Raw genomic sequence first — 144,179 nt, forward strand, 5'->3', positions numbered from 1 at the left:
CTATTCCCTCAGTCTGTCACCATATCAGTGCTTCAGAACTCTCACCAAGCTCCCCATACCTTTTCCCACTTTCTGGGGCAACCCCATCTCAAAAGAGCTTCTCTTGTGCCCTCCAATCAAGGTCAACCTCCCATTCTGCAACACTCGTGGGAAGACTTGCTCCCCATCTTCTTGCGAAATTATGTTTTGCCACTCTGGCTACCATCATCAACCACAGCTTTTGATAACGAGGCCAACCCGCCTCCCCCTGCACCATAAGAAGGGCCAAATTGGCTTCATGAGGCACCTAAGGGACACAACCCGGGACACTACCCCATGTCACCCCTCACCAGAATCCCTGGATCACTGGGCACTCCCACAAGATATGGAAGAAGGTGCCCTCTTGGAAGCAGCCCCTAAAGCATTGCAACGTGTCAGCTGTCCCAATCCTATGTAAAAGAGTACGTGAGTAGTATGACCTATGCAGGATTTTAAGTTGGACTAGTCTAAACCGGGCTCGCATAGCTATTTCCTGGGGACACTGGAGAGCCTCAGCGCAGTTGTCGTCATCAATTTCAACAAGGTCTTTCATCCAAGCATTTTGTACGGCTCCCAGCAGGTCTGAGGAGTTATTGATCAATTTCTGGGAAATAGTGGAAACCACTTTATCAGATATGGGTTCAGTGAGCAAGCAGTCAGCCAAGGGCGATGCATCAGGCAGCGTATGACCCAACTGAAGATAGCGAAAATGTTCGGTTTCCGCCAAATCATACTCCTGACAGACGACCTCAAACCTGATCAGAGATCTATCTCTCCACACGTCACCCAAATGTTCTATGCCTATTGTCGCCAATCGAGAGAAGCCTGTTAGAGTGCCAACTTTGCAGAGCAGGTCACTGTGCCACAGAGGGGTCAACACTGTAAGCTTGTCTTTCCAACCCAAATATCCATTAGCCTTCCTCCATACCCTGGCAACTATGCCCGTTTGTGATGCCAATTTTTTTTCTCCAATTTCCAACAGTAGAGGGCTGCCACATGATCACCATCTCTCATTGCATCTCTATCAACACGGTAGGCTGGTTTCCCTCTGTCTGAGAAAACCCATTCATTGACCACTGATAGCTGCGAGGTCCAGCGATATTTCGTAACATCGGATTGCAGGCCTCCTCAAATTAGAGGCCCTCTTTGTCATTTACCTAGGGCAATGCATAGTGTTCCTCAATTCCAAAGGAGTAAACGGAGTTCCTATTCAACTTTATCAAAGAACTTCATTGGAATCGGATAGGGTGTGGTCTGGAGCAAATATCGTAGTTGTGGGAGGGTCACCATTTTATAGAGGGCAGCCCTACCTATTAAAGATAATGGCAGGGTACACCAGTGTGGCACATCAGCATTGAGCTCTCCAGTTGTGGTAGGTGGTTTCTCTGTATGAACGATCATTGGTCACAGGTCACGTAGATTCCCAGGTACCGGAAGCCCTCCGTCACAACTGGTGCAATGCATTTGGTTAAGAGCTGCGGCAGGGCTCCTGACAAATGAAAGACCATGAATTTAGTCCAGCTGATTTGGTATCCAGAGTATCTACCAAAGAGATCAAAGATATTTAAGATCCTGTTGATGGAAAAATACGGTCTTGTAACATATAGTATGACATCATCGGCATATAGGGAGACATGATCCTCCCAACCTCTGTCTTTTCTAATTCCCCATATTAATGTGTCCTGGCAAATCCAGGTCACCAGTGGCTCAAGTGCCAAGGCGAAGATCAGGGATGAGAGGGGGCATCCCTGCCGGGTACCTTTCTGTAGTGCAAAGACACAAGATGTTGTCCAATTAGCTCGTGCCCGGACGACGGGGCTTGATATAGCAGTCTTACCTATTTCACAGAATTTCAATCCAAAACCCATTCTGGTTTAGGTAGCAAAGATATATGGCCATTCTATACTATCAAATGCTGTTCTGGCATCCAAAGCTATGCATACGGACTGTTCCGCACGAGGCATACCAGACATGTGTAGTACACCATAGAGACGCCTCAGATTGATGCGGGTGCTCCTGTGTGGGATGAAGCCAAACTGATCCACATGTATAATGGTAGTGATGAATTTACTGAGTCACGTCACCAGGGTATTTGCCAGAACTTTTCCAATTATCCATATTCCGGTGTTTAGTACCCACCACCCTGCCCCTCCCCCGCCCGCCTTTCCGCCCCACGGAACTCCCTCTACGGACCGCGGCTGCCTCAGTGGTCTGCGTCTGCTCTCACATTAGGGAGAGACCGCCAGCATGTCAGCTATGCCCGAATCGCCGAGCTCTCCGATTCAGGAAAATCTGAGTCTATCATGATTAGATACCTACCAGGAGGAGCAGCTATTGTTCTCTGCAAAGATATTACTCGACAAACTAAATTGACACATGAGAGATTGATTGAATTGGCTCAGAAATATGAAATTGGCCTTCAGAAACCCAACATTTTGCAAAGAATTTATAGATTACACTTCAAAGACCAAGACTTTACAAACATGAGACCAGCTGGAAAGAAATTTCAGATTAAGGAATTAATGACACTGATTAAGAAATTAAACAAGAGAAAGGAGTGGGAAGGAAGATTTTCGAAAAAGAGGGAAGTAAATAAAGTCAAGGTGAAGACACCTTCAATGGTGATTGATAGAGGAAGTGGAGAGATACAGATGCTTCCTATGAGATAGGTGCTAGCTGGAGGTTATGTACATGTGCCTTGGACAAGACCTAATATTTTGTAATTTACAAACAAATTTCCAAAATTGAAAGAAAATCCAGTGAAATGACACAGAGAGATGGAAAGATTTGTGAACATTTCAAAGGTTTTGTGGATTGACTTGAATACCATGTTTGACATTGTGGTTCCTGGATATTTATGGGCTGAATGCAAATTTTCTGTGAATTGGCCTGAAGCAGAACCAGAAAGAGTTCCTAGAACAGGCTCACCATCTCTAGTGGTATTAAAGAAATACCAACAGGTGATAAATCACTTGAAAACTAACGTTTCTCCTAAAGAAATTGATTGGTAGCAAATAGACAGAACAATCCAAGAACTTAAAGAATCAGTTCATGCCTATTATGAGAGATTGGTACAGGCTTTCCATCAATACAGTGGAATGGTAATGTGACTACCAGAGATATGGGACGTTTTGTTGAATAATTTGGGACCTGAGATTGCATCTATGATTCGCCAGCAATTAATCTATTGGCAAAATAAGCCGCATGAAGAGATTTTATGTTATGCTGAGCACTGCGGAGATGAGACTGACATGAAACATAAGAAACTGAAGGAAAGTTTAATGGTTACTCAAATGAGAGCGATACAGAAAGGTCAGAATCAGCAAGGTTTTGAAAATGTAGATATAGTACAGGGTGGACATAATTATGCTCCAATGATGCCGGGTGTTGATGGTTTCCAGCAGCAGAATTTTCAGTCTCAAGGCAGAGGTCATGGTGTTCCAGTAGATCGTGGAACGGGTGTCGATGTGTCAGCTTTGAAGAAAACAAATCCATGTCACGTGTGGAAAATTTGGGCATTGGAAATGAGAGTGTAGATTTAATCAAGTAAATCAGGTACAGAATGAAGGAAATGCATAATTTCAGGGATTTAACATGGCTCAGACACAGCAGACTCAAAGACAGAGAACTCAAAATCCTAATGCTTCCCAATCAATGCAGATACCACAAGCTCCGATGCCTCAGCAGAATGTTCAGGTACTAAGATACAATACAAATCAGAATCAGTAAATGAATAGAAAATCTTTCCAAAATCAGAATACATCACAACAGAACTTAATTCAGACAGATGATTTTGATCCAGACCAATTGACATGATGGTACCTGAGTGGGGAGGAGGACTATGTGCTTGGTGCAGCCTTATAGGTAGACCAAAGAGGTCCCCATGTGGATGGAGAAATAAATGGAAATCATGTCTCATTTCTTGTCAACACTGATGCTACCCGCCCTATTGTGAGAACAACAGAGGTTTCCAACCTACCCCTCTTGGAAGAAAATATCCAAGTTGTAGGAGTTCAGAATAAAAAGTTGGCTACCCCAATTTCTGAAGCAGTTCAGTTAAAATAGGCTTTTTGAGGATCAACATCGATTTGTGGTATGTGATACAAGTCCAGTGAATATGCTTTGGTGCGATCTGCTATTAAACTAAATTGTTCCATCTATTGCACACCAGCAGGAATTGAATTTCATATAATTGATGGAGATGTTGTTTTCAAATTATCCCAACAAAAATCTGAAATGGGAATGTTCCCTCTCCTGACAAGAGACAATCTACCAACTTAGCTGAGAGACACTGTGTTAAACTAAAGTCTGGGACTTTATATGTAAAGATATGGGACTAATCTAAGGTGTTGGACCAGTCCAAATCACTATAAAGCCAAATTCAGAATTTCTGAGAATCCCACAATACAATTTGACTCCAGATACTATTGCCGGAATTATTCCTGTGATCGACTCAATGACTAAGCAAGGATCTTGAAAGAGATAATAGAAGTCGAATGGTAAATATCGTATTGTGCAGGATTTAATGAGAATAAACACTATTTTTATCCCTTTGTGCTGCCGAATCCAGCTGTGATACTATGTAAACTTCCTTGTGAAGTCGAATGGATTTCGGTCATTTATCTTTGTCAAGCCTTCTTCTCTATTCCTCTTCATGAGATAGGCAGTTTCTTTTTCCTTTCTTTTTCGGCAATCATCTTATGGCATGGTGCAGAGTCCCACAAGGTTATACTGAAAGTCCCTTGATTTTCAACCAGATCCTTAAAACTAATCTTGAGTCTTTGGTAATGCCAAAATATTCAGTGTTAGGACAGTATATTGACAACCTATTGGTGGGGTCGATTGCAAAGGAGGTTTGTAGAATTTACACTATTGTACTTCTGAACCATCTTGCAGAGACTGGACATCAAGTATCCCCAACAAAGATGCAGTTTTGCCAGACTGAAGTCCTGTACTTAGGACACCATGTTGAGAAAGTAGCAAGGAAAGTATCACAGGAAAGAATCACACCGATTCTTAACATGAACCCACCAAATACCCCAAAAGAAGTCAGCATGTCCTTAGGAATGGTGGGCTATTGTCGTCAGTGGAGTCTGAAATGTTCTTTGACCATGAAACCTCTTCAGAAGTTCACACACAAAAGACCTGTCTGATCTGATACCTTTGGATGACAGTTGTATGACTTCCTTCACTGAGCTGCCAGAATGCCTTTGCTGGGCACCAGCTCTAGGAATTCCTGATTGCAACAAGTGCTTTGGTGTATTCTGCAGTGAGAGAGAAGGCAGTGCTCTTTCAGTGGTGATATAAGTGAATGGAAGTAGTCGCAGGCCCATAGCAATTTTTCAGCAACTCTTGATCCATTACCAGGATGTTTGAACTCAATTGCATCTGCTTGCAAGGGTCTTGAGAAGTGTGAAATTATAGAAATGGGACATACATTAACTGTATTTGTACCCCATTCAGTGGAGATACTGTTAACTCGTACTCAAACACAGTATCTGACGAACAGTCATCTTACAAAATAGGAGCAAATAATTTTGAACACAGAGAATGTGACTTAGAAGATGCCTGGTTTTGAATCCATCCACTCTGTTGCCTCTGCCTGGAAATGAATTTGTGACTGATGAAGCTGAACATGATTGATTGGATGTAACAGAATTATGTACCAAGGCCCGACCTGATATCCAGGATGAACCATTGCCTAAATCTGATCATCATGTGTTGTTTGTTGATGGTTCCTGTTGGAGACACAGCAAAGGAAATTTGAGAGCTGCTTATGCTGTTTGTACGGTTGCAGGTGTTGTGGAAGCATTATGGTTGCGAGGAGTGTACTCTTCGCAGGTGGCAGAACTGATAGCACTCACTCAAGCCTGCAGCGTATTCAAACAGCTTAGAGTTACAATAGTCACAGATAGTCAGTACGACTTTGGAGTTGTGCATGACTTTGGGCAATTGTAGTCACAACGTGGGTTCATGACTTCTTCCGGATTGTCAATACAAAACAGCGAAAGTGTAAGGAACCTATTGCACTCCCTACAATTGCCTGCCCAAATGCTGTAGTCAAATGTGTAGCACATAGACAAGACACTGACTATGTGACCATTGGCAATAAATATGCTGATGAGATTGCAAAGTATGGTGCATTAAATGCGCATTCTTTTAATGAAGACTTTCGGAACGAAACATCAGACGTCACAAATCATAATATGTTGTTAAAAGCATTAGATACTGGGGATGAGGTCAGGAAATTACAAGAGGAAGTGACAGAAGTAGAAAAACAAGTTTGGGTGCAAGCAGGACGTATGAAAAGATATGATGATGTCTTGCTTTACACTGATGGCAGACCTGTATCACCTGATAGCTTGTTGTCACCTTCGGGTAGCTTGTTGTCACCTACGGGTAGACAGTATCATGGTTCTGCACATGTAGGAAGGGATGCAGTTATGCACCTTTTTCGACGGGTGTTGTTCAATCCCAGATTCAGAGTGACTGCTGAAAGATTGTGCAACCGTTCCGTGGTATGCCAACAACAGAATGCAGGAAGAAAATGCAAGTTGTCTTGAGCCATTTAGGAATATATGCAGGTCCCTTCAAACAGATGCAAATTAATTTAATTGAGAAGCGCCCCTTTGCAATTATATGTACTGGTTATTCTATGCATTTTTTCCAAATAGGTTGAAGCAAATCCAACAAGGCGAAATGACAGTTCAACTATGGTATAATTGTTGGTAAGAGAGTTAATTCCACATTTCAGATACCCAATTTCTCTTGAGTCAGACCGAGAAAGTCATTTTAACAATGATGTCCTGTAATTGTATGTGCAGCACTACAGGTTAAGCAGAAGCTTCATTGCAGTTACCATCTAGAGGCTTCTGGACTTGTGGAACAAATCAATGGCACACTGAAGAACAGACTGGCAAAGGTGTGTACTTCAATGTCTTTGAAGTGGCCTGAAGCCTTGTCTATTGTGTTGATGAGCTTGAGAAGTGCACCAGAGAAGAGGACAGGGTCATAGCCGCACAAAGTAATAATGGGATGAGTGATAAGACTGGCAGCAGTTCCTGCCAATGCTCTTGTAATTATTACTGATGACTTGATCTTGGACTACTGTAAAGGTTTGGCTGATATGGTACGTTCTGTGTCTTACCTGGTTGGAGAAGCTGCCCTTGCGACACAACCGGAGCAGTGCCATGATCTCAGTTCTGATGACTGGGTAATGGTGAAGATCACCTGGTATGGGCCATTGGAGAGGTCCATAACAAGTGATCCTGGTTATCAACACTGCTGTGAAGTGCGGAGGTCTCCCAACTTGGGTACATGCCGCCCACACTTGCAGAGTCCCATTTCCCTTGATGATACAACAGCACAAGTTCCCGATGTGTCGGTGGCTACAGTAGGACAGAGGGATCAGGTTAGTCAAGCTGTTTGGAACCAGCAAGCTGCTGAGACAGCACTTGTTTGTCCTGAGGGGGTGTCAGAGAGAGACAACTATTGTCGGTAACTAAGGGTCTCAGCAAACAGAGTTGACTATGAGAGAAACCGATCCTACTGAAAGGCCTAGTGCATCAAGAAAGCAAGTAGTACCCGCATATCGTTGTCCTTGGAGAGGGGAGATCCCGAGAAGCTGTTTGACAAAAGGGAGACTACCACCAACTATTCCTTAAAGTTCTGAACAATCTGAACAGAGCGACAGTGATGATAAATGAACAGATGTAAGAAGATCATGAATGGACTTATCTGGCTGCATATTAATGGGAGCAGGAGTTCTTCAATTATTGTTTTCAACAATACTAGTCCACCTGAACTTTCTTGAAATGAACTTTCTTGTTAATGTGGATTTCAATCTTGGTGTAACGCTTGAAGGACTGACGCAATTTATCCAGAATATACTCATCAACAAAGTTGATCTGCATGTTCCCAGTACTGAACAGAACTATTGAATTGTACCTTGAAATTTTTCTGCATTTAAACATTGCCGAAATTGCTCAAACTACCTGCTGCCATTTCTTATTCTTAGTTATTAATATGTTGACGGTCTGAATTCTGAGAAGCCATGGGTCCTAACATTGAAATCTCTTCTAGATATTATCGTGTATATACTGAATCTTTTCTTTTATTACATTGATGTTATTTGGATTGCTTATTGTTTTGAATTTACTACATTATCTACCAAAAGAAGATTCTAAACTCACAAATTCTTCTGCAACTGCAAAAATGAACAGCACTTGAATGATAATTCTATAAATAATGATTTTCCTAATACCGATTACTCGCAGTACAACTGATCTGTTGAATGAATATGTAAATACTATGGATGTTGGTAATTGCTACGTATGTATGCAAATACCTACATCTGTTGCTGAGGGCATAACCTATCATAGCTTACCATTGACATATGGAATTTCTTGTAATGTGCTAGCTAATTTGTTTTATGGAACCAATCAATTGTTGTATTATTATTCCAATCAAGATCAGATCTTTTCTGAACTTCCTGTGCTAAAACACCTAAACCCACATCCTGAAGCTTCGCAAGTTGAAACTATGGGCTATTTGTTTAAACCAGCGCAATCTTTAGACATGGCTTATTCACATAGAAATATCCTAACATGTGAAATATGGAGACCTGAAAAGAAATTTATAGAGTTAGTGGAGAGTAGACGACATCATGTGACAATTAAAAATAACACTAAATCAAAACTAATTCCATGGAAATTACTGCAAGACGAAAATAACCTGATAGAGGGAATGGTTACATTAGCTTTAAATTGGTAACATAAGGGAAAATTTGTATTAACAGAAAAAGATCAAATAATAACACACATTTTGTAGGACTTAGTATATGTGAACATACTTTCGAAATTTATGTAAACTGGTAAAGATATTCAAGTGGAGTTGATCCTATCTTTCCTGGAGTGTTTAAAAATGCTTATTACAAGTTACTAAAAGGATGGTATAGAAGCTGTCACCTGGAAATTGTTTTTCCAAATATTTATCATGTAAAAGATTTTTTTTAAAAATAAATAAATGGAGAAAACCGGATAAGGAAGAGAAGTGTGGGTGCAGTGAAGTAGTGGGAAATATTGTTGGAGTTTTAATATCTTCTGTAGGAGTAGAACTAAATTCCCAGAAAATTAGAAAGCCGTCCACCATAGTTGATAAATTAGCTACTAGTAGAACTGGAGGTCGATCGGTATTCAAAATTGACTTGCCCTTAATATCCTTCTCACGAAGGAGGGTGGAGTCTGTTGGTTGTTAAAGGTTCAACATTGCTGTACCTACATACCAGACACGAGTAAAGAGTTAAAGAGCTATATTAAAAACATTACAGACTTAAACAAAGGCCTGAAAGACTTAAAAGCAGATGGTGCCCGGGAAGTGATAGGTAAAGGATTTTCAACCATTAGTAATATGTTAGGTAACTTAGGTAATGGATTAGTGATTTCTATTTTAAGACCATTAGTGGCAATCTTTTTGTACATAATGTTGATAATATTAGCAATTACATTCTGTAGATTCAAAAAGGACAAACAAGGAGTAAAAGAACGAGAAATTAACTTAAGACGAACAATGTAAATTTTATGCCGAAATAAACATTTTAGAGGAGTCTAGAAAAAAGAGGTTTGTGAAGATTTTTGATGTGATTGTTTATGATGGCTAAAATCAACATCAGAGGGGGGCCTCTAACAGTGTAGATATCGATTATTCTTACCACGACATACATACTAGATTTGACACTGAGATCATAACATGCACATTACACACGTTTAAGAAAAACATCAAATAAACAGAGAAGACGTTGAATCATTAGCACAGTACAAGCGTGCTTGATTGGCTGAAAACAATAGGATTAATTAAATAATAATAACAAGATATTATGAAGACTTATGAGAAGTTTAGCATTCTTATTGATTTCAATTGCAGAGGGTTTTCACAAACTCAACATTGGTGAAAATCAATGCTGATAGAGTTTGCACGTTTGAAACTTTCAGTATAAGTGCATAACATCTTAAAAAACATATATGAATGAAAATGATTTTGTTTTAATAATTTTTAGAATTAGTTTACACCTTGCCACTTTTGAAATTCCTATCAGTAGGCCATATTCAGGATTGTTAATTTTAAAATAATAATTACTGACAAAACTACTATTATTTCTTAATTTGAAAAGTTTGATTTATTTTATTATATATGCATAATTATTAATGAGTTGAATTATTAAAAGAAAATGATATTAATGCATTGAAATTCTCTTGCTTAGACTGGATTATTTCATGGCCTAGTGAAATTAACTTTGACGGGTTTCTTTCAAATGCTGCTTTAACTGTTCCTGCCTAATTTAACAATTCGGCCAAGAATGAAGCATTATTCCATGCATGTGTGAGTTGGTGGGAACCGTTCCTTGAACTGTACCAATGAAGGAACTACAAATACATGTTTCTTTTTATAACTAACCTGTTAGGATGGCAAAGACTGTGATTTCTCATGACTAGCATGGGAAACAATGCCTGACTAATGAAAGATAACCGCAAAACGGATAGACCACTATGGTGTGATCACTGATGTCATAACTATACTATAAAGACAAACTCCCAAAGGAGGGGTAGGATTTTGGATGAGGTTTGTTAGAGAGCTTTTTTCTCGATGACTTGGGATACTTTTGCAACTGCTACTGTAATTGCTGTTCGATTTGGACTCTTTCTCTTGTCGGCAACCTAAATTCAATGTTTTGATTTTTTCTTTTCCAATGAACTTGCTGATTGAACTCTTTTGGGCTGTTTAGTGAGAATACCAATTCTGAACTTTCCTTTTCCCTAGTGGACTTTAACTTGATTCTTTATCCCTCTCCCTAATGAGGTTTGTTTCCTTGTAAAACCTTTATGGTAGTGGGAATCTGTAATGCTCAAACTATATCCTTAAATGTTTTTTGATTAATGTGTGGTTCATTACTACATGCTATTGGCCTTCTAACTGAGCTACTTAAAATGTATGCATTGATTTTGGATCATTAATACAATAAGTACATTTTCTAAATTGTCTATTATTGTGTCCTGATGTTTTTTCTTTAAACTAGGTTATTAGTTGGATTTTAAATGCATAATATAGATAGTCATGGATTGTTTTCAAGTTCTGCTGCTTTTAGTTTGTGTGGCAACAGCAGAGATATTGGTTTGTATCATCTTGGATAGACTAAACTTTTGGGGTCTTCCAACTTCCATATTTTATTTCTACAGCATGGTTCTGAAAGTAGTTTATTCGAACCTAATTTCAAACTTGTGAGCTGGCCACAAATTGATGGTCCTCATTGAGTGGCTAACTGTGTTTTGGACATTCTGAAGTCTCAACCTCACTACAACAGAAAAAGATTAATCAGAGGACCAATGCCTCTGGGGGTATAGAGTAAAGTTGTGACCAGTAGACAAAATAAGCTAGTCTTCCTATGGGCACAGTGCGGAGGTCGAACTAAGTAAAGCGAGAAAAACGGCTCCCTTTGCATTACAGTGATCATTAATAAAAAAGATCGTTGTAGGGACATGTATGCTGGCATATACATGTCCACACCATTATTATATTGCACCCTGCCTCCTGGTCTATAGGAGGCCTACCTTAGGGGTGGCGTACTTACATTAAGACAGTGAGGTGACCCTGTCACACGTGGTGTGCGCAGGTTCGATCTCGACCAAGGAAGCTGCTTGTTCAGGCTGTGATGACAGACATGCAGGCTTCTTTTACTTGGATCACTCAGGGTGGCACAAATAGTGCTTCAGGCCCTAGTGAAACCTTTAATCTCCTTGCCCTGGCTACCACTGGTACCATATACTAGGGACTTACAGGGGATGTTAAAGTAACTTGCCAATTGGGTGTAACAATTCCCATACCTTTTGAGGGAAAGAGCACCAGCACTGGGGTCTAGTTCGCAGGTCCCAGTACACTTTCAGATCTATTACCAAAGCTTGTAGAGAAAAAGGTGGGGGGTGACCATCCAAAAAGGGCACTTTTCCTACAGTTGGCTTGTATGTATTACCTCTACTTCCCTCATCCTTGTACCAGTCATTAAACTATGAGGGTGACTCCACCCTCTGGAACGAAAAAATAATAATTTTCAGTAAGGCCTACCCACACTTCTGGGTGCCATATAAGTGATGGTTTACCCAGAATCCTGTTATATTCAAGCAAAGTCAAAGGCCGAGAGTGAGGGTTTGAAATGACTGTGAAGAGCATGAGTAGGACTAACAGTAATGAAGATTACCGGCAACTAGTCGTGACATCCCCTCTAAGTCCCTCGTCCTAGTCATTACACTATGAGATATACCACATCAAAAAGCCTTTGACATGAAACCACAGTACACACAAAAGTATGCATACCCAATGATTTGATGCATACCTTATCTGTGAGTACACTATTTATCAAGTCAAAACACCAGTTTACTCAAGAACTGAAGTCAAAATCCCCAAACCAAAAATCTTATCACAGTATAGCAAGTTATTCAGTCTGTCATGCTTTGCAAATGTAGAGTCTGAAGACGAGGTAGCCGTTCTACAAATCTCTTGAATAGATGCTCCCTAGAACAGTAGTGTAACAATACCCCCGGCTGCCCCCCTTGGTGTGGGGGGCAACCTCCATGGCCCTGTGCACTGGTGGCAGGCCCCTGGCCTGAGAACCCCTGACTGGGTTTGGAGTGTGGGGGGCCCCCTTCATGTACTTTACAAGGGAACCCTCTCAAGCATCGTTACGCCACTGCCCTAAAATTCTGCTCAAGAGGCAGCCATTTCCCCGGGTAGATCTTTCTTGAATCAAACCACTTCCAGATGATCCCTACTGAACTTGCATAATAGTAGCTTTTAGCCACCTACTGAAAGTAGTTTTAGTTGCCATCCTGCCTTATTCCACTTGCCCAAAAGTCACTAACAGTTGATCAGTCTTACGGAATGCTTGTGACCTTTTAAGATAAATGGAAAGAGTTTGTTGAACATTGAAAGAATAGAGAAACCTTTCCTCCTCCGAAGAAAGAAGGAAGAATCACCTCTTGTAAACAGTGAAAGGAAGAGTTGTATTTCAGACATAAAGAGGGATCTAGATGAAGTATGACACCATAATCAATAAACTTCAAAAAAGGAGGGTGACAGAGTAAAGCCGATACTTCACCAATCCTTTGTGTTGATGGGATCGCCACCAGAAAAAGAACCTTATATGAATTAAATTTCAAAGCAACTTCATCTAAAGGATCGAAAAGAGGAGATTGTAAGACCTAATGACGAAGATTTCACCATAGGCCTAGAGATTAAAAACACTATTTAAATCCCCTTTAATCAAACTATCAGTATCCCTTTGAGGCTCAGAAAATTCTCTAAAGGCTTTGATAGAAAACCAATGAGTCTTAAGAGTGGACAAAGACATAATAATCTGATAACCCTTCAACAAAAGTACAGGACTGCATAAAATGGACAGGAAGAAGCAAATAAATCATGCAGGGAACACCATTTATGAAGGATATCCTAATGGCTAGCATAGATTTTCCGGGTCAAAGGTCTTCTCAAATTCTGAATGGTTTCGCGCACCAAAATAGTAGGGAGACCCTTACTCAATAGGTTCACCCTGTCAACCTTCAAGCCAAGAGAATGAGATGTAGAAGTGGAGTGCAAGTCTTGAATGTAGTTAGAGCTGATGGAAGAATCCACGTAGGACAAGTTGCTAGCCTCTTCAAAACTAGGAACCAGGATCGTCTTGGCCAAAATGTAGCAATCAATATCACTTCTGTTTATTCCTACTGAATCTTTGCCATAGTCCTTGTGATTAAAGGAAACTGAGGGAATACATAGAGCAGCTTGTAAGGCCAATCCTTCAACAGAATGTCAGTTCCCCAAGTCCCCTTCTTCCGAACCCTAGAGCAGATCCTCCAAACCTTTGTGTTGCTCCTTGACACGAATATGTTTAAAAACGGGAATCTGAATTTCTTGCAAATCAGATTGATGATCTTTCGAGACAATGACAGATTCCGCTGAACAGAATTACACCGAATTTGGCAGAGAGGTAGATTTGGTTACAGAGATCACGCTTTCAGTTATATGGTGTAAATCTGTTCAGCAGTTGTTGAGGGATTAAAGGAAATCCAAATTGGTATATCTGTGGCTGAGACAACTTTGGGAATAATAACGAACTTGTGTAGAGATCTGCAGAGCTCTGATTTGCTGCCAACACTTCAACCAGGAAGTGTTGGCAGCCATCTAGGGAATCGGCTTCAGCACATTTCCTTGTGCTCCAATATGCAGCTGTAATGTTGAATACATACTGGACATTTACCCAAGGAGGTAGCACTTAGTAATTAACCAGTAGAAAATACTCCACTTGGGTAGATATTTTGTGCAAAACTATGAACTATTGTTAGATAAAAAGGCATTTGTGATTCCTTTGTGGCTGAGTCACACACATAGCGACTGACACCCACCCACTCACAGATGCACTTAGACACTCATGCACCCACCTACAGACCCATACAGCCACTCATAGACCAATTCAGACACTTTTTTACCCACTCACAGACCCAATCAGACATTCGCACAGCCATTCACAGACCCACTCAGGGACGCACACATCCACTCACAGACCCATAGAGACACTCCCACAGCTATTCACAGGCCCACTCAGACCCTCACTCACAGAGCTAATCAAAGACTAATACACCCACTCACAGACCCACTCACATGCTCATTCACTCACACACAGACTGACTAACACACTCATCGAGGCACCGGCAAACCCACTCAGACACTCTCTAACCTACTCACTGAGACACTCACTCAGAAACTCATGTAACAAATGAGACACTCATACACCAATGTATAGACCCACTCAGACACTCATGCATTCATTCACACACCCAGTGAAACACTTATGCAGCCACTCATAGATTCATAAAGACACTTAAACCCATTCTCACAACCATTGAGACCACAGGCACTACCTCACACAACCACTGAGACACTCATGCACTCACTCTCACACACACAACTCAAAGGTTACAGTTAGGACGTTTTAAAAAAACACCTTGGATATTCACTTAAAAAAACAAAGGTTACAGGGACGTTATAGTTCGGAAACAACAGTAAAAAAAACTTTGAAATTCACTGAACAAACCAAAGGTTACAGAGACATTATAGTTAGGAAAGAACAATTGTTTAAAACTTAGAAATTCACTGAAAAAAAATAAAGCTTACAGGGACGTTATAGTTAGGCTCACATTTCACTTGTACAAAGCCTGTGAAATTCAGCAGTTATAGTCAACTGAGCTAACTATAACTTACATCCCTGCAATTCACTGCTTATGACCTCACATATACCATCACTCATGACATGGTCAGTTACATCACTGATGACGTCACTGGTAACATCATCCACAGAAGCACTCAGACACCCACTCACATCCCTATACAACCTATCATACAGCCACACAACCACTAACATACCCATTCATAGACCCAAACAAGTACTCACGCAACCACTCACTCACTCATACAGCCACTCACTCACAAAATACAGGTACTCATACAACCAGTTACTCACACACTCAAATGCCCACTCACCCACATACTGCCTCCCAACACAGTCACTCACTCACTCATACAAGCACTCAGACACCCACAAAAGCACTTTCAAACCCATTCACACCTACATACAAACACTCACACAGCCATACACCCATTCACAGACACTTACTCTACAATGCAGCCACTCACACACCCACTCACGTAACCAAACACCCACTCAAACAGCCAATCACTTACACATACAGCCTCTTACAGAGCCAGTCACTCCCTCATGCAGCCACTCACTCACCCATACAGTCACTTACACAACCATCACCCACTCATACACCCTCTCACACAACCACTAACTAACCCATACAGCCATTGACACACACACTCACTCACCAATCTAATACAGTCACTCACACAATCACTCGCTCACCCACACAGCTACTGGCACACCTACTTATACATGCATACAGCCACTCACACACCCACTTACACACTCATACAGGCACTTAGACACCCCCTCACACAAGGATATACACACAGTCACACTGCCACTCACATAATATATGTTAAAAATAGTATCACTCATTAAAAGTACACAAGGTATACTATTTTAAATGTTGTACTACCTTGATATATATGTTTAACACATAAGCCTTTAGAAAACACTGCCATCAGTGATGTCTGAGATGTCATCAGTGATGTCACTGAGCATGTCAAGAGTGATGCAATGTGTAAGGTCATAAGAAGTGCATTGCAGGGGAGTACATTATAGTTAGCTCAGCTAACTATAACTGCTGAATTTCACTGTAACCTTTGTTTTTTTTTGTGAAAGAAAAAAAAAATATGTGCATATATATATGTGTATATATATATATATATATTCACTGAAAAAAACAAAGGTTTCAGGGGCGTTATAGTTAGGAATTGGCATTTAAAAACCTTAGAAATTCACTGAAAAAACCATAGGTTTCAGGGGTGTTATAGTTAGCTGGACATTTCCCTCATACAAAACCCTAGAAATTCCCCTGTTATAGTTAGTTCAGCTAACTATAACTCGCGCCCCCGCAATGCACTGCTGATGACGTCACATATTACATCACTCATGACATGGTCAGTGACATCACTCATGACATCACTGATGACATCTCAAATGACATCACTGATGACATCACTGATGACGTCATCCGGTGACTGTGTGTTTCTGTAAAGTTTAAATCTATTTTATATATTTATAGTGAAAGGCCGGTGGAAGAATGAGTGGGTGTACAAGTGTGTGAATGGATGATTTTCTAGGTGCGTAACTGACTCTATAAGTGAGTCATTAAATGTATCTTACTGCGGACTAGTGACTAAACTGTGTGAATGTCGGTATGTGTCTGTGTGTAGTTGTATAAGTGGCTGCATGGTTTTGTGAATAGCTATATGAATGTCTATATGGGTTATTGATTGGTTGTCTGAGTATCTGTATGGGTGCCTGAGTGTTTGTGTGGGTAGGGTGTGTGTGACTCTATGCATAGATGTGTGAGTGGGTGATTCTATGGGTGCATGGTTTTAAGAGTGCATCTGTGATCAACTGTATGGTTGGGTGAGTGTATGTATGGGTGTGTTAGGGATTGAATGTATATCTCAGTGGTACATGTGTGACTAACTACATATGTGAAAGGCAGTATATATGTGTGTAAGAGTATATAAGTGGGTATATGTGAGAGTGTGTAATTGTGAGAGTGGCTGTATGGATGAGTGTGTGCTTGTATCAATGATTGTATAAGAGCGTAAGAATGTGGTACTATTTTTATGAGTAAGTGAACTTGAGTGTGTTTAACAGTATAGGTGAGTAAATTGGATTGTGTTTAATTACTTGCACGACTGACTAGGTGTGTCAGTACCTCAATGGATGATTGGCGGTCTGTGAGTGTCTATATAGGTGTATAAATGCATATGATAGTCTTGTACGGAGTGACTGTAAGTATGAGTGACTGTACAGGTGAGTGAGTGGAGGTGTATGTAGACCTAAGAGTTAATGAGTGGGTATGTAGCTATTGGTATTGGAGTATCTATGGTTTTGAGAATGGACGTCTGAAATTTTGAGTTGGTGTATCAAAGGTTAAATTAGGGTGTGAGAAGATGCAGTAATTTATCACATGGATGATGTCATCAGTGATGTCATTTGAGATGTCATGAGTGAAGTCATGAGTGATGTCCCTGACCATGTCATGAGTGATGTAATATGTGACGTCATCAGCAGTGCATTGCGGGGGCGCGAGTTATAGTGAGCTGAACTAACTATAACAGGGGAATTTCTAGGGTTTTGTACGAGGGAAATGTCCAGCTAACTATAACACCCCTGAAACCTATGGTTTTTTCAGTGAATTTCTAAGGTTTTTTAAATGCCAATTCCTAACTATAACGCCCCTGAAACCTTTGTTTTTTTCAGTGAATTTCAAAGGTTTTTTAAATGCCAATTTCTAACTATAACATGCATGAAACCTATGGTTTTTTCAGTGAATTTCAAAGGTTTTTTAAATGCTAATTCCTACCTATAATTTATCTCTGAAGATATCATGTTTAATGATTTTCATTGGATTTGTATATTTTTTCAAATTCAGTGTGTCAATTTAATTAATTACGTTTTTTTTTAAATACTTTTTTATCACCATTTTTTAAACTTATTTTTTCAATTAAATCTTTTAAAAATTAAAAAATATTATTTGAACTTAATGGGTTTTTCAAACATATTTTTTTAACTATATGTTCAAAACTTTATTTTATATATATTTTTTCAATGTTTTTGGATCCGCGGACCCTAAGCGCACCGTTCTCGATCCCTACGCGATAGCATCCGCGCATGATAAGCGTTGGGTACGTGTTTAGTGCGTGATTGCAATGCGACCGGTACGCGACTCCCAGCCTATACGTGACACGTTCGATGTACGTAACGTGACGTTTACGCGCTTCTGCGATGCGTCATCTGCGTCTATGACGCGGTAGGTGCGCGGATCCCGCGAAATATTTAACATTTAAAAAAACATATATATATGTATTTCTTGTGAATATTAATTGAAGACAAACTCTAAACTAGTCTTAAAACTAATATATTTTCACATCTAATCCTGTATTTTTTTTTAAATCAATTTCGAGTATGCGCGCTGGGTGCATGCTGCGTACGCGAAGGGTGCGCGGATCCCATGTGACCTGTAAAAAAAGAGATTTGATTGATTCATTACACTTCCTCTTCTAACTATTGAAAGACCCCACCCATTTCAATCATTCTTCTTTGACCTTCTTTAGAGCACCATCTCTTTGGAGAGAAGAAGATTTTTTAGACTAAGTTCACACTTAGCTCTAACTTTTTTCACCCAAAAATGGCTTCAGGGCAGCAGGCATCACCTGCATCACCTCATACTTCTGAGGATGAATTTTTGGCAGAGGTCCCACCCAAAGAACGTTTTTCTTCAGTGGTGTGGAAATTTTTTACTTTTCCCGAGGGGCAGAATAAGACCAATGCCACCTTGGTCACGTGCAAGATTTGCAAAAGAGTCCTGTTGGAGGGGATCCTAACAAGAAATACTCGTGCGGCACAGCAAGTATGATGAAGCACATGAGGACCCTTCATCCAAACATCTTGCACGAGAAGAGTGCCGACGGATGAGAAACACTCCTGCTCCTGCGCCATCCACCTCATCGCAGCCGAGCACCTCAAGAGTGCATCCATCAGCCCAAACCTTGGACATCCCTCCTCAATTTAAATTTTTAAAAGTGCTCTGCACTAAGTGCAATGCGACTTTGTGCTATGGTGAGCAGTCGATCGATCTGATCTGCCGCCGGCAAGAAAGTCACATTTGTTAGGTTTTTTTTGTTGTTTTTTTTTATTGTTCCCTGAAGTTCATTGTTTTGTTTCTCCTGTTTTGTTTTTTGTTTTTTTTTTGCAGAAAAACCAAAAAAAAATTGAAAATTGTTCAGAAAACTCAAAAAAATTTCTAAAAGAAGAAAGAAGAAGAAAAAAAAGTTCTTGTAAGAACTAACTTTCCTGGTTTTAAAAAAAGAGCTAAATTTCTTTGTTAGTGTTAGTTTAGATGAATGTATGTGTAGTACGTAATTGACTGAATAAATGCATTAGTAGCGTATGGTGAATGTATAAGTGCAGAACTATGAGGAAGGGCTGCAGCATCACACAGTAACCTCTTTAACTGCAGTGTGCTATAGTACTTCCGAAGCACAGGGATGCAACATATGTACATAAATATGTTGCAAATCTATGCTTCTGTCTGCACGGCTACTTAAACTGCAGCCATGTGGTGACAAAGGCACCCTTGCACCATAGTGCAAGGATATCTGTGTCATGTGCTGTTTGTTTTTCTACAGGAAGACACACCTTCCTGCACAAAAATAATGAGAAAATGCATTTTTTCTCCTTCAATGTATGCTGAACATTTCAGCATGCATTGAAGATATAAAAATGTGGAGAAATTAAAACAATTCTCCTTGTTGTGCTTTCCTACACCAATTTTAGAATGGTGCACCATTCACACACATATCGAGATTTATGATTTCTGATAAATCTAGACATGTGTCTTGTTCTATAAGTATTAAGTGCAATCATGCACAACAACACTTATAGAACACCCTTTCAACACAAAGTGGTCTGCATGATGAGGTTGTATTTAGATGGAGTATAAAAAGTGCACAGAGTGCCTTTTCCTCTTTTTGTAAATATGAAAGAGTATCTTACACAATAACTATGTTACAAAAAGTGACATATTTCCAGTTTTGAAATTCCTTGCGAATGATACAAGGTAAGCACAGAGTTTTGTCTGCAAAGATGTTCAAAAAAGAATGATTGAAATAATTGCGGTCCTTCAATAGCTAAAATAGGAAATATTATGAACCCCTCAAATCTCTTTTTTAGCAGGTCACATGATATCTGATTATGGTAAGATTTCAAAACTACAAAGGTATAAACAGAGTGTTTTTAGAAACATGTTTCAACTTTGTAGCTTCTTGCAGACCTCCTCATTCTGCATATTGAGACTTAGTTAAACTTACCTTCACAGTAATAGGAATAAAAAATGGTACACATTTTTTTCACATTTTCATTCCAATCTAAATTCATAAAAATTGCTTATTTTAAAATTTGGATCTGTGAAAGAAAAGGAAAAAAAAATTATAACATGTAATAATACATTTTTTACAACACAGCATAATTTCCACAAAGTAATTTTTTTGCCTTTTTTGATGTTCTCAGAATATATTAAATTTCACTAAAAATTGTGATTTCAATCGTACTCATCACTTAATAGCGGGCAAAAAAAAAACAATCTCAAAGATTGTTTAAAAAACCCAACATGCTATTCTCAAAAAAAAACCAAGATACAAATCACAGATATATAAAATGCATACAGCTAACAAAATGTTATAAGTTTAACTTACAAAAACTGTAAATGTTGTCACTTTAAAATATTCACCGAATCGAAGGATGAATTTTTGGAGGATGCACCACGCCCACAACGTTTTCCTTCAGTAATGTGGAAATGTTCTACATTTCTCGAGGGGCAAACAAAGACCAATGCCACCTTCGTCACGCGCAAGATTTGCAAAAGAGTTCTGTTACGAGGGGATCCTAACAAAAAATACTCGTGCGGCACAGCAAGTATGATGAAACACCTAAGGACCCTTCATCCAAACAATCTTGTACGAGAAGAGTGCAAACAGATGAGAAACACTCCTGTTCTGTATCTGTAAAAAAGAATCACAAATAAATGTATATTAATAACTTTCAAATTTATACTATTCCATTACTGTACAAACACATTTTATATAAAAACTGACTAAGAAACTATAGCCCTGAACCACAAGTGTGACGATGGTTAAAACACTACATGCATAGTGCATACTACTTTGAAGCAGTTCATGCCCTAAAGCCTACCTCACTAAAAGACTACATGCTAACTGACTAAATGATTACAGTACTATAAGGAGACACACTGGGTGAGTGACAGGGTGTTTGCTAGAAGTGTATGAATACTAACTAGGGAATTGAAGGTGTGAAAGACAACTGTGTAGGTGATTAGAGGACTGCATCCATACGGCATAGGCATTTAAAGCAGTCCATGTGCTAAGGCCTGGCTCACTGCATGACTACTTGGGTACTGACTGAATGATTAGAGTACAGCAAGGAGAATGCCTAGGTGAATTTATAAGTGGTAGGCTTTTCGCACAGGGAATGGATTAGTACTTGGTACTTAATGGGTCACTAGAGGAGTTCAAAGGGAGTGACAGGATGTTTGCTGGACTGTATGGATACTGACTAGGGAATTGAAAGTGTGAAAGACAAGTGTCTAGGTGGTTAGAAGACTGCATACATAGTGGATTGGGGTTTGAAGCAGTCCATGTGCTAAAGCCTGTCTCAGTGCATGAATACTTAGGCACTGACTGAATGATTAGAGTACTCCAAAGATAGTATCTTGGTGAATTTATAACTGTTTGGGTTTTGGCACAATGAATGGATTAGTACATGATGCTGAATGGGTCACTAGAGGACTGCAAAGGGAGTTACAGGGTGTTTCCTGGAAGTGTATGGATACTGACTAGCGAATTGAAAATGTGAAAGACAAGTGTATAGTATGTTAGAAGACTGCATGCATACTACATAGACCATTTCAAACAATCTATGTGGTAATGTATGGTTCACAACATGAGTACTTGGAAACTGACTAAATCATCAGACTACTGCTAGCTTAGTGCCTGGGTAAAACTTTTAAATTTTCAGTTCTGGCACAGTGAAGAGAATAGTACATGGTACTGCACTTTAGTGTCAAACCCTGACTCATTTTATCAATGCATAAGCAAAGAATAGCTTCTAAACCTACTATACTCTTGACAACATGACCGATTTTAAAACAGTTATCTGTCATCAAATACACTATGTTACCAAATGCTTCTCTCACAATCCTTACCCAAATGTACACAGACTCACAGTGTGATTTTAGACAAGCAACACTATCCCTAGCAGTTTACCAAAACTCATTCACTAGTCTAGAAGAGGTAATGGTACTGCACACAATCTACATATTTAAGTACAGCACATTAGTATCAAAGCATGACTCATTTAATCAACGCATTAGCAAAAACTGGCTTCTAATTCTACTAAAACTTGACAACATGACAGGTTTTAAAAGAGTTATCTGCTAAAAAATACACGATGTTACCGAATGCTTCTTTGTCAGTGGTTCTCAAATGTACACAGACTCACAGTGTGATTCTAGACAACAACCACTATACCTAGCACTTTACCAAAAATCATTCACTACTGTGGAACTGATAAGGGAACTGCACACAATCTACATATTTCAGGACTGCACCTTTCTGTGAAAGCCTGACTCATTTAATATAAGCATAATCAAAAACTGGCTTCTAATTCTACTAAAACTTGATAACATGACAGGTTTTAAAAAAGTTATCTGTCAGAAAATACAAGATGTTACCAAATGCTTCTCTCACAGTGGTTCCCAAATACACACTTACTCACAGTGTGATTCTAGACAAGCACCACTATCCCTAGGAGTTTACCAAAACTCATTCACTACAGTGCAAGTGGTAAGGGAACTGCACACAATCTACATATTTCAGGACTGCACTTTTGTGTCAAAGCCTGACTCATTTAATCAAAGCATAAGCAAAAACTGCCTTCTAATGCTACTAAAACTTGACAACAAGACAGGTTTTAAAACAGTTATCTGTCAGCAAATACACAATATTACCACATACTTCTCTCACAGTGGTTCCCAAATGCACACAGACTCACAGTGTGATTCTAGACAAGCGACACTATCCCTTGCAGCTTACCAAAACTCATTCACTACTGTGCAAGGGGTAAGGAGACTACACACAATCTACATATTAAAGTACAGCACATTAGTCTCAAAGCATGACTTATTTTATCAATGCATAAGCAAACACTGGCTTCTAATGCTACTAAAACTTGACAACATGACAGGTTTTAAAACAGTTATCTGTCAGCAAATACACGATGTTACCAAATGCTTCTCTCACAGTGGTTCCCAAATGCACACATACTCACTATGTGATTATAGACAAACAACACTATCCCTTGCACTATACCAAAACACATTTCTTCATCTAGAAGAAGTACTACATTTTAGTATAGATACATAACATAACTCATTTCACAAATTCATAAACAATGACTGGTTTCTAATTCTACCAAAATATAAAAACAGCACAGTTATCTGTCTGCAAACACATGAAAAACACAAATGATTATAACAGAATGGTTTCTACATGCACACGCACTGTCAATAAGATTGTAGAGAAAAAAAGTACTCCCTACACTTTAGGTTTAAATCTTTTATTAAAGGTTTTCAACTAAGAACCAATAGCGACAAGCCAACACACTTTCCCGGCCCCGGCAGGAGCAGCCGCAGCTGAGGTCTCCCCCCACCACAGGTGGGTGGGAAACTGAAGAAACACTTTCAGGCCCTTACAATCGCTATCAGTTACGCCCCCCCCGAACCTATCCCCCCCCGCTGCTCCCCCCTCACCGGCACCCCCCAGTCCCCCCCAACCCACCATCAAGAGAGACAAAGAAAGAGAAGAAAGAGGAAGAAATGAAGGAGTAAAGACCCTGCCCCGGGAACGAAGGGACCAAGAAGGCGTATGCACCGCTCTGCCCCGAACCCAATGGCCAAACAGGGCGGCTATGTGGCTTCCCCCTCTTCCAGGTCATCGCTAAGCCGCAGGAGGCGTAGGTATCGGGGGCACGTCAGCTCCCTGAAGTCCTGCGCCAGCAAGGACCGGAACGGCTGCCACAGTTCCGCGAAAGCGTCGCCCTTCCCCGCCAGTGTCAAAGAGATGCGTTCCATCCCCAAGATGTGCCAGAGGCGATGCAGCCATTCTAGATGCGTGGGTACGCGGGGCGTCCTCCAACAAGCCAGGAGGCACTGCGTGGCCGCCCCCAGCGCCAAGGCTATCTGTTTCCCCCGGCGGGATTTTAGAGGGTAAGTAAGGGCGTTGGGGACCCCCAGGATGATGTATGCGGGGAATCTGGGCAGCTCCGTGTCAAAGTATTTGTCCACCTCATCCAGAATTTGACGCCAGTAGGGCGCTAAGAAGGGGCAATCCCAAAGAATTTGTGCGAGAGTACCCTGCTGACCGCACCCTCTCCAGCAGACCCCGCTATGTGAGTTATCCATGCGATGTAGACGCTCCGGTGTGTAGTACCAGTATGTCACCAGTTTAGTGAATGTCTCGGTGAGCCCTGCGTGTGTGGCTGTGTGGCGAGCCCTATAGCAACAGCCCTCCCATTCCTTCGCCAGCAGGTCCCTTCCCAAATCCCTCTCCCAGCGTGCCCTCCCCGCATGATATGAGTGGTGGTGTGTCGACAGGAGCATTTTGTATAGATCCGATGTCAGTTTCTTGTCAGTCTGGCGAGTGATCAGCCAACGTTCGAACGGGGTGAGCCAACGCTGCGCTGCAAGTTTCTCCCTCGGCCGAGTGGCCCAGTGTTTAACCTGCAGGTACCCGATCCGGTCTGTGGCCGGAATGCCGTATTCGGCTGCCAACTGTGCTAGGGGGATAAACCCCTGGGCGTCGTAAAGGACCCCCAACGCTCTGCAGCCGGAGTAGCGCCAACCCGGGAACGCAGATTCTGGAAGCCCCGGCGGGAAGTCGGAATTATCAAACAAAGGGGTGAGAGGCGAGGGGAAGGATGTCAGGTCCTGACTCTCACCAGTCTGGTCCCAGATCCGCACCGTTGCCTGGGTTACCCACGAGGCATACAGATTGGGTGGCCTCTGTGATATTTGAGACAGATTTACAAGAGTAAGAATTAGAGTATTGGAATACATGGTGCAACTTCTGTCCTGATGATGGTCTCGTGGATTAATATTTCGGATAAGGAGACCGAAACGTCGACGCTTGTGACACTGTTTTGATGCAATGAAATGCCATTTGATGTTCATGTATGTTACAACTATTTGAACCAGTGGTTTGTGTCGTATGACCAATTAGTAGTGGTACATACCCATACAAAAAGTGTCAATAACTACTGTCAAGGTTTCACATTGTTACAGTAGTCTTGAGTTGCCAATGTTCAAATCGCTTTTGGAAACTAACGAAATACTACAAAATATAATTTCTCATAAATTTTTTTACAAAAGAATGAATTATGTCTTCTGTATATTGTATTGTCTATGTCTGAGTATTATGATAAATTGAGTTCACTACGGTGACTGTTCAAATAATTAGCAAAAGCAGAATAAACCCTCCTGCCCATAGGCGGGAGCGTCAGCGTCATAACCACCGCCGCATGGTCGGAGAGGGACGCCGCCAATATCTCCACCCCTGAGGCCTCCCGAACGAGCGCGCGGGTGGCCAGAAAATAATCCAGGCGTGCATATGTACCGTGCGCACCCGACCTATGTGTATTCCCGGGCCGTGGGGTTGTGTAGCCGCCAAAGGTCCACCATGTCTAGTTCCTGCAGCGCTGAGTGCCCTGCCTGAGACAAGGCCCCCACCTGCCCCGTGCGATGGGCCGACCGGTCCAACATGTTGTCGAAGACCAGGTTGAGGTCGCCCCCAAGCAGCAACCTCCGGTCCGAGGAGGCCGACAAGTTCGTCAGTGCTGTCTGGAGGAACCGCTCCGGTCCATCGTTGGGCGCATAAATCGTACCCGCTGTGAATATGTAGTCTCCCATGTGGAATTGATAGACCAGCAGCCTGCCCTTAATCTCCGCCACCTTACACACCGGGAGCCCCCTAAATCTTGGTGCGAGAAGGATCGCCACCCCCGCCCGCTTCGAGGAGTCACAGGAGAAAAACTGCACAGGGAATGACCTGGATTGCATCCTGTGTGTGTCTCGCATAAGTAAATGTGTTTCCTGGAGGAGGCATATCTCCGCCCCTGACTGTGCAAGAAGGGAAATGATGGAACGGCGCTTAATTGGGTTATTCAGGCCCCGGACATTGAGCGTAAGGACCTTAAGTGACACTGGAGGCATTCCTAGCAATCAGCGAGCCCCCACTTGCTATGTGCATCCCCGTGCCCTCCCAAATGCGTCCCTGGCATCCAACCACCGCCCCCCGACCCGACACAGGAAAGAGATGAAAGGGAAAGAAAGGAAATAAAGAAACAGAGAACCCCAACTAACCCCATAAAGCCCCCTTCCCCAACCCCAAAACCACGAAGCGTACCAAAAGTCCATCTTCCAAGGAAGATCAGGAAGTCCAGAGTCAAAGGGGAACGTGGCGTACCAAAGTGTCCCCCCCCCCCCGCCCGGCCGCCCTCATGTCCGCCAGTCAAGTCCCAACGAGTGCGAATGCACAGGCCATCGGAGAAAAGGGACCCAACCTCGCAACAGACCCCTATTAGTTACCCTCAGGGGACCTCGCCCCTCGGTGCCAGCGTTTCAGCCACTGAAGATATGGCATCCTGACAGCCTTGGGCGATCTCCTCGGGGGGCGGCCTCCGTCGTCTAGAGCCCCTGCGTCGCTGCTTCAATAGGCTCCAGCCCACGCCGGGGCCGCCGGTTCTCTGAGAGCTCGGTGCCTGGCCGTCCCCCTCCTCCTTCGGGCAATCAATGTCCAGCAGCTGGCACGCCTCCGCCAGAGATCGAAGCTGGTACAGCCGATCCTCATGACGGAAAATAAGACGAAATGGATGGCCCCAAGAGTATTTAATGTCCCGTTGGCGGAGGGCCTCCGTGACAGGGCGGAAGGTTCTGCGCTTCTGCAGTGTCAGGGCGGACAGGTCCTGATATAGCACCGGGTGCTGACCCCGAAAGGCAATGGGATGTTGTGTTCGGGCCGCACGGAGGATCTCCTCCTTAGTGGTGTAGTCCTGGACACAAACCAGGATGTCGGCAGGAAGGGCATTGTCCGGACGTGGAGGACCCACCCGATGGGCCCTGTCCAGAGTGAGCGCCGTATCCGCCGGCTTACCCAGGATCTGATTGAAGAGCTCGCGGACGAATGCGAAGATGTCTCCCGCCTCAGCGTCCCGTTTCACCCCCCGGATGCGGATGTTATGCCTCCTTGACCGATTCTCCAGGTCCTCCAGGTGGGTTTGAATGTCCACTTGCTGGTCATGTAGCCGGAGAAGGTCCTGATGGACTAGGGAGAGTTCCGTGTCCTGTGCGTCCGCCCTGTCCTCCACCGCCTGCACCCGCTCCCCCAGGCCATCCAGGTCCCTCCGGACCTCCCGTAGCTCCGCCGCCAGCTCCTGCCGCATGCTTTTAAGTTCCTCCTTTTGTTCCGCGAATAGCGACAGCAGAAGGGCCTTGGTGATCGGTTCCGCTCCGTCATCTCCGGACCCCTTCGACGGCGTCGCCTCAGCCGTGGACGAACGTGTATCCGGGGCCACCGTCGGCGCCCCCCCCTGGGACTTGGCAAACAGCTCCTGCAGCGACTTGCCCTGGGCCTTATCCTTGCCCTTACCCCTCTGTGTCGCCATCTTGCTGGTAGGCCCGCCTCAGCCGAGGCCCTCCGGATGGGGGCCACAGGAAACTCGCCCCTCGCGGGCCGGGCAGGACTCCGAGGCTCGCCCTCCGCGCCTCCACGGGTGACCTCGCCTCTTCCCTACGCCGCTTCCGACGGGGGGTGGGCAGCGTCCGTGACCGCTCTTCGCGTCTCAGGACTCTCTCCCACCGATCGTGGGGCGATTGTCTGCAGCCCTAACCTCCTCCACCCCCGCCACCGCTTCAGAAGGGCCGGTCCGCACCGATCCCCGCCCGCTGGGCTCCTCGCTGTGCTCCTCACTCCCGGGGTCGTGGGTCCTCCCTTCTCACCTCTGGGGACCCGGAGGCCTCCTGACGGCACCGCCGTCCTCTATGTACGCTGCAGCGCCGGGTCCCGATCTTACCGCGCTGTCCAATACGGGCGGGGATCCCCAGTCCGTCAAGCCCCTTGTAAGCCACCGAAGGCTCCGCGTCGGGCCGAGCCCGCGCCGCTTCTCGCTAGGCCGCGGGCCCTCCTGGGTGCCGGTCACCTCCTCGACCTACGGGTCTGCGTTGCCGCAACAACCGGCTCAGTGCTGCGTCCGCTGGCTTGTAGCCCCGGGCCCACCCGGCCGCTACCGCACTGCCTTGGGCGCCGTCCCCCACGCTGGGCCCTCCGCACCTGAGGCCGGGGCCGTATCGCTCGCTGCTAGGCCGCACGCGGCCTCGACGTCCTCCGCTGGCGAGCGAACCCCACCGCTCACAGGGACACCGGCTGGGTCTCCACAGGTGCGCCCCGCTCTCGGGCTCCGCCGGCAGTGCTGTGTGCCGGAAACGGGAAGGGAAATCGGTCCCGCACCGGCGCTATTCTCGGGCGCGCGAGGGAGAGACAGAGAGATGCGTCTCACCTCGCCGCCATCTTGGCCACGCCCCTACTCCCTACACTTTAGCAGGAGAAATACATTAGTCTGATTAAAATGAAAATTGTATACATACATCCCCTCACAATTAAATAACTCACCTTTCAAGTTGTTTTGTAGATTAAAAAGTATATCAGTCACTTACCATATTTTCTTTTACAGAATCTCTGCACTGTGCACCTCTCAGCAAAAAAAAAAGAATGGAAAAGTTTCCCTTTCATTGTCCACACATATACATGTAAACATCAAATCACAGTCCTTCACACATAAACTCAAAAGCAAACACACATTTCTATTGGTTAAACATTTCAACCCTTTCCAACTGAAATACATTTCAACCCTTCCCCCAATCTGCCTTCTACCTGTTACCATAGAAACAGCTCATGGAACACTGCACCGAGCACACAGGTCACAAGTTCAGCACACAATGTTGCTAAACAAGACAGGAAGTGTGCTTGACTTTTCAACATATCAGCTTATCATATATAATGTTCCTTACAATCTGTTTTTGTCAACCAATAAGAATCATACCTTTAAAAAACAGAAATATACACCCTACCTTTCAGTGTAGAAAGTAGTCATACAACCAATGATTTCTTGTCTTTTTTCAAAAAATAATTCTGTGGATCCGCACACCCAACGCAAGAGAATCCGTGCACCCAACGCGGTAGGATGCGCGCACCGTGCGTGCATTTCGCCGTTTAAAAAAAAAAAAGGGACCCCCCCTAAGCACCTCTAGAGGGTCAGAGTATTTCCACTCTGCCCCCTTTATATGTTTTACACACTTATTCCCCTTGCTTTTTCAGCCTCGCTTCTACCGAGGCAGAAAATGGCCGCCAACAGTTCCTAGTTTCAAATGTAGACAGACACTCGACAGCCAATTAGCATTCAGCGCGCGATCGGGAGGGGGCGCGCTCGGTTCGGGGAGGGTGCGCTTACGGTGCGAGTGGGGTCTGCGGATCCTCCCCGGCCATAGATATTTATGTACTTTTAATTCTAATTTTCTCAGGAACTACTGAACGGATTCACACCATTTATGCAAAAGGCACAAGTCTAAACTGAGGACTACCTCTTTGTCAAATTTGGTGTCATTCCGTTCAGCGGTTCGAGCTGTAGCTGCGACAACAGATCCTATGGGAAATTGCATGGGGAAAACGCGTTTTGGGACCCCCCCTTTTTTCTCGGCCCCCGCTTGACGAATCACCACGAAACTTTCAGGGTAGGAGCGGAGCGGAGTTGGCCAAAAGTTTGGGAAATTGATGATTTGTCAACCGGCGCCAGACTTATTGGGAATAGAATGTTGCGGATTTCCTATGGAAAATAGGTCCTAACTATAACTATCTACTGGCGACCGCCAGTAGATAATATATATATATATATATATATATATATATATATATATATATATATATATATATATACATATATATTTTTGCGGTCGGGTGAGGGTCCCAGAGAGCTGCTTGCCGCCACATTGACATCTTGACCGGCATGGTGAGAGGAGCGGACACGGCCCACTGGGGGCAGTACTTACGTGAGTTGTCCGCTCCCACTCGAACTTGGATTTCCGAGTCCGGGTCTTCCCAAGCAACAGGCAGCTGTGTTCCGGCCAATCGTAGAGGGGCATGGTATTTTTAAAGTGTGGACTGGTGAATTAATCGTGAGTTGACCGCATTTGATAAAGTCATTGAAGAAGAAACGCGTCATGCAAAGGTCACAATAAAAAGCAGCCTTCTGGGAGACCTGTGTGTGCTCTACTTTCTTGTATCCCAAGGGAGTGTGGAGTGAATGTTTAGGTGCGGCCACAAGCGCCAAGGAGTACCCACCCCCAAAGCAGTTCGGCAGTGTTCTGTGGCAAATTGTTGGAAACTCTAAAAGTACTTTGGAAACGCCGAACCGCCGCTTACCTTTGACTGTGCCCTCCCATCGCTGAATGGACTGCGACTTCGCAGGGGGTTGCCTCCTACTGAAGTGGTGCCTACGGGTGAGAACCAGGATTTTTGCGGTGGGGTGAGGGTCCCAGAGAGCTGCTTGCTGCCACATTGACATCTTGACCGGCATGGTGAGAGGAGCGGACACGGCCCACTGGGGGCAGTACTTACGTGAGTTGTCCGCTCCCACTGGAACTTGGATTTCCGAGTCCGGGTCTTCCCAAGCAACAGGCAGCTGTGCTCCGGCCAATCGTAGAGGGGCATGGTATTTTTAAAGTGTGGACTGGTGAATTAATCGTGAGTTGACCGCATTTGATAAAGTCATTGAAGACGAAACGCGTCATGCAAAGGTCACAATAAAAAGCAGCCTTCTGGGAGACCCGTGTGTGCTCTACTTTCTTGTATCCCAAGGGAGTGTGGAGTGAATGTTTAGGTGCGGTCACAAGCGCCAAGGAGTACCCACCCCCAAAGCAGTTCGGCAGTGTTCTGTGGCAAATTGTTGGAAACTCTAAAAGTACTTTGGAAACGCCGAACCGCCGCTTACCTGTGACTGTGCCCTGCCATCGCTGAATGGACTGCGACTTCGCAGGGGGTTGCCTCCTACTGAAGTGGTGCCTACGGGTGAGAACCAGGATTTTTGCGGTGGGGTGAGGGTCCCAGAGAGCTGCATGCCGCCACATTGACATCTTGACCGGCATGGTGAGAGGAGCGGACACGGCCCACTTGGGGCAGTACTTACGTGAGTTGTCCGCTCCCACTCGAACTTGGATTTCCGAGTCCGGGTCTTCCCAAGCAACAGGCAGCTGTGCTCCGGCCAATCGTAGAGGGGCATGGTATTTTTAAAGTGTGGACTGGTGAATTAATCGTGAGTTGACCGCATTTGATAAAGTCATTGAAGACGAAACGCGTCATGCAAAGGTCACAATAAAAAGCAGCCTTCTGGGAGACCCGTGTGTGCTCTACTTTCTTGTATCCCAAGGGAGTGTGGAGTGAATGTTTAGGTGCGGCCACAAGCGCCAAGGAGTACCCACCCCCAAAGCAGTTCGGCGGTGTTCTGTGGCAAATTGTTGGAAACTCTAAAAGTACTTTGGAAATGCCGAACCGCCGCTTACCTTTGACTGTGCCCTGCCATCGCTGAATGGACTGCGACTTCGCAGGGGGTTGCCTCCTACTGAAGTGATGCCTACGGGTGAGAACCAGGATTTTTGCGGTGGGGTGAGGGTCCCAGAGAGCTGCTTGCCGCCACATTGGCATCTTGACCGGCATGGTGAGAGGAGCGGACACGGCCCACTGGGGGCAGTACTTACGCGAGTTGTCCGCTCCCACTCGAACTTGGATTTCCGAGTCCGGGTCTTCCCAAGCAACAGGCAGCTGTGCTCCGGCTAATCGTAGAGGGGCATGGTATTTTTAAAGTGTGGACTGGTGAATTATTTGTGAGTTGACCGCATTTGATAAAGTCATTGAAGACGAAACGCTTCATGCAAAGGTCACAATAAAAAGCAGCCTTCTGGGAGACTCGTGTGTGCTCTACTTTCTTGTATCTCAAGGGAGTGTGGAGTGAATGTTTAGGTGCGGCCACAAGCGCCAAGGAGTACCCACCCCCAAAGCAGTTCGGTGGTGTTCTGTGGCAAATTGTTGGAAACTCTAAAAGTACTTTGGAAACGCCGAACCGCCGCTTACCTTTGACTGTGCCCTGCCATCGCTGAATGGACTGCGACTTCGCAGGGGGTTCCCTCCTACTGAAGTGGTACCTACGGGTGAGAACCGGGATTTTTGCGGTGGGGTGAGGGTCCCAGAGAGCTGCTTGCCGCTACATTGACATCTTGACCGGCATGGTGAGAGGAGCGGACACGGCCCACTGGGGGCAGTACTTACGTGAGTTGTCCGCTTCCACTCGAACTTGGATTTCCGAGTCCGGGTCTTCCCAAGCAACAGGCAGCTGTGCTCCGGTCAATCGTAGAGGGGCATGGTATTTTGTGGACTGGTGAATTAATCGTGAGTTGACCGCATTTGATAAAGTCATTGAAGACGAAACGCGTCATGCAAAGGTCACAATAAAAAGCAGCCTTCTGGGAGACCCGTGTGTGCTCTACTTTCTTGTATCCCAAGGGAGTGTGGAGTGAATATATATATATATATATATATATATATATATATATATATATATATATATATATATATATATATATATATATGAAACTCGTAGACGTTCCAAGGGATTGGATTTTTAAGGGCCCACCCCAGGACGTGGCCGAGCAAGGGGCCCCTGCATGCCGCAGTCCATCATTGTATGGGGACGCAGGATCATTGGACCTGCATGTCACGGCCTGGTTTGGTTCGCTCTGGTGGTTGTGGTGTTGGGGACCCGAGGCAGCCTTGAGCACATGATTTGGGGGATCAACTTGGCACGCATTTGCCCCTTCCCTCCTATGTTTGGCACATCTTCAACGCAGCTCCGCTTAGGACACTTACCTGATAGATGCATGCTGGGATTCGAAGCCCTCAAATATTGGACAACAGCTGCGAAGCGGGGCTTGCGTCGTTCCAGCCAATAGGAACACAGCATGAATTACAAAGGTGGGATTGAGTGATTCCCTGTGGAAAAAGACATCTGAGGAAGGCATGTAGCCGAAATGCATTATGCCAGCAAGCCACGGTGAATAAAGGTCTGCCATTGAGTACCCCGCTGTGTCCTCTAGTCCTTCTTTTTGATCGACTTCCATATATATATATATATATATATATATATATATATATATATATATATACCTACTGGCGGTCGCCAGTAGGTAGTTATAGTTAGGACCCCTTTTCCATAGGAAATCCGCAACATTCTATTTTGAATAACTTTGGCGCCGGTCGATGAATCCTCGCGAATTTCTCAAAATAGGTGGGGCGCTATGCTCCGCTCCTACCCTGAAAGTCTCGGGGGGATTCGTCAAGCGGGGGCTGAGATAAAAGGGGGGTCCCAAAACGCGTTTTTCCCATGCATTTTTCCATAGGACCTTTAGACAGAGCTACAGCCCGAACGGCTGAACAGAATTACTAGAAATTTGGCAGAGAGGTAGTCCCTAGGTCAAGGAAGTGCCTTTTGTAGGTTTGGTGTAAATCTATTCAGTAGATTCTGAGAAAATAGCCTTTAAATCAATATATATATCTGAGCCCGCTTACGGTACGCTTACCGTACGCTTACCGTACGCGTACGGTGGCGTGCGCGAGCGCGATTCTGAATGGCTCTTAGATCTTAGTAAACATTCGAATCGGTCGAAACCAGGAAGCGGCGTCCGCCATTTTGTCTCTCGCACTGAGTGTTATTTATCAAACATGATGCCCAAAAACATGTTACGGGGCTGTTTTGACAACTCCCTCCCACACAGTCATGTTGAGGGAGTCCCCAAACATCCCCCAAGAGCAAAAACGGTTATATTTTTTTTTCGGCAATTTCGCAGAGTACGCTTACCGTACGCTTACCGTAAGCGTACGGTGTTGAAATAGAAATAAAAAAAACACTATCCACATTTACCCCACCCCCTGTGTTTTTGGTGGCCGCAGGGCACCAAATGTACAGGGCTTATCGATTCCGAAAACACTATCAACACTTACCCCACCCCCTGTGCTTTTGGTGGCCGAAGGCCACCAAATGTACAGGGCTTATCACTGTATAAAAAAAACATGAAATTATAAAATCGAAATAAAAAAAACACTATCCACATTGACCCCTCCCCCTGTGCTTTTGGTGGCCGAAGGCCACCAAATGTACAGGGCTTATTAAAGTTGATAAAAACCGTGCACGGAACGAACTGCGTTAAGTGGGCGCGCACGCCTCGAATGGCGTAAAGTAACTTAGCATTTAAAAAACCGTACAAATTCACTGAAAAAAACATAGGTTTCACACACGTTATAGTTAGGAATTAGCATTTAAAAAACCTTGCAAATTCACTGAAAAAAACATAGGTTTCACACATGTTATAGTTAGCGGAAATTTTACTGATAAAAAACCAATGAAATTGCCCCGTTATAGTTAGTGCTGGCAACTATAACTCACGCGACCGCAATCTTCTGCTGATGACATATGTGTCTTTATAAAAAAAAATATTTGTAATATATGTATAGCTAAAAATGTATGGAAGAAGACATGGGCAAATAAGTGTCTAAATACAGTATTAGCATCAGCAGAGGATTGCGGTCGCGTGAGTTATAGTTGCCAGCACTAACTATAACGGGGCAATTTCATTGGTTTTTTATCAGTAAAATTTCCGCTAACTATAACATGTGTGAAACCTATGGTTTTTTCAGTGAATATATATATGTGTATATATATATATATATATACATATACATATATATATATATAAGCAGGTTTATGACGTGAATAAACCTACCTGTGTCTAAGTGACCTTCCGTTTCCCTGGTGATTATTATTTTTTGTCTCCGAAAGCGCGTCTGTGACTCCATTTTTGTCGATAGTATTGCCGGTTGTCTCCGCCGGTCCGCGCCACCCCTCCAACAGGGGCTTGAACTTCAGAAGGAGTAACTTCGTGGAATGCATTAAATTTGAGAAGTTCGCCGCTATTCTGCAGATCGGATTACTTTTGCACCTGGATTACAGGAAAACTGCACGTAGGACGTCATCGTGCAGGTAAGAAAAGTTTTACTTATTTCATGTAAGGGTGCGGTAAACTCCGAGATCTGAGACGCTTTATCACGGCACGAAGAGAACATTGCAATGTTGATGCCTTAATTGCCGGATTCTGAGTAGCAAGGGGAACCCTTTATTACCAAAGGGGGAGCATTTTTACCAGGGTTACGGGGTCACAGCGACAGGGAAATCTTTCCCAAAGCAGGTTTATGACGTGAATAAACCTACCTGTGTCTAAGTGACCTTCCGTTTCCCTGGTGATTATTATTTTTTGTCTCCGAAAGCGCGTCTGTGACTCCATTTTTGTCAATAGTATTGCCGGTTGTCTCCGCCGGTCCGCGCCACCCCTCCAACAGGGGCTTGAACTTCAGAAGGAGTAACTTCGTGGAATGCATTAAATTTGAGAAGTTCGCCGCTATTCTGCAGATCGGATTACTTTTGCACCTGGATTACAGGAAAACTGCACGTAGGACGTCATCGTGCAGGTAAGAACATTTTTACTTATTTCATGTAAGGGTGCGGTAAACTCCGAGATCTGAGACGCTTTATCACGGCACGAAGAGAACATTGCAATGTTGATGCCTTAATTGCCGGATTCTGAGTAGCAAGGGGAACCCTTTATTACCAAAGGGGGAGCATTTTTACCAGGGTTACGGGGTCACAGCGACAGGGAAATCTTTCCCAAAGAGCAGGTTTATGACGTGAATAAACCTACCTGTGTCTAAGTGACCTTCCGTTTCCCTGGTGATTATTATTTTTTGTCTCCGAAAGCGCGTCTGGGACTCCATTTTTGTCGATATATATATATATATATATATATATATGTGAATCACCCTATTAACCCACAACCCATAATCCTTAAAAATGCCCTTGCCACCCACAAACCCATCACCCAGCCTAAACTCTAAAAATTCCCTTGTCATCTAAAAAACCCATACCCACCCTAAACCCTAAAAATTCCATTGCCACCCAAAAACCCATATCCACCTTAAACCCTAACAATTCCCTTGCCACCCAAAAATCCATACCCACCCTAAACCCTAAAAATTCCCTTGACACCCAAAAATCCATATCCACCCTAAACCCTAAAAGTACCCTTGCCACCCCAAAATCCATACCTACCCTAAAACTTCCCTTGCCACCCAAAAACCTATACACACCTTAAACACTAAAAATTATGGGCGTGGCCAAGCCAGCCACGATGGCGGTAATGCAGTGCTGAGGCTCCGTGACCGGGCGCCAATTCATAGCGTCTCGGAGCGTTGAAACGGGCGATCGTCAGCCCAGAGACCACCGGAAGACACCTGCACGGCAGAGCAGTCCCGATGGGCACCCGAACACGTCAGGAGCAGTAGTGCCGAGGCTTCCTCCGGATGGAGCTGCTGGTGCCGCAGCCCGCGACCCAAGATGGCGCCGGGGCTTCCATAAAGGAGACGGGGACGGAGCGGAGCGGGGCACTGAGGACGGCGGTGCGCTCTCCTCGCACGGCGGCTCGGACAGGAGCAGCCAGCAGCACCTCTGGGGATTGCGGACCGGAGCGCTCCGGGGCGGATGTTCGTTGCAGCCACACACCGATCCGCCATCTTGGCTCCCGGGTGCCCGCAGTGAACCGGGATTGGACATCGACGTCGCCACCGGGGACCCCAGGTACCCTCCATACCTGATTCTCGAGGAGGCGGAGAGGTGGTGCTGGGATACGGCGAGAGCAGCGCGACCCGGGGACTCTCTGACCCTCTTACACGCTACCTGCCTGACTTCACCATGGCCGCTAAAGGGACACTTGCATCTCTCCTGCGCCGCCGGTGAGCCCTTCGCCTTAGTGACTGTCACGGCGGCGGCCCGGACAGCCTCTCCGCCATCTCTCCAGCGCAGACCACCTGAGGGCCCCCCGGGGTCCCGGGGGCCCTGGAGATCGGAGGAGACCGACGCGACGAGCTGCACCGGCACAAGGCGGTGACCAGCCCAACACCCGGCGCCCCGGACACCGAGCGCCCTTCAAGCTCCCCACGCCACAGGCCTCACGGACTACTTCCTGGAGTGCTGCGGGGTCTTCGCCTCTGCTGCGGGCCTCTGGACGAGACTTGGTTGGGGTGGTGGCTGCAGGGATCGCCCGGGGGTCTGGCGGAGGGTGCAGCCGAGCCCTGGAGACGCCGAACATGATCCCCCACCCACGTCATTGGATGCAAGCGAGCTACCTGTACAGAGGGTAGGCAATTGGGGGTGCCGCGCGGGGGGTTGCTGCGGTCTGCCGCCAGGGGCCCCCAGCGTCCTGCCAGTGGAGAGAGCCCCGGGACACCGGCTCGAGTAGCCGCGCCTTCGTGGTCCTTTATCACCGTACCCTTCCTCCTCCCACGGACCCCAGGCGCCGCGGCAGGCTCTGGAGGCCTCCGGCCCTTTGTCTGCCCCAGGAGAAGACAGGATGGGGAAATCAAAGCCCGCGCCGCACCAGGCGGTCCCGGAGACAGCTCCAGAGAACATGCCCAAGACCTCGACCTGGTCTCCCAGCACGGCGTCCTCCACGGACCTCTCAATCTCGGACAAGCTGGACAAGGTCCTGGCCGCCATTGAACTATCCCGTCTGTCCATGGAGGAAAGGCTAGGTACCCTAGCGACGGATGTAAACCTGCTCCGCGATGATCACCGGAAACTGGCCGACCGGGTACACACGGAGGAACGGACGATGGCGGAAATACAGCCAAAGCTGAAGGAACATCAGATGACACTCCAGGGGGTCCTTACCCGTCTGACCGCGGTGGAGGAGCGCGCTACCGACTTGGAAGGTCGCTCAAGACGCTGTAATATCAGGGTGCTGGGGCTCCCGGAAGGTATCGAGGCAGGAAATCCCATAGACTACATGGACACATGGCTGAAATCCTTTACTCTGCCCTCGGACCGGACAGCGTTCTTCTCCATCGAGCGGGCTCACCGGGTTCCGGCCCAGAGGCCCCCGCCCGGCGCGGCGCCCCGGCCACTCCTGGCGAAGTTCCTCCACTTCCGAGATCGGGATGCGGTGCTCCGAGCGGCGAGATTGGCGGCGCCACTACGGGTGGAAAACCACCACATAATGATCTTTCCGGATTATGCTCGTGCCGTACAACAGCAGAGATCCTCCTTCCTGGACGTAAAGCGGAGACTGCGAGACAATAAGATTCAATACGCCCTACTGTTCCCCGCCCGTCTCAAGATCATCCACAATGGGTCCTCTCTCTTCTTCACATCCGTGGAGGCTGCACAGGACTGGGCGGATCAACACTGTTCACGGGCGCCCACTCCTCATCCCCAAAGGGGCTCGCCTCTCAAGACCTTCCGCACCCGGAAACGCCCCAAGAAGCTTCACCACATTGACTCCAGGCCCACAAGCAGCTCCCACGATTCACCCGACCTCGAGCAGATTATGCGTGAACGACGCGGGGCTCTACAAGCAGCAATTGATCTGCGCTCTACACCGCCCTCGGAACTCATAGATCGACCCCCACACCTGTTCTCGTCAGAAGGCGAAAACGACAGCGACGGCACCGTCTCGGGGATGGACCTGGCGGTGCTCCCCCACGCCACCCCGCAAACTGCGGATGGGATGCTGGACGGACTGACCTTTCCTACCGGGCCCTGAGGCAACTCAGGCATACGGACTGCCGCACTGTATCCTTGCATGTATGTCTGCCTGATGCACACAAACTCACACCCAGAGGCTGACACCCTGCACACGACGCGCATTGCTCCTTCTACATGCCCACTTAACGGGTAGCTTCGCATTTGCATACCGTCACCCCCCTCATATAGAGCAGTTATCTCCCCTCGTATTACGGGAGGAAGTTTGGACGCTTCGTTTCCTAAACGATGAGTCCTCGGTATTGGGACAGTTTCCCGCACCCCCACACGTTATCAACACCCCAGTTCAAATTCGTCCCACCCTGCCATGGGGACTCACGTCACAGACTCTCCGCTTGGGCGGGCTTCCCACCTACCTACTCTTCACAGGCGCGGCGCTTTCTCGGGGGGCTACGACATAATCTACCTGTCGGGAGCCTTGGCTGACCCGCACACAGACGCACATACCCATGGCACAGCTGCCGAGCACTGCAGACATAAACATACTCACGCTCAACACACGCGGCCTACACACCCCACGTAAGCACTATGCGATATACGCCTACGCGAAGCGACAGAAGGCATCCATCCTCTATCTACAAGAAACCCATCTTAACTCGACTGAAGTGGGCAAATTGCGAGCAAAATGGCGCGGCCTAATCTGTGCCACGACCTACTCCTCGTTCGCCCGGGGGGCACTGATATGGATTCGCCCAGGGACCCCATTCCGGGAACTTAGACGGGTGGTGGACGCTGAAGGTAGATTCGCCTTGCTGGAGGGGGTTTTGGATGGCAGGGCTGTCCTCTTGGGAAGTATATATGCCCCGAACGTAGACCAGGATAAATTCTGGGACCGGCTTACACACTCCCTGGCCCAATTCACCCATGTACCCTGGATCTTAGGCGGGGACTTTAACTGTATCCTGGACCCGAGACTGGACCGCTCACATCCCCCACCCCCGCACTCCCCCATCCTCAGACAAATCGAACGCTTTAAAACATGGGTGGCGCACTGGTCGCTCGAAGACGCATGGAGATCACACCACCCTCAGGCCCGCATCTACTCTTTTCACTCCATCCCACACAATCTACGAGTTCGGCTTGACCGCTTCCTCTGCTCCGCTACGCTTCTCCCGCAAGTATGCCACTCGGACTATCTAGGCAGAGTAGTATCCGATCACGATGCACATCTCCTTTGCCTCCAATGGAGACCTCCGCACCCCCCCGTCCCCACATGGCGTCTCTCACGGGAATGCCTCACAGACCAGGTCTTCACACACGACCACCAACAAAGCATTTCAGACTATTTTACTCATAACACGTGGACTGCGTCGTCGACCCTGGTCGAGTGGGACGGCTTCAAAGTGGTGGCCCGTGGGGACTGTATTAAACAGCGGGTCGGGATGAGACACATGTTAGAACACGCCCTAAAAGTGGCGGAACAGCGACTGGCCACGGCTACCAAAGCCGCAGACCAATCGGTAGCGACAACGACCCAAGTCGCCCAAGCCAAATCGGCATATCAAGCGGCGTGCACAGATCTTCGACGTCACAACTTCCGGACGTACGCTACCCGCATGCACAAGGACCGTGATAAAACGGGCACACTCCTGGCATGGCTCGCTAAACAAGACACGGAGGTTCGGCCCATCACTGCCATTATAAATCCCCAAGGATCCCTGGTGCAATCCCAAGACGAGATCCTTCAGGCATTTTACCAACACTATTCAGCGGTATACACGGTCCCCTCATCTCTCGACCCAGGGGCCGTCGGCCACTTCCTGGACCCTCTGCCCCTCCCTCAGATCTCTACTGAGGACAAGACGGGGCTGGACGCAAAAATAAAAGCCACGGAGATTACCAGCGCGGTAAGGGCCCTGGCCCGAGGCAAGGCCCCAGGTCTGGATGGGTTTCCGCTCGAATACTACTCCACCTTCGCCTCTCTGTTGACTCCCCGTTTCCTCGCGGTACTGGACGCGGCACTCAGGATCGGTGAACTACCCGGCTCTATGAGAGCGTCGGTGATAGTGACGTTCCCGAAACCCGACCGGGACCCCCAACTCCTGGCCTCTTATCGCCCCATCACGCTACTGACAGCCGACTGTAAAATCCTGGGGAAAATCTTAGCGGATAGATACTCACAAATTCTCCGCTCGCTGGTACATCCGAACCAATGTGGTTTTGTCCCAGGGAGGAATACTTCTCACAACATTCGGCGCCTCTTTCACATCCAGGATCAGTTGGGCGGTCGATTCCCTCGGGCGGCGTGTTTAATTTTGGACCTTGAGAAGGCGTTTGATACTCTTACATGGCAGTTCCTTTTTGCCGTTCTCGGACGGACGGGGCTGGGTCCCACGCTCCTCGCCTACACGCGCCTGTTATATACTAACCTCACATCTCGGGTTCGTCTTGGTCGCTACATCTCCCCGGAATTTGAAATACGTCGAGGCACACGCCAAGGATGCCCCCTCTCGCCTTTATTATTTGCGCTCGCGGTGGAACCCTTGGCTATCCGACTTCGTCGGGACGGGCAAGACTGGGGCATTCCACTAGCGGACGCAACGCACTGCGTGTCCATGTACGCCGACGACCTCCTCATATACATACGTGACGTGACAGCGGATCTCACCACACTAGAGACCGCCCTGGCGGAATTCACAGAGGCCTCGGGCCTGAAAGTGAATTGGGACAAATCGATGGTGTACCCCCTCCACCCAGACGTATCTCCCCAGGATGTACGGATCAGCGGCCAGAAACTACACTGGGCGGCAAAGGGTCCCCGATACCTCGGAATCAGGTTATACCACTCCCCAGCCGACCTCTACGAGGGCAACCACCGCAGGGTACTCGCAGGGATACGATCCTCCATCGGGTTTTGGCGGAACCTCCCATTGGCCCCGATAGGCCGGGTCGCCTTGGCTAAGATGATCCTGGTCCCGCGGCTCTTATACCATTTCACCAACCTCCCAGTAATACCGCCCCACTCCTTCTTCAAGGACTTAGACACGCTCCTCAGATCTCTCATATGGGGTAAGGGACGGCATAGGATCGCGCTAGCCAAACTGCAATTACCCACGACACAAGGGGGGCTCGGCGCACCATCATTCGAAGCCTACTTCCTGGCATCACAGCTCCAGTGGCTCTCCTACTGGACTGCGGACAGATGCACACTCGAAACATGTACTGCCGCAGGTAACATACCCATACCGGAGTTACGCCGCCTACTCATACCGGGGTCTCGCCCCACACGGACTTACCCCCTACAAGTAGACATAGCCCGGAAGTGCGTACAGCGTATACACCGCTTGGCGCCAGATTGCCCTCCGTACACACCATTGCTACCGCTGGTCGGCTGGCCCAGACAGGGAGGGTTCTTTACTTCCGCCATGCTGCGGGAATGGACGGCAAGGGACATCACCGAAGCGGAAGTACTGTTCGACGACGGACAGCTGCGGTCGTACCGGCAACTCATGGACGAGTGTGACCTACCCCCCGGCCAATTCTTGCGTCATCGCCAACTCCTCAGCCACTACCGGCCATACGCCGACCTCACCCTGGGGGAACCCCCTACACACCCGGTTCTCCACGCCATATTACGAATGGGGCCGGGGCGCCACCACACTACATGGTTATACAAGTCGATCAGGGAACTGACACCCCCGCTCCTAGGACCCCTACGGACCCTCTGGGAGGAGGAAATTGGTCGACCTTTCCACGATAGCGAATGGGAAAGAGCAATAGAATTCCCCAAAAAAGTCTCCAGGAATGCCCGGTTCAAGAACATACAGTACCATATCCTACACAGGGCCTACCTAACACCAGCACGCCTCCAACGCTTTTACCCCGACACGATCTTCCTCTGCCCTCGTTGCCCAGCGGGGGACGCTGACTTTTATCACATGTTCTGGACGTGTCCGGGCATTCAGACCTATTGGTCATCTATCCACTCAACACTCAAGGAGCTTACCGGGTTGACCCACCTGACCACCTGGGAGGGCTGTGCATTGGGCATACTGGGACGGAGGAAACGACATAAAATACCAATGCGCTTTGTATCCCTAGCCCACTTGCTGGCCAAGCGCTGTATAGCCATGCACTGGCGTGATCCATCGGGCCCCCCGCTGGCGGCATGGGCAGGAGCGGTTCTTAAATGGGCAGCTGCTGAGGAAGAGGTAATCCGTGCGGAAGAAGCCAAAGGTATCCGCAAAATCCCTATTTCCCTAGAATGGGCGCTCCTATTGTACCAATTCAGACAATCCCAGACCCCGGAAGCCACAGCCACTGCCATCCAGACCCCCAACACGGTACAGCCTTCTGCTATACAGGCTCCTGAGACAGTGGATCTTCCACCACTACTCCCTGTGCCATCACCGGACCAGTCGGGTCCGTCTTCGTCACTCTATCACACTCAACGGCCCCCCACATCACTCCACACACCCGCCTCCCCCTGAGCGAGCAGCAACTGCACTGTCGAGTAGGCAATAATGGACCCATCGCGTACGCCCACTCAAACACTACACACCCCATGGCACACCCCAGTTCAGTTCTTCCCCAGTTCCCCTCTATGGCAATGCTCTGCTACAACACAGACCACATCCTCACTGAACAAGATATTGATGTACTCCCTATGTTGACGGAGGTCTACTCTAATACCTATGTACCACAACTCTCTCTGCGACACACGCTGTATGTACGTTTAAACCTCAAAATGCCAATAAAAAGAATTTTCAAAAAAAATTTGTGCCTTTCAAATGTAAGCAAATATGTAAGAAAGAAGACATTTTCAGAAATGCCCAGTGAATCACATGCTTGTATAGGTACTTTGAAATTTAGAGATGTATAAATAACCACAGCTCCTAAACGCGATGTCTTGTGCCCATTTCAGAAATACCTTGATACCCATATTTCTTTCTATGTATTTTACCATATTAATTGCTCTGTACTTGGTATACAATCAAAAACCATTAGACGGTGCTGCTTAGTTGTTGGCTCTGGGTACCTCGGGTTCTTAGACAACCTACAAACCCTACATATCTCTACAACCAGAAGGGTCTAGCGGATGTAATGTTATATTGCTTTTGTAAATCAGCCATCGTGAGAAGAGAAGTTTCAGATGAAAACATTGTCAAAAATGGGTGTTTGTTCGTACTCATTTTCATTAGTTTTTCATTTCAACAGTTAATTTCTTCAGGAAAACCTTGAGGGATCTACATAAACGGCCCCTTGCTAAATTCAAAATGTGGTCTACTTTTCAGAAATCTATAGCTTTCCGGGATCACCCAAGGGTTTCAGATCAGTTTCAACCACAAACTGTAAGTACGCTGAAAGCACAAAAAATAGCAAAAATGGGCCATCTCTTTGAGAACTGCCAAAACTCTAGTAAAAAAAGAGTTCTTGTGATTCAGATCTGCATGTTCCTGAAAATTTAGAAGATGGTGACTTTAGCAAAGCACACCTTTTGCTGATGCTGTGTTTTAGGAGAAAACATTTTTTGTTGCTGAGGAACTTTTTCATATTTTTCCCCCAATACTCCAAGTTTAGCTATATTTGCGCTATTTTCTCAGATCCTCCAGGGGAATCCACAAACCCTGGGTACCTTTAGAGTCCCCAGAATGTTGGCAAAAGGGACACAAATTTGGTGTGGATACCTTATGTGGAAAAAAAGTACCCCATATAGCATTTATGGGGGATTGTTATTATAGTGTGCTAAGCCTTCAGATAGGTATTTTGTAACATAGAACTGCACAGGTTACCGTAGATGGATATCCCCAACTAACTCTCGGAGTAGAAGAGTTTCATTGTGCTAATCCTTGTACTTTTAGGAGAGGTTGTAAATTGGTTTGCCAGCTGTACATTTGTAATTATTTGTAATTTTAAGATTGTATACTTGATGACTGTGGGAAAGATTATGCCGAGAACAACCTGAGTTAGTTATTGAGACAAGTCACTGTCTAGAGGTATGGTTGGTTCATTGGTAAAAGTTTTGTTTGATGCAATAAATCAGATATTTTTGTGAGAAACTTGTATGACTAAGTATGCTTGACTTATTGTGAAAACCAATATGGCTTTAATGGTGGATTGAAATAAAACAGTGCTCCAACCTGTAGACAGGTATTTTGTTGTATGTAATCTCAGCATTTATCACAGTTGGGAAGGGTATTGGTGTTTGTTCCCCTTTTGACAAACTCTAGTAGTAGATGATTTGCACTGTAATTTAGTGCATGTTTATACTTCTATGACTGTATGCCTTTTGGATGCCTTGTGGAAAAGATTATGCTCATTATAGCAGTCCTGAGTTGGATATGGTGTGAAGCCAATTTTGTAGCCCTGATTGTTTCATTGGGTCTGTCTATTATTTAAAAAGTCTTTGACGGTGGATTGTTGTTGCACTGTGTAAAAGCCTGTAGAGAGCTCCTTTGTTAAATGGAATCTCGCAAATCACGTTAATAGTCCAGGATTTTGGTGTTGGTTGTTCTCTTTAACAAACATTGGGGTAGAATATTGGCCCTCTTATAATCCTTACTGGAACCTGTTAGAAGGGACTGACAGATTTAGTTGTCGGCCAGGCCTTTCCAAAACAGATACATTCCTTAAAAGAATACATACGTAGTGGACCATAAGGTTGGTCCTATTCTGCTTTGCTCTGTTACTGTTTCATTCGCAATTTGCTTCTGCTTCTACCCAAGACGTCAAACTGCATGGAGTAATTGGTCAGCCTGTTGCCTCTGAGTGGTGGAATTTCCTTATCACATGTGCACATCCATCTGAAAAATAGTGCGTTTCAGTTCCAAGGTAGGTAATATAGTTTTTCATTTTCTCCTTTTAGAAGTCGCCTTTCATTTCTTTCATCCTCCTTTTTAGGTCAAAGCCAACAAGACAGAAGAGCTGTCTGGTTTGCTAATGACATCTTATTTATTTATTTTTGTCCTAATTCTGCCAATTTACTTGTTGGCTATACTCCCATCCTTCTCTGGTGAACCCGGACGGGTTGGAGTCGTTCCACTCAAGAGAAAAAGCTGTTTCCACTTCCACCCTTCCCTGGAATGCCCGTAACACAGAAGGGAACAGGACCGACGGCTAAACATTGGCTTAATTATTGGACCTCAGGCTTTTGAGTCCAATCCACCAACTTAACCCATACTTTCTCTCGACTGCTGGGATCACATGCTAGGTCCTGTTTACTTATATATATAACACATTTTTTGGATTCCAGAAATGGAGGTGGAACATCCGATTTCCATGATTTACAAATCTCCTGTCTTCCTAAAAGAATTACATAAAAAATCAATCTTGCATCTAGCCTGCTAATGCCGGTAGCATTATCTTGACAAATTCCAAAAAACACCAGGAGGGAGCATACCCTCACTGAAATACCTGTGACTTCAGTTAAAAATTCACACACCTCAGACCAAAACTTCATCATCACTGGGCATGTTAAAAACATGTGAAGATCATCGGCTATGGGATCTATACATCTTGGGCACAGATAGTGCGTCCCCGAAAGTTTTTCTAATCTCGCTGGGGACCAATACACCCTGTAGACAGTGAAGAGGTGATTGTGTTTTAGATAGGCAGGTTTAACAGTTTCTCTAAGCATTGCAAAATAACCCATCCAAGCTTCCCTCAAATTTATATTCAACATCTCATCTCCCCAGAGCTTCTGGATATCTTTGTCCAGGTCATCTTCTGTGTTGACTAAAGTGTGATACCACAGAGCTACCTCCTTCTTAACAGTGCCAGTTTTTATTGCTTGATCGAACCAGGTATCATCTTCCTCTTAATTCCAATCTTGGCTCCCCCACCACGCAGAGAGCTGGTAATACTTGAACCTGGTTAGTTGGCCCCCTGTGATTAAATTAAAGGTTTCCCAACCTACTAACTCAGTTCCCATCTTCAAATCTCCCCAACAAGAAAGACCCGCATTCCTTAATGGGAGGCTAAGTGAATCATTCAAACACTCCGGGGTCCCTGGTGATTCCCAAATCGGGGCCCTAGATGAATAATATGGAATTCCTAATTTTTTCCGGATAAGAACCCATACTTTCAGAGCCCCCAATAACATCTTCAATCTTACTTTTTTTTTTAAACTTCGGGTCTCCAAACTTAACCAAGAATTGGTCTTGGCCCTCCCTCAGTTCACCAAGCTTTGCCCCAAAGAGGATTCCTATGGCTGAACTATCAACTTTGTTTAGGAGCATCCGACAGTTCTTAAAGAAAAAAACATGCCCATAAGTCATCAGATCAGCCAGAGCAAGCCCACCCTTCTCCAGTCTCCTCCTTAATCTTTTCCAAGATATACGAGAGCCTTTAGAGGCCCAGATACTACCTAACCTTCCTTGAAGTTTGGCAATTTCCCTTTTATCAAATAATAATGGTAAAGAGTTAAAAAGCAAAGTAATGTTACGTAAGATAACCATCTTGATAAGATTTACCCTACCATACAGATTTAGAGGGAGATTTGCCCATCTAACCAATAGTCTCCCTACTTCTTGGCTGATCTTTTTCCAGTTCACCGTAGTGACTTCCGTCAATTTCTGCGTGACAATAATACCAAGGGAGCGCATACTCGATTTTGCCTGCAATATTTGCTTTGGTTGGTTCCATTCCATGATTTCAGTCTTATTTCTATTCACCCTGTAACCTGATATCTTCCCAAACGCTTCCGCTCTGACTATTAATATGGGGATGGACCGTTGTGGATTCAATGTATAAAGTAAAAGGTCATCGGCGTAAAGAGCCAATTTAATCTAAAAGTTTCCATATCTGAAAGGAACGATGGTAGTATCCTTTCTAATCCATGTCGCAAATGGTTCACTGTACATATTAAATAAAAGCGGGGACAGGGGACACCCCTGACTTGTTCCACGTATTATATTGAACCAGTTAGTTAGCTCACCTTTTACAAGCACCCTTGCTCTAGGCCGATGGAACAGAAGTTGAGCGGTCTTTATTATGTTAATAGGAAATCCCAAACTCTTTAAGACCTCCCAGAGATATGGCCAATGGACCTGGTAGAAGGCCTTGGCAGCATCCACTGCCACGAAAGTTACCGGTAGATTATAGGTTTCCGCCAGATCTACTACTCAAAGCATCAAAAAGGTTAGCTCATTGAGCTGCCTCCCAGGAATAAAGCCTCTCTGGTCGTTGTGTATAATGCACTTAATAATCTTTGCTACCCTGGAAGCCAGAATCCCTGCAAAAACCTTTTAATCAGTATTCAACAATGATATGGACCAATAAGTATCGAACAAGAGAGGGTCCTTGTTAGGTTTCAAAATCAAAGTTACCGTTGCCTCAGCCCAACTTAAGGGAGGATCTTTCCCATCTCTTAATATTGCATTAAAAAGCTCCTTCAGCACTGGTAGCACGTTATCCAAAAGGCTAAGGTAAATCTCAGTTGGGATCTGGCCTTCCCTCTGGCCATTTTCTTAAACTGCTGTCGAATCTCCTCCTCTGTCATCTCGGCTGCTAGATGCAGCTTCTGATCTTCACTTAAGTTCGGGAGTTCGATATCCTTAAAAAAGCCTTCAATGTTGTCCTTCCCAGGGGAGATATCTTCTTTGTACAATCGACTCATATGTCTAGAGACCTTCAACCCAATTCTAGAATTAGTGTCGACTATATCTCCTGTCCTGTGATCTCTAAGAATTTTTATTTGATTACGGGCTTTATCAACCTTAGCTTTCCATGCCAACAAAGGGCCTCTCTTCTCACCATATGCAACATGCTGTAGTTTGCTGACCTTCCATCTGTCCAATAATATCTTGTCGAGGGCTCCTTGATATTCTGCTTGCAATAATTCTAATTGCTTCGTAAGGGATGCCACATTACTGGAACTCTCAAGTAAGGCCTTCTGTACCTCCTGCTCTTTATTTTTGATAGTTTCCAAAAACCTTTCCTCATGGTGCCTCATACTACGTTTTTTACCCACCATAATAGCAGTGCCTAGAGATCTTTAAAAAGCCTTAAAGGAGTCCCATACAGTTTGAACTTTTGCAGACCCCATGTTGGCTTCAAAAAAGATAGGAACCTCTTCTTTCATTTTACGTATAACCCCCTCATGTAACAGGATTGTCCTGTCCAAAGTTCACCTTATTATACCCCTCTTATTTTTAAGCTTTTAGTGATAGGAGGACAGCCGAGTGACCTGAGAGTATGGCAGGTACATGCTTAAACATTTCAACCCCTGATGACAACTCACGATCTAATAAAAAATAATCAATACGTGAATGGGGCTCTAGATGACAATAGACATGATTCCAGTTTAATTAATGCATCTGGGTTGTCCTCATGTGTCTATAATAACTAACAACAACCACAGATGTTCCTTGTATTCTTATCTTAACTAGTACCCACCTCCCAGAGGAATCTGTCTGTTGGCTTTCCAATATGATACCCGTATTGCTTCTTATAAGAATAGCTACCCCCCTCGTATTTCCACTTTGATGTGAACAAGAATATCCTGAACCCAGGCCCATTTTTTAAAAGCGTTCGTACATTCATGTTTTATTAAATGAGTTTCTTGCAATAAAATAACATTGGCCTCGGTTCTCTTCAGAAATTCCATTACTCGAGCTAACTTCCTCGTAGACCTCAGACCATTTACGTTCCAGGACACAAAATGCACTAGGTTCTTTTTTATCTGTCGATCATTAGAACTCATTTCTGCTATCCCTTCAGAACCGGTCTTATATTGCGCCACCCTTTGTAGGTACAGAAACATTAGCAGATCCGCAAATCCTAATGGAAACCACCAACTAGATAGCAGAGTAAGGACAATATTTTTTATTTTTCTCTCAAATGCTCCCAACCACCCGTGACCCCCCTTACCCCCCTCGGGGAACCCCCCCACCCTATCTCTCAGGCAAAAAGCATATGAGGTCTCACCGTGCAGAAGAAAGAGCGAATCTATAATAAAAAAGGAAGAAAAAAAGGCGTGATAATATGTGTTGTATGTACATATACATTATATGTCTATTACGTGTGTTTGTGGCGGGGAGGAAAACATTTTTTTTACCTAACAGCATCTGACTTCCTCTATTCAGACTACTTTACTATGTGGACTTTCTATATACATCTATATACATGTTGGGCTTCCCATCAGCTTTAGCAGGGTGTCGACCTCTACAGGGTCTCTAATAGTGAGCATTTTGTTTCGCCACTTTATCTTTAGCATTGCAGGAAATTTCATTTGCACCTGGGCCCCCCTGGAGCGTAATTCACTCATTTTTGCGCCTAGCGCTCACTGCCTCTGGGTAGTCCTTTTACCCAAATCAGAGAGAATTTGGTAGGTGATGTCCCCGAATTTCAACTGTCGTTCCTTCAGGGCACGCCCTAATACCAATTCCTTAATTGAAAAGGTTAGGAAATTTACTAGAATCCTTCTTGGGGCCTTCCTCCCTGGATGAAGCCTATAGGGGTCTCTGTGAACTCTTTGAAGTTCTTTTTTCCAGTCAATGTCGATTCTGTCCGGACACAGATCTCCCAGTAACTTACAAATAAATCCTTTAATGTCCGACCCTCCTGCATTTTCCTAAACCCCCAGAATGCGGACATTATTTCGCCTAGCATGCAGCTCAAGTCTTTCTAAGTCCTCTTATAGGGTCTTGTACTCTTCTTTGAGGCCCGCTATTTCCTTGGAGTTTACAGCGGTGGCCTCCCCCAGCACCTTCACCTCTCTTCCAATGCTGCCGTACGCAAGGCGATCCCATCAATCTTTGGCCAAGCCTGACTGGGGTCCGACCACGTGATCGGGGAACATGGCGGCTGTCTAACGCCGGTTGGGAGGATCGCTGTGCTGCAGGAGAGTGAATTGAGCTCATGTTTGGCGTGTTTGCCGTTACAATGTAAGGCGAGGTGGCGCTGGCGCTGGTAACTGTTTCTTAAACCTTCGGAGTGCCTAATTTTTGCTCAGCTCTCCTTGTATGGGTTTCGGCACCTGTTTGGTTTCGGCCGCGAGACGCGACTCCGCCCCCCAAGGGAGCTGGAGTCGGGCGGCTGTCTCTTTGAAGTGTGCCCAGCGGATTGCAACGAGGCTGCATCATTCATGGAGAGGCGCTGAGAGAAAGGCTTGTGGGTCTTGTGGGGTGCGTACATGGCAGATACAGGGCGGAGAAAATACAGTTATTACCCTGGTAAGAGGGGATGCTTTGGGAGCCCTGGGATTTAAACCCCCCACAAAAATACCCCTTGAGTAGACCCTCAATCCTAGCACGAACCAGAGGTGGATGGAGAAAGATTCTCCATCTCGTGACTCACATCTCAATGTTTGGAATATTGACAATACGGAGAGATTAAGAGACACTGGGGGCCCTTTAACGGGTCAAGAACAGGAGCAGGGTCAGAACATAACGGAGGCGCCGAACACCCTTGGGGATTCTGAGGGGGTTAGTAGGGGTGCACAACGTTTGTCAATTGGGAGGAGTAGATATCTTCTATGTCCTGCCCCAGAAAAGAAGAGCATTACTGGGAGAGGGAAGCAAGTGAGCACTCCACAAGCTGTAACTCCGGTTAAGAAACCCCCTAAAGGTGGTAAAATCAAAAAGTGTAGAGTGAGGGAAATAGGCTCTCTGTCTCTATCTAAACCTCCCCCCTCCCTCAGGTCCTATTTCAAAATCATAGAACATGTGGCAGGTTCAACAAGGACTGAGGAGTTTATTGAAAGTACAGGGAGTGGGATAGATGTTTCAGGCTTACAGGGGAGACAGAACGAGCAGAGCGAACCACTGAGGTTGGAGAATCGTTTCTCTCCCCTTATAGGGATTGTGGCAGAGAGTCTGGAGGACACTACATCTAGCCCTTCCGGTGCTTTGAGCACCCCCTTGCTTATTTCCCCCATGCTTACGGTACAACCTATTCAAGAAGGGAGGGCTTCTGGGGGGGGCCTCCAGGGGCAATGATGAAGGTCTGAGGGCAGTACATAGCCCACAGTCGGGGTCCCTTTAGTGGCTCAAGTGACAGACCTCCTACTTAGCTTGAGGCAAGACATGTTGGTTAAATTCGAGACCTCCGAACAGAACCAGAAAGATATCCAAGGAATGTGGGATTCTTGCTAATGACATCTTGAGGACATTTAGAAAGCCTACCTGGGAATACCTTCCTCCCATTGCTTACCATTGGCTTTGTGGTTTGCAACTAACATTTATTTGCTTTCTGTTTACTAGCCCTTTCTTTTAGGCTGTCCCACTTGAGTTTGTCCCTTCCATTACCCAAACCAAATTTTTACTGTATTCTTCCACCAGAAGTGGAAACTGACCTTTAAATCTTGTTCTTATCTTGTCACATTTGCAGTGCATTCAAAGACAGAGGTCAAATGTCAGGCTTTGTCTCCCACGAAGCTTAGTGTTTACTTTTCTTTCTGACTTTAAAGTGAGAGGATTGGGGGCATGGCCAAGATGGCGGCAGAGTAGCAGCATTTCTCCGGAGCTCCGCTCGCCAAGGCCAAAAATAAACAGAGCGTGCTGTGAGCAGTGGCGGAGCGAGGTCCACGACGGTGTCGCCCTGCAGCGTCTGACCAGTAGAAGTGCTGGAGAGAGGGGAGGGGCCGGCCCTAAGGTTTCTGTCCGCTGCAGAGCGATTAGGGAGAGGTGAAGCGCCCCTCAGGGAGACGGGCAGAGCGGGGCCATCAAGCCGGGCCTTCTCAGGAGTGGTAACCGGATGTGAGGCCTAGGTACACGGCCGTTACACAACCTCTGCCAATCGGAAGAGTTGTGACCTCGGGAAAAGGGTGACTGACTCACCCTGGCTGAGAACTGCCGTTGCTGGAAGAAATCGGGCCCGTGAGCGGCCCCAAGAGGTGAGAGGTGCAGGGCCGACAAGGCTGCTGGGTGCAATCCGTGACCAGCACTGACTAGGCCCAGGGTGAACAAGAAGGCCGCAGCCTGGGCAGTGAGGGGAAAGCAAGGTGGCGTTGGAGACGCCCTGATGCGCCCTCCAGGGGGCAGGCGCCAACAGAATCGGACGATTTTGCCCGGCGGCAGGACCAGTCTCGAGATGCTGATGTAGATGAGGGGAAAAGGAGTGGCCAGAGAGAAAGAGCGGGCAGTGAAGGTCCCCCCAGTGCTTCCCTTTGATTACTGGTGACCATCTGATGCACAAGGGGGCGAGAAGCTAGCCCTGGCTGCCGCAAATACGGCAAAGTGCAGTACCAGCTGTGTGAGGCCTAGCGCTGAATTGGGGGCTGGACCGGCCTAACAGACACTGCAGCCCATAAAAGGAGGTCACTGGTTGGTCCCGAGACTGGGGTACAAACCCATGTATTAGTCTTGTAAGCAAGCCACAGGAAATACCGGCACAGAGAGGTCACAGTTCTAGGGATACGGGGATGCAGAGACACCTACCAAATTCCCCCTGGGCCTGAATGTGACAGAGGCTACCAGCGACACAACACCATGGGGACAACTAAAGGAGAGATCTGCAGATTTCCCCGGGGGCATGAAAGCCTGGAAAAAACTGGTCTGAACGACTGCGCTGCTGGAAACCTAGCAAAGGCACCTTTGTAGAGATGACTACACACCAGGCAAGAAAGGACCAGATGGTAAAGGATCACCTTCAGAAACAAGGTACGAAAAAAGGCAGAGGGACGCGGCCCTGAGCAACAATTGGCCCAACCCCAAGAGAAAGATATGGAATCAACTGGAGATCACTCGGAGGAACCAATCACTCGGATTCTATGTCAGGACCGGAGGCTTCGGATTATGCTTTCTACTCTCTTCGCTTTATTCTGAACAAAACACAGCAGCCAGAGAGATTTTATCGTAATCATGATAATAACAATACGAAAAAACTACAACTCCCTACAACCAGGGAGGCATACTTTAACGTAGGTCATCATTTGTGTCCATAACCATATACAAAGTCCTCTGTTAACTTCCTCCCATCCTCTTTCTTCGCTGCTTCGCAGCCAGATGAGTACCCTTTTGTTTTTCTCTCATGACTTTGTGTTATATTTTGATGGTGTAACGATTTGTGCGCTTAGCTTTATTTATTAGCACTGTGGGGTTCTATATTGCTGTTTGCTTTTCAGATCCCCGTGCAGGCCACGGGAACGCGTCTCGCTCCTTACGCGGCTGGCTTCCCTGTTGGTGCGGCGTCATTTACAGCCGCTAGGGGGACTCGTACGTCTTGCTGCTCTTGCGGCACGGCTCTTCAGATGAGGAGCGCGCCGCAAGAGTAACGGTCATTGAGCCTTGCCCCTGCTACCTCACCCTGACGTCCGCATTGCGGATTGTATTCCCCAGAGCTTTGAAGGCCCCGGTGGGGGTCCGTAGTGCTGTTTTGTAACCGCGGTTGACGCGCTTTCAACAGCGCTGTATGCACCTTGCCAATTCCCAAGCATTGTGTGGGCGTTTCATGTATTGCTGGGCACACATTCATTTTTCCAATGCGCTGGGGAGGTAGATACCTGGTTAGGTTCTCCCTGAGGGTGTGTGTGGGTTGTGGTGCGCCCCTATTTTGTATCCCTCTGGGCTACCCTTATCCTTGCAGCCTCCGGCCTGCGCTAAAACTTGACCTGCGTGTTTGAGGTGTATTCTTCTATTCTTACCAGGGACCTTGGGTGGTAGTTGTGTATCCCTGTGAGTACTTACCTTTACTGTAATGGCTGGTCAGTCTGAGTATTATGAGGAGGAGGTGCAGGAGTACCTACCGTTTAATGATGACTTCTTTGATGCAGTGGATGACTCCATTTACCGGGTGGTTAATGAGGTAGTGGGGCCTATGGAACAACGCCTCTCTGACAGGATAGTGCAGGAGTGTAATAGGTTGGCGGCGGCGCATAGGAGCATTGTGCCAACCCCTGGAGAAGGTCAAGAGAGTACCCCCCCGCCCCCCAAAAAACAGCGTTCAGAGGGTGTAGATGTAGATGCCTTTGCGCGCCTTAAGTCGGCATTTTTGGCGAAGGCAATCCCGTCTGTTCCAGTCGCTCCATCGGAGGCTCCGCCCCAGGATATCCCAGATCCCCCATCCCCGGCGACGAACAATGATACCCAGGGGGATACCGATGAGGAAGGGGGGTCATCCCGTCCTTGGCGTCAAACTCAGACAGCCTCTTTGGCGGCGTTGGAGGAGGATGCTGACATGCTGAATCCCGATGATATTATGTATCCTCGGTCCTCAGCTTGGGTCCCGGGGGATAAGGTTGTTCGTTTCCTGGCAAACCATCTCCGCAAACCTCTGGAGAAGGAGGCGCGGAGTTGCTTGAGGGCAGAGTGTCCGAGACCCTCCTTGCCGGATAAGATCGCGGTTACGCCAGAGTTAGATTCCAAAATGGCCACCTTTCTAGCGAAATATGTCAAAGATCCCCAGAAGGGCATTGATAGATCCTGGCGGTCCTGTCAGGACAAACTCCTTGATGCCGTCGGTCCATTGGCTAAAATCTTAGACATGGCGGAGGAGGCTAAGGTGACAGGTTCCACAATTTCCCCTGAGGTCTTGAATAATTGGGCCAAGCGCGCCATCATTTTTATGGGGAACGCGAATTGCGCTCTACAACTGAGCGTCGCCGCTCATTGTTGATCAAATTGGATCCCAAGCTTGGGGATCTGGCTTCTTCAGAGGCTGGGGCCGTGGCCCAAGGGGGTCTTTTCGGCGAACCCTTTGTTAAGGAACTGGGGAAGTTTGTATCTACCTTTACATTGCTGGACAAGGCCCAGTCTAGCATTAAGAGAGTGTTTACCCAGCCGGTTTTCCGCGGGGCCGGTAGAGGTAGGGGCCGCTCGGCCGGCCGAGGGTTCCAGCAAAACCCTTCAAGGGGACAAGGCTCTGGCCATGGCCAATATAATTCGACCGCGAGCTACACCAACTTTTATCCAACACGAGGACAACGTTTTAGAGGCCGAGGAGGTTTCAAGTCCAACTCCGGAGGCGGAAATTCAAACGGTAAGTGTCCTTCCCTCAGATCGGATTCTTGTAGGGGGGCGGCTAGCGTGCTTCCAAGAGGCTTGGGCGGCGTTGACGTCCGATGCATGGGTCCTTCAGTCTGTTCGGGGTTTTCATATAGAATTTCTAGACAACCCTCGTCAGGAGACGCGGCCTCGCCCGCTTCATTTCAGCCCGCGGGACGCACAGTTGATCGACGAAGAGGTCTCCGAGTTGCTGCGCAAAGGAGCCATTTGCCGCTCAACTCTGCATCCGCACGGTTTTCTCAGCAATATATTCCTGGTAGACAAAGCCGATGGGGGTTGACGGCCCGTAATCAATCTCAAAGAATTCAACCTTTGGTTAGTGTATCGCCATTTCAAGATGGAGGGGATCCATCTGCTGCACGATTTGCTGCCGATTTGCATCCGATTGGATGGCGCGTCTGGATCTGAAGGACACCTACCTGGTAATTCCCATTCATCCACCCCACCGACGGTTCCTGCAGTTTTCTTGGGGGGGGTCTGGTGTACGAGTTCACGTCCCTTCCATTCGGACTTTCCTCGGCGCCGCGGTGCTTCACCAAGGTGCTGCATCCTGCAGTGGAGTTTCTCCGAGTGTGGGGTGTTCGCATTATCGTCTACTTAGACGATATTCTCCTAATGGCCCAGTCTCCTCAAACCCTATTGCTTCAGCTCCAACAAACCGTATCTCTTTTACAGGATCTGGGGTTTGTTATCAACACGGCGAAGTCCATCCTTCATCCTTCGCAGTCAATCACCTTTCTAGGTTTTGTAGTGGATTCCGTTCGAGCGACTCTGAGTCTTCTGTCTCGGAAGATGGCGAAGATTCGCCACGAGCTCCGCCGAACAGTGTCCAAACCAACTATCTCCCTACGTCATTTGGCCAGAATTGTGGGCCTTCTGTCTTCCTCGATCCAGCCGATTTTTCCAGGTCCCTTGCATTACCGGGCCCTGCAGCGTCTCAAGGCCTACCACCTCCGGAGGGGTCGGTCGTACGATCATGTGGTCCCGCTCTCCGCAGAGGCCAAGGAGGAAGTCGCTTGGTGGCTCACCCATATGGAGGCTTGGACCGGCCGCGCGATCTTCGGCTCCGTTCCGGATTTGATTATCGAGTCCGACGCCAGCAGACTGGGTTGGGGCGCCCGGTGCGGAGATTTTTCCACCGGAGGTGTTTGGTCAGCAGACGAGCAGGTTTTTCATATCAACTGCTTAGAATTGCTAGCGGGTTCTTTCGCAGTACGCTGTTAGACCAAGGACAGAGTGCAGTCTTGCGTCCTTTTGAAAATGGACAACATCTCCGCAGTCCGCTATGTCAATTGATTGGGGTGCCCCGTTCTCAGACGTTGGCGAACCTGGCGAAAGACTTTTGGGAGTTCTGCTTGGATCACCACATATCGGTGACGGCAGAGTATCTCCCGGGTCAACACAATCAAATAGCGGACTGGTACTCCAGACACCTTTACGATTCCAGCCTATGGAAGCTGGACCCTCTGGTCTTCCGATGGTTGAACACTCTGTAGGGTCCGTTTTCGGTGGATCTCTTTGCCTCCCTTTTGGACAATCAGGTTCCACGGCTTTTCAGTTGGAGGCCGGATCCGATGGCTGTTGCCACGGATGCCTTCCTTCAGGATTGGAGGGTGGAACATGGTTATGCATTTCCCCCATTTTCAATGATAACGAGAACGACTGCCCAGATCTTGCGGCAGTGTGCGGAGGTGACCCTTGTAGCTCCCCTTTGGAGATCTCAGGTGTGGTTTCCGGTTCTTCTGGAACTTTCCTGGGATTCTCCAATCCTACTCCCCCTGTATCCTCAACTTCTTCGGAACCCGGACGGGGAGCCTCATCATCTAGTCACACAGGGGACACTCAGACTCATGGTATGGCGGTTTTCAGGCGACGGTGGTCGTTGCCGGGCCTTTCGAACAGGCTGAGACCCTCCTGTCAAAGTCTTGGGCGGACAGTACCACGAAGCGTTACCGATCCGCGTGGTCACGATGGGATCGTTGGTGTCTTCAACGGGATCTGGATCCCATGGTCGCTGGAATCGTTCCCCTCTTAAATTTCTTCGCCGACCTGGCGGCGGAAGGTCTGGCATATCGCTCCATTTATACTATCAGGTCAGCGGTTTCAGCCGGTCACGTTCCTTTGGACGGCGCACCAATTGGGGAACATCCTATGGTCTGCAGACTTCTACGGGGCATAAGATTATCGTTACCCCCGGAACCTCGTTATTCTGTCCTTTGGGATGTCAACAGGGTTTTGAATTTGTTTCTTTCTTGACAACCTAATAGATACCTATCTTTGAAAGAATTATCTTCCAAGCTGGCGATGCTTTTATGCTTGGTCTCCTGCAGGAGAGTTTCATATGTTCGTGCCTTGGACATCTCGGCACGGACCTTTACCCCGGACGGGGTTGTGTTTACGATAGGTCGCAGGACTAAGTCTCATACAAGAGCAATTTCGTACCCAGCTTTTCGGGACGCGCCAAAGTTATGTGTGGTGGACTGCCTGAAAGCTTACGAGGATTTAACGCAGGAACTCCGCCCTCTGGGCGAGTGCCAACTCTTGATTGCCCTCAAGAAACCACACAAAGCGGTCTCTTCTCCCACCATAGCGAGGTGGGTGCGATGGGTTATGCAAGAGGCTGGTATTGACACGAAAGTGTCTGGTGCCCATTCTACCAGAGGTGCTCTGGCCTCGAAGGCATTTGCGCTGGGTGCGCGTCTGGAAGATTTAATGCGTGAGGCGGACTGGTCTTCGGACTCTACCTTCAAGAGGTTTTACTTTAAACCGGTAGTTAATATGGCACAGTTAGTGGTAAGTAAGCTTTGAACTAGCATAATCCGAAGCCTCCGGTCCTGACATAGAATCGGAATTTGCCTAGTTATTATGACGGTAAGTTCCAATTCTATTAAGGACACGGAGGCGAGGATTATCCCGCCCGGGGCACCGTTGGTGCGAACCCGCCCGTATGGGTGTAAGTAATCTTTTTTCTCTGTATTATTCTTTGTTAAAGCTTTGGGCTTCTTGACCTGAATATTTTTTTGACACTCTGCTGCGGCGTTACATACAGTTGTCTGTTTTTAATTTCTGACCTCCTTGTTTGGTTCTTTCAGGGAATGACGGATCTAAACAGGACTAATGATGTGACGGCGTGACATGCGCGAAGAAAGAGGATGGGAGGAAGTTAACAGAGGACTTTGTATATGGTAATGGACACAAATGATGGACTACGTTACAGTATGCCTCCCTGGTTGTAGGGAGTTGTAGTTTTTTTGTATTGTTATTATCATGATTACAATAAAATCTCTCTGGCTGCTGTGTTTTGTTCAGAATAAAGCGAAGAGAGTAAAAAGCATAATCCTCGCCGCCGTCTCCTTAATAGAATTGGAACTTACCGTCATAATAACTAGGCAAATTCCGATTCCTGTAGCAGCTTTTCAGGACACTCAGATAAGACTTTGCAGGTCTGTGACATGATGTCACCTCTGATATCAAGCAGATCAGGGCGGAGATCCAGGAATTGGAGACCTAGTCGACTCCCTAGAAAGGAATAGTGACCACAGAGAGGAAGAGCTACTGAACAAGCCAGTGAGTTGCTGGAGCTCAGAGACCACAACGAGAAGCTCTACCTCCGCCTTGAGGACCTCGAAAACTGCTCTGGGAGATCTAACATCTGTATTAAGGGTGGTCCTTTTCTTGCAGATGGGGGGAAGCTGGAGGAATGGGTGATCGGCTTCTCCCGGGATGCTGCACAGGAGCTTGGTGACAAAGATATCATCCTAGATCTCATGCATCATGTCGGATGGCCAGCCAAAGACCCGGGCCAACAGCAAAATATCCTCACTTGTCTTCACTCTTTCCAGCAGAATGGGATCATTATGGCTGCAACTAGAGATAAAGCGGCCATTGCCTTTGAGGAGCTCCAAGTTGGAATCTACCAGGATTTGTCACCACTATTTCTCCAAAAACATAAAGCTCTGCACGATTAAGGAATCGGCTACTGATGGGGACACCTCCTTCCGGAACAAGGAACTACAATCTGTTCGGTCACTTAAAGAGGTGCAGGATGTGCGAGGTCTTGACTGGGAGGGGTGACCCGTCTGAGTCGTCGGCAGATGATACCGCTGCATGGGGATCGCTAATGCCGGGAATACGACGAGGGACCAGATGGGAGAAACCTTCCAAACCTTCTGCGACGGACAGCCAGAAAGAAAGAGAGGTGCTTCTCTGGCAGATACAGAACCGAGACAGAGCCGGAGAAACTCTGACCGTATGAGCGCATGTGCAGCAGTTGCCTTCTATCCTCGGGCCGCAGAAAGAAGAAATTGGTCTTGGTGGAGGGGGCTCATTCCCGTCGACGAGATGACCAACCACCACACACATGGACCCATGCACAATAGTGCGATTTACGCCAAGTTAATGGCGCTTTCTATGGTTTTTAAAAAACGTATCTGTCTTTTTTTATCTTTTCTCTTCTTTCTTCGTCTCTATACATGGGGCCTATGGCTATCGGTATCACAGGTGGGGAAGACCCACAATCAGATTGGTGTGGGATCCACATAACCATAGAGGGAGCTAAAACAAGAGCAAAGGGACGTCAAAACTAGGGGAGGGGAAAATATCCCTATTCTAAGAGGTTCGATGCTCATGCCCACAGGTCATGATATCATGCTCTACATATTCTTTTAGACACACAGGGGGGCTTGGGCATGGACGAAAACCTATCTGGGGGTTAGGCAACAGTGAAGACGGGTTGGAGGAGGTGCCTCTGGGTCTGTGGCCTGCCAACACATGAGCCCTGGATCTGCTGTGGGCTGAGGGGGTTGATTCCGAACATCACAAAATCCTAAGCGAAAACCACAGAGCATCCCCAAACCACCCATATGTCAACATTTAAGGTCAAGATAATGAGCTTTAACATCAGAGGATTCAATACACCGTTAAACGACGCATAATCATTACAATGCTTAGAGAGGCCCGCTGCAATATATGCCTATTGCAAGAGACCCGCCTGTTATGTGCCGATTGGAAACACCTCCGGTCCAAATGGTATGACAGACAATACTTCTCCCTGACCATGGGGAAAAAGGCGGGAGTGGACATTCTCATATCTACACAATTCCCAAGAACAGTACTGGGGGTTACATGCAGAAACACTGCACAGCCAATTTTTTTGGGACCCTACGCATATACCATAGCCTTCATTTACAGCCTTAATGAACACCAAGAAGTCTTCCTCCGAGATACACTAAACACCATTCTAGACTCTCAAGTGGAGGATTTATTATTGGGGGGGGGGGATTTTAACATAGTACCCGACTCACAGCTAGATAGGTCTGTGGTATGTCTGGGACACTCGGATCTCACTCAGATTCTATGCTTCAGAGGCTTGGGGAGGTGTTGTTGACAGACACCTGGAAATACCGCTACCCCACAGCTTCTCTTCAGCGTCGCACCAAACCTATGCACGCAGCAACTTATTTTGGACTTCTCCCCAGGTTACGGGATATACCAAAGACGTTACAATACGGGTCAGACCACTCCCCGATATCACTGGTGCTGTACTTACACGGAAGGTCTCCGCGCCAGAGGTCGTGGAGGCTCAACCACAAACTACTAACATACAATTCCAACATTACTGATGTATGGGCTGCTAAACAAGATTACTTGGCAGTTAACAACGACGGCTCGGTCCCACTGCTCCAGGTGTGGAATGCTTTGAAGGCCGATAAGAGGTCGTTTTTTGTCCATTGCAGCGGGACTGAACAAAGAAAGGAGGGACAAGAGGGAGCTTCTTGAGATGCAGGTCAGAAAACTGGAAGGGGTTCAGCGTCGCACGGGCACGGTTCAGACAAAAGGATGACTCAATATCGTCCAGAAGCAACTGAGGGCTTTAGATTGTGATCTTGCAGAGTACGCACTCTTATGCACTAAACAGCTCTACTATGAAGGGGAAATAAAGCCGGAAAACTCTTAGCATACCTACTGAGGTCCCAAACAAACTCACACCGCATTGCAGGGATAAGGACCCTCCAGAGTGACGCTGCTATAGCAGCTGAATTTGAAACCTTCTACACTACTTTGAACACGGCGGAGCACTTGGACTTGGCAGTGGCCGAGGATGATGTCCACCGGGCACCAGTGGCATCCCTCCCCCCCACAGACTTGGAAGCTATGGATGTGGATATCTGCCCAGATGAGGTTATGGAGGCTATCCAGAGACACACGTTAGGGAAAGCTCCGGGAGGGGACGGTTTTCCAGTAGATTTCTACAAAGCTTTTGCCCCTGAACTTACCCCGCTACTTGTTCGTCTTTTTAATACATTCAGTGAAACAGGAACCTTAACCCCCACAATGTCTATGGCAGAGGTGGTAGTGATACTGAAACCCGGGAAGGACCCACAGAAGTGCGCCTCTTACCGCCTGATATCTTTAATAAATGTTGATTTAAAGATCTTCACTAGTGTCCAGGCAGCCCACCTTGCTCCACACATGCGAGGCCTGGTGGACTCAGACCAATCCGGCTGTGTTCCCGAACGCAATTGCAGCGACGGGACGAGGCGTTGCTGTCACCTAGTAGACAAAACTCAGCGCACTCAGCAGCCTACACTGCTTCTGTCGGTCGACGCCGAGAAGGCATTTGACCGGGTACATTGGCCGTAACGGAGACATGTCCTACGTAGGTTTGGGATTGGGGAACATTATCAGAGATGGGTGAACTGTATATACAAGGCCCCTGAAGCGCACATTAGAGTGAACGGTATAGCTTCTCGCCCTGTTGAGATAGGGAGGGGCACTCTTCAGGGGTGCCCGCTCTCACCCTTGCTGTTTGCCCTCTATATGCAGGCATTTGTCGAAAGAGTCAGAAACCACCAGACGGTCACTGTGATTCGAATAGGTGTCAGAGAACACAAAATATCCCTGTAGACAGACGATGTGGTGCTTTTCCTCATGCAACCATCACTCTCCCTACCCCCCTCTTAGAAGAAGTCACAGCATTTAACAGGGTCTGGGGATTTAAAATCAATCTACAGAAAACACTGGCTCTCAGACTGACCCTCCCCAGAGCTGAGCAGGAAAAATTGAGGCAGAAAATTCGGTTCACATGGGCCCAGAGGGTATCTCTTACTTGGGACTGCAGATATTCCCCATGACGGAAAAGATAGTTAAGGCAAACTATTCAACCTTATTAGATGAGACCCAACGTGAGCTGCTCACTTGGAATGAAGATGCAGTGTCAAGGCCTGGAAAAAAGCTTCAATCTTTCCATTCCTGAAGAAAGCTAATCTAGACTCTAAGGAGCCAAACAACTATAGACCCATCTCCCGCCTTCCGCTGCCGGGCAAGATGATTGAAAAGGAAATGAATTCTCAACTAAGCTCCTTCCTTAAGATTAATGGCCTACTAGATCCAACACAATTTGGCATTCGTGCTGAACACAGCACTGAGGTAGCCCTGATTAAATCAACTGAAAAAATCAGAGAGGCATTAGATCAGGGAGGAGCTGCAATTGTATGTATGCTGGACCTCTCGGCGGCCTTCGACACAGTCCACCACAAAGTACTGCTGGACCGGTTAGTCAAAAGGGGTGTTCTAGGTAAGGCCCATGCCCTTTTAAAATCTTTTCTCACCGATAGAACAGTAGACATGGGCAAAGATCGTTCGAAGGCCCTTCTCCTTGCCCTGTGGGGTTCCACAGGGGTCGGCGCTTAGCCCTACATTATTTAATATATATGTGTCCCCACTGGCAGTCCTTATACGATCATTTGGGCTCCAGTTGGCCTCCTATGCTGACGACACACAAATAGTGTTGTCAATATAGAAGGGCAAAGAGGCTGAGACAGGTCGCGATTGCCACGACTGCATGCAGGCCATCGCGACCTGGGTGTCAGCAAATTGCCTTAAGTTGAATGCAGGGAAAACGGAGGTGATCATCTTCGGCAATCCTTCGAACCTTTGGTCACCCGATTGGTGGCCTGAAATATTGGGCCCGCCCCCAGTTCCTACCGCTAAGGTGGAGAACTTGGGGGTGATCGTGGACTCTAAACTATCCTTTGGGGATCAGATTGGTTGCGTTGTTTCTTCCTGCTTCCAACTTCTCAGGATTATGAGGAAAACCACATTTCTTCTTCCTGAGGATAGCCTTAGGATTGCAATCACTGCGCTCATTTTGTCTCGACTTGATTATTGTAATGCCCTTTATCTTAACATCCAAAAAAGACATCTCAACCGATTACAAGTCGTGCAAAATGCAGCTGCCATGGGTTCTTTTGGGCACCCCAAGGTTTGTTTCAGTGAAGAAAGGACTTAGGAACCTCCACTGGCTTCCGGTGAAACAACGCGTGGAATTCAAGGCCCTTTGCACGGTCTTTAAGTCCCTTAAAGGATCTGGCCCTGCTTATATGAAACAACACCTTCAATGGTATGTTCCCGGCAGAGCACTGCGCTCGGCCGAGGCAAAACAAATAAAAGTTCCACGGGTCAAAACAGCCAGCTGGGGGGGGTAGGAGTTTCTTCTGCAGTGCCGCAAAGACCTGGAACGGCCTTCCCCTCCACCTCAGAAGTGCAACCGAGCTCCTTTCATTTAGAAGGGGCCTGAAAACCTGGCTTTTTTCCAAAATCAGTCATACCAGCAACCAAGTAGGCAGCTCCCAGTGCCAGGACACCTCAGGGTAGCAGTGCGCTTTATAAGTTTTATTAACATTAACATTAACATGGCTAGGCAGGCTGGAGGCCATCAAAATGATCATTCTGCCTTGCAGCTTATATGTAATGCAGATGCTCCCACTGCACCCTCCACCTTGAATATATATATATATTTTTTTTTTACTTTGTTTATTGATTTTCCAGAGAAAAAAGGCACAACAGAAAACAAATGGCAGCACGACACGATAGATAATAACATTATGGCGCATTTCACTGGGGTTAGTTACATCATTCCTTCACAACAGAACCTAGGAAGGAAAAAACACGGATCAAGGCAAGGGATCTTCATAATACAAAATACCATATGGAAATTAAAGTGTGATGCTCAGGGGGCTGGAAAGCGAGGAAAGTGGGGGAGGCTCAGTAGCAATGCCACTGTTAGTGATTAAAGAATCTCCAATGGGAGAGACAGGTGAGGAGCTGTCAGTAGCCCGCATAAGATGAAGATAAGAGACAAGAGGGGCCCAGGCATTAAGTCCCAGAATTTGCCCAGAAGCGTTTGACAATGGGCAGCATCGTCCAGCCAACCAGTGACTGTGGGCGCCGGTTTACGTCCCCAGTGGAGAGACACTCTGCGCCTGGCAAGGACCAGAAGCATAGCGGTGAGTTTACGGTTGGCGTTAGAAACATGCTTGACATAACCAAGGAGACACACCAACGGATCCGGAGCAAGGCGCTCTAGCTTAATGTCAGCAGCGGGAGCGGAGCAGCGCATGCATCTATCACTGTTGAGGAGCCTGATTCTATGAAGTGAAACAGGAGTGCGGTATAATCTATGCATATTTTTTAAATGTATGAGCTGCAGGCGATAGTTAGGGGACAAGCACTTGATTTTATTGCAGCAATACAACCAAACATCCTGGGGGACGTCACGGCCAAGGTCCGCGCTTCAAGCGGTGTGAGCCCTGTCAGTGTTTGCAGGTGAGGCGGCAAGCGATAAAGCATAGAGGCAGGTAACCATTTTGTAAAATGAGCTAAAGGTGTGGACTACCTCGAGGTCAGTCGGCACGGGGGGGGGGGCTGAAGGAATGTGGGGTGAATATCCTTACAAGTGGCACAAATCTAATAATAAAGAAGCCGATCCAGTGTCTCCGCATCCCCGGGAAGGGGATTGAAGGAGTCGCTAAGATAGATATCGGCTAAGGTGGTAAGGCCTAAGAGCGCAGCACGCTTAGCCATGCCAGACGTCTGTAGGGGGAAAACACCGGATTGCAAGCCAGTTACATGGATGGAGCGTAAAGTATGAAATTGCCCACACGCTTCCGGAGTCCGTCCCAAGCCCAACGCGGGCACTCCACCGTATCAACCTCGCCACGCGGGGGCTTAGGTGCTATGAAAAGCGCAGTCTGGAGAGACGAGGTCAGCCTCGACAGCAACATGGGGTTGGAAGGGGATAGGGTGCAGCCAGAAGTGAAGGAAACTGGCTTGGGCCCTGAACGCATACAATCTAAAGTCAGGAGCGCCCATTCCTCCGAGGGACAGGGGAAGAGTAAGTATATTATTAGCAATTCTGGGTTGACGGGCAGCCCAAACCAAAGCAATGATGTGTGAATGTAATTTGTGGAAAAAGAGCGAGGTATGTGGGAGAGGGACATTTAAAAATAGATATAAACATTTCAAGAGAACTACCATTTTTGCAATAGCTATTTGTCCCGGAAGCGACAGGGGAAGTTTTTGCCTCACAGGTAATTTGGACTCCAGCCAGTCGACAGCACAGCCGAAATTTGATCGCCAATGTTCGTTCACGTCCCGACTCAGCTAGGTACCGAGGTACCTGACGGGGCCAGACGCCCAGACAAATGGGAAGTCGGGAGTAAAGGGCTTAGTAGCATCAGTGAGGAGAAAAAGAAAGGACTTCCTCCAGTTAACTTGGATGCCGGAAAGGCCACCGAACCACACGATCTCCCTCGTCATAGGGCCGAGATTGTCCTGTGGCTTGCGGATATAGAGTGTGACATCGTCTGCATACATGGATTCAACCAGAGCGCGGACCGCGAAGTCAATGCCACGTTGAGTGTGATGTTGTCGAAGCCGTGCGGCGAGGCGTTCCATAGCGATGGCAAAAAGCAAGGTGCAGAGAGGACACCCCTGCCTGGTGCCTCTCGAAATGGAAAATGGCTCCGTCACTTGCCCGTTGATTCTGATGCGGGCTGTTGGGAGGGTGTATAAAAGCTGGACTTTACGCACAAAATCTGGACTGAAGCCCAGCCGAGGAAAAGATAGAAGAGAAAAGGCCATTCTAATGTGTCAAAGGCCTTAGTGGCATCGGGAAGTGCCGCAACAGCAGGAATAGAGGGGCTGATCTAATGAGGAACGGCAAAGATGGTGCGGAGATTATGGGACATGGAGCGTCCGGGAATAAATCCGGATTGGTCCGGATGTGCTACCAGTGGCATTAAAGGAAGAAGGCGAGTGGTGAGTAGTTTGGCATAGATTTTATTATCAATATTAATGAGGGATAATCGGGGATACAAATCGCACAGCTTGGGGGATTTGTCGGGCTTAAGTAGTAGAGTGAGCATGGCTTCCCGATGAGAAGAAGGAAAGCACCCTCGCTCTAGGGAATCCTTATACATGGCAGCGAGAGGTGGGACCAGGAGAGGGGCATACTGTTTATAAAAGTCCGGGGTGAGGCCATCGGAACCGGGGGCTTTGTCCCCAGGAAGTCTGGAGATAACGTCAGCGATCTCCTCTTGAGTGAACAGCTCATCCAGGTGCTCCCGGTACTCATTACTCAGCCATAGGAGCTCAATGGTGTCGAAATATTGATCAAGAGTCTCAAGAGAGGGTGCCATGCCAGCAGAGTAAAGTTAGGTATAAAAGGCGGAAAAACGGGCAGTGATTTCTGAAGGGGAGGTGGCTCTGGTGGAAGGCCCATCCTGTAAGCGGCAATATAAAAGGATGCATGTGGGGATTGGAGCAGGTTAGCCAGGGTCTTGCCAGGTCGATCGCCCTCACCATAGTGCCAAGCCTTCGCCATCTTACCTAAAAAGACAAGTTCTCTGTCTGCCTCCTCGTGGAATTCTGAGATTTTCCCTCGAATCTGTGCCAGGGTTTCAGGCTGCGGATCGAGGGATTGTGGAAGGTCAAGAGCTTTAATTTCAGTTTCAAGGTGCTCAAGTGTACCACGAATCGAGTGCAGCACACCGTACTGTTTAGAGATGCACTCACACCGGATAACAACCTTAAAACCCTCCCAGAGGGTAGATCCACCTCGAATATTAGCACAAATACAACACCTCATTTGGAACTTTATATGCGAAGGGAAGAGAGCCCGCATGGCACGACATCAAACATTCCTAAGGCAGGCCGATGGGGGTCTTAGGGTCCCGCACTTGGTGAGATATTTTCAAGCAGCACAATTACGGTACATAATAGAGTGGTACAAATTAGAGTCTGAGAAGCACTGGTGTCTTATTGATCATGCAATTGCAGGAATGCATATCTGGAAGGTTCCTTGGCTCCCTAGACGTCTGTCTCGCCGGTACTGAGGGCTACCATTGGGTTGTGGGATAGAGTGCAAGTACCCTTAGGTCTCTCGACCCCCATATCTCCACTGACCCCTTTCATTGGCAACCCAGACTTCCCCCCAGCAATGGAAGGGACCAGGTATCTAAAATGGCAAGACGCCAACTGTAAAAGAATTGGTAACTTATTTGGTGAGAAAGTGATCATCGATTTCCCCAGACTGGTGTTGGGCTTTGGAATTCTCAAAGATATATATTGGCAATACTTAGCGATCCACCACTGGATGACACAATCCCAGGTTAAACCCCACGATAGTAGCTCCCTTACTAAATTTGAGCTATGGTACATAACATGCACCTCAGATAAACGCATGCTGTCAGACATTTACTCTTTCCTGAATAAGCCCAAACACATTGTTAAGACCCCAGCGCAGCGTACACGGGAATCAGAGATGGACCGGGAATCCTCCCCTAAGGAGTGGCAGGATATAATCCAAACAACCAGCGCCTCCTCCTGTAGTACTGCGGGGAAAGAAATGTTTTTAAAGATAGCCCACTTCTGGCACTATATCCCGGTTAGAACCATGAGATGGAAACCTGGTGGAAGCGATTTGTGTTGGCGTAACTGTGGGCAACCTGGCACACTCACCGAAAATACAGTCCTACTGGGACACAATTATGCAAGATATTGATACCATTCACCACACGGAAATACACAGAATTCCCAGTTACACTCTGTTGGGGCTTCCAAACCCCCTTACCTACCCCTCTTAAATCATGTAGGAGACGGGCAATCACTCAAGCATTAGGCACCGCTAAACAGGCGCTGTTGTCCTGTTGGGGAACGGAGGAGGTTCCGACCAAACTAGACTGGCTGTACAAGATCTGGGAGATAATGGGCAGTTTTGATAAAACGTGGGGAACCACCATCGCGATCCTCTGCTCCGAATTTAGGGAACTCACCTGCCCAAGATACCTCCGATTACTCCGACTCCCTGCCATACACTCCCACCCACAAGACAATCCCCAGGAAGGAAGATAATTCCCCCATGACCACCTGTTAGCAATACGAAATTAGGGACCTCCCTTAGGCACCATAATCTTTAATCTTTCTTTTTCTATATCCTAATTTCTTCTTTTTCTCATTTTCCTTGAAATGCTCATTCTCTTATTGCTCCCCATCGGCCATGGGATGAAGGTGGTGGCTAATGTTAATCTATGCATATTTAAAATCAATAAAAAGATTTAAACCATAGAGTGAGAGGATTTATGTGACAAACATGCTGGCTACTATGAGTGTGCTTGAGGAAGGCTGTACAATGGCATTTATTTCCAGCACACAACAAAATGTATAGGTTCGTAAATGAACTATGCAGTAGATATTTCAGAATATATCAGAAACAGAAAGCAGAAATGAAGCACATGATAGGGCCGGATTCTTGTCTAACCAATTATCTACAAGAACCCTCTCAGGTCGACAGGATCTTTTTACTTGCCAAATAGCGTAGCGGGAGTAAACACAATTATCAGAATATATCTACCGCAATTTGACATCATTAAAGGATAGAGGACTCAGAATCTAAAGTTTCCGAGATTTTATTATGAGCAAAAACATCTGAACATACAGGCACATCAATACAAGGCGCAAAAGATAAATGGGCACGAATACAAAAGCCAACCTACGAAGGATTCGCATTCGACTAAAAATAAAAAGAATTACAGATTCTAAAAGCATCAAATAAAGAATCGTTATACTGATATAAATTTTTGGAATCATTAGTCAAAACATTTCTGTCCCTACTCTATTCTAAAGTGGCATCCCTACTTAGCATTCCCTCCCAAGCAAGAGAATCATGAAAAAGGTGTCAGGAGTGAAACTTCCTAAGAAGTTTTCACTTAGTGAGAGCTCGATCTATGATGCTCCTTCTAGCTTCCCGCCTAAACCTCATCTGCTCAACCCATGGGGCACTGTCCCTACTACAAAACCCCAAAATCGTAGAACACGCCCTTCGGCACACCTCTTCAGCCAGGTCTTCCTCCTGTAAATTTGCATCCAGAGCTGTTCATCTTTCATCGTCCGTTAGCTTGACCTTGGGTCCCAGGCACCTTCCATACTAAGAGTTACAGTTGCGCATTCCAATGCACTCCCCTGTGTACTTCTCACCATATCTCAACTCCTAAAACAAAGACTTAATCTCACTAACGAGCTAAATGTCCTTGCACCTGCAACAGAAACATGGGAACGAAAAGAAAAGTTCTTCGCATCTTGAAGTTTTTACATTTCACTGCACCTCAAGCCTTAACCAAGAAATCCCTGACGGCCTATAAAATATAGCTAAAATAGGAAATGAACAGGCCTTCTCTTCTACATATGCAATTAGGCCTTGCAAATTTAAACACACTACGAAATCACATTCTAAGCATTAATTCAACATGATCATCTTGTAAATAAGCAACCTACTTTTTATTTCTAACGTGGCACACATTTAATCCATTGCATTGATTTTTTAAAACGAATCATCTACATTATACTAAATACATTCACGATAACTTGCAACGTTAATCTTCGCAAAACGTTATTACACATCTAACACTTCTATGTTAAACGATTATAGCAAATACATTTCTATGGCGCTTCTAAACATACATCGATTATATGCGGGTGCCGACTAACGGTGAATATGATGCACCCCTACAAATCTCAGAATCACATGGCGCTCTATCACACGTTTTTGGTAATTCGAAAGTGTGGTGGAAACAAGTAAGTAAGTTCTGGTTGCCAATTAATAATAATCATTGCAATATACACAAGCATTAATACAATTTAAAACGTTTTTGTTTTTTTTAAACAAATTTTATTTGTCAAATAACACATATAGAGCAGAGCACTGTACCCCAGCAACTTCTGCATACGAAATCTAGATCCAAATGACTTTGACAATTCATTAATTGTTTTTAATAAAAAAAGACCGCAATATGGGTGGCTGCGAATCACATTAAAGTCTAATAGTTACATTAAAAATGACTTGATAATATTCATTTTGATTTGCTCGTAATGCAGCCAAAGCTGCTATTGGCTAGAGACAATCATCAGTTTTCATTTGAGGAGGCCGGTGCTTGCTGTGTAAGAAGTCATGCTACTTGGAGCAGAAACCTAGTGGCCTTACATGGTAACTGAATGCTGCGATTGTTCAGAAGAGCCATCACTGCAGGGCGGCAGGGATACAATGGCTGGGCAGACACACAAAAAATGAAGTAAGATTTCTTGGCTGTGGCCGCATAGGTAACATTGACGATTCGGCCAAGACTACTTCCAAGAGGGAACCAGGTCCTTTGATGGAAAAGCACCCAGTTGAAATAGTAATAATGAGTGTTGAATGGGCGCTGTAATAGGGGATGTAAATGTAAATGTAAATGTAGTGCATTTATATAGCGCTCCGCACACCCCTGAAAGGGTCTCTCAGGCACTGTGCACATACCGCTGTGGAACCCTTCCTGGCCTTTCCCTGTGAAGTGCCCACTCCTGGGCACCCCCAAGGTGAAGCCAGGCATCCTAGCGCTTTTGGGGCCGTTGTGGAGATTAAGCAAGCTATTGCCCAGAGTTGCAGAGTGAGACCCATGATTAGAATAGGCACCGAGGCGAGAATTATCGGGTCCGGGGAAATTGAGCCCAAGACCCGCCGATGCGGGAATTGAACCCCACGCCACTTCACTCCATGCCTTTCGGCTATACATCACTCTACTCCATGCCTATGCACTCTACCCCACACTACTCTAATATACAACAGTGAACTCTCAGCTACTGCACTCTACATTCCTACACTCTGCCCCACTCTACTCAGCACCACTCTACTCTGTGCAAGTGGACTCTACTCTATACCACCCCACATCAGTGCACTTCTATGCCAATCCACTCTACACTACTCTAATCTACTCTGCACTCCACGCCACCCTACTCTATGCCACTCCACTCTACTCTGAAACAATCTACGCTACGCCACTGCACTCAGCACCACTCCATACTAATCTGCACCACTCCACTCTGTGCCACACCACTCTAACCAATGCACTCTACATTACTTTACTCAAAACCAAGGCACCTTACGCCAATCTATTCTGCACCCCTGCACTCTACACTATATACTCTACTCTGCAACACTTTACGCCACTGCACTGTACGCCACTCTATTCTACTCTTCACCACTGTACTATACGCCACCCCAACCTGCAACACTCTACACCACTGCACTCCACACCAATGCACTATACACCACTCTGCTATAGCCCACTGCACTCTACTCTGCACCACTCTACTCTACGCCACTCTACTCTCCATCACCCCGTACCAAAGCACTCTGCATTGCACCACTCTACTGTTTTATACACCGCTCCACTCTATGCCGCTTCACTGTATGCCTCTCTGCTCTGCAACACTGCACTCTCTGCCACTGAACTCTACATCACTCTTCTCTGCACCATTGCACTCAATGCCAATGCACTCTAAACCACTTTACTCAAAACCAATATGCTCTCATGTACTTTATGCCAATCTACTCTACACTACTGCACTGTACGTCACTACATTCTACTCTGCAACAGTCTACTCTATGCCGCTGCACTCTTTGCCACTCTGCTCTGCACCATTTCAATCTACGACACTTTGCTCTGCACAACTCTAAATCACTGCACTTTACACCAATGCACTCTATGCCACTCTGCTCTACAACACTCTATTCTGCAACATTGCACTCTGCCACTGCACTCTATGCCACTCTACTATGTACGACTCTACTTTGTGCCATTGCATTCTATGCAACTGCACTCTACTCTGCATCACTCTACTCTACTCCACTGTACTGCACTCTACGTCAGTGCACTCTATGCTAGTGCACTCTATGCCACCCCAATCTACCTTGCACCAGTGCACTCTATGCCTCTTTACTCAGCCACCACTCTACTCTGTGCAAGTGCACTTTACTCCACTCTACTATGCACCACTGCACTCTTTGTCTCTGCACTCTAGGCCACTCCAGTCTAGGCCACTCCACTCTACTCTGCACCCCTCCACTCTACACCACTCCACTTTATGTCATTCTACTCTGCAATACTGCACTGTATGCCACTGATCTCTGTGCCAGTGCACTTCACACCGCTACTCTATCCCAATACACATTACCCTGCACCACTCCCCTTCACACTACTCTGAAACAATCTACTCTACACAATGCACTCCACTCTACCCTCTCTACCTTGTGCCACTGCACTCTACATCACTCTAGTCTGCTCTGCACCACTTTACTCTACACCACTGTGCTCTACGCCACTACTCTATGCCACTGTACTCTACCCTACCATCCCGCTCTATGCCATTTCACTCTGCTTTGAAACACTGTGCTCTACAAAACTGCACTCCATGCCACTGCACTCTACACCCCTGCACTCTAATCTGCACCACTCAACTCTCCACCATTCTACTGCAGTTGAAGATAATGCACTCTATGCCACTACAATCTGCATGACTGTACGCCATGCTAATCTAATCTACTCCTCTGCACTCAATGCCACTGCCCTCTATACCATTCTATGCCACTCTACTCTACATCTCTGCACTATACCCTGCACCACTCCACTGTACCCTGAACCACTTCACACTATGCCACTTCACTCTACTCTGAAACTATCTACACTGCACCACTCTACTCTACATCAATGCACTCTTCTCTGCTGCACTCTACACCTCTTTACTCACAATCAGTGCACTCTAAGCCACTGCACTCTGCACCACTGTACTTTACACCACTTTACTCTAGGCGACTCTACTCTATGGCACTCTACAACACTACTCCACTTTATGATGCTCTATGCAACTCACTCTTTGCCACTCCATGCCACTTTACTCCACTCTATTCTAGGACACAATACTTCACTCTACGCCACTCCACCCTATGACACTCTATGCCCCTCCTCTTGACTCTCCTATACTACTCCACTGTATGCCACTCCACTCTATGACAATCTACTCTGCTCTACGCCACTGTACCCTATAACATTATACTCCACTGTACGCAACACCCTCTATATTACTTCACTCTGAACTTCACCACACCATGACAATCAATGGACACTCTACTCCACTCTGTGCCCTTCCACTCTACGACTCTCTACTCTCTCCATGACGCTCCACGCCACTCAACTCTTCTCTACTCTACACCACTCCATAAAACTCCACTCTACTATGCAGTTCGCAACACTCCACTTTACAACATGCCACTCTTCTTTATCCCACTAACTTTTAGCCATGCTAAACAGCAGCCACGCTGCTGTACAACATGGGTAAAAGATATTGGTACATCCAATTGTTCTTGTATATATGACACCTATTGGCTTTGCCAGTGCTTGTTTTTTTATATATCTCAAACTACTGCAGCTCTTCAGATCGTGCAACCAGGACACTTGCCTCTGATTTCATCTGCATCCCTCGAGCCTAATGCTCCTAAGCTTAGAGGCCAAGTCAGAACGGCAATGACCATTGTTAGACCTGGCATCTTTTGGCGTGATTTCCCCAGTTTCGTTTTGCTTCTCACCTCTATTTTTACTGTGTGCTGCATTTTGTTTTTGCTGGTTTTAAGACTCTGGGCATTTTACCACTGCTAACCAGTGCTAAAGTGCAAGAGCTCCCTGCGTAATTTGTATTAGTGATTGGTTTGTCCATGATTGACATATTTGATTTCCTAGTAAGCCCCTAGTAAAGTATACCGGGGGGCCCTGGGCCTGTAAATCAAATGCTACTAGTGTCCCTGCAGCACTGAATATACCACCCACATGAGTAGCCCTGCAACCATTCTCAGACTTGCCACTGCAGTGTCTTTGTGAGCAGTTTTAAACTGCCATGTCAAACTGGCAAGTACACCCACTTGCCAGCCCAACCTTCTTCTTATTTATTTATTTAGAAAGTTTTATGTAGCGTGAACATGACCACCGAGGGTATCAGAGCGCTTTACAGATTATGCAGCAATATGGGTACAGGCAGACAAACAGATTCAACATAGCGAAAAGTACACAGTCTTAAAATGTCCGACATTCCCTTTTATTATATATATCATTACCCTTAAGGTAGGCTTGAGGCAGCCTTATGGGCAGGGTGCAGTGTATATAAAAGGTAGGACATGTGTTGTAGTGTTTTGCATGCCCGAATAGTGAAGTACTGCTAATTTTGTTTTTCACTATTGCAAGGACTATTTCTCCCATTGGGGTAACATGGGGATTGCCTTGAAATATATTTTAAGTGTAATTTCCCATTGGGAGCAGATAGAGATTTGGAGTTTGGGCTCTCTGAACTCACAATTGTTTAGAAATTAGCAACTTTGTGCTTTTGTAGTTCCTATGAATGTCGCTCTGTTGCAATCCTTTATTATTTTAATTGTTTACTGCTTTGTTTCGAAAAAATAAGCACTTATTTAGAAAACAACCATCTGATTTCCATCATGGCACGTTAAAGGATGCTTTACATTTGTACATTGAAAAGCTCTCGCAGGTGCTTGTGAATAGTTTTTTGTGCATTACACATTTATGCATAAAGGACATGATGTACACAAATAGAAATTGTGATCCCTTATGCGTGAGAAATAGAGATTCGCTAATTAGGAGTTGCAAAATGTTATCTACAAATACATCAATGTCTGAAATTGGATCTCTTATGATTCACCTCTTAATAAAAACGATCTGCAGTCAAGGGATCTGTAGCATTCACAAAGTGAGTGCGAATATCCAGATGCATCTACCCCTATACTGCACCATAGCTAACCATTGATTAGGAGGCTGAAATTTGAACAGAGAAGTGTATAGCCGAAATGAAAAACTGTTTGACTAGATTTCTCTAACAGCTAGAGGCTGCAGGTACATGAAGTGAACAAAGTACAGAACCACCACCAAAACCCCTAGAGGAACCCATTGAGCCCACTCTTCAGCCAGAGGCAGCTACTCCAAGTTCAGCAGGAAAGTGACATGTAATAAGTGCTGCATGGATGCCTGAAAGTTAATTCCATTTATATACATGTGACACATCATGCAGACATGCAGTACAACCACTCACTGAAATAATTTTACAGAAAGATTAATTGGTTTGCAGATTCATTATATTTTGCAAACTGGAGAATCTTGTACTGCATTATGACACATGTAGTACATAGTAGCAAAGAGAGTGTATGCCCCTAGGCCAAGCTATGTAATAAAGTTGTATATTTTCCATATAACTAAACCTTGGAGGTGTGCATGTGTTTGCAAACCCACGTTAGCTCTACATTACTCTCCTGATTAATATTTACCATATATGCCATTACTATCAGTATACTTAATGTACGACGCGTACATGCGCTCCCATTGACTGAATGGGTATGTCTCGAACAAGTGCGCCCCCAACAGTGGGTGCGCGTTGGTGCCAACCGCACCATACATGCCTCTGTGGGGGAGACCCATGTGTCTCCCCCTATATGCGCATGCATCGTACTGGCTCGGTCGTGAATCGCATCCATTGCACGCCACGATTAGCTTACAACCGAGACGTACGGAGCGGTTCGGACCCAGAAACGACTCGGTCGGTAAATTTCATGTAGCTCGCATCGTACTGGCTCGTTCGTACAGCTGTACGAGTCGGGTGGAAAACACGCGTACGGCTCGTAGTTTTTCTGGCCGGATCGCGTTCGGTGCCCTTCCGACCCGAATCGGAATCGGCCCCTTAGTAATCAGTAATACGGAATTGCAAACAAAGATTATAAAATATTGATTCTGTAATTTTATGATCTGATATGCAGTTTTAAAAATTCTTACTTTCTGGCCTTTTCTACAATACAAAAGGCTATTTTGGCGATGGTAATGCAATTTGAAACTGATTACTGAATCGCATATCTTTCATACATCTGGCCCCTAACCTTGTACTTCACCTCATATTGTCTGTTGATACTTTAACAGATACGTATGCATAAATGTGCCTATGTATGTGGCATTTGTGAAAGCCAAAAGGCTTTGAAGCACTGTACAGTGTTAATGCAAAGATACAGTTAAAGAGAGACTGGTGAGGCGTTTTAGACCTGGTATCCTTGAAGTAGTTTCCACTGTCTTTTTGCCTCCACCTCCTGTATTTTTGACTGAATGCTGGACTTAGGTTTTGCTGGTTTGTGTACTTTGGGCACTTTACCCCTGCTGATCAGTGCTAAAGAGCAAGTGTTTTCTGTGTAAATTGTGATTATGATTGGTTATCCGTGATTGGTAAATCAAATGCTACTAGTAGGCCTTCAGCACTGGTTGTGCCACCCACATGAGTTGCCCTGTAAACTTGTCTCTGACCTGCCAGTGCAGTGTCTGTGAGTGCAGTTTTAAACTGCCATGTCGACCTGCCTAGTGCACCCACTTCCCATGCCCCAAAGCTTCCCTTTTCTTACAGGCAAGGCACGCCTAAGGTAGGCCCAAGGTAGTCCCAAGGGCAGTGTGTAATGTATGTGAAAGGTAGGACATGAACTATCTCTCCTTATCATTGGAGCTGTCTTGTAATATTTTACAAGTGTAACTTCAAATAGGAAGAGCTAGAGATTGGGAGTTTGGGCTTTCTGAACTCAAAATTAAAAAACACAACTTTTAGGAAAGTTGGTTTTTAAATTGCATGTTTGAAAATGGCCATTCCTGATCTAGAGTGGTGGGATGAGTTGTCACCGACACCTGAATGAGGCTGTGCCTGGCTTCTCACAGTGCTGTCTCCACCCCCTGTGGTGTGTCTGAAGCCAAGGCAGGATCTTGTGGACAGCAGAGACTTTCCTTTGCAGTATGCCTACTTTAAAGGCAAATAGGGGTATAGGTATTGAACCTAAAACCTCAGACCTGAAGAACACTTCTGAACTGAGGACTCTGCCAAATAGAAGAGCTGAAGAACTGTCAGGAGAAGTACTGTCCCTTTGCTGTGTGTTACTTTGCTGGGTTGGCCTGCCGTTTCGGCTTCTGTCTGTGGGCAGTGAAAGAACTGGACTTTACTTTTGAATCCTGCTTTTGCAAGGTTCTCCAAGGGCTTGTGTGTGCTTGCCTCCTGTTAGAAGCCTCATGGCCATAAAAGACTTCACCTGCAGCATCTCTGAATTCCACATCTGGGGGTTCTGACCTGCCAAGTGGTGCTAATTCCACTTCTGGGCCTTTGGAGGTGGTTCCTGCTGCAAAAGACTGCAAAATCGACGCATCACCCTTCCGCTTCGGTTTTCCTGACGCAGCACCGCCGTGTGGGAGAAGTTTGCATGCACCGCCGCCATGCAACCAAGGAAATCAATGCAGTGCCTGCTTGCGGCCTGAAGAATTGCCACAGCCCAAGTCCAGTGCACTACGTCTCCGAACATCCAAGACCACCACACTGACTCCGACGTAGGCTCCGCTGTGTGATTTAAAAAATCGATGCATCACTGGTCCACGGTTGAAAGAATCCGTGCAGCACCTATTTGCCACAGCTGCATCGACCTCCAGCGTGCCCGGATTTCCATGTATCGCACATGTGTGCCAAGTTTTCCTACACATCACTTGCAGACCAGAACCATCTTTGCATTTTGACTCACCGTTTCTTCTTAAAGTTTCAGAACCAACGCAACACTTCTCCTGCCTACAGCAGAACTGATGCATCGCTTCCCCAGGGACTCAAGAAACGAAGCATCGCTGTGTTTTTCGATGCTCCCTCCTCTGCAGCTGTTTTTCCTTGTGGATATTGACGAATCAAAGGTACTTTGTGATAAAATTACTGCATTCATAGAGTTCTATGGACAGACTTGGCTAAACCTTTATAAAGTGAGGTTTTGAGTTCTGTATATTGTAAGTTTTGTCTTGTTTGATTTAGATAAAGATTGTTTATTATTCTAAACGGGTGTGGTGTCCATTTGTAGTGTTTTCACTGTGTGAAGATTTGAAAAGATAGAAGCTCACCTACTTGCTGGGGGCCTGGTTTCCTGCATAATTGCCCAGTGTTGGTGCCATCGTTCCTGGGCTTCATCCTGCGCCGTGTCTCCCTCGCCGCCGCCAATACATACTGCGGCCGAGAAACGGGGGGAGACTACAGCCCCCAGACTCCCTTGCGGGCCCTGACGCCAGTGACGCGCCCGGAGGCGCACAAAAGTCCGCGGCTACTTCGGGGGAGCGGGAAGATTTGAAAAGATAGAAGCTCACCTACTTGCTGGGGGCCTGGTTTCCTGCATAATTGCCCAGTGTTGGTGCCATTGTTCCTGGGCTTCATCCTGCGCCGTGTCTCCCTCGCCGCCGCCAATACATACTGCGGCCGAGAAGCGGGGGGAGACTACAGCCCCCAGACTCCCTTGCGGGCCCTGACGCCAGTGACGCGCCCGGAGGCGCACAAAAGTCCGCGGCTACTTCGGGGGAGCGGGAAGATTTGAAAAGATAGAAGCTTACCTACTTGCTGGGGGCCTGGTTTCCTGCATAATTGCCCAGTGTTGGTGCCATCGTTCCTGGGCTTCATCCTGCGCCGTGTCTCCCTCGCCGCCGCCAATACATACTGCGGCCGAGAAGCGGGGGGAGACTACAGCCCCCAGACTCCCTTGCGGGCCCTGACGCCAGTGACGCGCCCGGAGGCGCACAAAAGTCCGCGGCTACTTCGGGGGAGCGGGAAGATTTGAAAAGATAGAAGCTCACCTACTTGCTGGGGACCTGGTTTCCTGCATAATTGCCCAGTGTTGGTGCCATCGTTCCTGGGCTTCATCCTGCGCCGTGTCTCCCTCGCCGCCGCCAATACATACTGCGGCCGAGAAGCGGGGGGAGACTACAGCCCCCAGACTCCCTTGCGGGCCCTGACGCCAGTGACGCGCCCGGAGGCGTACAAAAGTCCGCGGCTACTTCGGGGGAGCGGGAAGATTTGAAAAGATAGAAGCTCACCTACTTGCTGGGGGCCTGGTTTCCTGCATAATTGCCCAGTGTTGGTGCCATCGTTCCTGGGCTTCATCCTGCGCCGTGTCTCCCTCGCCGCCGCCAATACATACTGCGGCCAAGAAGCGGGGGGAGACTACAGCCCCCAGACTCCCTTGCGGGCCCTGACGCCAGTGACGCGCCCGGAGGCGCACAAAAGTCCGCGGCTACTTCCGCATCGCGGGACACGCGCGGGCGAAGCCCGGGCAAGGGCGGGCCCTCTGTGGCCCTCAGGGGACAGAAGGTGACGGGACGGGCCACCCCCCTTTCATCGCCATCATCCTGGGACACAGCACAAGGTGACAGTGTCAGTGTTTTCTCTGGTCATATTATTGTATGTATGGTCTGTTATAGCTGCTAAGCTTAGCCCTTCATAAGTGCCCAGTATTCTATTTGTCCCCCCGGACTTCTCCTACATGATGACTAAAGTAAGAAAGACCCCTGTGGCTACAAGATCGTCGACTAGAAATAAGACTGTTCCATCTACACCATTACCGTCTCTCACAGCCATTGACTTGATGTTACAAAAGACTATAGGTGTAGTTGCAGATGCTATACAAAACACGGAGAGGCGTCTTTCAATGACCCCAAATATGTGCTTTCCTAATCTTTCATTGCATACTACTGCCAATAACAACACTGCGGAGTCCTCTATTAATTTGGAGGAATCACTTTTGCTGCAATCCTTTACAGGATTACCCAGTGGCCAAAGTAGTAGGAAAAATGCATCATTAGCCTCACCTATACCATTAAATAGCATAGAAGGAAGCCCTTTGTTTATTTCTAATTCCGGGGACAATTTGTGCCTGTCTCAACCAGGAATTATGTCACTAAACTCCCCAGGGGAAGTACTTGCTGAAAGCTCACCTCTTGTAAATATAATAGTAGTAGACAAACCGCTTTCCCCAAAACAGACGAAACGGCGTTATGGGAAAAAAACCAAATCTATTGTGAGGAAAACATATAGACCTCTAGGTAATCATAAGCCCTCAGCAAAGGACGTTTGGTTAAATTTTAGACTGGCTAAACCAATTACTAGAACACCCAATTTGATTACAACATCTTCTAATCAGGGCGTATTATTGCCCAACGAAACACAGCCAGAATATACTAAAACCTATACAGACCAGACAAACCAGACCGAAAGGGCGAGTACGTCATATAAACTATACCTGACAGAACTGGAACATCTAGTCAGATCTCTTTTGCAGCCTATAAGCGAAAGAATCATTAGTATAGAGCAAACCTTAGTGAAGTTTGAGAAGTCCCAAAAAAAGGACACTACGAGCATGTTAAAAATTCTTACTGCACCCACACAGAAGGACAGCCTTTTTCCGGCCAACGGCAACCATAAGCAAACTAACACTAAAAAGACACAAACTAAGAAAAATACTGAAATTGATAGTTCTAATTCGGCATCTACCCCTTCCCTGGGTGTTATAGATCATAACGTTCCAAATCCGCCTATATGTGTAAATAACGAAATGGCAGTAGCGTCGACTCTGCCCACTATCTCAGATGGTTCCACAACTGGTAGCGATGAGAGTGAATGGGCTGCGGAAGGTTTACCCCCTGCCTCACTTGATGATCAGGCTGAGCCTGAAAGGCCTATATCAACAGAAAATACAGCCATAAATACACGACCAGCGCAAACACCTAAGCTGACACAACTAAAAAACCCATTCACATTAATCTTCCTCCTGAATCCCACTTATACACCATAGTAATGATAGGTGTACCACAATTAGAAGTAGGCAAGGTAGAGCGCTATGGGGATTTGAAAAACAAAGTGAGTCACTAGTTAACCGCCCATAGACCGATCCCTCCCCACATTAGTGGTAAAATAACAAATGTTAGGAGGGTCGACTGGGTGGGTCACAGATTTAAATCCACTGAGGGTGACTGTATTGTTGTCAACTTTAAGGATAATTGTGCAGCAAGGCACATTACTAGCTGGAAGGATGGCCCGATTAGCAGTTTGATCCGTACTATGGATCTAAGTTATTTCTATCCCTCAAGTGATCACAGTTTAAATAAAGTGTATCCATACCCCATTTTAGAGCACGAGAAAACCTATGACAATTGTAATTTATATCACAATGGAGTAACTCCAAGGAACCATGGACATTACACTGCAGGAGATCAAAGACAGTATAGGAGAGACTTACCCTGGGAGACCAGACAGGTCAACCATCCAGTAACTTATCATGAGAGATGGGAGGCCTCACATGGGTTGTATCATCACCGCGACCACTCTCAACTAATATACCCTAACACCTATTACAATGTACCTACTTCAAACAGGTTTGATGTTTTTTATGAGCAGAATGGTTTGGAGGGGGTCGACTGACTACATGTTGCCCCAGCCATACCAACGTATTCTGGTCACACGCAAAGTAATCCTGTACATGGGAAAATTAGGGCTACACAAGCAGCAATTGTTCCCTTTTCAACCGTTGAATTAGATAACAACAATCAGGTAGAGCTAGATGTAGACTCTCTAACGGACAGCTCCGTATTACATGAGCACATTAGAACACTGCATGATCTGCCCGAGGCTTTTAATTTTCCTCCAAACCATGTAGAACCAAACTCTTCTACAATAGAAACTATGGGAGACACACACGTAGAACAACTTAATCGGTTATTAGAATCTATAACCACAGAAGTCGTCACTGGAATAGAGTCTGGTGATGCTTGTAATGCGAGTTTAGTCTCCTGGAATATAGCAGGTTTGGCTGATAAAATATGTGACTCTGCCTGGTTGGCATTTGTTAAGAAATACGCAGTTATATGCCTCCAAGAGACATGGATGGAAGATAATAATGCCTTCATTGAGGGATACCAAAGCTTTCTTAGGCCAGCAGCCCCCTCAATTAGTGGAAGAGCAAAGGGGGGCCTGGCTATTTTCATTAATCTGGCACTTTCCTGCCAAATAAGTAACCGGTATCATGCAAATCGGAATATCCAAGTGCTCGAATTGAAGAGAGGCAAACATGCTCTGACTTTAATTAATTTTTACAATGCTATAAACAGCAAAGGGGAATGTAATATACTGCTTCTGAAAGAGATGCTGAGAGAGGGAGCAGGTACACTGTCACGTAACTTACTGATCGCAGGTGATTTTAATGTACACCCATGTGGTAACCCAGGAGTTACCCCCATGGGATCTCTGGGGTGTAATAGTGTGAATGGTTTTCATTTTGACCACTCCAGGCGTGGAACTTGTCTCAACGATCTGTTGAATGAAAATAACCTATCTGTAGCTATGTCCATGGTGCCTGAGTCCAAGGTCTTTGATGCCCCAACATTTAAAGGCCCAGGTCAGGGGTCTTTTATAGATCATATATTATTATCTGCTGACCTTGCCAATCAGGCCTCCAGATTCACCATTCAAACGAACATTTACAGTGACCATAATTTGAACAGCGAATGAACTGTGAAGGCCGGGGAATTTTAAATTGTATAAATGGTAAACGTCGATTGAAATGGTATTTGGTAAATCATGAAAACTTGTACACTGAAATCAATAAGTCATGTGGTGAGGAACTTGCGGTTTGTGTGTTACCATCTACGTCCCCAGAGCAAACCTTAGCCATTTTTGAGGTTGTGGTGTTATCAGTAGGATCTATGTTAATAGTTCCAGTGAAGGGACAAGTTAGAAACAATTCTAAATGGTTTGACCACACATGCTCTAAGGCAAGCAGAGACCTGAGAAAGGCGCTAAAAACCAAACCCAGAGATTCAGGTCAAATTAAAAACCTGCGACTGATTTACAAGAAATCACTTGCTAAACGGAAAAAAGAAATTAAGGCTTGTACCTGGGAGTCTCTGCTTGACCCATAAGTCCTGGGCAATAGCAGTAAATTCTGGGAAATTATTAATAAACCCCTGTTTGACAATCCCAGTGACACTGCACTTGGTACTAATATCCCAGAGGAGGATTGGGTCACTCACTTTAGTGCAATCTTTAAAAGCAATGAGCAACAGGCAGAAAATGACTTTTTAACTCCTATGGAGAATTTTTTGTGCTTTTCAGTTAATGAAGTAGAAAAGGGCATTCAAGGGCTAACTAGTAACAAGGCTCCAGGCCCGGATGGCTTGCCTCCGGACCTTTTTAAATCTTGTATCTCATTATGGGCCCCTGTCCTTACTGCTGTAGTAAATGCAGCCGCGGCCTTCGGATGTCCAAAGTCGTGGGGGCTATCGACTATAGTGCCCGTGTTTAAAAAGGGCGATCGTAGTAACCCGTTATGCTACAACTACAGGCCAATATCTTTAATCAATTCTGTAGCCAAAGTGGTAGGGGGTGTAATCCTGAACAGGTTAACTGCATGGGCAAATGAGAATAATGTTATATCCCCAATACAATACGGCTTCAGACCTGGCCACTCGACAGTAACTCAGTGTCTGAACCTATATCTGATTATAGGTAAATACACCTTGGCCCGGCAGGGAACCATCCACATGGCTTTTATGGACTTATCGTCCGCATTTGATTGTGTGGACAGAGGCAAACTATGGGACACCATGTTAAAGATGGGCGTTGAGCAGAATTTAATTAACCTACTGGCTGACCTGCACTCCGATACAAGAGCTAACGTTCGATATACCCAAGACCTGAAAGTGACGGGGGATATCAGAATTAACCGGGGTGTTCGACAGGGGTGAATCCTGGCTCCATTCCTCTTCAACTTGTATATCAACGAGTTGGAGGAATACTTGCTAAGAACTGGAGCGGATTACCCCTATGTAGGCCGAAAAGACGTTCCAGTTCTGCTCTACACGGACGACGCTGTCCTTATTTCAAGGACAGCAATCGGCCTTCAGTCACTTTTAAACTCCTTCTTTGATTTCATGGAGTCTCGAGGCCTAAGTATTAACGACTCTAAGTCCTATGTTATGAAGACAGGCCTAGGGTCACGAAAATCTAATCTTTTTAACATAAATGGGGAAAAAATTTCAACCACCAAAACTTTTTCATACCTCGGGGTTCTTTTTGATCATCAATTATCTTGGGGCCCCGCTGTTCTTAAGAAGAAGGGCGAGGTAACCCGCGTTAACGCAGCCATACTTGGCTTCGCGAGAAAATTGGGCAATAGCCCGGTGAATGCCTTGCTTAAATTATACCAGGCCAAGAGCGTTGCCGTTGCTTGCTACGGAAGCGAGCTCTGGGGCTACAGCCAGACGCGGGACCTGGAGGTTGTACAAAATAACTTTCTGAAAAAGATACTGAGGCTGCCAAGGGGAACCGGAAACTTCTCGGTACACGAGGAGCTAGGTGTGCCCTACCTTAGTGATAGAATAGCAGCAAATCCCCTATTGTGTTGGATGAACTGTTGGCTAAATAACGACATACCTCTTACCCATGATATACTAAAAGAAGCTTTAACATGGGATGGTAGGTTCAAGGTCCCGTGGCTGAAGTATATTAACGATCGTCTTATTGAAATAGGACGGCCTGGCCTGTTTTTAACCCCAAATTTCATTACTAAATCAGATGTCACTTTTGTGAAAAATACATTCATGACAACCAGGTATTTTGCCCGGGAGGAGGTTGAGCTCCAGAAAGACAGTGTTAGGAAACATGTTCTACTTAAAACCTGTCTTCAAATGGAACCATATCTATCATGGCCTATGACTGGCTACGAACGTTACCTATTAACAAGGTTCCGTTTTGACCTGTTTCATCTCTTACTGGCGGTACCAAGTGGGGCCCATCGAAGTCAAGTGTTGCCAGCTTGCGGCTGCGACAGGAAGTCTCCGCAAGATCTGGCACACTTTTTATTTATTTGTCCTTATTACATAGTACCTCGGAGGCTATATCTAAAACCATGCCTGAAAGAACTGAAATTTGCACAGATCAAACCAGCACTTTACTACCTTCAACTCCTGAAATGTGACTGCACCTTATTTGTATGCAGTTTTCTGAAATTAGCAATTACTTTCAGGAAAAGTATGGAGGGATAATTATGCTGTTATTGCCGTTAGGTATTTTTTACTTTTTTACCTTGTTATAATTATTTATATTCTTAACATGTTTATTCTGCCTGTTACTCTTGTTTTATATTGTTTATGTAAATTTTTGTCTCACAAATTAAATGGATGGTTTGATTTTAACTGTATGTTTATGAATTGTGCTTTTATGATTGTAAGGTCTACAATCGAATAAAGTCATTTGTACTTGTACTTGTACACTGTGTTACTGGGTGCGTTATGGACAAATACTTTACAAATTGCCTCTGAGATAGGCCTGACTGCTCATGCCAAGCTACCAAGGGTGTGAACAACAGGGGTTCTCCTGGGTGTGTACCTCCCTTACCCTGACTAGAAGGTAGGGTCCCTATTTGGACAGGGTGCAAGCCACTGCCAACTAGACAACCCCATTTCTATCTAACAAGGCACAATAGCCCTCTTTAAAGAACTTCACTTACTCCTGATTGAGAGTACAGTAAAACGGTTTTAAACAATAAACATTTCCAAGTGAGAATTCTGTGAATCAATTACTCTCAACTGATAAGGAATAATAAAAAATAGGAAGAGTAAATGAACCACTAGTCACAACACCTAAAATCCTCGAATCCACCTACATCAGTGGATTTACCTCTCTTGACTTAAGCACCGCATTAGATTCAATCCTCTCAGAATGTACTAGTTGCATCTGTTCAGGGGCCATTGCAAATTCAAATCTTGGTCTCACCACTTATGGTCTTACCTCATCACTTCTCGGACCATCAATTTTACCCTTACTCCTCCACACCTGTCTGCTTGCCAGTTGATTGTCACAGTGCTTAGAAACTAATCTCAACCTGCACTAGCTCAATACAAATAATAAACTGATTATCCCTATGCTCCCCATACATGGCTTCATCACACACATATCCATTTGGACTCACCGTAGTTCTTTACATAGCGCCCTCTTTACTCACAATCTTTCCTAGTCAACACAATTCGGACACAACCCAAGCACTGGCATTCTATGAATTTGCCATAGCTAAGGACTCATCATGCCTCTTTACATGCATTGCTCTATAATCACAATTTTCTATATTTACTACGCTACAATATGTAATTGTTATTGGGCTACACTTATGATGATCATGTCTGCTTGTTAAAATAATACAAATGTAAAAGAAAAATGTGTCTATACTTACTGTTGCTGCATGCTCATCCCAAATACTTATCACAATTGATGATTCACGCTCTGGGTACTCACTATAGATCAGTGCTGGAACAATTTATAATACACACACCTCTTCATTCACCACGGTTTAGTATTCATTGTTTGTACATATTGTTGCTCCTTGTAGGTAAGCCCTCTGTATTCACAGTGGCCCTGAACTCACTCCATGTACCTCCAACTCACTGTGGTCACCACAGCTTAAGACTCATGATCTATATACTCAAACCCCAAAACACCACGTGTGGATTTACATATTCTGTACTTGCAATCATCATTACTCTGTAATCACTAGAATAACTGCAGAGGAGAGAATGAGGCGTTAGGGCCAGAGTTGTTGACTTGGTTACTGGGGAACCAGGCTTGAGTCTCAGGTTTGGCTCAACATCCTGTGATTCTGGGCAAATCACCTAATCTTCTCGTCCCTAAAAACAAACATGAAAAAGACCTTGTGTGATGTAACTGGTGCTCATGCAAAGTGCTTCAACATCTTTGAGTTCGCACTGTATAAAACTGCAAATGAAAACTACAGCACACAACTGACACACTTTCTACTTGCACCCTCAGTCCTCCATACTTGCTAACCTCTGGAGTCACTCAAATTTTCAAAGTTATTATTATTACAAGTACACTTTAATAAATAAAAGTAAAAATAAATGTCAGTATTTCCACATTCAAATCACTCTTAATTACTAATACGGTAACAAAATAACAAACTTAAATACACAATGTCAATAGCCCTCAACATACTTTCCTCATATCATAAACAAAACAAAATATACAATAAAAGGCCTGATTTATATCTTGGCAGGACAACCAGTGTCCCGCTGTGGCAGCAGTGCCATGTACCCCATCAAGCTGAGGATGGTCTGCCCAGCGTATATAGATTTTGTTGCAATAGACAGTAGACCGCCACAGCGGTAGTCTTCTCTGTCGGCTAATAGTACTCTGTTGCCGCCAGGCCAGTAGGTTTGCGCCAAGTGGATTTGAATGTTGCTGTTGTGCTGGCGGTGTCCTCCCGGCGGTTTGCTGATGGAGTGAGTTCCTGGTGGAGTGGCGACTGGTAAGTACAGCATATTATTGTGTCAATAAACATATGTGCAATGTTTGCATGAAAAACACGTAGGCAATGTTTTATGTCCATTTGTGTCACATATTGCATGCTACTCATACAACATAAACATGCTATTGAATGCCCACCCACAGGCATCACTAGCACAACACCCCCAAATGCCACAACAACAAATATTTTTTTTAAGTGTCAAAACAAATGTGTTCAATTTACCTTGATAAGTTGGAAACTGAACATCTCTGAAAAATATTGCATGTAAGAGCAATGCAGAAATACACAAGACTACCACAGTTGTCAACACATGATACATAGTAGGACAATTGTACAAACAGTTTACATTAGATCTCGGCAACCATGGAATTGTCTGGCATCATGGTACAGTCGGAGTGGCAAAGGAGGGACATTGACAAATAGGTACCAGATGGAAACAGAAGTGGGAAGCAGGACAAAATGTGTTTACCAAATTTCCTTATATTTCGCCAACTCAAAGTCAGTGGGATTCCTGCCAAAGTTGCCTCGATGGGAAGGCAAATCATAATCAGCTCAGCAGTACTCTTGGCTGGAGTATCGCTGTCAACCGCATCTGCCTATGGTGCCTGAGATGCGGACAAAGATTCCCGGCGGAGGCGACTGGACTGTGGCAGTCTTTTGCCCATGGACCCGCCAAAATCTTAATCAGACTGGTGGGAAGACGTCTAAAAAGCGAGGGTGGGACCTGATACGTCAACATCTAGATCAGGCCCAAAGCCATAGCTCAAGACACATATTAAATGACACTTATTGGCTTTGCCAATGCTTATTTTATTTGAATGCAGTTGTATATGTTAATACCTGGTTCTCCCCTGATTAAATCTGGTAGGTAGATTTGTACAGGGTGAGAAAATCCTGGATGAGCACCTTCGACATGGTAGGCCCTGGGGTCAAGTGAACCCACTCTAGCGTTACGCCTATTAGAGTAACATTGGCCCTGGCAGCCCCAATAGTGCGGGGGCCCCAGACCTCTAGGGGGCCACCCTCAGCAACAAGAAGTCATGCACCATGCAATGGCAGGTAGTGTACAGGCCACTAACATGTGGGACCTGCTTGCATGCCACCCAAAAGTCACGGTGCTGCTACTCCTATGTCCCTGTGCACTCAACCCAGTTTTTGAGACTGAAGCAATGTTATGTGCCTGGGCATCTAGCTGTCTCCTCTGAGTTCAGGGATGGAGCGTGCCCTGTCGTCATACACAGAGGTACTGCATGCAAAGCATGTCACAGCGTGTCACGTTTTTCGGACACGTTGTTTCGCGTTTGTTTGTGTTAGAAACCCCCCAGAAGTACCAGTGGGTTATTCTAAAGACTGCTCTTTCACTTGGGTTAAGGCATATGAAAAAACCCTTTAAAAACATAAATTGACTATCTGTCGTGGGGCTTGAACCCTAGACAAAAAACGTATCAAAACTATGTACTTGCCACTTCACCATTTAATAATTTGATAGAGGTATGTGGCTAAGCATTTTATCAAACTGTGCATAATATAGAAGTCCTTCTTCTATTTTCATGTTGATTTTCTTGTGCATGCCACAAATTCACAGTTGCTTTTCATGCTTTATAAACAAATGACCCTTCCTCTCTTGCACCCTGGCCCACAGCATTTCTTTTTCTTACACAATCATCCTCTAACTCTCATCCCACATCTTGAGGGATTTCTTTCACGGCAAACCTTGCCCCCTCCCACATGCCACAGCATGTCACAAATTTCTGACACGTACTGGCTTGACTAAATAGGCTGGAAATCTCCCAGACAATGCTAAGGGATGATTTACAAAGGAATCTCTTTCATTTGGGTAAAATAAACCAATAGAAAACAATTTAATACATGAATTTCTCCAAGTGGGGTTTGAACATTTGTCAAAAGGGGAATCATATGCCTTTGCATTTCTCATTAGACCAACAATATTTTGATGGATCATGCTAGGTATATGCTTTTTTATCATAGGTGTGTTTGTCCTTTTTCTATTTCCATCGTGATTTCCTTTTACATGTAACAAATTCAAAGTTGCTTTTCATGCTTTATAAACAAAGAACCCTTCCTCTCTTTCACTCTGGCACTGCCCCTATGCATTTCTTTTTCTTACAAAATCTTCCTTTAACCCCTTCGATGCGCATGATGGAGCAGTTCCGTCATGCGCGTCGGTTGCGCTGTGCTCATGACGGAACCGCTCTGTCATGGCCCCGCCCGCGCACAGAACCTTCAGCACAGCGCGGAAATCCACGCCGCGCTGAAGGGGTTAACTCGCATTCCACAAATTAAGAGACTTATTTCACAGCAAACCTTGACCCCCTCCCACATGCCACAGTGTGTCACGAATTTCTGACATGCACTGGCTTGATTAAACAGACCACAAAACTCCCAGACAAAGCCAGGGGGTGATTTACAAAAGGGAACTCTTTCATTTGGGTAAAATAAATATTTTTAGAAAACAATATAGAAAAAACATTTCTGCAGGTGGGGTTTGAACCCTTGTCAAAAGGGATCATATCCCATGATGTTACCATTCTGTTGTGAGAACATGTTGGCTAAATCACTTTTTATCTTAGAGACGGGGTGCGAGTCCTTTTTCTATTTCCACGGTGATATCCTTTTACATGCCACAAATTTAAAGTGGTTTTTCATGCTTTATAAACAAATAACACTTCCTCTCCTTCACTCTGACACTGCCCACATGCATTTCTTATTCTTACACAATCTTCCTCTAACTCTCATTCAACATATTAAGAGATTTCTTTCACAGCACACCTTGCCTCACTCCCACATGCCACAGCATCTCACAAATTTCCAACATGTACTGGCTTGACTAAATAGGCGACCAATCTCCCAGACAGTGCTAAGGAGTGATTTATATTGGTACCTTTTTCATTTGGGCAAAACAGAAAAAAATGAAAAACAAAAGAAAAAAATGAATTTCTCCCTTGTCAAATGCATTTGTAGCCTATGATATCAACTACTGCACCATCCATTCTGCTTTTGTATTGGTTTTGCAAAGTGCCATTTTGTCATAGAAATAGTGTGCAAGTCCTTCTTTTATTTCCATAGTGATTTTCTTTTTCGGTCACAAATTCACAGTTGCTTTTCATTCTTTATAAACAAATAACCGTTGGGGCGTGGCTTGGCACCCACGGAGAATGGCGGTATCTAGGTGAGGCTCTCCAGCGGGACTACGAGATTCCACGCGACACAGTTGTAACCCGCAAAGTCAAGACGTGCATAGGTCATTCGAAGATGCGTTGTACATCTTGATGACTCCGGCGCTCCTGTACATATAGAGGAAACATCATTTTTATTCATGTGAGTCCTTCTAAGCGGAAAAGCAACTTTCGCGGCCGCCATATTGTATTCTGCATGAACGGCAGCGCTCTTCAGTATACGGAGATACTGGTTTAAAAGGCGTCTGAATCTCCCTGAAAATCTCCTCGAGTGTGCTCTGTCTGATGCATCTCCACTGCTTTTATCTTGGATCCTTCGATAGAAGTATATAGTTTTGAGCCCCAGTACTTGGTTTTACTGACTGGAAGAGGACCTTGGCAGCCATTTTGTGCATCCCTCATCATCCCTATGGTGCAATTTACATTTCATCTCACTGGTATTGTTTTGATGTTTTTATGACCCCTGTATTACAGCTCCAACTGCTAATGTTTGGGCAACTATAACTCTTTCTCTCACGTTTTTAACTTATTCCGCGCAAATGTAGATTTTATTACTCTGCTTAAATTTCAGTGGGTGTTACGAATCTGACCTTGGCTGACATATCTGCATATTTTATATGACTTTTCCATGGTTTTCTTTTTCCTTTTGAATTTTAATTCACAGTGATAAACCTCATGCCTTTTTTTGCCTGGAAGTTGTGTTGTTGGTTCTATGGGCAGAACGAAAGGTGCTCTATTTGTGCAGCCGCAACCAAAACATATTTTTATCAAAAATTCCAAGATTTTTATTGCATACTCTAAGTTGGAGGATTCTTTGTTGTCTACACCACATACCCTGGTGACAGGTATGCATCCTTCACCTGCACCATCTGGGAAGACCGTTACTAAACGCCTAAAGCAAAATCCTCCTTCTCCTCCTAAGTCATTCTCACCGGTATCCATGGAGATGTTGCTGGATGAAATAAGGGCCCTGCGGCCCTTTATGGAGGAAACTAATTCTAAGCTACAAATCCTCACAGACAATTGGTCTCAACTCGATACAAGAGTCACTGCAGTTGAACACAGTAGATCCTCCTTTAGTGATACAAGTGTGAACGTATCCCAGCTTCAGTTTCTACGCTCCAAGACAGATTGAAGATCTCGAAACCACAATAGGAGGAATAATTTACGTATTTATGGTTTGGCGGAGGGAGTTGAGAGGTCAGACCCTCTCACGTTTTTTAAATCTTTCCTCCCCAAACTATTACACCTGCCAGAGGGTACAACACTCAACATTCAAAGAGCACATAGATTAGGTCGTCCTTCTTCTAATACTTCACCCTCACAACGACCAAGAGGAGTTATCCTGTACTTTCTGGAGTACACAGATCTGTTAATGGGGTTATCAGCGGTCAAATCTTCTCAACTAATTACTTGGTCTGGTTCAACCTTATTCTTCGCACAGGACTATGCCAAGGCCACTGCTATTAGACGCGAAGCATTTCTTAACATGAGACTAGATCTTCGATCAATGGGTGCTCGCTATGGTCTTTTTCACCCCTGCCTCGTTAAGGTTACCTACAACAACAGGACAACAACATATGAATATCCAATACGGCTACAAAGTTTCATAAATTCATGCAGTCCACTTGCCATGGACACTCGACTACCTTCTTCTTCGAATAATACCTGACTTTCTGAATTTGCTGCAGTAACAGTGCCTAACTCTTATGCGGGTTGGTTGTTAAGGATCCTTTTGAACCCTTGTATTCATTTAATGTTTGATTTCTGCATACTACTCACAAGTTCTCTAGCTCCCGTTTTCTCCTTTGCGAAACTCTTCCACACAAGGAGTATTATTTAGTTAACCTAAGAAGTACTTATTGTTTTATTCACGACTCGAATTATGTCTGTTTTGTTTGTTGTGTTCTCATTGTTTTCTTGCTCGTGTTACGTTTTATTAATCCTCTCAATAATTACTGTCCTTCGCTTCTACAGATTTATTCAACTCATGGCGTGGTTTACCCATGACCCCCCGTGTGGTCGAACCCGGATTCCCCATTTGTTCCATGTGGTTCCACCCCCTCCCCCTTGCTTCCCTGCATCCTTCCTGTGTAGGTATGTTTACTCTATACCTCCTTTTTTACTTGTTAACTTCCTGTTATTCCTTCTATCCAAATACTTTTCTTGTTCTTTTCTCAGGTGTCATTACTTTTTTCTCTTCTTTCATATCATAATCTTTGTTAGCCTTAAAGAATTGGACTTTTGTTTCATACTATTTTTTCTTTATCTTTTTGATGTCTCATGCCTTTAAAATTGGTATCTTGGCACATTAGGGGATTGAATTCTCCCATCAAGCGGCAGAGAGTTTTAACACATCTTGCAAAACTTGATGCGGATATTGTTTTCCTACAGAAAACGCATCTTACGAAGACTGAATCCTTTAAATTAAAAAGAGGTTGGGTAGGAGAGGTTCCTTTTTCTCAAGGGGATGGTAAACGTAATGGAGTTGTGATTCTCTGCCGTAAATCGCTTCCAGTTAAAATCATATCGCAAGAATCTGATGATAGTGGCAGATGGTTGAGGGTTAAACTTTCCTTAAATGGTGTTTCACTTTCTCTCCTAAATATATATGCTCCTACTGGTGGTGACTCATCCTTTTGGCACACATTGGCGAAGCGGATTACTCATTGCATTGAAGATAATTTTATATTAGTGGAAGACTGTAATCTGGTCTTTGACCCATTTATTGACAGGAATTCCAAGGTTACTTTTATCCCCAATAAGCCCCACAAGTCTTTTGTCCATACTATTACTCAACATAAACTTCTTGATGCTTGGCGCTTATGTAATCCGACTATCAGAGAATACACTTTTCATTCCCCAGTTCATCAAACTTAATTAAGAATAGATTATTTTTTTGTTTCTCATAACATTTCACAAAACCTCATGAAGGCAGAAATTGGGCCTATTCTGTTATCAGACCATGCCCTGTCATAATTAGCCTTGATTTGTTGCCTAAAGTCAATGCCCCTAGAAAGTGGCGTTTTTATAATTCTTTGCTTTTAGACCCAACATTTATTGCTTCCTTCACCACTTCCTTCAATGAGTACTTTGAAATAAACCAAAATGACTCCATGTCACTCTCAACCATATGGGATGCTTTTAAAGCTTCAGCAAGAGACTTCATCAATGGTTTTACTGCCAAAAAACGAAAAAGTGCACACAAACATGCTGATGATCTGCTTCATGACATTAAGAAATTGGAACACTCTTATTATACGTCCCAATCGAAGGAATGTTTGACTGCTCTCATTGATGCTAAATTAAGATTCAATAAACAATCAACAGATAATGCCTCCCTATACTTCTTAAAAGCCAGCACAAAATTCTATGGGGGCAAGAACAAAGCAGGAAAAATGTTGGCTAACTATTTGAAAATTCGATATAACAAGTTGAATATTGATTCCATTTATGATGAACATGCTGTTTTAAAATTTAAAGATGCCGAAATATTGAATACATTTTCTCTGTTTCAGACATAGATAATGATTTATAAAAAAGTCCACTGAACATTAATTGTCACACTTCTTCTCCACAATTCAGAAATCCCAACAATACCCTCTCGATTTGACATCTCTAGAATTAGACTTATCACAGCAAGAACATTTGAAAGCTCTCCAATGCCTTAAAAAGGACAAAGCACCAGGTCCGGATGGTTTCACCGTTGAATATTACCTCCACTTTTCCAAACTCTTAATACCTAAACTACACTCCCTCGTTGATTCTTTTTGTTCCTCCAATAGTTCTGTTGGCTCTTTTTCAGAAGCTTATATATGTCTTATTCCTAAGGAAGGCAAAGATTCTCAATATTGTAAAAACTACAGACCTATATCTTTGGTAAACATTGACTATAAAATATATTCCAAAGCACTAGCCCTTCGCTTAGATTCCCATTTACCGAACCTGTCAGGCAAAGAAAAATCTGGCTTTGTTAAAGGGAGATTCATAACTGATAACACACAGCTTTTTTTTTATGTCCTATCAAAATCTTCACACCTAAACCAACCCCTTGCAGCCGTAGCGTTAGAGGCAGAAAAAGCGTGTGATAGAGTTGAATGGAATTATTTGTTTTATACTCTTAAATGGTTCGGTTTTGGTCCTAAATTCATATCTTTGGTGTCTCTCCTCTATTCCAATCCCCGTGCTGCAGTTTGCGCCAATGGCTTGATTTCCCCGTTTTTCGATTTAGGAAGAGGTGTACGACAAGGTTGTCCTCTTTCCCCTTTCCTTTTTAATTTGGCTTCGGAGCCATTTCTTTCCAAATTACGTCAAAACCCAAAAATACATGGTTTCCAAACATCGAATTCCCACATCAAACTTGCAGCTTATGCTGATGATATTTTACTTTTTATATCAAATCCAGACAATTCAAGCCCAGCTTTCTTAGAAGAAGTTGGATCATTCTCCCTTACTTCAGGTTACAAACTAAATAATGATAAGTGTGACATTTTGCCCCTAACTAAATACATGTTTAAATCGGATTTTAGCACCTCTAATTTCACTTGGAGTCCTACTCATATTAGCTATTTAGGATTACACTTCACTTCTTCAATTAAAGACACCGTAGCACTCTGCATGAATAAATGCATTCAGAAAATTTCAGAACTAACCACCAAATGGCATCCTCTTTATGTATCCTGGTGGGGTATATTGGACATTATAAAGATGATGCTGTCTCCCATAATTTTATATACTTTTTCCAATATTCCAGTTCCCATTACGGCCAGACTTTTTAAGAGGGTTAATTCTTTCCTCTCTTCCTTTTTATGGAATAACAAGAAGCCTTGTATGTCTGTATTAAAACTGGTTCGCCCCAAATCAGAGGGTGGAGTTAACTTCCCAGATTTTCCGACATACCAGAAAGCATTCCTTCTACGTCAAGCCTCTTTCAGGCTGCTTGATTCCACAGAAGAATGCCCTCTTTGGACTTTAATAGAACGTCAATTTTTATTTCCCTTCTCCTTTCATGAATACCTTTCTTTCTCACGAAAACCACAGTCCCTCTCCACTCCTATAATCAAATGGACCTCCAAACTTTTAGACTTAACCTCTCCTACATCCCATAATACTATAGACTCCTTCCTTAGCTCAACAATCTGGCATAATAAAAATGTCCTCACTCAAAATAAACCCTTCTACTGGAAGACTTGGACGCAAAAAGGTTTGCTATGGATTCATCAATTATTTTCAGGTGCTGATTTTTTTACCCTTTTCTGTACTTAGTCATTCATTTAGCTTACCTTCTTAATTCTGTTATAAATATAACTTACTTAAGACAGCTGTGATGAACGCATATACCCATTTCAATACCAAATCCGGTACTTCTACTATTTCGGTTACGTACCCACTATCTTCACACTTTATGAACTACCAAACCTAGCGCATCTACCATATATAATTATTTACAAGGTAACTACCCTGCCAGACAGAAATCTAAAATAGAGGAGGCATAGGAGACTGACTTTAAGACATCTTGGTCACTATCAATTTGGCAGAATTTATGGATGAAAATACGCAAATCATCTAGGGCAGCAAATACAACGCAAACATTGTTTTTTGTATATAATAGGCTCCTACTAACACCGGCTGCTAAAAGGATTTCTTCCATATCAAGTACTTGTTGGACATGCACGTCCTCAATTTCAGATTTATTTCATATGTTATTCTCATGTCCATGTGTACATAATTTCTGAAACAAGTTTGGAACCAAATTAATTAGATTTTTGATACTACCTTTTCTTTCGCCTATATTCATATATTTTTAGGAAGTCTCTCATCTATTTGGGAAATTGTCACGTCTGATGTCAAATTTATTGATTTGTTGCTAGCGGTTGCTTTTCAGCAGATTACCATCAATTGGAAAGACTTTACAAAAATCTCTTATAAGGCCTGGTGGTATGCTGTTTGCCATATCATAGGTTGGATACTTCCTTCGTTCACCCTTTACAATTAGCACTTAAACGATCAAACTTGTGGTCACCTGTTACAAATTACATTGAATGTAAAAGGAAGGCTCTCTTGGACATACAACACTAGTCAACCATAAATCAAACAAACACAACTGTATTCTTCAATCACACATATGCATACACATTAGGAAATTATTATAATGAAAATACGTTAAAGGTGAACCCCAGAGAGACAGCTGTATATTACAAAAAGTTTACAAAAACAAAAACCTATAAATTATGAAACACAAATTGGATTTATTACATAATATACTAAAAATGACAATAAAACATTAAAAACAATACGATAAATATATTCAAATATAAAAACTATCAGGAGAGACAAAAACAAATGTGAAGATATAAATTCATCTAAAGCGGTTCTTTCCAACAGGAATCAAATCATAAGCACCATCAGTCTTTTAGAACATAATCAGTGTTAGACATGAGGTAGTTCCTGGAAGTAACCAAGAAAACAACTGGCGCCGACGCGTTTCGGTGGTAAGGAATTATTAAGATGCCACCTTCATCAGAACATGAATACTTGTCTCTCCCCAAATCGATTTAAAATTTGATAAACCACTAACCATGTGTAAAGGAGAATCTAGTCACTCCTTCCAATACTTTAAAATAAAACGAGGTCCGTCGGATCCACCATTATTTTACAATGTTGATCAATATAAATCCTCTAATGATTTATAGATGAGGTTATCAAGAGGGACAAAGGACTAATATATTGTGTCCGTTCTATATATTCAGGAACAGTACACAGGGTTGCCCACCTCCAATAGAGTAAGAATCCGTAATGGCGGGTCCCGTAACGTCGTCCATTCACGTCTCTTCCAAAATCAAAAAGTTTGTTTGTTCATGCAGAAGAATGAACTAACATTAAAAGAATCAGCAAGACTGCCAACACAAGGGTAAACATATCCTAAGTAAGGTCCAAAAATCTGGATCCAGGAAAAATCTGGAGAGGAACCAACTGGGATTCTGGCGTCAGAAGGTGTAACCAGTAATTCATAGAGCTGTCGATGTTGAAGCACTGGTAACTTTAGGGTGGGAGAAACATTGTTGATAACATGTTGTGGTTGGATAATACTCACCTCCATGTCTTTAATAAAATTCCTTTGCAAAACTAGGAAAATCTAAATTATATGGCAAATTACAAAGAAACTGGTCTATGTTTTTTTTTAAGGAAATTAGTTGAGTATCAGAGGACGTTCTGAGATTATTGGTTTGTTGTTCATACACCTTCAAACAATTTCCCACACATAGTTGAGGATGGTCGGGAAAGAAAGGATAAAATACAGAAGTTAAACTGGTCTTTGTGCACTTTTGTATATTGAAAAGGACACCCATAGGAGTGAAGTGACAAGAATAAATATCTAAGGCTTTGACATCATAAATACGTTTGAACGAAATGAGATAAAACAATATTGTTAATTTAGCAGACAGAGCGAAAGAGAAACCTTATCTGGCCAGCTTATAAACAATTGTACAACCAAATTAAAATCCCATGACTGACTGTATTTAGGCAGAGGGGATTACAAAATTGTACTCCCTTTGACAGGCAACACACCATTGGATGTTTTCCCACAGGTTTTACATAAATTCGGGGATGATTGGCTGAGATTGCGGATCTGTATAAATAGACTGTACGGTATGTTTTTCCACTGTTAGCGAGGGAGGCCAAAAAATTTAAAACTTAGGTGACCTCCGCTGAAAGGGGAATCAACAGATATTCCCATACACCAGCTTGCCCATGTAGACCAGCATGACTTATAAGCCTTTGTTGTTCCTGGAGTCCAGGATTTGCGGATATTTTCCGCAGCTTCTGTTGAAATGCCTGGATGAGGTTGGGCCGTCCTGCTACTGTCCAGGAAGACAGTAAGAAGGTAGTGATGATAATGAGAGAGTGCCTGGATCCGTTGGGATTTAACAGGAGATCTGGAAAGACTGGCTGAAGCATGTGATAATATATTGACAACTCTAGGAGGGTCAGACAACAAACTTGATTTTGCCAAAAGGGAACCCCTAAGACTAGAATGGCTGATTGCTGTCTGTTCTGCGCCAGAATTCTACTGATCATAATGAAAGGAGTGAAGGAGTAATGGGTGTCCTGGGACCAATCCTGAAGAAATGCATCCATTGCTAATGCTAACAGATTCGAGCCTTCAGCTGAGGAAGTTGTCAGTTGGATCTGGATGCAAACAGGTCTGTGTGAGGGGAAACCTATATGAGATAAAGAGATTGCAAAATAGAAGGATGTAAACATCAGTCGCTTGAATTGTGAAGGAAATGTGAGTGCCATTCTGCCACAGTGTTGAGGGAACCAGAAAGATATTCTGCTTGAATAGAGATATTGCGTTGGAGACAAAATTCCCAAAAGCTTTTTGCTAGCTCTGCCAAAGGTTTGGACCGAGTGCCGGCCAGACGATTTATATACTTCACTATGGAAAGATTGTCCATTCGAAGAAGGACGGAACACTTTACTTTGTTTTTGTGGAAACTCTAGATTTTAAAGGAGCCTGCCAGAAGCTCCCAAAAATGTATGTAGAGTTTTGACTCCATCAATAACCATGTGCCTCCAGTCGAGGTTTGTTTACACCGAGCGCCCCAGCCAGTCAAGCTTGCATCAGATTTTAATAGATGGTATGGGGTTGAGGCAAAGATCATCCTGCCGTTCCAAGCATTTTAAATGGTCTATTCACCATTGAACCTCCATGCGAGACTCGTGATCCAGTTGTACTAGATCAGAATACGAAAGACCCTTTTGAAGATGACGGATTTTTGAGTCTTTGAGAGCTCAATAATAAAGGGGTTCTGGAAAGATGACCTAAATCAATGAGGTTAGAAGACCTACAATCCTGGCAAGTGTCCTGAGAGATATGGAAGGAGTGAGTGTGCAAAAAATTGGTTTTTCCATATTAATCAGGAAGCCTAGTTCCTGCAACACAGAAGAGCTGATTTGAAGATGGGATTTAAGGGTATACAGACATGGACTCATTAGAAAAATGTAATCCAGGTAGATGATCAAATGGACCCCTTGAGACCTGAGAAGAGTTACGAGGATGAATAGGAATGGTTAAATGTGAGTCTTGTAAATCTAGACAGATGATCTAGTCATTTTGGAGCAAAGAATCTCTTTAGATGGATGATGATTTCCATCTTGAAATGTCGATAAGACTACAAATTGATTGAACTTTTGAGATTGATGACTGGTCTCATTCTTTTGTTTTTCCAATGAACCAAAAAGTGAGACTGGATGAAAAAAAGACTCTTGAACAGTCCTCTTCTTCAGAGAAGAGATTTCCTGTGCTACTAAGGCAGCCATTTCTTGTGAAAAATGAAGAGGTTCTGGGACCTGTAATTGAAAAGGTATGGAAAATGATTACATTGAATAGCCCCGGACAGCGTGCAACACCCAGGGATCTGTGGTGATGGGTTGCAATTGGAGGAAAAAACATTTTAGACGACCTCCCCACTGAAAAAGGTACAAAAGGAGGACCTACTTTTAACGTTTGTTGCACAGATGTTCCTTTGCCCCCTGTTTTGGAATCCTCTATTACGCTGGGGATAGAATTGGTGTCAGAACTCTTGGGAGTTGTAGTTATTGAAGTCTCTGGAATATTGATGTCAGCGGGCGACCTGGCTCACTAACCTTATAAGCCGGATACAGCAGGGGCGATCCACGACGCTAGAGTCCTCTCTCCCCGAGAACAGTATTACCCAAGAGGATGCTAGAATCCCTCCAGAAGCAACACCACCCCCGGGGAAGGGGGATAACTGGGGAAGGGCTGTGGTGACTTTAGACGGGACCTGCACTCCGGAAACCCACTCCTGTTGAGAGAGAAGGAACAGGTATGAGCCACAGGAACCCTTACCCACCCTTGCAAGGACAGACACCAGTAACAGAACAGGGTGACCTCCCCTAACACTCACACAAGCTGTTCCCAGGATCGCATAGGTAGTCGCACTCAGCACAAAGTACTCACGCCACCACAGTCAGAGGAGATGAGGAACGGACGCTCTCCGAGCCTTTCAGTCAGCTCCAAGCGTAGGAACGGCCCCCACGGAGGTTTCAGCAGCGTCGTCCAAGAGCTCTCTGAGCCTTTCAGTCGGCTCCAAGCAAGGGGTGAGAACAGGTACAGTACAAGGATGTCTCGAAGCGGAGAGACACTGGCCAGGTCTCTAGGCGCTTCGAGGGCAAGGGCAGAAGGGTGTCGGGGATCCCAGAGGCGAAGCACACCCAAACAGGAATCACGCTCTCTCGAGGGCGGGCGAGGCTCCTACGAGCGTGAAGGTTGGTGGGAACGGAATCCGTAGGTTAGAGCCGGGCCACGGCTCCCGCAGCAAGGCACCTTCCGGAACAGGTCTAGCGAGGTCTGTTACTCCGCGGTACGTTGGAAGGGACTTGATTGACAAGCCCTGATTCTTCCGTGTGCGAGGCTTTTGTACCGCCTCAGGAAGTGCGTTCGCGCGGTCGCTAGGGGTGATGGGTATTGTAGTTTCATACCCACCACCTCCCTAACGACGCGCATCACGTCCCAGTGGCGGCGAACGCCAGCGTAATAGTGAATCCTGACAGAAACCCCCTACTAGGGCCGGCGTCTCGACGGTCCCTTGGGTTTTGTAGGATGAGCCGCGTGGAAGCGGCGAAGCAGTTCAGGGCAATGTAAATTGGCCAGAGGTTCCCAGGACCTCTCCTCGGGACCATACCCCTTCCAATCGATTAAGTAGTGTAGCCTACCCCTGAAATATCTGGAATCTAGTACCCCTTTGACTTCGTACTCGTCCCCACTATCTACAAGTAGTGGCTGAGGTTTTGGGGGGAGTCTAGTGAGAGGGAGACATGGTCGTAGCAGAGAGACGTGAAACACTGGGTGAATGTGCCACGTGGGCGGGAGAGACAATTTCATAGCTACAGAGTTCACTACTTTGATAATGGGGTATGGGCCCACGTATTTGGGTTTCAGGCGCGTGTTTCCCTTTAAGCATAGATGTCTTGTGTCTAACCACACTTTGTCTCCTATCTTGTAGGCCGGTTCAGGTGTTCTTCTTTTGTCCGCGTAGTGTTTGTCTCTGTCTTGAGCTATTTCCAGTTGTTTCTTAGCTGCTTGTAATACCTTTTTCAGGTGCGAGTGGTGTTCTTGGATCGAAGGATGTTTGGTTTGTGCAGGCCACTCAAAGGGCAACATGTTGGGATGGAATCCAGTTAAACAGAAGAAGGGGGAGCATCCCAGAGATGAGTGTTCTGCATTATTGTAGGTGAATTCAGCCATCCGTAGGAGCGTACTCCATTCTTCTTCATAGAGCAATGTAAAGCATCTGAGATATTGCTCTAACGTCTGGTTCAGTCTTTCCGTCTTGCCATCTGTTTGAGGGTGGTAGCTGGTGGAGAGACGTGCATCCACCTTCATGACTTGACACAAGGCCTTCCAAAATCTCGACGTGAACTGCGTGCCTCTGTCCGTAATGAGAACCGCTGGGATTCCATGACTCCTTACGACATGTTGTAGAAACTGCTAGGCTAGGCCTGCTGCTGAACGGAGTTTCTCCATTGCAATAAAATGGCCCATTTTGTCAAGTGGTCGATGACAACCAGGATGGTAGTCATTCCTCTACTAGAGGGCATTTCCACTATAAAATCCATAGACAGAGTGTGCCACGGAGCTGGAGGGATGGGAATAGGGCGGAGCAGTCCACATGGTCGTTTGTGCTGTGACTTCCCTTGCGTGCAAATGGCACACCCCGCGATGTAGGCCGCTGTATCTGGGTTTAATGTTGGCCACCAGAAATAGCGCTTCATTGCTGTGGTGGTTTTCATTACTCCCAGGTGTCCACCCAAGGTGGAATCGTGAACCCATCTCAAGGCTTATTGTTGTAGGGAAGAGGTCGGTAGATACAAGCGTTTATCCTGGAATAACAGACGCTGCATGGAGGACCGGTGTAGAGGGTCTTTGGCTACCCAATCTACTTCCTCCGTCGCTGAGGTTTGGTTTCGTACTTCTTCTATGGAGTCGGGTGTAGTGGCAGCTGCCGTCAATTCTTCAGGGAATTATGCAGATTCTAGAATCAAGGGGGTGTCCGCAACGGGTGCAGGGCTCGTAGGGACGGGTTGTTGGGGCCGGGACAGAGCATCTGCCTTTCCATTTTGAGGCCCCGGACGATATTTAATTACGAAGTCGTAATCAGAAAAAAACAACGACCAACGTAGTTGTCTCGGGATCAGGGCTCTGGCGGTCTTTAGGAATAAGAGATTCCGATGATCCGTATAGATCTCTACGGTGTGTCTGGCGCCGAGTAAATGATGTCGCCACTCTTCACACCCTCTTTTTATGGCCAGAAGCTCTTTGTACATAATGGTGTAGTTGACTTCACAGGGAGTCAATTTCTTGGAAAAGAATGCAACGGGATGTAACTGTCCCGTGTCCGGGTGTCTTTGTGATAGTATGCCACCCAATGCATATTGGGAGGCGTCGGTTTCTACCACAAACGGACGAGTGGCGTCCGGATGGCGCAGCACGGGGGCTGTCATGAAACAGTTCTTTAAGGTCTGAAAGGCTATTTCCGCAGCGGATGTCCAGTCGAAGGAGGCTCCTTTCCTCAGGAGAAGTGTTAATGGTTGGATAATACCGGAAAAGTTATTTATAAAGCGACAAGAGAAATTCGCTAAGCCCAAGAAGCTTTGTAGGGATTTCACGTTGGTAGGTGATTCCCACTGGGTGATAGCCTGCGTTTTCTTATTGTCCATAACCAATCCGTCGGGACCGATGATGTAACCCAAAAATTCTACTTCAGAAACGTGGAATAAACACTTCTCCAGTTTGGCGTACAGCGCATATGTTTGTAGGCGCTCCAGCACCGCCGCCACGTGCTTCACATGTTCTTCCAGGGAGGCTGAGTACACCAAGATATCAGTACCATGAAGTACTGGAACGCGGCGGGGGCGTTACACAGGCCAAAGGGCATGACCGTGTATTCGAATAAGCCGAATTTGGTCCGGAAGGCTGTCTTCCACTCATCGCCGCGTCGTACCCTCACCAGATGATAGGCTCCCCGGAGGTCCAGTTTGGTGAACACTTTCGCAGTTTTCAGTTGGTCTAAAAGAACAGGGATCAATGGCAGGGGATACCTGTTCTTTATGGTGATTTTGTTGATCGGCCTGTAGTCAATGCAGGCCCTTAAGCCACCTTCCTTCTTCGGGATAAAAAAGATCGGAGAGGAGGCAGGCGAGGTCGACGGACGTATGAAACCAGTGGAAAGCATGTCGTCAAGGTAGGTCCGGAGATACGTGGTTTCAGCTTCGGTAAGGGCGTATATTCTGCTACAGGGGATACTGGCTCCAGCTTCTAGCTCTATGACACAATCATAGTCCCTGTGTGGGGGTAATCTTTTTGCTTCTTGTGTGTCAAAGACAGTTCTAAACCTTTCGTATATGCTGGGTAACTCGATGACTGGACTTGCATGTGGCGGGAGGCCTGTGCTGGCAAGAAACCCCGCTGGACTGTCCCTAAGGGACCAAGCGTTGACTCGTTCTGCGTTACAGTGTTCTTGGCAAAACGAAGAATTTAAAGTCACAGTGCGTGCTGCCCATCTCACTAAGGGATCATGGAGGGTCAGCCAAGGCATCCCTAGTATAAGCTTGAAATGGGGGGCATCGATCAGATCGAATTGTATCAGTTCGAAGTGGTTCACCCCTATTTGCATTACTAGGGGCCTTGTGTGGTAACACACCAGACCCGAGGTCAGAGCCGAGCCATCCACTGCCTTCACCTTCTCAGGTGTATCCTTTTGATCAAAAGGGATACTTAACTCTTTGGCGTATTGTTGGTCCATAAAATTACCGGTTGCCCCGGAATCCAGCAGGACATGGACCACCACGGAGATGTCATGAGGCAAGGTCAACAAGACGCACACATTCATGTGAGCGACGGAGGGCTGTATAGTGTTGGCTACAGCAGGGAAGACCTCATTGCTTCTAGGCCTCAAACAAGCGGTCCTCGTCTTATTTGGGCTCTTTAGTTTCCCTGGTCCTCACTCGTGTAATCCACTACAGACACAGTCTTCGGTCCAGGGCTTCCTGTAGTTGTACTCGGGGGTCGGCTTCTGCACTCTTTGATAAAGTGGCCCGGCTTGCCACAATATAAGCAGAGTTTCTGAGTTCTCAGTTTTTCTTTTTCTGCGGGACTCAAGGGGCCTCGGATGCCTCCGATCTGCATGGGCTCGGTCCCATTCCCTTGGGAAGGCCTTTCCTCTGGAACGGCTCGGGGCCGACTGGGAAGGAACCTGGTGTCGCTGCGAGTCTTGTCCCCTTTTCGCTCTAGAAGCCGGTGATCCAATTAGACGGTTAAATCAATTAAGTCTTCACAAGTGGCTGGCATGTGTACCACTTGGGCCAGAACATCCTTGAGCTCGCTTCTTAACCCTTGATAGAATAGGGATGTTCTTTTTTCCATTGGCCAGTCCGTTTCTACCACGAGTCTGTTGAAGGAGGTGATGTAGGTCAGCAAGTCCTGTGAACCTTGTTTCAACGTAAGGAGTTCTTTATCTAATGACAACTGATGCGCCTTGCGGTCGAACAGCCGTCTCATTTCCACACAAAAGGCGGGGAAATTGTACAGAACAGGATCATCTCGTTCGATCAACGGGAAGGACCAACTAGCCGCGTTGCCTCCTAAATACGACATTACAAAAGCCGTTTTTGCCTGGTCCGTTGGGAAGACTGTTGGTTTGCACAAGAAGTGGAGCCTACATTGACCCATGAAGATGCCATACTTCTTTGGGTCCCCAAAGAACCTTTCAGGAGGGGCAAGGGGCAGCTGCATGGGTTGAATAAACTGCACCGGAGGAGAGCCGGACTGGAGAGGCGTAGAGAAAGAGTGATGCGGGAAACCCCCAGGGCTAGGTGACCCCCCGCCTGCAGCCTGCGTACCCCCTTCCACTACGGGCTTCTGGGTTTTCACTGGGGGCGGCAGGGTCCAGTCTCGAATATAAGAACCCCCTTTGGTTCCAGCGGGAGGGTAACGGGACAGACAGGCTACCTCTATTCTCATGGTGCCCATCTCGCTCTTCAGCTCCTGATTCTCTACCCTAAAGGCGTTCACTTCCACTCCAAGCACGTTCAAGGCGTCCATCATAGTGGCCAGGACGGTAGCGGTATCCATCGCCCGGGCTGTAGTTATCCGTGGGCTTGTCAATCTATCAGCGGGTGACCTGGCTCACTAACCTTATAAGCCGGATACAGCAGGGGCGATCCACGACGCTAGAGTCCTCTCTCCCCGAGAACAGTATTACCCAAGAGGATGCTAGAATCCCTCCAGAAGCAACACCACCCCCGGGGAAGGGGGATAACTGGGGAAGGGCTGTGGTGACTTTAGACGGGACCTGCACTCCGGAAACCCACTCCTGTTTAGAGAGAAGGAACAGGTATGAGCCACAGGAACCCTTACCCACCCTTGCAAGGACAGACACCAGTAACAGAACAGGGTGACCTCCCCTAACACTCACACAAGCTGTTCCCAGGATCGCATAGGTAGCCGCACTCAGCACAAAGTACTCACGCCACCACAGTCAGAGGAGATGAGGAACGGACGCTCTCCGAGCCTTTCAGTCAGCTCCAAGCGTAGGAACGGCCCCCACGGAGATTTCAGCAGCGTCGTCCAAGAGCTCTCCGAGCCTTTCAGTCGGCTCCAAGCAAGGGGTGAGAACAGGTACAGTACAAGGATGTCTCGAAACGGAGAGACACTGGCCAGGTCTCTAGGCGCTTCGAGGGCAAGGGCAGAAGGGTGTCGGGGATCCCATAGGGGAAGCACACCCAAACAGGAATCACGCTCTCTCGAGGGCGGGCGAGGCTCCTACGAGCGTGAAGGTTGGTGGGAACGGAATCCGTAGTTTAGAGCCGGGCCACGGCTCCCGCAGCAAGGCACCTTCCGGAACAGGTCTAGCGAGGTCCGTTACTCCGCGGTACGTTGGAAGGGACTTGATTGACAAGCCCTGATTCTTCCGTGTGCGAGGCTTTTGTACCGCCTCAGGAAGTGCGTTCGCGCGGTCGCTAGGGGTGATGGGTATTGTAGTTTCATACCCACCACCTCCCTAACGACGCGCATCACGTCCCAGTGGCGGCGAACGCCAGCGTAATAGTGAATCCTGACAACTGACCTCTGAAGCCACGGCTGGCAAAGCAGCTTCTTCCTCTGCCAGCCCTGGCAAAAACCCATTGGGCAAAAACTCAAGGATTGTTGTGCCTTGTCTATGGAGACAATTGTGATCACGTATTTGCTTAATACTTTTATGAAAGAATCACGGAAGAAAAGACCATCAGCTGAGACCCCGGGATCTGACAATGCTAAATTGGGCAGTTTGGGATCTAGTTTCAAGAGGAGACCCTGCCTTCTCTCATGTGTAATGGAAAAATGTGTGTTATCTAAAATACAAAATGCTCTCCAAATCCACATGGATAACTCCTAAGCATCAATTGTTGACCTGTCCAGTCTAGCTGCTTCAGCCAGATCAAAAATGTGGGAAAGTGGACCAACTACATCCAATAATTTATCTTGTCATGTAGACCAAGCCTTGTCGACTGCCTTCATGGAGTCCTTCCCAAAGTTAAAATAAAAGGTTAACAAGTTTGGGTCTTTAACAAGGGAAGCCATAATATTGAGGGGTAAAGATGGTTTAATGAATTCAGATCTCAGCTTTGCTCTTGTCTGCTTATCCACAGGCAGGCATAATCTGCAGAAAATATTTTCTCTCACGTGCTCTGCCGGGAACCATTCAGTGGAATTTACATGGTAGATAAACTTGGTGTTGAACACAGGAAGTCCCTCAGAATAAAATATGAATTTGGAAGAAAGAGGATCAGGCTTAGGAGATGACACCTTTCTTTTCTTTTGTTTAGGCCCCAGTCAAAACTCAACTCATCACCTTTGTCATCATCGTCATCAGTGTTCAGGTAACAGGAATTAACATCGGTGTCATGAATATTGGAAATCACAATTTTTGTCATGGTTTTAACCACTTTGGAACTAAGAAACCACTCCTGAGCCGGGGGCCTTGGAGGAACATTGCCCTCAACCACATGTGAGGAAACCTCGACAACTCCAGAAAGAACTACTTGGCTCAGTGCAGGACCTTGCTTTCCATTTGGAAAGGGACTCTTTGGGCACAGTAGAAATGTTTCTAAAAATAAATGTACTTTTTCGGCTCTTCCCCGAAGAATGGGCCAACATATTTTTTACATGAGATTAATTAATGTTCGCTCAGTGTTTTGGGTAGTTTTTGACACAGGCATCTACCGCCTGTTGTACTGATGACTGGATGAAGTCATCTTAATTTTGGCGAAAACCTCAGCTTTGCCATCATCTTGGACATACAAAACGGAGTACTCTTGTTACATATTTAATAATAATAAATTAAAAAAATGCTGGAAATAGTGATGAAAAATATCACTATTAGGAAGCCAAAGGGATAATATTGCTTAAAGAATGAGAGCCTCAGACCCTCCCAACTGGAAGTGGCCTGCCATGGGAAGAAACTATAAGGGGAGTGACTGTAATGCAGGTTGTGCCCAGGAGCATCTCTAGAGGAAGCTAAGGGAGACGAGTGGCTGCAAGCATGGAGAAATTCCAGCCCCAGAGAAAAGCAATGAGGGAAAACACAAATATAGCCTTAACCGATGCTCCACAACTATTATCACCAGGGCAAAGAAGGCGCGAGGCGCAGAGTGCCACAAACGCGACCGCTGGGATGAACCAATGCTTATGAACGAGTGAGTGAGACGCGCAAACATGCTCTAAACAATAAAATCAGTACAAAAGAGATTAAACCACTTAAAACACTTTGCTGACAACAATATTACAATAACAACGTGCAAAGCATACAGCGCGATAATGAAAAAACGATATAGAGATACTGATCTTGATTGCGAGCAGCAAAAAAAGAGGACTGTTTTCAGTCAGTATAGGTGTTATAGGCAATGTGGTTTCCTGATTGATTGTCATGTTCGAATACAGCTTTGTTCCTATTGGCTGTTTTCTCTAAGCCTTTTGAGACTAGTAGTTTTTATTTCTCTTGACTGCTGCTGTTAAAAATAAAGCAAGTTAAGAAGGCAGAATAGGAACCTCTATTACTTGCCGTACAATTCAGATAATCTCTTAAAACACGGCTTTTCCAACAAGCATATAGAGTTTATCTTTTTCAGCAGTCTGTTTGGTCAGTCCTGTTGTGTTTCAATGTAACCTTTGGGTGTATGTGCATTTAACAAATTACTGCTAAAAAAAATGCCACAGTGAAAGAGAGGAAAGGTGGTTGTTTTTGAGGTATGAAAAATACATATGAAATTGTGGCACAAGTTTTCAGAGGAAAATTTTGAGAGAAACAAATGTATGAGGCTGGTCCCACAGAAGATGGGAAAGGTTATTTGTGCATAAAGCATAACTTCCAACTGATTTTGGGATATGAGAAATAAAAATACCATAGAATGAAAAATAGGACTTCCACACTATTTCAGAGATAAAATAACAGGTAGACATCTCATTTATCGACAAATTGGTTGGTGTAATGGTTGATGGCATGGGCTATTAATGCTTTTGACAAGGGTTCAGATCCCCCTCCCGGAGAAATTATTTTTTATATTGTTTTTCAATCTTTTTTATTTTGCCGAAATGAAAGAGATCCCTTTGTGAATCACCCCCTACACTGTTTGAGAGATTTGTGGCCTATGTAGTTATGCCAGTGCATGGCACACATTTGTGCCAAATGGAAAGGGGGAAGGTTTGCTTTGAAAGAAATCCCTTTATTTGTGAAATGAGAGTTGGGGGAAGATTGTGTAAGAAAACAAAATTCATGCGGCTAGTTCCAGAGAGGTAGAAAGGGTTATTTGTCTATAAAGCATGAAAACCAACCGTGAATTTGTGGCATGTAAAATGAAATCACCATGGAAACAGAAAAAGGATGTACACACCATCTCTATGATAAACAAGCATTGGCATAGCCAATAGGTCTCGCCTTTGGGGCATTATAAGTGTTTAGACAGAGCTATTGGCTTTGTTAATGTTTTTAATATGTGTTGTAGAGCATTGTGAATGTTGTGCAGCATGTTGAAAATGTATAAGTTATAATAAAAAAAAGTGTTATAACTATTTCTGTCACCTTATATCTAACCGAAAAAACATTATATACAACTGAAGTATTGTACCAAAAACCAAAGTGAATACAAAAAATGTGTTCTAGGTTATTTGTTTATGCAATGCTGTAAATTTTTCCTTGTTTGTTGTAATTAATTTTTGTTATAATTTTTATTCTTAGGTGTTGGATATAAGCAACGGGGGGGGGTGGGGGTGGGTGACCTTTTCTACGCGGCCACTACTTCGGATTGCCTTTACTTCGGATCGTTAGTCCGCAGAAACCATTACTTCGCATGGTTTTACTGCGCATGACCGTTACTTAGCAGGATAGCCACATCGTTGTGTTTATTTAGGCGCTTCCGTTTCTAAAAACGTAGTACAGCTCTGAGGACGCAGGAAGCTGGAGCAGTGGAAGGTGATCCATGAGGAGAGAGAGAGGTAAGTGAAACTGTGTGTATGGTTGTGTAGGTGTAGTGTAAAGTTGTGTATTTGGGTGTAGTGTATTGTATGGGGTCGGAAATGGTAGTGTAGGTGAAGAGTAAAGTTGTGTATTTGGGTGTAGTGTATTGTATGGGGTCGGAAATGGTAGTGTTTGGGACTAGGGAACGGACTGGGGGTAGGGGCAGGGTCATGCTGGGGTTAGTGTTTTAGGGTTTAGGGTAGTGTTGTGGGGTTAGTGAATTGTAGGGTAGTGTTTTAGGGTTTAGTGTAGTGTCGGGGGGTTGTGATGGGAAGTGAATGAGTGTAGGCACAGGAGTAGGGGAATGTGTATGTTCGTGCAGGGGGTAGTGCTTTAGGGTTTAGGGTAGTGTAGTGGTGTTTCAGTAGTATAGGGTAGTGTAGTGTTTTAATGTATTGGTAGCGTTTTAGTGTTTTAATGTATTGGTAGTGTTTTAGAGGTGTAAGGTAGTATGACACGTTATTCCGCATACCATTCTTATTACTAGGTAAGTTTTTACTTCGCATATATTAACACTTTCATTGTAATGGTGTGCGAAGTAAAAACTTGCGTAGTAACGGTTATTGCTAAGTAATAACCGCGTAGTAATAGCATGCGAAGTAATGGCATGCGAAATAACGTCTCATATTCGAGGGTGGGTTTTGTGAAATAGTATTTTAATTAGATAGGAGTAGTAGAGAGTTATTTGTGGAGAATTAATAGATGTCGAATTTTTATGCCAAACGGAAGTGGTGTGGAGTGATGCTGAGGTGGTTGTGAGTAGTGGCGGAGGTGATGCTCAGGTGATCCGTAATGATATTGAGGTGATGCTGAAGTGGTGGTGTGCTGGCTCCGAGGAGATGCTTATGTGATGCTGAATGATACATAGGTGGTACTGAGTGATGCGGAGGTGGTGCTGAATGATGTTTTTTTGTTCTGTGTTGAGGTGTTGCTGTATTGATGCTGAAGTTGTGCTGCGTTGGTTCTGAATTGCTGCTGGTGTGGGGCTGTGCAGGTGCTGAGCTGGTGTTGCACTGGTGGAGGTGGTGCTGTGCTAATGCTGAGATGGTGCTGTGTTGATAATGAGGTGTTGCTGCAGTGCATCTGAGGTAGTGCTGTGCTGATGGTGACTTGTTGCTGCACTGGTTGCAGTGGTGCACTGATGAGGAGGTGTTACTGTGTTGATGATAATATTGTTATGTGGTGATAAGGTGCTTAAGTGGTGCTGTGCTGGTGCTTAGGTAATGCTGAGTGATGCAGAGGTGCTGCTTAGTGATGCTGTGGTGGTGCTGAGTGATGCTGTGGTGATAGTGAATGATACTTAGGTGGTGCTGAGTGATGTTGAGGTGGTACTGAGTGATACTTTGTTGGTGCTTTGTTTGTGTTTAAGTGGTGCTTAGTAATGTAAGTCTGGTGCTGCGCTGGTGCTGAAGTGATGCTGCACTGGTGTTGATGTGGTTCTGTGTTAATGCTGAAATGGTGCTGCGTTAGGTATTATATGCTGCTAAGGTGGTGCTGCACTGGTTCTGAGTTGGTGCTGTGCTAATTCCGTGGTGGGGTGAGTTGGTGCTGCATTGCTGATGCTGGGCTGGTGCTGTACTGGTGCTGAATTGGTCGGGGTGGAGAGGACAATAACCCAGTAATTCATTCTCTATCTAGTAACAATAAAGAACAGCAAATGTGTCTTGATATCCCCAACTAATAACTTGCACGGGGAGAGGACGCGCCTTGTAAGGAAAGCTGCAAGGTCCAGCGCCTTAGTGCTTCTGTCAGGGCGCTTTATAATCTAGCTTATGGCGGTGCGGTCTGTCCCTCGGCCGGGGTGGAGGGGACGCGCCTTGTAAGAAAAGCTGCAAGGTCCAGTGAGTTCACAAATGCTAACATCAGAAACCTGGGCATCTGTGTGTGAAATGTGTTTATTAAACAGAAAACGAGAGAACCACGTGGGTGTGATGGAGGGAGCACGTGCAGTGGGGTGAAGGAAACACACACCACAGCTGTACACTGTGCAGTGGGGTGAAAGGAATCATGCAGCACAGCTGTGCAATGTGCAATAAGGTGAAAGTAAGCACGCACCACAGCTGAGCACTGGGATGAAAGGAGACACATACTACATATCTGCACTATGCAGTGTTGTAAAAGGAAGCATGCGCACTACTGTGCAGAGGGGTGAAAGGAAGCACTCACCACAGCTGTGTACTGTGCAATGAGGGGAAAGGAAGCATGCACCACAGCTGTGCACTGTGCAGAGATGTCAAAGGTAGCACGCACCACAGCTGCGCAGAGATGTGAAAGGAAGCGCGCTACCACGGTGATGAAAAAACACGAATGTTAAAAGGTGCGGTCAATTTTAAAGCTGTGTACTGTGCAATGGGGGAAAGGAAGCACGCACCACAGCTATACACCGTGCAGAGATGTGAAAGGTAGCACACACAACAGCTAAGCAGAGGCATTATTTAGCAGCCGGTGCCAGCAAGCACGCACAAAAATCAAGTGTTAATAATGAAGTGTCCATGTGCGCACCGGCAGACACCGGCTTAAATTAAGCCCCCAGCAATGGCCTGCGTTACGTCCCTGGATCGAGCGAGCACCAAAAGCAATGTGGGGAAAGGGAACACGCATCACAGCTGTGCACTATGCAGAGATGTCAAAAGTAGCACGCACCACAGCTGCGCAGAGGTGTGAAAGGAAGCGCACACCACGGTGATGACAAAACGCTAATGTTAGAAGGTGCGGTCAATTTTTAAGATGGTACCGAAAAAGAGGCGACTAGAGGCCAATTACAGAGCACAGCAAATGTCTTGACTATAACATACTAATACAAAGATAACGGTGCAGGAAGAGAGTGCTGACATAGATGAAATGCGAGTGCTGGAAAAAGAAGGGCGCACTCTTGTGGTGGTGGGGTCTGTCCCTTGGGCTGGGTGGAGGGGACGCGCCTTGCTAGTATCTGATTGTCATGAATCGAGTGCTAGAAAAGAAGCGCGCACTCTTGTGGCGGTGGGGTCTGTCCCTTGGCCAGGGTGGAAGGGACACGCCTTGTAAGGAAAGCTGCAAGGTCCTGAAATGAAACATGATCCACAACAGATGGCATGCTGCGCGCCACTGCTCGCTCCCGACAGCTAAACGCTGTGAGAGTAAACATTTTCAGAAAAGGTGAGACATGCACCCGCCTTTGGCCAATTGCGTGCTTTCATTTTTGAAAGCCACACGCAGAGGCCAATAGCATGTGTGGAAAATCGAACATTGCACGCACAAGTTTGCAGAAAGTCTGAAGTGATTCCAAGATGCCTTCTGCTAGAGCACCGCATGCGCACTGTGCTAGGCTCGACCTAAAAAGGCATTTAGCCACATGATATACATCAAAGTGGTTGGTAATACCATGGAAGAGAGTCCTTTGGCACCAGGGTTAGAACCCTAACAGGAGAGATATGTTTTCTATATTGTTTAGTTTTTTATTTTACCCAAATGAAAGAGGGCATTTCTTTTGAAAATCGCCCACTAGCATTATCTGCAGTTAGGCAGAAAAGATCATGCCAGAAATCCATGACATGCTGTGGCACATGTCACATGAGTTGTGGCATATGCCACATGCCAGAGTAACAGTTGTCACATGACTGGAATGGGTTTCAACTCTTACTGTGAGGCCGAGTCTCTCTGCTTGGCTTGCCCATATTTCGGCTTCTGTTTCAGGTGCCCATTCAGCAGTCCACACTGCCCTGTGGTTCCCAGCAGGACCAATGCTGCAGCTGACTCCTCTGCTACTCAGATTGGCTCACATATGTACAGTGGACTGTAAAGCAGATGTTGATTTGGGTGGTGGATCACCAATCAGGGCTGGCTCTGCTTTCATTAAAGTAAGGTAACACATCCCTGAGCAGTGTGCCTGAGCCCACTCTGTTTATGCTCATCTTCTCAGTCTAGTTTTGCCGTTCTCATATGCTTCTACTTTACCTCCGCTGCATTCTTTCTGAGCTGTGTACTTACTGAACCCAATCTATTTATGTCGCTCTTGCTATATTTTCTCTGTCTAGCCGCTCTTCTTTTTTCCTTGTTCTTTCTCTCAGTGGCATCTTTAATCGTTATCTCTTTTGACCTTTCTCCCCTTGCCCCCTGATGTAGCTCAGATTTCATCTGGATTCAGGCATTGCTATATTTGTGTGTTTCAAACAGACTGCATTTAAAATGGCACGCAGATTTTGGTGCAAGTGAAAACACATGGCACATGAAGCTTGAAATGAGGCCTAGTCAAATGCTTTTTTAAAAGTGACACTTTTGGTGCATGCAAAGTGAAAGCATGAAATGAGGCCTGGTAAAAATGCTTTCAGTCTGAAATGCTTACATTTAAAACCATGCTCAATTGATAAAACAAGGGTGGTAAACATGTGTTGAGTTTAGATTTAACCTCACTATAGAATGCACATTTAATTTAGAAAATGTTGTTTTTTAACTTTTAAAGTAGCACATAATTGTGCTGAATTAACATGTGTTTTTACAGTGTAGAAAAACTCTTGATTTCAGTTTCCTCTTTAGCTATGAAGATAAGATCTACACTCCCTGTCACCGTCTCAAGAGACTTTGGCTTTGTTGCATATTTAGACAATACATATTCAGTTCATAACACATCTTTCTTATAATGTGTATTAATTAATCAACCATGCACCAACACGACACGTGGGGCAAATGCATTTTGCATGAAAAGCTATCTAAAACATTAGAGCATGTTGCTATGAGTATGTATTAACTGTTTGCGCATTGAAAATTTGCACTGGTGCATGTTTATGCTATGTTGTACATTGCACATTTTGCATGTGGTGCACAAATAATAGAAAAGCTGCTTATTAGCTTTCGCTAGGTAATAACTAATACAGGGTACTAATATGGGGTAGGTAAACATAATGGGTTTTATTTCATAAATTAATATTCTTTTGTGTTTGTTTTGTTTTTGGGCCCACAAAAAATGGCTGCCTAGGAATCCAGCATGGCTGAGAATTGCTAGCAGTGCGCTGAATGAGAGACGCATGCGCAGAAGATTATGCCAGCTGCATGAACTGCCAAGTGCTTCAAGTGAAGACACATGGGTCAAGGCCACAATGAACTGTACACTCCTGTCATCGTGCCAATGTACCAGGGTTTGGGGGAGTGTTATCCCTGCGTGCGATGTGAAAGCGAGAAGGAAATAGACTGAAACATTTTCTCTGCTCAAATGTTGCAATAGTTCTATAAATATTGATGGTAAAACATATGACTTTATTAAGCCTTAACGCTTCCTTTTTTAAAACCGGTATGAGTTGGATTTGCAATGAAAACAGGATGGTGAGACCCTCATGTCACCTATGCTAACCAATCACAGTGCGAGTTTCTACTGAAACTGCAACATTATTAATGTAGTCAGACAAGAATAAGAGTATAAATAATGACCCTTTAGGGGGCGTGTCGGACCTAGAAGAGATAGGAGGAGAGAGGAGAGGAAGCAGATTAAACCAGACATCATTTGGGTTAGGTACGTCAATGTCGCGGGTGCGGCCTGGGAGGAGATTGCGTCAGAGGAGACACAGAGGGAGGAGGGTGACTTGCTCATGTTTTTTTTCCAGAGAGGCATAGGCTAGCCTTGCACGTCATATTTTTGGCAAGGCAGATCACATTCTTCTGTGGTCTTGTGAAGGGAGGGCAGCCTCTCTGTGTGTGACGCAGAGGGACAGATGAACAGACCAGGGGCAGAGAGAGCAGCTGATAGAACAGGTTTAGATTTAGATGCTAAAACTCTATGTTTATACTTTGACTAATTAACTAGTTTTGAAAAGATTTGTCTTATGCATTTATTTCTCTTTATGGGAGATTTTTGCCAATTATTAATTATTGATTAGCCTTGCAAAACTCACTCTTGAATTATATTTTCCTAAACTCTATAAAGAATTCTGACTGACATTTGATGCCTCATTCCCTTCTTTTATGGAATGCATTGTATTCAGTCTGTAATGTGTTCTGTATTAATTCTATTTTTCCTATTTTCAATTCTGTATCCTGATTGATATTTGACTAATGAATAAAGGGTAGAGAACCTTAACTTTTAACTAGAAAGTAAAACCCTTTAAAAATACTCACAATTCTCTTTATTGGCTTAAATATTAATTGCATTTTGATTTTTCATGTTTATGTAAAGTCTCCTGCAGGTGATACACGGTGGCAAAGGTCCATCACCTTGAAAGCGGTAAGCTAGAGGTAAATGAGGTTTTGCATTGAGAAATTACCGTGAAATTACTGCTGGATCAGTTTCTGGTAGCAGAGGATGGTTAACATCATCACCAAAAGGAGCACAGTTTACTTTAAAAGCCTAAATAGCGCTAGAAAATAATTGCCCAAGGTAGAGAAAAGTTCAAGTCCTGATTCCTGTCTCCAATGCTCAGAAATTGAAGACTGGCAAAGCAGTACTGGAAGGTGATGCAAGAAGGCGATTGCTCGACTGGTGTGAGTATCAATAGGGTTGTGAAATGTTGTTAATGTGCTAGGATGTATTTTTGAAGTGTTAAAAATAGTAAGGGTTTTGACTGTTGGTGAAATTTTGCTCATTTTGAATTGATGGTTTTATTGATTATATTGGTAATTTCATAGGACAGAATTTTTGATGATTGATTATATGTTCTTAACATGAAAAGTTAGTGTCTTGTTTTATGGTGTTTGGAAATCCGGGGAAGGAATAGCGGGTGGTAAATGGAAGCCACAATGCAGTGAGGTTACTCGTCTGTTGGAATAGCACTGAGAAGCTACGCAGAGCTGGCAGTGTTAAAGTAGGGACTATTTTTCTGTGTAAAAGTGAGAGTGATTGATAGCAAAGAGTTCTCTGGTGAAACTTTGGTGTTATATCACCTAGAAAGGGTAACACTGAAGGAGTACCAGGTTCTTCTGAGCTTGAGTGAAGGGTAAGCGGAAGGGATTTACTCGCAGTGTTTGAAGAGTAAATGGAAGTTCTTACTTTGTGAAGAGTAAGCGGAATGTGTTACTCACAGTGAAAATAAATCTATCCTTTATATAGTGGAACAGGCAGAGTAGTGAATGTTTTTATGTTGTTACTAACAGAATTTTGATTCAGAAAACTTAGAAAAACATTTCAGTAAGATTTTGTTTGAGAGGTTCAGTAGTAGGAGTTAAACTGACTAAAATTGAAACTGACAGCATTGGAGAATAGAAATTGCATTGAACTATTGCAGAAATGAAATTGTTTGGAGGTTTAAAGAAACAGTTGGAAGGTGAAGTGAAAAATTCATTTTTAATTGGTGATGCTTCTGAAGGAACGCCTGTGCATTTTATTTCTACCAATTTGGGACAAAATTCATGTGTGCAAGGATGCAAGATAACTGAAAAAGAGGGTCCTTTGAGGTTTCCAAAAGATGGTACTTTTGAATTGCTAATTATTGACAAATTAAGGGAAGTGTTATGTGAAATAAAGACACCATCTAGAGCTGCACAATTTGAGGCTTTAAGCATGTGGGAAAAGACAGCAAGAGACAAAGCAAGTGAGGATAAAAAGGTAAAGCACCAGATGCAGGAGAAGGGAATTAATGATGATAAAAAGCTTCAAATAAATAATGATTCAGGGGATGAAATAATGGATGCATTGCTAACTGAGTGTCCGCCACTTTATGTGGTTCCCATTAAAAATACTAAAAATAGTGTACCAGTAAGTACTACAGTGGCTTCTGCTTCTGTTGAACAGAGAGAAACACAGATTGAGAGAACTGTGCAGACATTTCAGATTGACCAACTACCTGTTGATTCAGCACTGACAGTGATACCTCCAAGTGTTACTGCTTCAAATGTGACTGATTCAGTCCAAATATTACAAACTGCAGATGCACAGGCAATGCCTAGAAACATTGTGACTGTCCCTATTAATATGGTCCCTACTCAAAAGGTTCAAAGAGTTGCAGAAGGAATGATATTGTCAGGGTTTATTTCAGAAACACAGAATTCACAGATTATTCAACAGAAATTACCCCAGACAGTCCAAGCACTGGTGGGAGGGGAAATGGTCTTTATAACATCTGCAGCCCAGTATAAAATTAATATATTTAGAGATGGGATTTTTAAAACCTACTTTGAAGAAGCAGCAGTGCTTAAAAAGATAGAGAGCAAGGGGCAACAAATGAACCCAGCCCCTGAAAAAGAGAAACAGCTTAGTGTTTTAAAATCAACATTTGAACATGAAGAAATTGACAGTCCTTGCTATTTAAATTATGAAAATGTGAACCAGTGTCAGGAAAAATAATTAATTTCCCTGAGTAAGGAAACAGCTACATGTGCAGTAATACACATGATAGACTGACTGATTTGGCTCAAAAATATGAAATTGATGTTTCAGGAAGTTTTCCATTTCAGAAAACTTTCTGGGTACATATGAATGATGAAGCAAATGAGAAAATGTGTTCGTCAGAAATGCAATTGCACATTGAAGAAATAATAAAATATACTTTCAAAAGCAATGGGTTTGAGAAATTAGGAGACAAATGGGCAAGAAAACATGAGAAGAAAAGGAAACCACCAGACCTTGTTGAGGAAAATAGTAAAAAGAAGCTTTTGCTTACTCATTCCACGAAAAGGTGGGAGAAGCGCATGTTCATGTGCCACGGAACAAAAGTGAACTTGCAGCATTTCTGAACACATTCCTAAAATTGAGAGACGGACTTATGCTGTGGTACCCACAAGTTGATGGATTTGTTAAAAAATTAAAAGAGTTGTGTATTAATTTGGAAATGTTCTTTGACATTGCCATGCAGACTGAATTGTGGTTTGAATACAAAGTTGCTGTGCAAAGGCCAGGTGAGGAGACAATGAAAAGGGTTTGCATAAATGCACCATCATTTTCTGTTGTTATGGAGAAAAACGTAGCAGTGATTACGTTCATGAAGGGCAGAGTGCCAGCAAAGGATGTTAAGTGGGTACAGATTAAAGGAACACAGGATGGAAGTAAAGGTGTTTTGGTTCGTGCAAATTCAGGTATGGATGTTGCACTGCTGGAAAAAGTATTTTTTTGCCATCTTTATAACAGATTTGAGCATTGGAAGAAGAAATGTAAATTTATAAATGATGCAGCAATTGGAAATGCGCAAACAGAGAGAAATGCAGGTGCAAAATAAGCCAGTTAAGCAACTGTAAATGTCAGTTCAGAAAAAGGTACCAATGGCAAGAGTTTTTCAAGCCCAGATGCTCCTACAAAATATGGAAAATGCTAAAATTAATTTAAATAAGTTGTCCAGAGCAAATGTGAATTCTTTCCAGAAACAAAATCAGAACCCAATTCAACAGGTTGCTGTATTTGAAAATGAGAGTTTTAACCCTAACAATTCTGAATTTACCAAGTCCATTGTGAAAGCAGTGGAAGGTCCAGACTTAGTTGTAGGAGTTTTAAACAAAGAAATTACAAACCCAGTTTTAGAAAGGGTTGCAGCAAAATCAGGCCCATTTGATAAAAATTGCCAAGTTGTTGTTTGTGACTCAGGCCAGGCAGGAAAACAATTGTTTTGCAAATTAAACAGCACAGATTACTGTACATCAGATAATGTTAATTTTCAGATTCCTGATGAGGAGGTACATTTTAAAATAGCCCAACAAGAGACAGCTGTAGCATTGTTTTCAGAAAAGACAGTTGAAAAAGTATCTTCTGATTTGAAAGAAACAATAAAAACAGAAGTAAGGAAGTTCACAGAGAAGGATGTCAGATTAATAAAATGTGCAGAACATGTCTTATTCAAATTAGAATCAGATGACATGTATTCAAGAATACCATCAGTTGCAGAAATTTTACCCATAATTGGAGATAAACTGAGTAAAGGATTTTTTATGGAATTGATTGGAAGTTTATGTAACTTTCTGATCACAGGTTCACAGAAACTAAATGAAAAGTATAGGTTAGTGCAGGAAATTAGAAGCATTACTTGTCTATGTTGTCCTATGGTACCGAATCCAGCCAACATATTTTTTCGCATTCCATGTGCTGAAGAATGGCTTACTGTTATTGATTTTTGTCAAGTTCATTTCACAGTGCTATTGCAGGAAGCTAGTCAGGAGTACTGTCAAAAAGAAAATGAATGTCTGGGACACATAATTGGAAAGGGAGGCAGAAAGGTGTCACCAGAGAGTGTAAATAATTCACCAGATGAATCCACCTCAAAAGAAGAAAGAAGTTGGGATATTTTTGGGAATGGTTGCCTGCTGTAGAGAGTGGTTACTAAACCTTTCCCTAGTGGCTAAGCATTTACTGAGGCTGACATACAAGGATGTGTCTGATCCGCTTCCATTGGACAGCAATTGCACAAGAGCATTCCTAGAGTTGAAAGAGAAAAAGTGTCGCGCCCGAGCACTAGGAATTCAAGTTTATTTAAAAGAAAATACACCAATTTGCAGTGAGAGGGAGGGTTGCGCGCTCTCAGTGCCTGTTCAAAAACATGAATGTGTTCAAAGGTCTGTGATGTATTTCCCAATGACCTTTGACCCTAACATCACAGAAATGCCAGAAAATCAAATGGTTTGTGATGAAACTGAATAGGAGTGTCTAGATATCATGAATGTATGCATGAAGCCAAGGTTAGACTTTAATGATGAACGTCTGATTCAGCCCAACAATGTCCATTTTGTAGATGGCCCATTTTTGAAAGGTAACAATGACACATTAAAAGCAGCACATGCTGTGCTCCTTATACATTATGTTGTCAAAGCTTCATGGTTTTCAGTAGTTACCTCAGCCCAAAATTCGAAATTGATTGCCCTTACCATGACATGCAGTATATCTGCTCAAATGGGAATCGCTGTTGTCATGGGAGAGAGAAATGCTAATTCAGTTGCACAAAATTGTATTCTGTTAGCCTATACAGTCAATGGGATTTTCACAGGTGAATATGAAAATAATACTGTTTATTTTGAGAAAAATTACAACTGCATAGTAGCATATGGGTTATTGCAAAAACTGATGCCCAGGTATAGATTGCCAGTTTCTCTGAAATCAGATCATAATGAGGTTTCAAAGATGATTTGTGCAGAACCACAGATAGGACAATGATTGGATTGTAGCTATCTGCCCGAAGTTCCAAGTATAATAAAGCAACACAAAGGCAGCACGGAGTTACACTTTGCAAAAGACTGTGTTTCAGCATCACTGAAGTGGCTTGAATATTTACATGCAAATGCACTTGTGAGAAACACTGATGAAAACACTAGCCATTGTTGTTTAGGTCTGGCTGATGTGGAACGTGCAGTTTCTCACCAGATTGCAGCTGCTACACAAGATCTGCATAATGGATGATGCCACAAATTTGATCTGAGAGATGCTGTGCTGAAACATCTGAATCTGATCAAAGTCAAAATAAAAGTGAAAGGCTTGGAAGAAGCTGAATCTCTCCCTTGCCCTGCTCTGGTGCAAGATAATTAACAGCTCCCTGAAAACCGAAGTCGATCAAGTCACGCCACTCCTGAAAAAACCTGGCCTAGACCGTAAGATCTGAATAATTTCAGACCAGTTTCTAACTTACCTCTTCTATCCAAAACCTTGGAAAGATGCGTACTCCTTCAACTAACTCAGCACATGGATAGCATCAACCTTCTCGACTCCCACCAATCGGGTTTCAGAAAAGGTTGCAGCACTGAAACCGCGATCCTTAATGTCATTGATGACATCCACAAATCACTTGATGCGGACCAATATTGTCTTTTCTTCCACCTAGACCTTTCGGCAGCCTTCGACACAGTCGACCACAAACTTCTCATCAAGGTGCTTCAAGAAAGGGCAGGTCTAGATGAGGTGGTCCTACACTGGTTCTCTTCCTTCCTTCACAACCGCACCCAAAGAATAAAAATCAAAAGCTTTGCGTCTGACCTACACCCGGTCAGCAGGGAAGTCCCCCAAGGTTCAGTGCTCTCCCCGCAACTTTTCAACATTTACATGGAACCCCTCACCAACCTTCTTAGAAAAGCCAACATCCCATTCCATCTGTATGCTGACGACACACAGATCTGCCTGAAAATCACCTCCATTGAGGACATTCAAAGACTCAATGACACGCTCAGAGTAGTCCAACACTGGCTTTCAGGTAACCACCTAAAACTCAATCAGGACAAAACTGAAATACTCATCTCTAACAAAGAAGAGAACCCCCAAATCGCGGAATGGCTAAAAGTGATCGATGCGCTCAACGGTATCCTCACCCTGGCGAACTTTGTAAAATCACTAGGTATCACCCTGGACCCGAAATTGGACATGAACATACACATTAAGAACTCCGCAAAAAGCGCCTTTTTTTAACTTGAAGCAACTGAACAAAATAAAACCTTTCATCCCGCCCAAAGACCTCAAACAAGCCACCCAAGCATTGGTGTTGTCTAGATTAGACTATGGGATCGCAGTCAGGTACATCAAAATCACACCTTGCTTCCCTCAAAACAACCCTCAACGCAGCGGCCAGAATGGTCACAGAAGTGAAGAAATTCGACCAGATCTCCCTCGCACTCAGAGAACTAAAATGGCTACCAGTCGAAATGCGTGCTAGTTTCAGAACAGCCTGCCTCACCCACGAAGCCCTGCACACAGGCAAACCGGAATACCTGGCTTCCAAACTCTAAAAAGCCGGTCAGACCAGGTCCCTCAGGAGCTCGAACACACTACTACTCATCCCGCTGAAGGCTCGCAAACAAAAAAATGCGGCCCGGTCCTTCGCGAATCTGGAACTCTATTCCCCCTCACATCAGAACTACCCACTCCTATGCAAAATTCAAAGGACAGCTCAAAAACTTTTTCCTAGATCGTTCCCTAGCGAAGGGGAAGAAACGCTGAGGACTCTACTCCCGGAAAGAGGAGCTCTGCCCAAGACTATGACAATCGGCGAAGGCTTTCCAATGTCCTCAATGCCCCTTGGTTACACAACCTGCGCAAACTGTCCGTACATGTTCGATACTAGTACTGTATTTTCTGATCATTTGCAGTATGACTGCTGTAAAGCGCTCCGATACCCTCGGGTCTGGCCAGCGCTACATAAAACTTCAGAAGAAATGAATAAATAAATAAATAAATAAATGATGGTGCTCTGTCAGAATTTCTCAGCACCTGAGTGGTAAAATTGCATGGAAAAAGTACAGAATGCCACACTGTATGAGCCACCCTGATGGCAAGCTGATGGCAAAGAGCAAAGAAATGCTGAAACTGTCCTGTTGAATATTCCTTTTATTATTTTAGTTGCTTATTTTAGAGAAGACTAACAGTTCCAAGAAGCTACTTACAGAACTCTGCACTAAACATTTGAGCTTGGCTATATATGATTTAATTACAGACAAAACTTGTGTTGCCTTAGAAATAGAGATAACATTGTTGTATGCTCAGCTTTTGCAATAAAAATGTCACCTGTGAGATTGAATAAGTGTGATGATTTACAAATCATTTGAGGTATCATGATTTCTTATCATCAAAGGGAGGTTTGATATAGCTCAGATTTCATCTGGATTCAGGCATTGCTTTATTTTTGTGTTTCAGACAGACTGCATTTAAAATGTCACGTAGATTTTGATGCAAGTGAAAACACATGGCACATAAAGCATGAAATGAGGCCTAGTCAAATGCTTTTCTAAAAGTGGCACTTTTGGTGCATGCAAAGTGAAAGACATGAAATGAGGCCTGGTCAAATTGCTTTCAGTCCGAAATGCTTTCATTTAAAACCATGATCAACTGATTACCCCTCAAATTTCAAGCTACATGACACTTGCCAGACCTTCCCTGAGGAGCACAGTCGCGGACACCCACGGCATGCTCCTATTCCAATCTAACATGCCCCTCAGAAGCACGGGCAGTGGGCTTTGCTGGCAGTGCAGAGAAGCAGTCAATCCCTCCTCTGCTTATGCTTTCAGTCTTGAAGTCCAGGCTAATGGTCAGCATGGCTCTGCCTCAATTATTTCTGCAACCCTCCATCTCTCGCCGACTCCTTCTCTTTTGCTGTCTGCCCTGTTGCTCTCCAAGTCTCTTTCTCTCTCACTTCTATTTTTACCTTTTCTTTTCTCTTTTTCTTCTCTTTTTTCCTCTCCTAGCCATCCTGGTGCTCTGGCTCTCCCTTGTCCACTCTTCTCCCGTCTGACACTCCCTTTCGCTCCTCTCTGTTGCTATAACTCTTCATATATATGTATGAGTGCGAGCATATGTGTAAGTATGTACTTATGTAGTATGTATGTTAATATATCGGTGTCTATGTGTGTGTATAAATATGTGCTGATGCATTTATGTTCATATGAATACATTTATTTAAGTATTTATTCTAACTGTTTTTGCCATAGAATAACTTAAGGGTGCTAACATATGCCTATCCATAGCAAGAACTGAAAGCGTGCATTAGAGGCCATCCCTGTCCCACATACTCAAAAAGGCTTGGTCTGCAACTTATAAAAACGGCACCATGTTTCATCATCAAAAACTACTGTCAATCAGGGCCCCCCACAATCTTTTGATCTCATTGTCTACTGTTTCTAAATGTATTCCTCTTTTTCTGACAACCTGGTGATCTAACTCAGCCACCTACCTTAAAGATCACAGGTGGGAAGCTGAGTGGCTCCATGCAGTGCTGCCAACATGAATGGAATAACAACTATTGAGTTACTACCACTGTTCCCAAGTCCCAGGCAATTATGTTGTTGTATGAACTTACTGTAGCAGTAGGGGGTTATGTGGAGGTGATGCCCAGCAACTAGTTTCTGTGGAAGAGAAACACAGAAAATTATCATTTTGCTGTGCAGACATGTTTTTCAAAACTGAACTAATTTTCATACACTGTGTTGGAAGTAATAGTGAAATTCACAGAGTAGCAAACATTGAAGGGAGATGGGTGTGGGTGCGGGTGCGGGGGCGGGGGGGAGAAGAGAAGAGAAGAAGGGGGTCGGGTCGGGTCAAAAAGAAAAAAGAAAAACAAAACAATGAAAATTGAATTAAAAAAAAAAGAAATTCACATGTGTGTTGCAGAATTTTACAGCAAAAAAGGTTTTGGGCAGGAAAAGTTCTGCAGAAGTCCAGAAGTCGAAACAGGATAAAAGGTTCAAACATTTGTTCAGTGCAGGGCACAAGTCCTATAAAAAGAAGTGGGGGGGACTGACCAAGTTAAACAGTATGCAAGTGACATCATGACACATGCTATCACAGCACATGATGTCACGACGCGTGACATTCCATGTGGCATCACAGGAAGTGACATCACAAGAAGTGCCATCAGATATTAAGATCTCACACATATGTTTAGCAGGTGTATCATGAGTAAATTTAGGTGCATAATGATATTTAACAAATAAGGTTTGGAGTCGGGGTTCTGCCAAAAAAGTGGTGCAATCCTGGCACGAAATCTGGGCCTCAACTAATACTTTTGTTTTTTTTTAAAACCCTGCCACAAAGAAATTGGTAACAAGTAAAAGCATGTTAGTAGATCTGTTCTGCTTAATTGGTTGCACAGTCTGCATTTAAAGACATCTGCTGGAGAGTTGCCTAGTAAATCTCAGGGAACAATAATAATGGTGAAATAACTCTGTAGGTCAACACGTTTGTTGGAGAAATCTGTGTTTTGCGTAGTCCCAAATTTGAATCAAAGAATTATAGAAGATTAAGTTGTCTCCTGCAAAGCATAATCACTCACTGTTCTTGGGGACGGTGGGACCGTGCGTTTGGGGATTGTTGAACCTCTTATTTTGTTTCTACCTTCTTTGGGTTTGTTGTTCATGATATTTCAACACACATGATGTGCATCTTATACAATGTTGTGAGCACAAATGTACCACTTAATTATGCAATAGTGCTCTGATTTGTGTATGTTATAACATATGCCAACTGAAAATGCAATAAAATATGTTTTTAAAACTAAGTTGTCTCCGGTAGAGCACATCATGTAACATGCAGATCACAGAATTTTATTTTATGTAGATAGGTAAGTGGATTACTGCTTTGAACATAGAGATCCTTGTGTTACTTGCAGTTCACGAATTGTAATCCTTGCAGTAGAACACAGTGAGCTATGAAGGACATTTGATTCCTACATCTTGCAACCCTGACTGTCTCATGTAACACATCTTGTACATTGATTTGCACACTTAATTTATTTTGAATGGATAATGTGTATGTTATGTAAAGCACTCTTACACTCTGTATTGGGTTGAGTAGCTACATCAAAGAAATAAAATAAGTGCTATTTAGATTGTGATTTGTGTAAAAACTGGGACAGACAAGCCCATCTGACATTCTTACAGTGCATGGATTTATACACAGGGACTGAACAAAGTAAAGAGCATGCATCTCTTAAGTACCTGTGAAGAGATAAAAAAGCTGTGTGCTTTTGTTTCCTGTCTGTTGCATTTGCATGTAAGTGTGAGGTTCCGGGGGTAGGAGCTTGGCTGACTCCAAGATGGCCACATAGCTATGTGGCTCCGATCAACCCGGCCAATAACTCATCATAATCCTGCATAAATCGCAGCTTTCCACTGTCGCAGACTTAGGTGACGTCTGGCGGAAGATATCGACCCTCCAATTATTGAAAAAACAGAACCAAGTGACAAAAAACAAACAAGCGCTCTTGCCTTAAGGATACAGGCCTGAGCGACAGGAGCAGCTCGCCGTAGCAGGGAGAAGCTACGTTTCCTGAGACCATGGTCTCTGTGTCGGTGTGTGACAAGGAAGCTACTGCTCCAATAGATAACACTCGGAAGGGACTGCGGGCAGGGGCTGAACCGACGCCTTGCGTCCTTGGTCGTCCTCTGCTCCAAGCTGGGGGCCGTGGGAGGGCTGTGCCTGTCCCCTCTTCCTGGCAGCACCGCGTGCGGTGCAGGACTACTTCTCGTCTAGTCGTGGTTATCGCACGAAGTGGAGGACTGGCGGCGAGACTGATGTCTGTGGAGAGGGGGCTGCCTCGGTCTCCAGGGATGGACTCGGCACGCCCTGCAGGGCACAATGAGCGGATTATCGGTAAGCTGACCACTGCTGCGTGCGGAGAGAGGCCTCCGGGGCGGATCTCTGGACGAGGCAGAGAGGGTGCAAAGAGCTGAGGGTGGCAGCTGAGACTGGGCAAGTGTGGCACTGTACTGCAGGCCCGAAGAGACGCTAGATCCAGAAAACTTCTCTTGAGCTTGTGGGTAGTATGACGTCTAAAACCCTGTTGGTTGAAGGCCTCTGTTGTCTGTTCCTGCATTGCGGCTCTTGGGCACACATTGGTGGAGCCTCATCCCTGGTACAGAGCTACACCATCATCATCACCAGCAGGAGAATTAACGGAAACTGGGCCCATAGTGCAGCAGAGCTGCAGATACTTGAATAAATATTTCAATACTACCAGCCCCGACTGTATTGAGGTGCTGGAACGGGGGGGGGGGCCTCTTGTGATGGTGCTCATTAGCCACGTTTCTGAGGTATAATCGGAGGGCCTCATTTACAGGCGTGTTACCCGCAATTTGCTGGTGGAGAATCCAAATGAATAAGCCCAGCAGAGGGACCCGGAACCAAGCAGACTGACAAAGGGGATATCCTGGGCCCTGACTTCTGTTTTTTGGCCCTAACCTGGCCGGCAGCATGGCTTCCTGAGACCCAGCAAGGTGGACACATCGTATGCAAGAGGACCACCTAATATACTTGTTAATTATGGACAAAGTACAAACCAAACTACAATTTGGAACCCGTAAGACCCCTAGACAGCAAGACCGGCACAGTCGATTGATTCAGAACCTGAAACCGCAGAGAATGCGGTAGACCCAGACCTGAAGCAAATTCTCTCAGCCATGCAGAGAAGCTTAACCAAGATCGATGGAAATATAGCTGCATTAATGTTCCGTATGGAACCGATGACGGAGCGCCTAGATAAGCACACTGAAAGACTAGACACGATGGAACAAAGGGTTTCTATGGTGAAAGATACAGTGCTGGCAGAAACAGTGAGTACTAAAAGAGCAGACAAACTTATCAGAGCGCTACAGCTCAAAACAGAAGACTTAGAATCCAGAAGCAGGAGGAACAATATCCGAATCGTAGGAGTGGCAGAGTCCATCAATATAGACAATATGGAGAAATGTATCAAAACCTTTCTCTGCACTGTACTGGATAGACACTTTCTCTACAATATTTGTAGTGGAGCGGGCACATACATCCCTGGTGCCACGAACAGTCCTGGGGGCTAATCTAAGGCCAATAACTGCACGCCTGCTGAATTACAGGGTTCGAGATGCAGCACTACACAAGGCACGCGATTTAAAATCCCTCCAATACGAGCGCACAGAAGTCTCACTTTATCCTGACTTTACACAACAAGTCCAGGACATCCATCGACTCTTCCAGACAGCCAAGTGTCAGCTACGAGACCTCCAGCTGGAATACAGCATGTTATACCCCCCCAAGTTGCTTGTGTTTGCAGATGGGAAAACTCACTACTTCACAGACCCAAAGCAAGTGGTGCATTTCATCAAGCAAAGATGAAAAGCAGGAACGCAATGAAACTCCCCACGACATGGAGCTACTGTTGAAAATGTACCCCAAGATGACGAGAAACAGTGATACACAAAGTGTAGGCAGGGAGCAGGGTCCCTGCGAGTGCTAGTGTGCTGTATCCACCCATAGGCCATCTAGGCATGGAGACGGTGGCTAGAGAACAGTTTGCTGTATAAGACACTGTTAGAAATGGGGTCTCTAGTTGGCAATGGCTGGCCACTGTCCAAGTAGGGACCCTTCTTCCTAAGTCAGAGTAAGCGGGCTACACCCTTTGATAACCCTGCTCAACCCTGTGGTAACGTAGCACGAGCAGTTAGGCTTATCTCAGAGGCAGTGTGTGAAGCATTTATGACCATACACAGTAACATAGTGAAGAACACTACAAAGGGACACCACACAAGTAGTTATAAAAAATAAGTATCTTTATATATAGACTTAACACAAGGCCAATAACAGAAAAAAAAAACACAATATTAGAAAAATAGGGTTACTCTTGAAATGCTGCAAAAATAGTTCAAAGTGTGCAAAGAGGAGTTCAATTCAAAGCAGTGGTCTCTGCGACCCTTTTACTTACAAAGTACCTGGATTCTGTAGCAAAACAACCAAAATGTCGCAAAGGAGCTGTAGCGATGATTTTCCTCACTCGAGGCCAGCGATGCATTGAATCCTTGTCGCAAGGGAGAATGATGCACTGATCTGCAGAAGCTTGTGGGACAAAGCGACAAACTTCTCCACGCTAAGCCGGCGATGCGTTGAAATCCTTGCCGCGAGGGAGGATGATGCGCAGAGCCTGTTGCGTGTGCGATCTTGTTGTGATGAAAAGAAATGGCGCTCCGCGAGGGAGCGACGATCCGGGTGTGATGCGATGAAAATGCCGGACGCCCGGCGTCCGCGCTGCGATGTCGTGAAGCGATGAACACAATGCGATGATCTTTAGTTAGCGAGCACTTGGAGGCCCGCAAACATGCAATGCGATAATCTTTGTGTTAGCGAGCAGTTGGCAGCCCACAAACGTGCGATGATCCTCGGGTTAGCGAGCCTTTGGCAGCACGCAAACGTGCGATGCGATGATTTCCGGCAGCGAGCCCTCAGCGGCAGCAGCGCGATGATTTTTCGTACGCGCTTCAGCTGCGGCGGCTCGCAAACTGGCGTTAGAGACTATTTTCAGCACTCTCTTCTCTGTAGTAGAACTAGAGGCCCTGGAACCCACGGGAGCCTCACCTGCTGATAGAAATCCTCGCTGGGAGGAAACAGGAGGCTGGTGGTTGAGACTGATGTGCCTGAGACTCCAGCAGGAGGCTAGCTCTCTTCTAGCCCTTGGGTGATTGCTTTAGCAAGTTGAAATAACGTTCTCTTCAAAGTCCTCTTCCTCTTCTTCCAAGTCCAGTAAAAACTACTGAAGGCCAATCCAAGAAACAGCACACAAGCACAATGACAGTCACCTACTGCAGATTCCTTCAGTTACACAGACAGAGGTTCTTCTTGATGTCCAGGAGCAATACAAATTGTAGGGGTTTCAGCACAGATATTTAGACCCCAAAAGTCTTTGTTCTCAGAAGCTACAAGTCACTGAACCCAGCCAGAACCAGTTCTGCCCAGTCCTGGAGCACTTTGTTTACCAGGCTGCATCCTTCCTTTCAGAAAGAGGGGGTCTGCCATCAGACGCACAGTGGGAGGTGGAGCCAGCATTCACCTTGCCAGGCACAGCCCTATTCAGGTCAAGGAGCTACCCCTCCCCATACTCCAATGCAGAAAACTCTATTCAACCCAGGTCTGACTCACCCTGCCCTGTCCCTCCAAAACCAGACAGCCAATACACAACAGCAGAGCACACTGGAAGGCTTAGGCAAGAAAATACCTACTTTCTAAAAGTGTTATTTTCAAACACAGAATATACAAATAAACTTCACTAAAAGATGTATTTTAATATTCTGAGCTCAGGCATACTAAACTCGTTTTTCTACCATGTTCTTTGGGTCAGTTAGGACTATAGAATGTAATAGTCATACCTCCAATTCTGGCATATGGAGAACAGGTAGCCTTACAGTAGTGAAAAACTAAATTGGGTGGTAATTCACTACCAGGACATGCTATACACACCAAGGCATGTCCTACCTTACACATACAATGCACCCTACCATAGGGGTGACTTACATGATGCCAAGGGAAGGTTCAGGGGCTGGGATGTGGGTGCACTACTCAGCCAAGATGGCAGTTCTGGACTGCACACAGACTCTGCAGTAGCAGGTCTGAGACACTCTTTACAAGCTGCTTCTGTGGGTGGCGCAAAACAGCGCTGCAGGCCCACCTGCAGCATTTGGTTTACCAGCCCTCGGCACACACAGGCCACGCTACTAGGGATTAACAGGCAAACCAAATAAGCCAATCATTGATATACCTATTCACATGTCATATTTACACAGGGAGCATTTGCGCTGTGGCACTGAATGGCAGTGGCACAGCGCCCAGAGCATCTAATACCAGCAAAAACAGAGGAGACAACAGCAAAAAATGGAAGGGAGACCCACGCCAATGGTGCCAGGTCTAACAGACACTTAATACTATCTATGAGAAGAGCTCAAGAGTCTGCGCCAGATTCATTGCTGCACGACCAGGCAGTTTGCCATGGGCAAGGCAGACACGAGGCAGCCAAAGATCTCATTTGACCAGCGAAAAAAACCCAAGGGGGTTTTCTTCCCAGCCTTTTCTTCCCGGTGACTGACAATATGGCCACTCTCGGACTCACTTTCTCAGACTCTGAGGTCGATGCTATCCTAGCACGTCCCTCATTATTCGCAGACCCCACTATATCACAGACGGTCACGTGTGCCAGTGAATGGGAACAACTCTCAGAGTTGAAGAAAAATCGTATACGTACGATACTCCACGGAACGATCCTAACTGAATATCTAGGGACCAATACAGCCCCTAGGGGCCTACTAGTTACCAATGCTCCCCGTATTTTCCTGGAGGATGCCACCTTCAGAAAAGAATGGGCCATGATTGCATGGCATTGCACCCGAGACTGGCTGGTCTTGATCATAAAAACAGCCGTCCGACTGTCAGAAGCAATCATGATAGAAATCGCCCAAACAGAGACACAATTCAAGACCACTCTAACGGGGTTTAAAAAGCGGCTTGATGAACTAAACAAAGATATTAATGAATACAAAGAAAATTTAACACAAAGTAAGGTGAACCAATTTCAGAAAGACCTTAAAAAGTTTGAGTTCAATAAAATCTATCCTTACGCAGACCCCACTTTTGTTGCTTCACGTAGAGCTGAGACTAATACCTATGGCACAGACGATGACTCATCCAACAGCAGTGGCTCGAGCAACAATAGTTTCAGACAGGCAAGGAGAGAGAAACAAAGGGGAAGAACACGCCCCCCTTTCAATCAACCATCTTGGTTTAATCTCCCTCCACAACAGGGTGGTTTGGGCACACACCCGATGCAGTTTCATTACCCATTCAACCCACAAATGGGCTGGAACCCTGGCTACACGGCCCCAATGTACCCACCTAACCATTTCACACAGAACTCTTTTTTAGAGAGAGGCCAAAGGGGCAAAGGTCGGCGGAGAGGGCCCAACCAAAGGGTCCACTGGGTACAAGACGACCCAGTGGGCAATCACACTCGGAGCAAACAACAACAGGACCAAATGATCGCAGGTCCAAGCACGTCGACAGCTTGATAGTTAATTTATCAAATAAGACATTAACTACCCATGAGACGACAATACTAGAAAAGGGATTGGGTTTTGTCCCATCAGCGCGTCCTGATAAATTCCGTCTTCACTGTGAACTCTCTGCATTTTTCAGAAAGTTAAAACTCAAGGCTTTTTTTGAAGAACGTACTTCTGAGCAAGCGGAATCTGACGAAGGTGACACACCTCTACGACCTAAATCTACGTTCACCCCTCCTCCACATACTATACCAGTGGAAATTACAACTTTTGAACGTGCAGTCTTTGCAGAGATAGAGAATGTGGACATCCCCTCCAATTTTAAAAATCTCAGTGCCGATGAATTTAGAGCCATTAACTCCTTGCGCCAGGATTCCAAGCTCACCATAAAACCAGCAGATAAGGGTGGGGCAGTGGTTTTACTGAATACTGTTGACTACGATCAGGAGTGCCTCAGACTTCTCAGTGATCGTAAGAATTACACGCCACTTCCCAGCGACCCCTCTAATGATCTGAGAAACCAGATCAAGAGCATAGTCGAAGAAGCACTGACACAAGGCATTATCACCAGGCCGGAAGCACGATTTCTTACCGAAAGTCAGGGAACCATCCCGTACTTTTATACACTCCCAAAGATCCATAAGGATAGACTTCCTCCCCCTGGGCGACCCATAGTCTCGGGGATTGGCTCTCTTTTGGAACCCCTATCACGGTTCTGTGATCACTTCCTGAAGCCACTGGTCCAACAATCATCTACATATCTTAAAGATACAAAGGACCTGCTGAAGCTATTGAACAACATCAAATGCTCAGAGGACACCATTTTGGTCACATTGGACATCGAAAGTCTCTATACGAGCATCCCCCAGGATGAGACTATCAGGGTCCTAAGGGAATCCTTTAACTCCCACCCATGGGAATACAGAACGACTAAGGATTTCATTATCCAATGTGCTACCCTGGCCTTGAAAAAGAACTTTTTCGAATATCAGGGACATCTATATCTACAATCCACAGGTACTTCCATGGGGAGTACCTTCGCTCCTGGTGTGGCAGGATTGTATGTATACGATTTCGAACAAAAATTCATCCTCCCTGATACTAATCCACATCTATCCTCCATAGGCTTATGGAGACGATACATAGATGATGTGCTTCTAATTTGGCAAGGCGATACCAACGCCCTCCATACCTTTTTAGGTTGGGTTAACACCTTGGATCCCAATTTGAGATTCACCCATACTTACGACCGTTCTGAAGTAGTATTCCTTGATGTCGTAATTACAAAGAAACAAGGAGCACTTCACACCAAGACATACTACAAACCCACCTCCAGAAATAACCTTCTTGAGTTTACGAGCTTCCATCCTCGTACACTGAGGGAGAATTTACCTTATGGGCAATTTCTCCGTCTTCGGCGGAATTGCACCTCTCTGGGTGATTTCAAAAACCAATCCAATGATTTGACTTCCAAACTGACAGCCAGAGGGTATCCCCTCCCTCTCCTATCTAGAAGCTCCAAACGGGCAAGAAACCAACCCAGGGAAGTGCTTCTGGTGGACTATGTGAAAGAGGCTACGCCAATACCACTAACATGTGTCACCACTTACAGCACCCTTTCCAATAAAATGAAAAAAGTCATCACTAAACATTGGTGTATTATCAATAGCAATAATCGCAAATGGGAGAAACCGTTGTTCTCCTTTAAACGAACTCAGAGCCTGCGCAACAGCCTGGTACAGACACGCCCCACCGACCAACCTGACACAATCCAAAGGTCTATCACAGAAGCTTGGGGCCTACCAAAGATCACTGGGCATTTCCCTTGCTCCGACTGTAGCATTTGTCATCTGACCTCACATACAAACACTCTGAATCTCGAACCAGGCAGGATCTGGACCCAAAGAGGACACACCAACTGCAACACGCCTAATGTCATCTACCTCATCACTTGCCCGTGTGGTCTACGATACGTAGGGATGACCACTAGGAAAGTCAAACTCCGAATATGTGAACATCGGAGTAATATTAGGTGCAAGCGCGTCACTACCAAACTGAGTGAGCATTTCCTGTCTGTCAACCATACCACAAATGACTTAAAATGGACTGTCATTGAGGAGATCACAGCACGCAAAAACATTCCAAAAATCCTTTTTGAAAAGGAACAAAGATGGGTTTACCGTTTGGGAACCAACCTTCGTGGCCTGAATGATAATATACCCTGGACCACCATACTATTGCTTCCTGCTATTAGTGTGTCAGACATACAGAGTTTCTACCATTCGTGATTTCTCTGACTGTCCCGGAGTCAAGATTGACTCCATATTGGACACATGGACTGGCTCCATTGTGTATCCATTTTTGTATACATCCCATATACCTGCATGTCTGATGGACCATATGTGCCCTACCCCACTTATGTAAGTCCTTATTACCTGCACATCAGACCCCCTTTGATGAGAGACATTCACTCGTTCTCTTTACTCTGCTACTGGCCCCCCCCTTTCTTGCAATCCAGTGCACAACGTTTGTAATACTGTTAAGGGCCTCTCTGTTTTTGTTTCCTCCCTTTGTAGGTTCACTGTCCTAGTGACCGCTGTGAGCCCTGAGTCTGTTTCCCACGCCTAATTAAGTTTTCTTCCCCTTTTTTTAAAAAAAACGTCGCTCACTATCTTTGGACGACTTTCCCTTACCCATAACGGGACAACATCTCTTATACGTGCCTCGCGCCATGGATCCTCACATCCCGGACCCGGTGGCAAGAGGCGCTCTAGGTTCCGAACGGGTGCCGAGCAGCGAGGCCGTGAGTAAAACAACCCCCCCCTTTGTTCCCGTTTCTTACGGTAAGCGTTTCCAGAGCTCAGCCGCTCGAGGTCGTTTCCTTTTCTCTTTTTCCTCTGCAGGGTGTGCCATATTGCTCCCAACCCCCCCCCCTCCCCGGGATCCCTGAGGCTTCAAATGGATATGCCTCTTGGTAAGATTGATTCTCCATTCTCCTTGCATTATAAGTCTACGATGACTTACACAGGGACACGCTTTGTCGTGCCTCAGCCCATATTGGACTCTAGAATCTCACACAGAGTCTAAATTCCACGTGTGTTCCGATATACATTTTTAGACACGCTATTCGGGATAAGTCGCAATCTACTTACCTGACACCGATATTCGGTTAGTCTTAGGTGCACTGTTTTCACGATTACTGCACCTGAGGTATATGTTAATGGCACTTCTTCATTTGAGCACTATGTTTTCAACCTGATTCTACAGCGCCTGATTACGAGTTGACCATCAACATTTACAACTCTTTCATGTTTTGTTTTTTGTTTGTGTGTCTTCTTAACTCCAGAATAAACTCGTTTCTCTCCACCACGATATTACTTGGCGGATTTTTCACTGTAAATATATATTTTTCACACAGCAGCCCACGGTAGGGTGAACCTTAGCGCGTTCATACCACCGGGACTTTGCACCCCCACTCTGGTCCTGACAAAAGCCTGTTGAACATTCATTTAGGCAGAAACATGTTGACCGCCATGGAGTGAAACAGGTCTTCTATTTTTTGACCTTCACTCCTTTTTTAATTTTTCCAATTAGCGAAACTATTAAATTTACTTATTTGACTCGATTGGAAATTTTAAATTCACTGTCACTTCACATGAATCCCGTTCCGCAGTAACCTGGCGTTGCAGCACACTGGGATGGCATTCGGCCATACCCAGTGGAGCCCGATGATGAAGCATGTCACCAACCAGGTTGGTGAGTGAGGGCTTTATACATAACTTGTATTATCTTCATAGGTCTGCATTCCTTACAACATCATACTGGTTTGTTCCGAGCTTGTAGACCCATGCCGTTTTGATGTAAAGTGCCTTGTTTACATTACACTGACTTCGTTGTTTCGTATCCTTTCCCTTGAGGGGAGTAGTCGTGTTGTTCCCTTCCTCTCCTGTTGTTTACTTGTAGATTCCTTCAGTTACACAGACAGAGGTTCGTCTTGTTGTCCAGGAGCAATACAAATTGTAGGGGTTTCAGCACAGATATTTATACCCCAAAAGTCTTTGTTCTCAGAAGCTACAAGTCACTGAACTCAGCCAGAACCAGTTCTGCCCAGTCCTGGAGCACTTTGTTTACCAGGCTGCATCCTTCCTTTCAGAAAGAGGGGGTCTGCCATCAGACGCACAGTGGGAGGTGGAGCCAGCATTCACCTTGCCAGGCACAGCCCTATTCAGGTCAAGGAGCTACCCCTCCCCATACTCCAATGCAGAAAACTCTATTCAACCCAGGTCTGACTCACCCTGCCCTGTCCCTCCAAAACCAGACAGCCAATACACAACAGCAGAGCACACTGGAAGGCTTAGGCAAGAAAATACCTACTTTCTAAAAGTGTTATTTTCAAACACAGAATATAAAAATAAACTTCACTAAAAGATGTATTTTAATATTCTGAGCTCAGGCATACTAAATTTGTTTTTCTACCATGTTCTTTGGGTCAGTTAGGACTATAGAATGTAATAGTCATACCTCCCATTCTGGCATATGGAGAACAGGTAGCCTTACAGTAGTGAAAAACGAAATTGGGTGTAATTCACTACCAGGACATGCTATACACACCAAGGCATGTCCTACCTTACACATACAATGCACCCTACCATAGGGGTGACTTACATGATGCCAAGGGAAGGTTCAGGGGCTGGGATGTGGGTGCACTTCTCAGCCAAGATGGCAGTTCTGGACTGCACACAGACTCTGCAGTAGCAGGTCTAAGACACTCTTTACAAGCTGCTTCTGTGGGTGGCGCAAAACAGCGCTGCAGGCCCACCTGCAGCATTTGGTTTACCAGCCCTCGGCACACACAGGCCACGCTACTAGGGACTAACAGGCAAACCAAATAAGCCAATCATTGATATACCTATTCACATGTCATATTTACACAGGGAGCATTTGCGCTATGGCACTGAATGGCAGTGGCACAGCGCCCAGAGCATCTAATACCAGCAAAAACAGAGGAGACAACAGCGAAAAATGGAAGGGAGACCCACGCCAATGGTGCCAGGTCTCACAGACACTTAATACTATCTATGAGAAGAGCTCAAGAGTCTGCGCCAGATTCATTGCTGCACGACCAGGCAGTTTGCCATGGGCAAGGCAGACACGATGCAGCCAAAGATCTCATTTGACCAGCGAAAAAACCCCAAGGGAACCACCCCCTCAGTGGAAGAACAGACTGAAGTAAATATGGCTTCTACATCGACCCCTGAGCCAAACATCCGTGAAATGTTTGAAGACCTGAAACACTATCAGCCATCAACCTGAAAATCAACTTGATGTCAGACCGACTGGACCGGCTCAGAGACAAAGTATCGAATTATGACGAGCATATCACGGAGGTCGAACAGCGGACCTCCGTGTTGGAAGATGAAGGTGTGGTGACTCGAGAGAAACTGCTGTGCATGGAGAAGGTGTTGGAGGTCACAAGGAATAAGAATGAAGATCTTGAAGCCAGGTCCCAGTGCAACAATCTGCGCATCCTCGGAATCTCTGAAACCACTGTAATGACCCAAGTGGAGGACTACATTGAGGAAATGTTACGATCCATCTTTGGCGAGGCCCTATCTGCTATGTGCATTGTGGAGCGTGCCCACAGATCCCCCCCCCCCCCGGGTCCCCCCCGGGCCCTCTGGCCCACCCAATAATTGCCAGACTTTTAAACTATAGGGGCCGTGACGTTGTGCGGAAAAAGGATTGTGACCAACAAGAAATCAGGTACCAAGTCAACTTGATCTCCTTCTTTCCCGACTTATATGTTTTTGTAAACCTCCTGCTCTCTCTTACCTCTGAATTCAAGAAGAGGCTTTGCTTGAATCTGATTTCTCTTGCATGGAAGGGAGAGCAACCTCGTGTAGCCTTGGAGATCCTCACGCTTCCGTTCGAGCAGGGTAGCTTGGGAGCGCCTGACTTGGAACTGTATCACAGCTGCGCACAGGCCCAATTCGGGTTCCATTGGATATATCCAACTCAATTTATGGCACACACTGCCCCAGAAAGTGACCAGGCGGACCCAACCCCGCTACACATAGCACTGTTTCGTCCACAGTACCACTCGCGGTCTGGGATTGAGACAGTGGGCTGCATGGTTTGGGCGTGGCAGCAATAACGTCGCAGAGCACAGCTGGACACTTTATTTGCACCGTTGGTGCCGCTTACTAGACACCCAGAATTGCCTTTCACAGATGAGGCGGGGGTCTGTCAGCGACTGCGCAAGCTCCACCTGCATATGCTGCGGCGAGCTTTCCCAGATGGCGTCTCCATCGGACTAGATGGTGCACTAGGGGACGAACATACTGGCCTCCATGATAGAATGACATACTTCCAACTGCGTGCGGTGTTGCGAGCACAATATGTATAGTTTCCAGTCGCACCCCCAACTTTCCACATTCTGGAAGCATTTTTAACTAATCCCTCACCTCGCAAACTTAGAACATCTCTATTCTGGCATGCAGAGTGAATCCCCAATAAGCATATCCCCTGCCCTGCGTGAATGGGTGGAAAGTCTTGGAACCCCGTTTGAGGAGGGAGTATGGGACTACTGCTGCACGCAGTCAAGAGATATGTCACCCAATTATAGATTGAGGCCAATTCATTTTAATTTTTAAAAAATATATTTTTATTGAAATTGAACATAAAACATACATCACATGGTAAATAGTTTTACAGAAGGCACCACATTTATCACATCCACATGGTCAATAAAAGCAATAAGAACTTAGATATGTGTTCTGCTCTCAAATCTGACCCCTTGACTCATTTCCATATCAGCAGTTGGCGAAGTACACAACCCACCCCGATACATGTTCCATTTACCCCTTTTCTATCCCATTTCTCAGGAAAACCCCGAGATTTAAACACATCTTTCACAGCTATCAAACATTTATCGAGTTCATGCGCCCACCTTTTTGGTGATGGCTCCTCCCCCACTCCCCATTTCATTGCAATAGCCCTCTTGACTAGTGTGTATCCCAATGCGGTCATTTGTTGTACCACCTCTGTTAGATCCGTCGCCTCCCAAATATTAAGAAGCCCTAGGCGCGGCGTAAGGCTAATTTCTTTATCCAACGCCCTCTGCATATGTCTTATGGCTCGTTCCCACAGAATTTGTATACGGGGACATTCCCAGATAAAGTGATAAAAGGTTGCCTCCTGGTTGCAACAGCGAAGACACATCGAGTCTGATCTGTGCCCAATTTTTCTAGCGTGACCCCAGTGAGGTATGTTCTGTGAAGGACTTTTAATTGGATCAATCAGAGCCTTAGAGAAATGGCTGCTTCTTTTGGGGACATCAACGATGTTTGCCAATCATCATCGTCAATCTGTCCAATATCGGCTTGCCACCTCTCCGGAAGAGTGTAAAAAAGGATCAGGCAGGTTATTGCATAATTTCTTGTATGTCAGCGAGATGGCTTTCTCTGACATAGGCTCCAATAGCAGTCGATCTTCTAGAGGGGAAGACTCTGGGAGATTAGCAAAGTCAGGGCATGGTGAATCTGTAAATAACAAAATATTTCCTCTTTAGGTAGTTGCTATTGATTTTTCAGTTCAGCAAAAGTTAACATTTTACCTTTTTTCACAAGGTGGCCAATGGACGAAATGCCAATGGTATCCCACTTATCGAATCCTGGTTGGTGACATAGCAAACCTAATTGATGGGTGGACCAAAGTCGAGTGGCTTGAGTCAGGCGACCCAACCATCCCAAACTTCGAGTCGCTTGGTGCCATATCTCCACTGTGTCGGCTGTCAGACCGAAGTATCGATTTTTCCGAACTTTGGAGTAGAGGGATCCTAGGTAGCCCTCCCTACCCATTTGATATTTATCCAGCAGATATACTGGGTCCACCGGCGAACGATATATCTAACGGTTCACAACTATCAATTGAGAAGCCCAGTAATATAGGCGCATATCAGGGAGGGCGATACCACCATCATACCAGCCCTTAGTCAATTTTTGTATAGCTATACAAGGTGCTTTCCCATCCCAGAGCAGAGTTCTAACTTCACTGTCAATATTCCTAAAATACGAGTCGGGACCTTTTGTGGACAGTTTTGGAGAATATACAAAAACCGGGGGAGCGCCAGCATCTTAAAAAGGGCAGCTCGACCCAACAGGGAGAGGGGAGACCAAGCCCACAACCACATCTACCACCTACAACCACACCAGTGGAAGGGACGGAGTGAGGGCTATGGGGGAGTGAGCCTCAGCAACCCCTTGACAGGCATCAGCACAGAAGGGGGCTAACTGCAGTGGCAAGCGCGGCTGCATACAGGCGGCTGCAGTAAGTGAGCGCTCTCGGCGGGTACAGAGGCGCCCTGACTAGGTCAGGTGGAGCCTGCAACCTGCCTGGAGAGCCCCGCTTGCCCTAATCGCCCCCCCCGCAGACAGATCCACCTGTTCCCCACCACCTCCGCCTCGACCTCCCCCACACCGGCGGGGAAAGGGGGAACTTGGCATCATCAAGGCAGCACTAAAGGCCCAAATGATATCATCTTCGCCACTAACTTAAGCATCAGCTCAAGTACCATCTAAAGGAGCATCAGCAGCCCTCGCATCTCCCGCAAAGAAAGAGTGGAGAGAGCGGAGAGAGCCAAAAAAGAGCTAAAAGAGACAAAAGTGACGAAAGGGCAATTAGGGATTTGGACTTGGTCTCGGAGCAGTCGCCCAGTAGCCGGTGGCCAAACCCAGCTGACCCCAGCGATCCATCTGGCATATGGGGCCCAAAAGGAAGGGCCGATTGCACACGACCCCGGAAGAAATCCTCACAAGTAACCCGCCCAACAAAGGGACTAAAAGGACTACGAGGAGCAAATCATTAACTGATCGCCTAAAAGAAAAGCCGCAAGAGGCAGACCAAAGGGGCTCGATTATAAACTTTCTCATTAAGAAAAACGACCCCCCTAGCAGTGACAATGGTATAACACAGGACGCTCCTCCCTTTGGCCCATGCGCAGCTCAAGTCAGCAGCACTAACAAACAAAGCTGACGATTGTCGGAGCACATTTGCATACTGAAGGACAAGACCCACCCCTGCGAGGAATCCAGGACCAAGCAGGAAACGGCCAGGGCAGCCCACGAGTATTCCCCTTCGAAGCAACCAAAAGGCCTATCCAGGGGTGGAACCCCCCCCCACTTCTCAAAGATAAGGGACAGGACACCACAATTAGTAAGACTCTTGGCACAGCCCCGCCTAAAGGCAGCTCCTTAGTAATGACGACCGTGCAAATCCACCAGCCCAACGCCCTCGGTCTAGACCTTCAGACCACGGAGATCAGTGAGCCCCAATACGATTCCAAAGTGCTAAAACCCACGAATTCCCGGTCTCAATCAGCTCCCTCAGCCCCAGTGTCCCCTGTGGCTGGGGAGCTTACATCCTCGTTCCTTTACAATCTCGAACAAAAGATCGAAAGAACCCTCAATCTAACTCCAAACCTGTCATGGCCCTCAGCGTCCCCATGGGCCCCTAACTCAAAAATCGACTATCTTTCACACAACATCAGTGCTGATGCGGATTTAGAGAAATCACTCTCGCCTGAGACAAACAGCGCCACAAATAAAGCCCTTTTGTGGCAATTGACCAAGATGGAAGTGCAAATAGACCTCCTACAAGCAATTGCAGGGCACCTAGTTAACATAAGCTCCAAGGTGGAGGACCTAGATTAAAGGATCTCCCAATATGTGGCTTCTAACCTGGGCGACTGCTCATGTTTCTGTTCAAATCTCATCGAGAAGAGGGCCTCCCTTCCAGAGGTTCTAACAGACATAGTCGAGATAACAAAAGGGCGCATGGAGGCAATGACCTTAAATAACATAGACGATCGGGTGAAGCCCAACAGTCACATTCCAACGGCAACACAGCCAGCAGGGGTTTCCCTAGAACAGAAGATCACAGGCGACAACGGCAAAAGTGCAGTGCACATGACCAACATTCCTGTCAGCAGCCCCGAAATATCTAAAGACACACAAAGCCCAAACTTCAGGGCTAGTGACGCTGTTGGAACAGACTTGCAGGAACATACTTCCCTCTCAACCGACGCACATGAACCCTCCTTATCAAGCAGAGCAAAAAAGAAGTTGAAGGGGGGGGGGGGCGCTAGAGGGCGCACGGCAAGATGGTCGCACTGCTGTGAGGCTCTGCCTGACCGAGTCACTATCGCCTAATATCTGCTGCATCCATTGATCCTCACACCTGCTGGCGGACAAGATGACATATCTCTGCTTGCTGAGCCCGTACATGCTACTTGTGGACCTGCAGGATTTCTCCAGCTGGCTGCGTGACCTGCGTGCGCTTCGCCTCTGGGCTGCGGAAAATGGCGGCCGCCGGACTGCTGTAGGCCTCTCTGCCGTGTGAGGCCCTCCCGCGCCGTATACAGCGCTGCTACCCCTGCCCATATAGGAGCCGAGACCTGCGGTGACCGCTGTGTGCGCGGTTACAAAAACTGCCCCGGTTGTTGGCGCAATTGTGAGCTGCTCACCGTGCTGGCTGCCGGTGGAGTGCTGGCCCGTCGGAGTGTGGCGGCATGCAGTGGTGCCCGGGGGAGAACCAGACGGCGGACCTCAGTGGCTGTGGTGATCCTCCTGGGAGGTGCCTGAACAACTACTGGAATCCCTGTGTGCCCGTCAGCGCCGGCAAGTGGGGCAGGGGCCCAGCAGAGGCCTGGGTGGCGGAGGCGGGGCCGGGCCTAGTGTCGGGTCACGCCTTGCGAGCCGCGGCTGGCATTGGCCTTGCTGAGGAGTATCGACCGGGGAGCTATTAATTGAAGCGCCTACTGAGGGACGGCCGCCCAGGGTCTCCGGACATCCGATCTTGGTTGTGGGAGTGGAGCGCCTGTGGGGGTCGCATACGCACTGCGGGCCCGCACCTTGTTGGCACATCAAAGGTTTTAGGCCGCGAATCCCCGGC

This window comes from Triturus cristatus, chromosome 3_1 (genome assembly GCF_964204655.1).
Source record: "Triturus cristatus chromosome 3_1, aTriCri1.1, whole genome shotgun sequence".
In the NCBI taxonomy this organism is placed as follows: Eukaryota; Metazoa; Chordata; class Amphibia; order Caudata; family Salamandridae; genus Triturus; species Triturus cristatus.